The 144,179-nt window shown below is 40.3% G+C and overlaps 2 protein-coding genes across 2 annotated transcripts in view; one reads left to right on the forward strand and one right to left on the reverse strand.

The window, feature by feature from the left end:
- Positions 1-2,918, reverse strand: part of LOC140266794 (HMG domain-containing protein 3-like) — a 5,367-nt gene extending 2,449 nt beyond the window's left edge. The window contains exons 1-10 of the mRNA XM_072361892.1: positions 2,898-2,918; positions 2,379-2,583; positions 2,073-2,177; positions 1,743-1,954; positions 1,500-1,641; positions 764-1,339; positions 552-623; positions 353-459; positions 88-207; positions 1-6 (exon numbers count right to left, since the gene is read on the reverse strand). The exon at positions 1-6 is cut by the window's left edge and continues 27 nt beyond it. Of these exons, the coding sequence (XP_072217993.1) occupies positions 1-6; positions 88-207; positions 353-459; positions 552-623; positions 764-1,339; positions 1,500-1,641; positions 1,743-1,954; positions 2,073-2,177; positions 2,379-2,583; positions 2,898-2,918 (1,566 nt within the window). The remainder of the gene's footprint in view (positions 7-87; positions 208-352; positions 460-551; positions 624-763; positions 1,340-1,499; positions 1,642-1,742; positions 1,955-2,072; positions 2,178-2,378; positions 2,584-2,897) is intronic.
- A 24,139-nt stretch (positions 2,919-27,057) lies between these two features.
- Positions 27,058-99,225, forward strand: ptchd4 (patched domain containing 4). The gene is made up of 3 exons (XM_072362744.1): positions 27,058-27,947; positions 58,239-58,734; positions 97,364-99,225. The coding sequence occupies exons 1-3, from the start codon at positions 27,348-27,350 to the stop codon at positions 99,043-99,045; spliced, it is 2,778 nt and encodes a 925-aa protein (XP_072218845.1). The 5' UTR covers positions 27,058-27,347; the 3' UTR covers positions 99,046-99,225.
- The last annotated feature ends 44,954 nt before the right edge of the window (positions 99,226-144,179 follow it).

Consider the following 144,179-nt stretch of genomic DNA (forward strand, 5'->3'; position numbering starts at 1 on the left):
CAGGATCTAGTAGAATATATAAACAGTAATTATGAAAAAATTTAAAGAGCATCACATAAACCATATCAGCACAGCCTCTATAAATACCATCCCATCCAAGTCGCGATCCAAACCCAGACTCCAAAAGTCAAAGCGAGTCAGGATGATGTTGTTTACCATCACCAGGTGCTGAGTGGGACTTTTGGTCTCATCCAAGACTTGTGACAGCTAGTGGAAGAAAGCAAATTGTTTAAACATCCATCCATCCATTATCTACCGCTTCTCCGGGGGTCGGGTCGGGTTGTTTAAACATGTATTTGATTAGATCAATGACATTCATAGACATCCACAGTGGCACAATGGTTTACTTTACCAGTTGTTCCTGGATGTCTTGGAGATCCTGTCCCCAGCATGCTCTGTGTGCTGACAACTTATGGAGACTAGTGAAGTCTTCATGAGGTCTCTGCTCACTGTCATTTACTAGTGAAAAAAGCAACAACAAAAATAAAATAATGAGTGTGAGCTGTCACATTTGTCCTTTGAATCAGATAAAAATTATAGCAATGACTCACACTCTTGAGAATCGTCTTGTTCTTTGCTGTTGCCAGCTGACCCCGATGGTATTCCTGCTAATGGGGAATGAGCTGTAGAAAAAAAAAGTTACATACATTATTGTCTAAAGTAGATATAGACAACAAATGTGCAAAAAGATTAAATAGCATACCTAAGACTACTCTTCCATGTCTGTCATACTACATTGCAAGATCTGAAGGAACAATCTTGCTATATTGGTCTTTCACTCTTTTGTTCTTTGCCATGTTGTAATGATGCAGTATATTTCTTTGTAGAAATATGTGTGTTGAGGGGGTTGTCATATTCAAAACGTAGTTGTTTTTTCTCATCCCTGAAAACAGCTGCTCCACACATTGGCTAAGACCAGCAAGCTCAGGCACAAGCTCCAGCTTTCTCAAAACCTCCCTCTGGTCTTTGCTGTTGCCCTGGTGGAACACATCATTCAAAGCAAAATGCTGTGAGGACCCAGTGAGAGGGTGACCATCCTTGTCAGCTGGCATCTTAGAACTTTTCAGCCAATGCATGTTGACATGAACCTTGCCCTCTGAGGCCTGCTTAATGTTATCTGGGGTGGGATCCAGTAACCTTCCTTGAAAAGGGGAAAAGATTCCTGGCTGCCTGCGGTTGGCATGCAATGCCAGCCCCCTCGCATAATCGTACACTGACACATTGGGAAAGTGTTTCCAGGATAGCAAGAGATCCACAAAATCACGTGGACTCTCTGCTCTGAGGTTGAATTTGACTGAATACACAACCCCACATGGACAAGTGATTACAGCCCAACCACCTGTAGGACAATAGAATAAAACATATCATGAGTAATAACTGACATTAGGAGTATGTTTAGCTAACCTACATAACTACATAATGATACTGTAAATTCTTCTAACACAACAAGCTATAACGAGGTGAAATTATTTATATATCGTACCATATGATTAACTTACCAGAAGCACCCCACACCTTCTCAAACACCTTGTTGTAGGTGACTCTACCAGACATTTTCTCAGACAGTCTCATGACAAGATCCACTTTGGACCCTTTGTCATCCACACCACACTGTTTGCACAGTGCCCTGACTTCCTCTAACTGTTGTGAAATGGCATTTTAGATGATATTGTTAACAGCATAGACATGATTTTTGTCAGCACAAAGGGGTGCATTTTGTTGAATTCCATCCACTAATTCACCTTCAACTTCACAAGCTCATCCGTGAGCCGCTCCTCATTAATTTTCTCATCATCAATAAGGTTTTCATCTTCCCCATCATTTGGCATTTTGTGGCATCTGATTTTTTCAAGTTCGGTGTTTAAGACTGAATTTGACCTACGCGTGTGTGGGCCAATCCATGGAGCCCAGTGATGGTAACTCGGGGGCACAACAAAAGGGTTCTTCTGACCATCTTTGTGAACAAATGCGATGAGTATTACCAATTATTATCACAAAACTTAACACATATTAATTAACTTTACTTTCAGTGCAACTGTTCTCAAGCTGTTCTATCTTTTCACATGACTTACATGGAGTTAAAGCACGGCTGATCATTTCTGTGGCCACAGCGTTCCAGAAATTGTTTATGTCCACCTGACCATCATAACCATCAGGTGGGCTCTGGATTTCACTCACTGTTAGAACAAGAGTCTGTTTTTAATAGCGCAATCATTTAAAAAAAAAATCTGAACACGACAGTTGATACAGACTATGCCAACTATGTTATTCAAGGACATGGTTAATATGATGTTCCACTTACAATAATTCAGGGGCAGAGAAGGTGCTACATAAACAATTAAGTTAAAATATGTAAAATAACAGCTTATCAAACTCACCTGGCATATTGAAAACACCTTTCTTGTGAAGATCCATCACAACAACCGCTGGGTTGTATCCACATGACACACAACTGTAAATGTAGTCATGGTTGGTAAGGGCCTCAAAATGAAGGTATGCCTGAAGAACCCTCTCCTTCTTCGGAAAGGACACCTTCTCTGTTGTCTCTATTATTTCGATCACTTTACTGATAGCTGTATGTGTCTGGAAAATTATAGAAATGAGTATTCTAATGTTATATAATTTTCAAAATGTAAGTAGTATACTTTGTTAGAGTAGCATCACCCCCTTTTGTTTAACAGTAATGATTTGTAATGACTGAATTATAATAAAGGAGGAATCAGCAAGGATAAATATATTATTTTATTATCACTTTATTATCACTTTCACTATCATAAGTCGGGAAGTTGGGTCACTCAAAAGGATGTAAAGAAATTAAATTCTATCACATTATATAGAAAATCAATTCACTGGACCTTTCAGTGAGCACTATACATTATTGAATGATATGCCCTCACCTGTAATGCATTCCTAACCATCAGGCACAAGTGCAGAGACAGGATTATGTGGTGATGTGATGTGATCTTGTGATGAAGAGATGCCATTTAGCAACAGCTTTGTGAATGCAAGACTGTCTTGCTTTAGAGCAGGGACAATACCAGTTGTTCTGTTTTGTGTCATATGACACAATTACTCTTCCCAACCTACTGTAATATGTTACCTTTGGTTCATGAACAGAGATATGAAATTTGGATGGTGGACCACCCACAGTCAGGTGCACAGAGAGGGGCACACCCTCTGCATCAGCATTTTGTTGGCAACGCAGGAGAGTAGCCTTACGCTCCTCGCCAAACCATTTATTCTCCACCATTGTTTTCAAAGCCTCAGCAGTTAGTCACAGTTTGATCTTCAGCACGTGGGCAATATAATAAAGATTGTAAATGGTGGCACTCAAAAGGCAACATCCCACTCCTTACTGCAAAGTCACCATTCAGACGGCACTGGTCGACTTCACATATCACCTTCTGTGTTGGCCCCCAAGTATTCTTTATTACGTGTATGGGCGTTGCAGGACCACAAAAAGATTTCTCAACTGCAAACACACCATGTATAATATCAACACAGTGACAGGCCAAAAATCTGTCCTTTGACACAATCTCAAAGTGGTGGGTATGCTTTCTTTTGCAATGTCTTTTGAAATTTTTTATGTTTAACCTCACTTTGCAGTGGGGACAAGTGACTATCCTCTGTTTTCTGTGTATTGTGTGACTATATGTTTTAGGGGTGTCTGAATGCTCTGCAGGGGCCACTGGGTTCTGTGTGGGGTCCACAGAGTGCTGAGTGGGGGCCACTGGGTGCTGAGTGGGGGCCACTAGGTTCTGTGTGGGGGCCACAGAGTGCTGAGTGGGGGCCACTAGGTTCTGTGTGGGGTCCACAGAGTGCTGAGTGGGGGCCACTGGGTTCTGTGTGGGGGCCACTGGGTGCTGAGCAGGGGCCACAGACTGCTGAGTGGGGGCCACTGGGTTCTGTGTGGGGTCCACTGGGTGCTGAGCGGGGGCCACAGACTGCTGAATGGGGGCCACTGGGTTCTGTGTGGGGTCCACTGGGTGTTGAGCGGGGGCCACAGACTGCTGAGTGGGGGCCACAGAGTGCTGAGTGGGGGCCACTGGGTTCTGTGTGGGGGCCACGGGGTTCTGTGTGGGGGCCTTTGTTTTTTCTTTGGGGGCTGCAGCATGCTCCTCCTCCTGGTGTATTTCTAAGTGTCTTATAAACTGGGATCGGTTGATGATTGTTGCTGCACAATAGCAGCAATGAAAATGTGTTGCTGTCCGACAACTTAAGCCACACTTAATCATTGTGAATTCTGAAAGAGAGGACAAGACAGATCTCAGAGCCCATATTTGAAATTCAGTATCAAAGTAAGCAGTTTTTTTTGGACAAGATATAGTCACACAATACAAAAGAGTATTTTTTTGAGAGCACAAACAACAAAAATACTTTATTAATCCCTGTGGGGGAGCAAAGGACAAAACCTGACTTGAGTATGAGCACATGGGATGGAAAAGGCTTGTCCAAACTATTCCACAAAGGGATGTGTGGCTGCAGGTTTTTGTTCTAACCATTTAAAAGCACACAGTTTGACCAATCAACTGTCTGAGATCGGTTGATTAACTGAGTCAAGTCTGGTGTACTGTTGCTTGGTTGGGACGAAAACCTGCAGGCCCTTTGTGGAATAGTTTGGACATGCCTGCTCTCTACGGACAAGACGAACTGGCACAAAACAAATGGGAATGCAGAATACAACTGGCACATACACTGCCTTAATCACACCCTCGATCTTGTGCTGACTTATGGCAGTCAGAGTGAACACTTAACAGTGTTCCCTGTCTTGTCTGTCCATTTTTTGATAACTTTTAAATTTACAGGTGGGGAGATGGTAGAAACAGTCAGGGCAGGGAAGACAATTAGACCAGCAGGGGAACACAAGAGGAATAGGCAAGTGGAGAGATACATTTAAAAATAAAATAAGAATCCACAAGACAACATAGACAAAACAAAAATTCCCTGGTTAGTAATAAAGGAAAAAAGATTAATACCTGTGAAAAAATACTGATAATTAAAATATGAGTAATATGTGTGACGCACCTCTGCATTTTACTGAAGAATGGTCTTTTAGATGGTTGTCCATTGTTGCTTTTGCAGCCTTGTATCTGCAAAAGGGACAGTGAAATAGTCCACTGTTGGTGCACTTACTCACTCTGTTGGTGTGTCACCATCCAGCAGTATACTGACGTGTCTCTACATATCAGAGGGGGAATGAATACACATAAAAGTAAAAATTGGAAATCCAAAAGAAAACAAATGTTGATTCATGTCATATCATGGTGGCTGAAGAGCATAGATGAAGAACAGCTGACTGTTTGCTAACATGACAAAGGCAAAATTTGATTTACACTCATTGTTACCCAATAGGTCACATGACCTGGAAGCTGTCGAGCTAAAATGCTCATATTTATTAAAAAATAGTGTAGGAGCATAGTACTACACTTGTTTTATGAGACACACATTAGAGGGCTGCATTGGGATGTAGCCTATTTGTGTTGTCATTAATGTTTCTTATTCAATCACCTTAATCACTGCGTGATTATATAAAGGTAGTAAAATAAATAAAATACAGAGGAGGAGATTAGAATATGAAACAGCCTTTACTTAATTAAAAACTAAATATAAAATATATAACACCCATCTCTTTTTTTTTCAAATAAAATTTTAACAGTCCTCGTTCATTTTGAAATCCGTAGTTTCCACACGCTGTTGTAAGTTAGCGCTGTCGTCCTCAGTTGTCTCCGTCTATTTTCCGCGCATTTGAAATGTTTAAGCGGCTGGCTTGACGGTTGTTTCATACTGACCCAAAAGTCACAAATATTGCAAAATAGCACATTAACACAAAAGAAAAACCTCGCTTACGTCCATTCTGCAAATTGTAACCTTCTTCTTAACAACATTCACTTTGCACTATTCACCAGTAATACACCGCTCTTCTTCTTCTCTTGCACAGATTCTTCTTCTGCGGCGCAGACCGCAGATTGGGGCGGGGCTCAACGTGGGCGGAGCTCAACGATCTGCGGTCTGCAGTCAGGGCTTACTCGACTTCATTGCATCGGCCAGGTAAACCCAAGCAGGTCTTCTGCCACACCCAGAACCATTATGATGACATTTCTGAGCTATATAGACTGCGAGAAAACACTGAGAGCAGCCAGAAGGCTGGGTAAAGTGTGACATGAAAATCATGTAATCACATAAACTGTTCCTGAAGCAGAGGAATACTTATGAGGAATGCAGTCGCCGGCACGGAGGTCCCACCCGTCCTGAGAGCTGAGGGAGATGACGAGCATGGCACGTAGGTCTCAGACTCTCGACACCGTGTGCGAGGGTGCGCGTGTGTACCCAAGTGATACTGTTATTTCAGGGACTTCAAGTAATGCGAATAAGTGTACAATTTTATTCTTTAACATATTCTTTATTTTGTTAGGTTACTGCTGAATCAAGTGTGTGGTTATTTGTCTTCAATTTAGTGGGTCCTTTACACTATGGGTCAGTGTTCACATTAAGCTGCTCCTCCAGGGGAGGATCAAATGTTCTGCATGATCGGAGGTAACTATGGGTTAACGTTATGACGTTGACGTTAACTATGGGTTCTTTACATATACTTTGTTTTGGGAAGTGTATAGGTATGAGTTTTTTATGTTTAAGGTTATCTCTGCTTATTATGTGAATATTAGAGGGGAGGGGTTGACAGAGTAGATTGGAAGATTTACAGCTGGAATAGGAGGGGTCTTAACAAATTAATAAAGTTGAAATGGGTATTAAGTAGAATTAAACAGATGAAATCCAATATAATTTTTATACAAGAAACTCACTTAACTAAAAATGACATGGGTAGGATCCAAAAGAGATGACCAGGCCAGATTCATTCTGCATGCTTTAATTCCCATTCCAGGGGTGTGATGATACTGATCCATAAATCAGTTCTCTTTCGTTTGAACAGCAAACTCATAGATCCGGCAGGGAGGTATGTCATACTCAGTGGGACCATTAATTATACTGTAATCAATTTAATAAGTATATATGCACCAAACAAAGATGACCCAGCCTTTTATCAAAATCTATTTTTATCCCTATCATCATACCCAGGTCATTACATAATTGGCGGTGATTTTAATTGCGTTTTGGATCTGACATTAGATCGCTCGACAGGATTGAATTATCTCATCAACAGACAAGGAAAATTATCAAGGAATTTATGGCTGAAATGAATATTATAGATACTTGGAGATGTCTTAACACTGAAAAAAAGAGTATTCATGCTTCTTGAGCACATACAACGCATACTCGAGGATAGATTATCTACTAATCTCGACTGCGCTACTATCAAAAATTGCTGGTATGATGGTATACTACTGTCAGACCATGCCCCAATCTCAGTGATTATACAACTGTCCAGGGTATTCTCCTCTACACCCAGATTTCATTTTCAATCTAAGTGGCTCCAGTCTTGACTTTGTGAAGTTTCTCACCCAGAAAATAGATTAATATTTCTCTATAGATACTAATCAAACCAGGGCATCAGTAAAATGGGAAGCTTTTAAAGCATTTTTAAGAGGTGAAATAATAAGCTGCACTAAATATAAATCCAAAACATATCATGAGCAATTAAACACGATTGAATGGAAAGTAGAAAGACAGCTCTATCATAATAACATTCCAGAAAAGCCGCAAGAATTGCTCCAATAGAAAGACCAATAGAGTGAATTTAACTACTAAGTAAGATAGCATCAAATTTATTGTGGTTAAAACAGTCCTATTACGATCAGGGAGAAAAGGTGGGAAAGTTATTGGCATGGAGGATAAAAACGGTACAAACAGAGAGCTATCAATATGATAACAAGCAGTTAATTGATCTAGATAGAAATAAACATATCCTTTGCAGATTATTACGAAAACTTTTATAAATCTGAGTGCCCACATGGAGTGGATGACTGAAACAGATATTTGGATAGGCTTAATTTTCCTGTCATAATAGAAGAGGCAACACTTAATCTGGAAGAAAAATTAACAATTGAGGAGTTATTACAAGCTTTAATGGGCATGAACAGTGGCCCCTGGACCCTGATGGTCTACCTGTAGAAATATATAAGAAATTTTCTGCTTCCACATCTTCTGGAGGTGTTTAACAAATCCTATCAAGAAGGAATTTTGCCTAAATTTTGCATAAAGAGCTGCAAAGATGTCCTTGTTGTTGAAGCCGAACAAGTTGCCCTCAGAAAAAAACATTTTATCGTCCCATATCCCTAATGTTGTGTGACCAAAATTTAAAAAAGAATGGCAAAAAGAATGGAAACTCTTCTTCCAAGTAGAATCAATAATGACCAAAAATGGTTTTGTCCTAAACAAACAAGCCTTTCACAACACTTGCAGGCTCTTGAATGTTTTATTTGCAAAAGGAAATGCTAAAGGAAATGCAATCCTATCCTTAGACGCCGAAAGGCGTTTGATAGGATTGAATGGGGACATCTTTTTGACGAAGATTACTATATACGGAACTGGAACCAATAGGCGGCTGTAGCTCAGGACTCCCACCAATCGGAAGGTCGGTGGTTCGACTCTGGCTTCCCCGGGCTGCATGTGGAAGCATCCTTGGGCAAGACACTGAACCCCACGTTGCCTCCCAGTGTATCATTGGGGTATGAATGTGTGTATGAATGGTTAGAAAAAGCACGTAGTTATGTATCTTAGGACGTGCTGTATGAGTGTGTGTGAGTGGGGTGAATGTGGCATGTCGTGAAGCGCTTTGAGTGGTCAGTTAGACTAGAAAAGCGCTATACAAGTCCATTTACCATTTAGATTATGTAGGTCCACACGGCAAGGCTGACCCATGTCGCCATTATTATTTGTTCTTGCCATTGAACCTTTTGCTATGGCTATATGCCAATCAGCTGAAATTACGGGAATTACAATTGGGAGCCCGTCTCGTTTAGCTCCGTTTTGTTTTGTTTTTAACAAGCCTAGATACCTCACTTGTAGCATTAAAGCAAATTTTAACTGAATTTGGACATTTTTCTAGATATAAAATTAACAACTGTAAAAGTACTTTATTAATACTAAATAAAGAGGAGAGGGAACACCCACTGATTCAAACTCAGTTTGCCAAAGCTACGGAGGGGTTTACCTATTTGGGAAGTAAAATAACTCCAGAGATGATCCCAATATTCCAGACAATTGTTTTAAGTGTAACATAGAAAGGGGCACTTTGTTGCATTGTATGTGGGAATGTAGGAAGTTCCAGGAATTCTGGAAATATACACTTTTCTTGATTTCAAGAATGAAAAAAAAAACAATAGTGCCCCCTTAGGAAAAGTAAAAAATTACATTACACAGTGGCTCAAGGTTTAACACAGACGTCTTTGTTAACGTTATCACACAAAACTATGGTTAGCTAATGTTAGCTAGCACTTTACCTTAGAACAAACTTATTGATTTAGGAGGGCTTCAGCTGTTGGTGTGGTCTTCCACCCTGCTTTATCTACACCCGGCATCTTTCTTGTTACGGCTTGGGGAAGGCAAAGAATTCAACACCACCCACCCAACTTCTTGGATGTTGACAGTCGGACTTGCAAGTCCCGTATGCTCACCACTTCGGCATAATGATTTCTGCGGAAAGCTTGACTGGACTCTTGTACATAGTTACGGTTGCTAATGTAGAATTGGACAGAAGCAGTTTCTGGGAGGGGCTTAGCGAAGGGTCAATTGGTGTTAAAGGGGAACTCCGGTATTTTCATATCGACACCCACCGCTGCAGCACAGCTCATTCACTCCGGTAAGGACGTCAATCGTACTGAAAGTTGTTGTCTACGTCGTCAAAATCTGATAAATATCCTGCCATGTTGCACAAAACTATCAGTAGCAAACTACGTGTGAAGTTAGCCAACTGTCACAGAGCATGGAGTAAATAACGTCATCCCAGTAGACGAGTGTGTAGAAAGCCCTCTATAAGCTCCCCGATAGCCGCCAATAACAACAACACAACAGCTATGAGCTAACAGTGCAATAGTACGGGTTCATTCATTCATTCGTCTTTAACCCTCTGAGGTCTATGATCACACCGGCGTGATCAGATTGCATGAGGTCATTGTGGCGTCATAGAAAACAAACTAGGTCACCTGGAGCACTGTCATCAACTTTACTCATAAGTGCAGATTTGAAACTATCTCCTAGTTTTTATTTGACTTTGATACACCACGTAAAACCGGAGATATGATAGTTTCAATTTGGTCGTACAAAAAATATTTATCCGATCGTTAAAAAAGCGCGGATGGGAGGGGCAGGGATTGCATTTCTTTCCATATCTTCGTCATTTTTTGTGATTTTAGAAAATGGGAAAAAGTGGTCGAATCTGTTAATACTACTCTACGTAACCAATGTACCAGAGACGTCTTACATCAATCACGGGATGCGGGGAGCGCCACAAATCACTGAACTGGAAGCCAACCACGGGAGTTAGCAGCGGAAGTTCTTGAGGAGAAGACGAGTGTTTTTGGAAGAAGAAAGAACGGCGGCTGTAGCTCAGGAGGAAGAGCAGTCGCCCACCAATCTGGCTTCCCCGGGCTACATGTCGAAGGGCAAGACACTGAACCCCACGTTGCCTCCCAGTGTATCACTGGGGTATGAATGTGTGTATGAATGAATGAATGATTAGAAAAAGCACGTAGTTAAGTATCTTAAGACGTGCTTGTATGAATGTGTGTGAGTGGGGTGAAGGTAGTGAAGCGCTTTGAGTGGTCAGTTAGACTAGAAAAGCGCTATACAAGTACAAGTCCATTTACGATAAAAAAGAAGAGAAAAATGAAGAAATGAAGTATGAAGAGAGAAATGAAGCTGTCATTGGATGTCAATCAGGCCCTCAGGCTGTTGTAAGCCGAGAACGACAACGAAGGCGATGTCATTTCCTTTTCATCGTCCTATGAGGATGATAAGGTGACAGACCCGTGTTTTGTCAACAGCGACATCGTCGGTGATGAGCGATAAGTCATACTAATCATGAATATTTGTAGCTTTTGTTTTGTTTATTGCTGTATTGTAAACGTTATAAAACTGTCTGATAACGTTATATATTTAGGTAGGTTTATGTGTACAGAAGAGCAGGGCTGAAATAATAAATACAGAGCTGGGTAAATGTTCGGCATTTTGTTGTCCTCTTTATCTGAATTTTCATACCTATCTCAAGGAGATGAATATTCTGATTTTACTAGTGTGTATTTTGAGTTATATTTAATGTTATCTATGTTTATTTCCAGTTGTATGTATTTCTTTATAACTGTAAGGTTTTTTTTGTAAACTGAGTATTCAAATTGTTGTAAGGAGCCAGAGAATTACAATTTTAGTGCCCACATTTGCATGGTGGTAACAGATTGTGGCATTGTACACATTCCGTGGTAACAGATGCCAGCTTGAAGGCCTCAGAAGTTGCCTACATTGCCACCAGGTCGACAAAAGAAGAAATCTCACTCCCTGGAAGTGCCAGTCTTGTGATGTGGCGCTGTGTCTTGTTGTGGACAGAAACTGCTTTGCAGAGTGGCACAATATAAAAAATAAATTAAAAAAACTTTGTCCCATTGTTTGTGTATTGTTTGAAATATTTGTATATAGTTTGATTACATCTCAATTTTACCCCTAATATTACATTTTCACTATTTGGAACTCTGGGAGTAGCTATTTGAGACTCTGGGAATACAAAGCACTGGTGTAGCTCTCTATATTACTTTGCACTTACTTTGTTTTGAGGGTGATAAGGTAAAAAATGTCTGTAATTATACGTGCTTTTTATGGTAAATATTTGTATAATGTATTACTTTATTTAAATTTTACATTTATTTGTTCATATTTGCAACCTATGTTACCCTTTTCAAGTTCCAAAACAGTTCATTGAGCATGTTTGTGTTTTTTATTGTAATAAATAGTATGTTTTTTAAATTCGGATTTGATAATTTCTTTGTATTTTTGGGCTCAATGTGTCAATAAAGTAAGTCAAAGTGAAAAAATAACTATTAGATCATATAGATGAAGTTGTAAAAAAGATACCAAGCATGGGTATGCCAAACAATTTTTTTGTGGTATATAAAAGGCAAAAGTATTGAAAAATGACCAAAATGGGCTCAGACCCCAGAGGGTTAAGTATTGGTGAAATAAAGACAGATAATGCCTTATTTAGAGGCTGTATTGTCGTTATATGGATATCCGTGGATCTCAAGTAATCTAAATATCTTCCGAAGGACGCCAACTTTCACCAAACTGTTCTAGGTGAGTAGATAAACGTATTTCATGACAGAAATAAGGTCTAGGTTTAAAAATACCGGAGTTCCCCTTTAATGCAACTATGAACAGTAGAGGACCTATTTGAGTCAGGTCTAGAAGGAGCAATGGAGTACATGTTGAAATAATCAGTAATATATACTCGTGAACCCTCATTAAACAACTCCTGCAGATTTTTTTTTTATTGTCGACACATTGTTATTTATTGTAAATAATGTCACCTTACTATTTTTGTGGAAAATTAGTGGCCAAGAGGCTACTTAATTTAGCTGAACTGGACAACATTTTAATTGAAGATTAATAGCCATTAAAGGAGAAACTGGGGTGAATTAGAAACATGAATTCAGTGAAAAAAAAAGTGTGTTTCTGTTCTTGACATAATTGGGTTGAGCCCAAACATGTTACGTGGTCAAACATGTCAAACAACCAATAAAGAAATGACACCTGAAATGCACACCAGGCAGTGCTGCATTGTATGCACTCAGCCCTTTTAGATGTGAAGGAGAGGAGGCATTCATTAGCTGTCACAACTCCTGGTGTTACTGATAGAGCATAGACAAGAATAGCATCTTGTAGCCTAATTTTCTGTAGGTATTTTGGGGATTCAAATTACTCTTCCATGATGTTCCTCGTTCCAAATGTGTGCAAAATTCAATGAGGCAGACATGTGCCTTTTGATTTCAGAATCACGGTTTATACAGTGAAAATTTAATTAAGTAGCAGCAGTTAACTTTCTACTATTTCCAAGTGATAATTGTGGTTTGTTATATTGCCACAGATATAAGATGGATTTTTGAAGTATGACATTTTATATTCAGGCTTTTGTAATAAGTGTTATCTGAAATGTAATGAGATTCTTATGAGATGCTTGTTAACATTTTAATTTATGTTACACACAATGGTCAGGGTGCTCTCATTTTGCAGGAGCTCGGAAGAAGCTGACGAGGTGTTAAGCTAACAGCTACTCAGAATGTGGACAGTAAAAAAGCTCAACTTTTTCTCCCTTTAAAACAACAAAAATTGGCATAATTTTTTTAATTGAAGAACACAGTCCACAGAGTATGTAACATGAACTTTATGTAAACCCAGCCAGTGCAATTGTCTAATGCAAAAGTGACTGTTCTGTCTGTGTTATGATGAATCAAAATTATTTCTGACATGGTGTTAAATTTACTTGTCCTGGGTGTACCCCGCCTCTCGCCCAATGACAGCTGGGATAGGCTCCAGATCCCCGGGGACCCGACCAACGAATAAAGTGCATATAGCAAATGAATGGATGGATGTTATCAAAGTTTTTTTCTTTTTAAAAAAGTCTCTATATGACTACCCCATACCAGCTCTGTCAGCAACGAGACGTAATGATTTGATCTTAGTTGATTCATGCATGATTTTTATTTGAATGGTTTTTTTTTGCCACTCAAATTAGGTAATTTGTCTGGCTGTAAAAGAGAAAAGATTGTTTTACACCAGATGATGTACAGTTAGTGCAGTTTTGTCACTGTATAATTGTAGAGGTACTTACATACTGTAAATTCAAGGTAAACACAAGAAACTTGTGCTGAAGAAAAAAAAATGGACCAGAATAATTCCCTATAATCCCTACATAGAGCACTGAGCAGTGCTGGCCAACATGTCATTGGGGTCATCAGGTGGGAACTTCCTTTCATTTGTGTTTCGTCTAGTTGGGCCCACGACACCTCCAGTAGGCCAGACAGTGACCACTGGCGTCCCAGAGTCACTCCCCTAATGCCAGCCATCACTGCTCCTCACACTGCAACTACCATCTTATTTTTATTTTTTTTTCCCCACAACCACAAGCTACCCCACCCTTTCACCAACTGCACACCAATCATAGCGGGGTGAAGATACAAACCCTGGTTCGGGTAGAGGGTAGAAATAGAAGAGGTAAAGATTAGTAGGAATGGGATTCAAATCCTGGTTCGGGTAGGGGGTAATGAAAGTATAGAGGGTGCCAGAGGTGGAGGCAGGACAAGACACCATGGCAGATTCAGCAGACAAACTCACCTAAACAGTCCTACAATCACTAAAACTTGCCAGCAAAAACAAGGCCATACAGGCAAACTCATCTAAAGTGGCCACCTGGTTTCAAAAGGCTCACCTGGGCCACACCATCCACTTAAATACATCCTGGATTTCTTCCTTGCTTCTTCCTTGTTTACCCTAAGTGCTCCCACTGCTGGGCCCCCAGCTACTATTGCTTCTTCTGATCCAAATCCACTGACTGGACTTTATTGCCTCATCTGGCACTTCCTTCACTATTTTCCTCACACTCTGTCCACTTACACCCAACTCCCTCAACAATGAGACAACAGATTTTACAACAAATCCTCTACATCCTACTTCCACTGGATATCCTAACTTAACCCTGTAAATATAAAGAAATTTGTCTTTGTGTGTGCATATCTATAATTCTATTAGTGTTTCTGTGAATAAAACAGCATTTGAACATTGCAGTGTATGGGCTGTCTTGTGAGCAGTATGTGTGAGAGGCTTTGTGAAGGTCCTGATTTATAGCTCTGATTAGCAGTGAGGATGACCCTGAAGGATTACAGAACATTGCCAGCATTTGGGAAACAAGCACTCAAGCACAAGATTACTTCTATAAAGTGACACACACCCAAGTTAAAACAGTGTGTAAACACACACACCAAAGCAAGAACAATGCATATTTTGAGTGTCTAAAAATAAACACATAAAACCTACATTTGAAGAAGGAAGACAAGCATTAGTGCACGTGATTAAGCCCTTACCAAGCTCCCACTGACATACTTCCATTTACCTCAAACCCTGAAGCAAATAAATGCATATATCAGCATTTATAATCCATCTGAAATTCTGTGATACATTTGGATAAGAATACATGAGGGATGGTCCTTGGAATAAACCTGCAAAACCTGATTATTTTTGGGCAGCAGCAGCTAAAGCTGGTTATGACTATACCAGTATTACTCTATAGCTCTGGATCCATGAGTTTTAACTCTCTGGCGGAGGCCGAAAGCATAATGTTACACCTGCTTTCCGGTTTCTGCCGGTTGTTGTTTGCGCCGTTCACCAGTAATGTACGTGTACTGTGATATCAGGATATGCAATAGACGGAAGACTCTCCGGGTCATCATTGATCAAGATGAGTGAGCCAACTTGTACGGATCTGCACCAACCATCAAGCTTAACTTCTCCAAATATCATGCCCTTTCCTGCGGACCAAGTCCTTCCCTGTATGCCTTTACCGTACATATACCACGTTTTGAAGAGTTTTTCTGTAGTTTCGGACATTTATCCATCGCATTTATCCATTTACATTTTTCCAGCACACGGTTTACATGTATCCAGTACAATGTCTCCAATGTGGCCGCGCATCCGGGTTACTGCCCAAAACGTGACGTCGGTGAAACCCCTCTATACTGTAGGGCATAGCCAATATGATGAGTGTCCCCCCTGCCATGTCTCTGACAATTGCATTTGTACTTTTCCATCATTCGAAGTGATGAAAGCTTATCTGTCAAGATCTCATAATGATTCATGTAGAGTAGATGCAACTGAAGGAGCATGTGGTTGTTTTACATGTCCATTGTGTAACTTCAAGGAGCCTTTTTCTGAGGAAATTCTATCTGGTCAGATAGAATTGAGAAGTCATTTACTAGGTCATGAGATGGTAGCATACCCATTCAAGAACTGTAATTACAGAACAAATAGCTACTCAGCGCACACTACTGTGTGTCCTGGCTCAATTCAGCTCAACTCAGAGTAACATACTCATAGTCGACTTACCTAACTCAGATCAGCTGTTCTGGAACTGAAAACTCGAGTTTCACTTCACAGGGTAAGAACTCAGAGTTCAGTGTTAGGTTCAGAGTTTGTAGAACTTCCTTTCAGGAATACCCCTCAGGACCTGTTTATGAAGTTTACTTGAGTTGTTATTCTGCAAACTGACATGTAGAAATTACATAAATGAAAAGGTAAGTATAAAGCATTCCACTAAACAAAAAGTATGCCAACATATAGGTGTTAAACTAACATAAAATATTAGCATATGCAAAGAAAATAGTTGTGTGAAAAGTGCTAAGTGACAGTAATGTCTGGACATCATTAGCATGATTTGTAACCTTAAGGGGCTGAACTCAATCTTGTATTATTTGTGTTTCGTCATCAGCAGATGGTCCAGACCTCACTGACACGCCGGTGGCTCTCCTGACAGTGTCACAGATGACACTACTGATGCGGCCCTCTTCAGCCCTGAGAGCGTCGGTATTGTTGTGGAGGATGAAATACTTACGAGTGGTCCCACAGAGTCTGGCTGACTTATTTCTTATGCTCTTTGGGTACATCTAGCCCTACAATACTCGAAGAACCTCGAGCATACTTTCACATTTATCCAAAAAGTTGTGATGTGTCTTTAGGACAACAAACCACTGAAAGGACATCCTGACGTTGAATAATGATTTGTTCAATGAGTAAATCATTCAGAATGGTTGAGGTGCGCATTGAAGTTTTTTGTTTTTTGTAATTATGTCTCTTCTACCTCACATTTAAGATGTGACACAGTTTGCCTCTTCTACCTCACATTTAATACACTGATTGCTAATACATAAATATCCCAACACTGACATATTGCCTAGCGCAAGTTCATGCACTGAATAACTTGTGGAAAATGACTGTTTAATTAATGCACTATACATGTTTAATGTTTTGTTGCCTAATGCCTACCTTGATGCACTACTAAAATTAAGAGGCAGCAGAATCCACGTCCTCCTCAGCAGAAGATGAGCAGGAAGAAGCAACCACATTGGATACACAGCATACACAGGTCCACCATCAAGGAGCTGGCAGAGGAGGCAGAGGAGGCAGAGGAGGTGGAATGGGAGGAACCAGAGGACTCTCTCAGACTGGCTTGATCCGGGAGACATGAAATGTCGGGTGGATCTTCATGGACCGGGAAAGCTGAAGAGGCCTCTGGGTTGATAATGCGAGTGATGGGAAAAGGCCCAACGAAATTGGGGGCCAGCTTCTGGTCCTCCACCTTGAGGGGCAGGTCACAGGTGGAGAGCCAGACTCTTTGGCCGACCTGGTAGGCGGAAGCAGGTGTACAGTGCTTGTTGGCGGTGGCAGTGTAGCGGTTAGCGGACTTGAGGAGAGCAGTGCGTGCCTCGTCCCAGGTGCGCTGGCAGCGGCTAACAAAGGCTTGGGCAGATGGGCAGACTGCATCCCGCTCTTGTTTGGCAAATGTCAGAGGCTGATACCCATAAGTGCACTGGAACGGTGAAAGCCCAGTGGAAGAGCAGGTGAGGGTGTTGTGGGCATATTCTACCCAAACCAGTTGTTCAGACCAGGAAGCAGAGTTGTGGTTGATCAAGCAGCAAAGAGTGATTTCCAGGTCCTGGTTCATTCTCTCAGTCTGCCCATTGGACTGGGGGTGGAAGCCAGAAGCCAGACTGACAGAGGCCCCAGTAAGGCTACAAAACTCCTTCCAGAACATGGATGTGAACTGGGGCCCCCGGTCAGAGACAGAGGGCAGTCCATGGAGACGACAGATTTGTTGGAGAACCAGTTCAGCAGTCTTTTTGGCAGAGGGAAGCTTGGAAAAGTGGAATGAAGTGGGCCATCTTGCTAAAACGGTCGACAACTGTGAGGATAGAAGTCTGGCCCTTGGATGTAGGTAGGCCAGTTACAAAGTCCAGGGAGATATGTGACCCAGGGGTGATGAAGAACAGGCAACGGGTGCAGGAAGCCGGCTGGAGGATGACGAGAGGACTTGTTCTGGTTGCACACAGGACAGGCGTTGACAAAGCTTCGGCCATCCTCCTCCAGTGATGACCACCAGAAGCGCTGCTGCAGGAAGTCTCGGGTCCGCATAATGTCAGGGTGACAGGTGAGCTGAGAAGCATGCCCCCAGTGAAGCACATCGGAGTGGAGCGGAGCTGAACCGGAACAAACCGTTAGGGGGACAGGAAGTAGGACCAGGCTGGTCTTCAGTGGCAGCGCACACCTCTCCTCGATCTCCCAAGTGACAGATTCAATGAGACAGGAAGCTGGGACAATGGTAGAGGGCTCAGCCTACATCAGGACACTCCGGAAACTGTCGAGAAAGTGCATCAGGTTTGATGTTACGAGACCCGGGTCGATAGGAGAGCGTGAAGTTAAATCTGTCAAAGAACAGTGACCACCGGGCCTGTCTGGAATTCAGTCTCTTGACAAATCAAATATATTCCAGGTTGCGATGATCAGTCCACACAATGAATGGCACTTTGGCTCCCTCTAGCCAGTGTTGTCACTCCTTCAAAGGCCAGTTTCACTGCCAGAAGCTCCCTGTTACCAATATCATAGTTCCTTTCCGTGAAAGAAAGGTCGCGAGAGAAAAAGACACAGGGGTGAACCTTCTGGTCGATGGTGGATCGCTGAGACAGGACTGCCCCTACCCCCACACTGGATGCATCCACTTCCACAATGAATTGGCACGGAGCGTCAGGGATCTGGAGGATGGGAGCAGAGGTGAAGCGAGTCTTGAGAATGTCAAAGGCCCCTTGTGCTTTGTCAGTCCAGCGGAAGGATGTCTTAGGTGAGAGCCGAGAGGGGAGAAGCAATGGAGCTGAAACCTCTGATGAAACAGCGATAGAAATTGGCAAATCCCAGGAAATGCTGCAGTTGCTTGCGTGTCTCCAGGACTGGCCAGAAGGTCACAGCTGAGACCTTAGCTGGATCCATCTGCAAGCCATCTTTGGCAATGATGAATCCCAGGAAGGAGACTGAGGGTACATGAAATTCACATTTCTCCACCTTGACATACAGAGAATTGTCCATGAGGCGGCGGAGAACAGATCTGACGTGGGTGACATGGTCCTCCTGGTTATGAGAAAAAAAATAATAAAAATCAGGATATCATCGAGGTAAACAAAAACAAATTTGTTCACCATATCCTGGAGCAAGTCGTTGATCAAGTTTTGGAAGACAGCTGGGGCATTGGTCAACCCAAAGGGCATCACCAGGTATTTATAATGCCCTGTTGGTGTGTTGAAGGCTGTCTTCCACTCATGTCCCTTCCGGATGCGAACCAGATAATAAGCATTCCTTAAGTCGAGCTCGGAGAACACCGTTGCCCCCTGGAGTAGTTTAAAGGCTCTGGAGAGCAGAGGGAGGGGGGTAACGGTTTTTAACTGTAATGTCATTAAGTCCACAATAGTCTATACAGATCCGCAGAAACTTGTCCTTCTTATCCACAAAAAAAACCCAAAAAACCCTGCACATGCAGGTGAAGAGGAATGACGGATGATCCCTGCTGCTAAAGAGTCTTGTATGTACTCCTCCATGGCCTTTCTCTCAGGAGCAGAGAGAGAGTACAAACGTCCTTTGGGGGGGTGAAGTGCCCGGGAGTAGGTCTATGGCACAGTCATAGGGGTGGTGAGGTGGCAGAGAGGTGGCCTTAGCTTTGTTGAACACCTCTCTTAGATCATGATACACTACTGGAACACCGGTGAGATCTGGGGCTGAAGTAGGAACAAGAGAAACAGGTGACAGTACTGGTGGCTTAAGACAGGACCGTTGACAGGTTTCTCCCCACTCCCAGATGGAACAGGTAATTCAATCAATGTTGGGGTTGTGCCTGCAAAGCCAGGGGTACCCCAGGATGACAGGCTGGCTAGGTGTAGACAGTAGCAGTAACTCAATGTGGCCTCCCAGCAAGTGCATGCACACAGGACTGGTTTGTGAAGTAACCCTCCCCAGCACATGTCCATCCAGGGCACTGGCTGAAATGGGCGACAGCAGTTTCTCTGGGCGGAGAGCGAGGCCCTGGTCCATAATGCTCTCGTCGGCCCCTGAATCAATAAGGACGGTAATGGAGTGGGAGCCAGAAGGCAGCAGGAACTCACCGGTGAGGCTGGGTCTTTTAGGGGAGGCAAGACCTGTGATGGAGCTCACCAGTATGCCTCCGTTTTATTGGTGAGCTCTGGCTTTTACTGGACACCGGCTGGCAAGGTGTCCTGGCTGGCCGCAGTACATACAAAGGTTCAGTCTCTGCCTTCTGTCCCTCTCTTCAGGTGAGAGGCGGGTGCGGCCAAGCTGCATTGGCTCTGGATCTTCCACACTTACAGGAGCATTTGAGGATAATGAGGAGGAAGCTTTTCACGGCCTCAGGAGACAGGACACAGATGCAGGGTCAGTTCAAGAATGTTTATTAAATATAAACAATAAGGCAGGTTGAGGATCTCCCAACAGAGCAAAAGAAGAGGCTGGGAAACTCCTAAAACGCTCTCCCCAGTAACTATGACTGGAGAGATTGCTGCTATGAAAAATTATCACAATAACTCTCTCCAAATGGGAGGAAAACAGAAAAGCTATGAAAGATAACAAAACAAACTCACGCTCTCCTAACTAGGCGGATTCTCTCTTAAAAACCGAGGCACTATGAAACAGAACTATAAACTTAAAGCGCTCCTTTAACGGAGGCGTGATAGATCTAAAACAAAACACAAACTCTCTCCACTAGCGGAGGGCTATTGATCTTAAACAATTAAACGTATGCAAAAGCTCCACTAACGGAGGTGACTATAAATGATTACAACAAAAGATCACTCCCAAAAAGGAACGAAACAGGCTATGAAAAACTTACCATTATTAAATAAACTACCGCTAGGAATTAATTACAAAGAAATGGCTCTGCAGGAGAATCGCTCACTGCAGGCTTGAGGAGTCTATGGCTGTGGTTCAAGGAAAAGCTGGTAATGAAGCTCATGGACAGAGACAACACACTGGCACAAGACAAGGGAGACACAGACTATTTGAGCACAAGAGGAGCCAAGGGGAACAGGTGGAAACACTTTGGAATCAGGGAAGACAATCAGACACTTGACACAGGAGGAAGGGCAAGGTACCTGAAACGAGAGGAAGTTAGTGATGTAAAAATAAAACAGGAAATGACAAGACATGAATCAAAACGTAAATTGTGACAGTACTCCCTAACCCTACCTATACTGGGATTGTTCTGCAGAATTCTGTAATAAAAAAAAGACTTGGAGCTTTTCTCAAGAAGATTAATAAACTTTGAAGGGTGCTTTGAGACCAGAGATTAAAATGCAGTCTGTGAGCCAAGTGGGGATGTGGTCAATTACATGTTTGATTATGTGACAAGCTATATTACATACCCTTATTGGGCCTCATTCACTAATAATTCTTAAGAACAAATTTATTCTTAAATCCTGCTTACACACTTTTTATAAAGATTATGGCATTCACGTATGTTTTCTCATCCAGAATTTAGTTGAACAAAATTAGCATTTTTGTTGTCTTCTGTTGTGCAGTTAATTAAAATACAATACAATAATAAATAAAAACAATTATACTTTTGTCAGACTTTTTTAATAACTTTTGGTAGTTTACAAACCATTTTGTTATTTAAAAATCAATGAAGTACATCAACACTTTAATTTACATTAAGTTAATTGGAAACCATGCTGGGTGATGTGAAATTTCACCATCTACTTGGAACATCATTCATCATCTACTTGCTTCAGCTAGCCCACTCTCATTTGGACAAAATAAGAAGTATTGCAAGGACTGTGTTCTTTTATTTCTCCAGTTGTTTTTATATAAACTGAACTTTGTGAGTCTGAGAAGGAGGTCAGCATCACAGGAGCATCACATGGGACTGTGTTATAATGCAGCAAAATAATTTCCCATTTTGGTAATGATAAGATATTATTGGTTTAATAAAACAAAATTGAAATGAAAGTTACATTTTTTTTACAGATGCAGTATGACTTTGTTTTAAACAAGTACATGAATCACTTTCATGTAGAGTTTATTTAGACAGTGGTGTCATGTATGAATTGCCAAGCTGTGGTTTGTAATTCTTTCTGTCTTTTTTAACTGGAGAGCCACTGTCCTTCTCCAAATTTATTAAGTAATCCACATGGCATGCTGTAGAGTATTGTGTGGTACCAAGGATTTATTCTTTATCATTACAAATATAACCAAACTTTAAATTAAGTTGTTCTCTTCAGGTTGAATCACAGTTTGAATTAAGTAGAGTTAAAAGTATGTTGAGGAAAGGAACATGGCTCCATCTACACCTTGATAGTATATATATGTGTCCACCTGAGTGTCATGTTTCCACATTTGTTAATCAGAGCTGGAGTGTTTTGACAAACTAAAGAGCTTTTATCCTGTGTTAAAGGCGCTATGGTATCACCCATAGTAAATTCAGATAGGTCACCAGTCCATCAGAGGGCAAATACAGAGACAAAGTAGACAAACAACCATACACACACACTTACATTCCCTCCTACAGTCAATTTGACCTACTATGCATGTTTTTGAAAAATGGGAGGAAGCCGGACTACCTGAAGAGACCCCATACAAACATATGAAAGAAAGAAAGAAGAAATTTTTTTTTAAAAAAGAATACTCTTGTAAATCAGTTAACTTTTGTGAAGTCACTCACCAGCAATCATTCTACAACAAGGGTGATGTGGCAGCAGTCACTCTTGCTGATGTGGGTGTTTTGTCAGACAGGAGAGGAAACCCTTGTTCTCGATTTATTTGTAAAGCAGTTCCAAGGTAGGAATGCTCAGCCACTGTGGTGACTGTGGATATGTACTAGACGTGCACATGTTAACAAGATAAGAAAATGATTTTCACTGAAGGCATACTTCTGTATCAAACTGGTCAACAGGCTAGTGGAGATTTCTAACATGTGATACACCAATGGTGTGAGAGGGTAGATTTAAAAAAAAGTCATGATGTTTTCTTAAGCTTAACCAAGTGCTTTTTAAAGCATAAACCTGCCCGAGTTTTTCAGGTGCACGATTGTATCGTAACCCCACTGTGTGCTAAAATGAATGTAAAGTCAAATAAAATAAAGCTTAAAATGTTAAATGGTTCCAACTGAATAAAACTCGGTTGACCTGGATGCCAGTCCTATGTGTCAGACTGCTACCATTCATACCAAATTAGATGTTTTTCATCTCTTGATTTCTATGTAAATGAGAATAAGTAATCATTTGTGTCCTGGAAAATGAATCAATACATCTTCTTTCATGACACAAATCACAAATAATATAATATTCACACAGTATGTAGACATGTGAGTTGATCAACTGGCTTCATATAAGATTGTCTTTTGGTTCCATGTTTAATCAAGTCAAGTTAAGTTTATTTGTATAGCACATTTCATGAACAAAACAATTCAAAGTGCTTTACATAAAATAAAAGCATTACAGCGGGGAGTGCAAGAATCATTAAAAATACAGACACATGAGAAAAGAAATGTTTTTAACCATAAACCGACTCTGAGCTCATAGTTGGTAACATAGCTATGGCCTCCTCCCTGAACTGAGCACATTTTTTATGTACCTCTTCTTAACTGAGAATCTGGTTGTTTGAACATTCTGAGTGATCAATAAATCAAATAAAATACAAAAATGGTCAGACTAGGCCAAAAAAATAATCACAACAGAAGAAATAACACCTTTAGAAATGACCAGGTCCGGAATTTGACCTCAAAAGTGGGTAGATTATTTTACACAAACCAAACATGTCCAGCACAGAAGAAAATTCTTTGGCATTGTCATCTGTGATATTATCTATATGAATGTTAAAATCCCCGGTCAAGATAAAATGGTTAAAATCAGACAACATAATAGACAATAATTAAGAAAATTCATAAATAAAACTTGCACAGTATCCTGGAGATTTGTAAACGATTAAGAACAGAATTGCAGGAACACCATTTGAAATAAAACTATGATATTCAAAAGAAGTTAAATCACCAAATGAGATCTCTCAATGGAATGTATCTTTACATAAGGCAGCTTCTCCCCCACCTTTCCTCCCATTTCGGTGTTTATCCATAAAACTGAAATTTGGGGGTGCTGTTTCATTAAGAACTGTAGCACTTGTGCTTTCTGTTAACCATGTTTCTGTCAGAAAAATAAATTAACTAACTAACTAACAGTGACTTATTGGGGGGTTGTTTGCCACGCTGCTGTGTCCTTCACTCCTATCTGTGCAGTCATGTTTGTGTGTGCACCAAGTAATCTGCATCCAGTTCAATTTGGAAGGACACCATCAGGTCTGAAACACTCCTTACAGTTTCAAAAGATATTCAAGTTATCAATGAACTTAATCCAATGGGCGATGCATGCATGTGTTAAGGCCAAGAAGTCTGCTGAAAACTTAAATTCCTTTACCCACAGTAGGAATGGGGCCTGAAATGGAGACACAGTGTGCTCCGTAGTGACACAGTCTCTCCAATAGCATAGAAAAGTCTTTCTTTAGGATCTCAGAGCCAGTCTTCCTTCTCCGAATATCAAAAGACCCTGTGTGGACAATGATCCTCCAGCCATCTGGATGTCTAGACAGAATGGTCGGCAAGATATCTATCAGTTCCCTGACTGATGTATCAGAAAAAGTTATAATTTCCGTCTTTGCCATTCTGACATGCTGTGTTACAGAGTCCCCAATTAGAATGGTATCTATTCTATTTTGTGTGGTGGTGTCGATTGCTTCTGTAGTCCTCACCTTGGTTGTGGGATTTGGGCTTCTCCTAATAATCTGGTTAGTCCTTGGCTGAGTTTTGGGGCTATTTATCTTGTTTTTATTAACTTTTGCATTACATTCATCATGACACATTCTATTTGGAGTTAAGGGATCATATTTATTATACAATGGGACTTCAGGTGGTGGAGTGAGTGCTGGAGGTTTAGGTTTCGTGCTAGGTTTACCTCTACCACAGCCAACATGAGACCAGGTTCTGGCTGGGGTTAATGACTTCGGTTTGGCATCAACACTGTTCCAGTAGGAGATGTCAGTCAGACTGACTGATATTCCAATGTCATTTGGACACATCCAGGAAGTGTGTCAGTCAGATTTGCAGTGTGAGGCTCCACATCAGCTGTGATCCTGCGTACAAAAAGCTGTTAGTCCTTCAGCACATGAAGGCTCCACAGCCTGTACAGGAGCTATAATAGAGTCCATAAATTCCTTGTTCGCACGAATGTCTTGCAGCGTTTCAGTCCTCTTCTCAAGCTGTGTTATCCTCACAGAGAGTCGCTCACACTCTGTGCCGCTCACTGATATTGCAGGGTTAGGAGACATTGTTCTGTCCGATTCTCTTTGCAAACAGGAGGGCTAATACCGTTTGGAATGAAAGAATAAAATAATATCCAAGAGTTGTGGACAGAAGTAGAATTATTTAAAAGTTAATAAAGCAGTAGGAGGGAGCAGAGACTGTCACGGTCTATGTTTTGATTATTCTTATGTTTCAGGTTCTGTCACGTTTTATGTTGATCTTCATGTTTTCAGGTTTTGTCATGTTTTTTCCTCTGTCACTTAGTCTCACTCAAGTCACCTGTTTTTGTTCACAGCTGCACGTCATCACGAATAACCTACCCACAGTATTTAGTTTCCAGGTTCAGTCTCACTCATTGTGAAATCCTCACTTCAAGTCCCTTCCCGTGATTGAAGTCACGGTTCGCCTCATAGCCACAGTTAAGTTCATAGTCTTGTTTTCATTCTATGCCATAGTCTTGTTTTGTTTCGTCATAGTTTTAGTATATTTGATATCCGGCTCAGCTGCGATCTTTGTTCTTGCCTTTTTGCTTTTTTTTTTTGTTGGAATAAACCTTTTGCTTTTTGAAAGTCTGCATCTGGGTCCTCCCTTCCTGCATCAAACCTGATAGAGACACGTCTGCTTTTCAGAAGCAGGAAGTAAATCAGTGTTAAGTGCTACTGGGGATTTGATGCAAAATCATATTGGGCCACTGGTGGGCCTCATATCTGTTTCAACACAAATTTATTAAATCCAAACAAACCCCATTTATGGTACCCGTTTGGAGCACATGCACACATTTTCATTAACGAGGGCCAACATACTGTTTTCCTATTGTGGGTCCTACTTGGTTTACTCAAGAGGACCAAAAGAAGACATCCATGCCTGCTCAGTACCTATATACCCAACTACCCAGCATAACTCATCTGTGTTATAACTGCCAGGCACTCCTCCTATGTGCAGATGTTGACTGGAATGAGATAGTGATGAGTCATGCTGGATATCATCAGCTGCATAACTGAATCATTCTCAATAGCACAGTTGACTCACAGTAACGGTACTTATACAGATAACTAAGGTAATTTGTGATAAATTGGAGTCTCTGTACTTTTAAAAGTCAGTGCCATCAGGATGACAGTAAATGGTTATCGCTTAATAACGTCATCCTACTGTTTAGCATTTTTCTCCTGGGGATAAATATTTAGGTCAGTTTTAGTTATATTAGAATAAACTGGTCATTGGTACAGGCATTAGGCTGTATAATGCACTTGATACATTGCCAGAAGTGCAAATTAGTATATAAATATAATATAAGAATGTAACAATTTTGTATAAATACAATATTCATGATAGTAGTCCTAATATTCACGAAGTAAGCAGTATAATATATATGACTTGCCTGATCCGGTGTTACCACCTTGCCCGGCCTGTACAAACTACTCAGCATGCAGCACACAAGTTAGGTTTTCCCCATTCATGAAGCCAACACTGACTCATTCCTGCTAGTGCTGATGGTCATTCAGCCACCTGCAGGAACATTTTACAACTCTCATGTCGCATGTTGCCTCTCGTATTATTACAATAAACAGACACAATGAAGACCTCCAAGCGTCATTCCTCCTCCTCAACCACGCTACATGGTAACAGTGAAGTACATAAATTAGGCGCCACCGCTGGTTTGAGAGCTGTGCAGGCAAACAGGAGTCACACATGCACACCACAGCGGCTCGTCGCTGCTATGCAGCCGGTGCGAAGAAGACTTGCGGCTTATTCTCCATCATTCGAAGGAGGAATGGCGTGTGATCAGACAATACGGGCTCGTCTCAATTGCCTAATGCACGATGCTTTTCTGAATGCCTGTCTGTCTGTGTGTGTCCGCCCGTCTCGCCGCGAATTGCTGCAGTGCTGGTTTTCCAGGTGTTGAGTGTGAGAGTGGGTGTGCGTGCGTGTGCGAACGTGTGTGCATGTTAGTGCTGTTGTAACCTAGTGTAATTCTCTTATGAATCGTATTAAGCCAGGGAACTGAGTTTGATGTCACATGTGCTTCATTGGAGGATACGGGGCATCTGCAAGCTGGATTTTGTGGAGGATGCTGCGGCAAGTGATACACAGAGGGCTCAAGGCTTCGTTCTACTGGCTGGGCTTATTTGTTAGCAGGCACCCCGTTTTCTTCCTCACCGTACCCGCAGTCCTCACCATCATTTTCGGATCTACCGTGCTGAGCCGATTCAAGCCGGAGAGGGACCTGGAGGTTTTGGTCGCCCCGACTCACAGCCTCGCTAAGATCGAGCGTAGTCTGGCCAACAGCCTGTTTCCCATCGACCAGTCAAAGCACAAGCTGTACTCGGATTTGCATACCCCGGGCAGATATGGCAGGTTGATCCTGCTGGCCAAGTCCGGGGGTAACGTCCTGGAGCTGGCCGACCAGGTTCTGCAGGTCCACAAGCAGGTTTTGGATTTGCGCGTCAATTACAAGGGATTCAACTACACTTTCGCGCACCTCTGCGTCTTGAGTCACAGGGACAAGCGCTGCCTTTTGGATGATATAATCACCATCTTCGAAGATATCAGACAGGCTGTGCTATCCAACAGCACTTTCCATAAGGTGCCCCTGAGCTATCCAAACACAACATTAAAGGTGAGATTTTATTGCATATGCATGTCAGCCAGGCAGTGCACCAACAGTCGTTGTCATCATAATTTCTGAATGAACGGAATAGGCTTGTCTTCGCTCAGGCTGTGATGTGGGGCGGCAGATTCCTACATATCAGCCGGCGAGAGAACCCTCTCTTTAACACAGACAGTCGGCTTTTTCAGTGCTCCGCTTCCCTTGTTTGTGCAGGTGAATTGATTGGCTGCATGTAGCCCCAGACTACTCTGCTCTGGTTTTCCCTCTTACATATGTACCCAACACACGCGCACAGGGATATCCTTTTTTTTTTCTTCTTTTTTTAAAATTTTTTTTTAAATGCAGTGTCTCCTTGCCGGTTCCTGGCTGCACTGTGGCACCGCCACAGTAGCTGTTTTGGCTCTCAGGTGTTTTGCCTGCCTGTATATTGACTGCACATATGCAGGTGTATCACCCCTGACTAAATATGTCCAGATTCAGCACAAAGACATACAGCTCAACAATGATATTCAGAGGGCCAACACATACTTGAGGATGTGCTATGCAGAAGGAATTTTACATGTCTGATCAGTTTAGATTTTAATTGAAAAAAAAAAAATCTCCTGCACACATACATGTTGCTATACCACATGTAAATCACAGTCCAACTGTTCTGGGATCTGGCTGCATAACATATGCCTTTTGTAAACAGAAAATGCATCTCAGCACTCATAGCACTGTTACATAAATGTTACAAAATATGAATATATGCAGTGTTATGAAGCTACTTACTGAACTCAAGTTGATTAGATTATGAGGTACTATGGTACAGTTGCTCCATTTCTGTCTGGCACATCTTTAATGTGGCCTCAGGCTGATATAAACCCAAATTCAGTATCACATGCTGGGTCTTCTGAATGGCAGGTTGTTCCTTGCACTGAGATGTCACAGCAGTATGAACTGCACATAGTGTGTCAGTGTGTGAGCAGACCAGTGAAGACATCCAACATGCTTTTGCAAACTGACAGACTCCTGATATTGGGTTAGAGGTAAAGTATGGTTAGTATATCAAAATAATCGAATCCTTAATTTTTAAAATCAGATACTGAAAATACAAACCAAATTCCAAACAAGCGTGGAAACTGTCTAAAATATGATTAAAAATAGAACACAATGATCCCAAAAAATCTCATTAACCTTTGTTTTATTCAAAATAGCACATAAAAAACATAAGATACTGAAACATTTTACACTTCATGAAAAATATTATCTCATCATGAATTCAGTGTTAGCAATATGACAAAAAAATTTGAGACAATTTCAAAATGTCTGTGAACCCAGAAAACCAGTTTCTGCATTTCTGGATTTTGTTCACATGTTTTCTTCCTTGCATGATAGACCTTTGGCCAGAATTTGTGGAGGGCACATTGAACTGTGTTCATAGAAAATGATTTCTTAAAGTGCTCCATAACAGAATCATGCCTTCTTTAATGCTGTGTCACCATAGGGCCCAAAGATCACAGGTTGGTTGAATATTATAAAATTCCTTGCAGTTTTACTAAAGCAAAGACATTTGCTGAGGAATGATATGGAGATATTTGTGTTCATTCTGTGCTACTACTTACATGCAGTGCTGTTGAATTTTATCATCATAAAGTGCAGGTGTCGGTGACAGTTTATTTTAGTCACCATGCTGATACTCTGTAAAATACAGTTAATCTGTTGTAAAATGTAGTCTTGCTTGTTTGTTTATTTCGTCAATTTGGGTGCGTTTAAGTTTTGATGAATAACATTATTGCTTGATGATTGTAAATAGATTAAAATCACATGGCAAAGAAAGCTTTTGAATAGGATGCAGTAATCTAAAATCATCCAAACCTATTTTTTTGTGATTTCTTTGACATTTACTTTTTTTATTTGGTAAATGGTAAATGGACTTGTACTTGTATAGCGCTTTTCTAGTCTAGCTGACCACTCAAAGCGCTTCACTACATGCCGCATTCACCCCACTCACACACATTCATACAGCACGTCTTAGGGGATAACTACGTGCTTTCTAAGCATTCACACACATTCATACCCCCAATGATACACTGGGGGAGCAACGTGGGGTTCAGTGTCTTGCCCAAGGACGCTTCGACATGTATCCTGGGGAAGCCAGAGTCGAACCACCGACCTTCCGATTGGTGTGCGACTGCTCTTCCTCCTGAGCTACAGCCGCCCCTGATTTGGAACCTGATATCACATATTAAGCAGCATCTGTCAAAGATCAATACATCCCCATGGCAGAGATCTGCACTTGACTAAATGCTTTGTTATTAAGAGACAATTCATAAACAAGCCATAAACATAACTGCCAACGTAAAATTAGCATTTATAACTAGTGTGGTTGATCTTTGGTTGAGTGAGCTTTCAAGTTGGTATAAAGTTACCATTATGAATGGTGTATATACCAACAGTATCTTTTTAGAATGGCTAATCGACACATTGGCCCGCAGCTCAAAAGGTATGGATTTGACAATTCATGCTCAAAAGTTGTAAAACTGGTAAATGTTCCAGGCTCCAAAACAGTTATGTACCTTCTAAAATTGTTACATGCCTATATTTTGCATTAGATGGAAAGTTGCATATGCTCATAGTTGTACGTCTAAAAGCTCAAAAACATAAGATGCATAGGTTTCCTTTGCAAACTGTAACATGTCTGTGATATTGCAACTATAATCTGTTCAAAAATGCTTTGAAGGAGTGGTCTATACTATGAATAGGACTGTCGAATGATTATAAAATTCTTGTATATAAGTATTTGTTACACAAATAGTATGATTAGTGATAGAATTATCTTTCTTAATTCACTTTTATGCCCAATGATAGAATGAACCCACTCATAATCTAATAATTTATCTAACCCTTACAAAGAACAACAGCAATTTATTGGACATTAATATGGGGGGTACATTTAAAGATAAATCTCTGTTTAACTTTTAGGATTTCTTTAAAAAAAAATGTACAACACATATGCCATGTCCACAGCAGAAGATGGGTCCAACAAGATGATGTAATTTAAATAGTGTAAATTCTATCAATCAGTCAGCTCTATAAAGTTGTAGACAACAATGTGGCAATATGAAATTTTGTCAGTTTTTGACAATTATGCAACCATGATCGCAATTATCATGTAAAATGCAGTATATTAAAAACAAAGATATGACGAATGAGAGTGTCATATTTTATGGAACCTAGGTATGTAACTATATGGATAACAATACAGTTACCGATATTATCCCAATATTCTCAATTGCTGTACAAATGTCCAAAAAACACATACATTGAAATAATTTCACGAAATCTTGTGATTTTCTTTTCATACTAAAACATTAGAATCCAAAATCTTATCAGAATGAAACTTTCACATTAAAAGGAAAAGCAACCAGCACAGAAAGAGAGTTTATTATATAACTCGCTGTCAATATCCACTCACGTTTTTAAGTCACTATTATAAATATTACCGTATGTTCTTCCTAATGTTCATGAACACGTTTACATTATTTTATGCCGCCTTACATTGTGTCAAAGCCGACAGCAGACTGGGTGCCTTCGGTTCCGTTTCATTTGGAGACACTTAGCAACACAGCTGCTAACACGGCTCGCAGCTGCTCAGCTAGGAGCTTCTAAGTGTCTCAAAACGGAAAATGTTGCATTGTAGGAGGATAGATACTGCGCGAAACTTTGGTATACATCATTGACAAGTTATCAACAAGTTAAACAATCTTGCTAAAGCCGAAGTCCCTCACATGTATTTGAACCAAAGCATGTGAGTGGAGCTGAGCGGTAAGAATTTCCGCTCCTCGCTCACCTAAGTGTTCGCTCTCCCCGCTCCACCGCTCAAAGTCGCACCAAAACGCTCCGCTCAGTTCTGCTGCCTGCTCACCAAAAAAATGTATTCTGCTCCGATGAAATCGCTCCTCGTTCAAATTTTAAAGAAAGAGCAATTCATATGGGGACATACTGCATGGTGTACGTGCAGTTGGTTTGTTGCGTTACACAACGAACGATTTTTGAAGTGTAGGCTTACAGTTTTGTTAATTGTTGAAGGCGCAGGTGAATTCTGGGTGGATTTGTGCATGCCCCTGGATTCGTGGTGTGAGTGATATCGGAGCGGAACTGCAGCATTTGATAAAAACTTGCTTCACGCTCCGACTATATTTTGCACCCTCTGCTTCTTGCTCACTCCCTGCTTTGCTCCGTTGACATGCTCTGATTTGAACCGTTTGCTTACCTTGCATTGGCTGTAAAGCTGTGGATGTTGCATCTTTTTTCTTGCATGTTGTGCAAACAGGATAATTGTCTTCCACCAATTATCCCTCTGCATTCTTAAAAAAACAAAATATGCCCAGACCTCGGATTCTGTCCTTTTAGTGGGGTGGAAAATGTCCTGCATGCTCTCAGCGCTTTCCGCCATGCTTTTATTGTCAATGCGTACGTTACAAGCTACGTATTCTTGCGAGACTTGGATGAGGCCGTTATTACATATCCCGATAATCCACCAACATAATGAGATTAATTTAAACATAAACGATAATCTTTATTGCGTAAACTTTTACCGTGATTTACCGTAATACCGTTAACCGTTACATCCCTAATGGACCCATTAAGGATGTGCATCTATTTCATATAAGATAATTTGGTAAGTATGTATATACATTGGGTAAGATATGATTCAGGGGCGAAACATTTTTAAAAAGAACGATTTGGTTAGATTTAATTCTATTTTATTTAGTTCAGTCTGATTCAATTCTTTAGCACAGATATTCATTTTCCAGTCTCAATAAAAACAATCCATTTCTATAAATATTGCATTGGTTAGCAACTTTCAATCAGATACTATGTTTATTAAAAAAACAGATCACAACTATTTAGGACCACTGATTTTAGCCACAATCAAAAATATTGCAATGCCTTTGTGTTTGCATACTGCAAAAGTGTATACTGGATCTAAGAGCCAATAATATAATTTTTTTTTATTTTCTATTTTCTGGGAAATGTACTATTTGTATCAGTGTCTTTTAGATTTGTCAGTCTGGTCTTTATGTATGCAAATGTTGACTTGTATCTGTAAAAACACTGCTAGAACATCAATTACCTACACATTGTGGTTTATATTATATGGTATATTTGCTGGTATACTATACATATTATTTTACTTTTAGATCAGTAACTTCTGTCCAACATGAACCACAATATTTCCCATGTGAATGTTGTTGCCACCTCCTTCCTGTCAAGTCACTGCACTTTCCGTGTTTCCAAAACCTAATTTTCTCTGCCTCTGTCCGATGAGCTGTCTAGGCTAATTAATTTATCTGACGTTTAAGGCCTCATCCTGCTCTTTGATGTCACAACTGGGATTTATTTCTGTGCTTGTTATAAAGGTGTAGTCTTTGTATGAAAAAAAAAAAAAAATCAGCTTTTTGCCATTCTGAAGTTTAGCTCTGCACCAAGGAGAATACTGCTTAAGATATATACTGTTGTTATGTTCGGTCTTCTGTATTTTCAGTTGTGTGATCTTTGATTATATTATGTCATGAAAATATTTAAGTCTTTGCAATTTTTTTTTTAACATTATTTTTATTCAACGTTTTCAAAAATTCGAACAGTCCAGCACAGTACATACAGATTATATGAAATATTTAGCAAATCCATAATACATCCACAGCAATGATATCAAAAGTCCTTATTAGGTCTTACATTTCAGGCAGCTGCAGTCTGAGCTCCAAGGTACCACAACACTTTGTCAAACTTTGCTGTAAAAAGGTCATTCTGACCATTAATAGGAAATCTTAGTCTTTCCAGGGAAATATAATCTGATATCAAAGACTTCCACAACTTTAATGAGGGAGGTTCATCTCCTATCCATTTGGTCATAACAGCCTTTTGGCCCAATATAAGCAGAAAATGTACAGTGTTCTTATGTGATCTTAGTGAGTCAGGGATATAACCCAATAAACATAATATGGGATTAGGCTGTATTTGCTGCTTTGTTATCTTACCAACCTCATTGCATACAGTTTGCCAAAACCGTTGAATCTTTTCACATTCCCAGAGGCAGTGAAGTCTTGTCCCTAAAATAGTCTTACATTTTGGGTAGTTTGGAGAGGCCTCTGCTGTATATATACTGTATATATATGGAGATATGTAAACATTCTGTAAAATATTATATTTTATTCCTCTGAATCTGTTACATATGGATATTTTTTATGTATTATTTCCATATTTCACTGTCTATTGTTGTTTTCAACCGGGTCTCCCATATTTTCCGTAGGAATGATAGTCTGTCTGTTTTCAGATATTACAATTTGGAATAAAATTTGGAGACAAAATGACCTTGTTTAAGACTATCTCAAAGAGTCTTTTCTAATAAGTTAAAGTCATCTGGAAGACTGAGAGTATCCATTTTAGTATACACATAATGTCTGACCTGGAGATATTTTTAAAATTCTTTGTTTTGTAATTTATATGTAGCCTGTAATGATTCGAATGTTTTAAATGTCCCCATAACCCAAAGGTCATAAATATGGTAAATTCCTGCTTCACACCAGTTCTAAAAGTTAGGTCCAATGCCCCCTCTGGTTAATTCAGGATTGTCAATTACTGTTGTTTAACAACTCAATTTATATTTAGTCCCGAATAATTTCCGTAAAGAATTCCAAGTACTACACACATTAGTAATTAGATAATTGTCTTTCGCCATAATTGGTAATTCACTCCTACGTTTGTCAAGTAAGTTGACAGGAGAGTACGGTTTGGAAAAGGCTGCATCAATTTCAAACCATGGCAGCTTCGGTTTAGCAGTTGACCATATTGAAATAATTCTGGCTTGCATTGAAGTTGTATAGTATGTAGTGTTGGGAAGGCCCCATCTTCCTTGCTCTTTTGGTAATTGTAAAATATCTAATTTAATTTTAGGCTTCCTGCCAGCCCATATAAAGTCAGAGATAGCTTTATTTATATATTTAATGTTGTTTCTCTTCAAAGATATGGAGAGCATAGGTAGAGGGTAAATAATTTTGGGAAGAATTGTCATCTTAATAAGATTGACTCTGCCAAGAAAGGATACAGGAAGCTTCTTCCAGCTCAAAATCTTGTCTTTAATGTGTTTTACCATGGGGTAAACATTTTGTGTTATTTTAACCCCCAGATATGTGAATCTATCTGGTGCCCAGCAAAAAGGTTTTACAAAGTCAGGTTCACATTCATATGAAATACAGAGAGGCATAATTTCAGATTTTGTAAAATTAATCTTGTATCCAGAAATTTTACAGAACTCTTTCACACATTGGATTAGCGTGGGTATTGAATTTTGTGGGTCTGTTAAGGAGGATGTTGTCAGGAGGATATCATCCGCATTCCTTTGATATTGGAGGTTTGCCGGAGAGCAATTGCTAATGGCTCTATAGCTAAAGAAAACAGAGGTGATAGTGGTGACCCTTGAGCTGTGTCTCTGTTAAGTTGAAATTGGGCAGAAATTAGACCATTTGTTAAGACTGAGGCAGTGGGTATTTTATATTAAAGCTGTACCCATCGAACAAAATCTTATTGAAAGCCAAATCTTTTCAACACCTCAAACATGTATTTTTCGCTCAATACGATCAAATGCTTTTTCTGCATCCATTGTTACTATAGCACCTGGAGTTTGATGAAAATTAAGATGGTGAATAATGTTAATTAAACGTCTTGTGTTGTTTGATGAAGTACGGTCTCTCACAAACCCTGTTTGGTCTGCATTAACTATATCAGTCACTACTCTTTCTAGTCGATTAGCTATTATTTTTGAGTGTATTTTTACATCCACTCCTAATAGGCTAATTGGGCGATAAGACGCACATAGCTCTGGATCTTTCCCTTTTTTGGGGATAACTATAATATGAGCTAAGTACATAGATTTTGGGACTTCATCCTCTTCAAAAGATTTGTTGAACACGCTTTGTAGTAGTTTGTTAATTTTAAGTCTTTGCACTTTTAAACAAACTTGTACACACACACACACATATTTATATATATATGCAGATTTTGGGTCAACTGTTATTGTTTTATTTGTGATCTATAAATAAATTGACTTGACTAGATGATCTTGGAAAATGCAGTTATTTATAATTGAAAAAAAGAATCTGCACTTAAATCCTTGGACTTTGCCATACCTTATACGCCAATCAGCCAAAACATTACAACCACCTGCCGAATATGGAGATTGCTCTCCTCATCCTGTCAAAAGGGCTCTGACCAGTCAAGGCGTGGTCAAAGAACATTTAAAGGTGTCCTGAAGTGTCTCGTACCAGAACCTTAGAAAAGAATCCTTTGGGCCCTGTGGGTTGTGGAGAGGGTCTTTGTTTATTGGGCTTGCTACCCATGGATGCTTATCAGATCCCATCAGATTGGTATTTGGAGAGTTTTGGTGGGTGATTGGTCTACAAAAATGTTTAGTTTGTCAGTGGTCATAATGTTATGGCTGATAGGCGTATAAGTCAAATCGTCCAAACACTCATTTTTATATGGACACTTTAAAACTATTATCTGCATTGAATTATGGTTATCAGCATGAAGTTAGAGGTTTTGTCAAGTTAAATGTGTTAATTTGAAAACAAAAAGACATGTTAAAACTTGTGCACGTTATTTTTTTCTATAAATTCTTAAATCATTATGTCACATTGTCCTTGGACCACTATTATGTGAAAACCTCAGTTTCCAGGCACATGATATCTCTACCTCTTACCTTTAGAAATTAACCATGCTTTTAGAGAAAACAGGTATGTGTTCTGCTGTATTTTAGCCTTAAAATATCTGATCAATGTTGTAATGCTCTGATTGACAGAATGATCAACAATTGTGCAATTATAATTGAGTACAATCGTAGTGCTGGTTGTTTTGTCACGGGCCGTGAAGACACAGGACACAGGTGCAGGGTCTTTTCAAAGCAAGAGTGTTTATTTGCAATAAACAAGTCAAGGATCTCCAAAACGGTGCAAAGCAAGGGGCCTCAATAACTATGTTAGAGGAGGGTACAACTATGAAAATTGTCAAAACAAAAACTCTCTCTAGTCTATGAGGAAAACAGAAAACTATGAAAGATTATAATTAAACTCTACACACTCTACTAAAGAGGTGGAACAAACAAATGACGCTCTCGAAAACGGAGGCACTATGAAACTTTACAGAAAACATAAATCGCTCCATGAAGGGAGGTATTATGAAACTTAACTCTTAATATTAGGCTCTCCTTTAACGGAGGCGCAAAGATCTCTATGAACAAAACACAAAATCTTTCCATCAACGGAGGAACTATGAAACTTGAACAATAACTGAAAAATGCAACACTCCTCTATCGTAGGTTCTATGAAATATTATCGAGAACAAGAACCACTCCTTAACGGAGGAACAAAACAGACTATGAAAACTTACAGTGACTAAACTATGGCTATGGAATGAATTACAAACAAAGATAACACTGTATGAGGATCGCTCAACTACGGGCTCGTGGATTCAAGACGGGGATTTCTGTGGTACAAGACACTAGAGTGAGGAACGTGGCAAGTTACAACACACTGGCACAAGACAAGGGAGACGCAGACTATTTGAAGACATGAGGAGCCATGGGGAACAGGTGGAAACACTTTGGAATCAGGGAAGACAATCAGATGTTTGACACAGGACGAAGGGTAAGATACCTGAAACGAGAGGGAAGTTAATATTTCAAAAGAAAACAGGAAATGACGAGACAAGATATGAATCAAAACATGAAACGTGACATGTTTAACTGCATTTTCAGCGTTTGCCTTTAGAATTGAGGAAGAATTTGTATATCTTGTAGTCACAGGAAAAAAATTGAAATTTACATGCTAAATGGTTCGAGGGACTCTTTAAGCGAAGAATGTTCATATACAGCAAATATTGTTCTTAATTTTTTTTTTTGTGTGGTGCCCTATTCTCCCAATTACCATCATGTCATATTTTCTCTATCTCTCGTAAACAAAGAAATGTGGTCTCTTTTCATAAACAAGTACAGAAGATAAAGCAGAACTTAAGGGGTTTTTTGGCAGATAGAGAAATTTTGTTATAATTTTGTCTCAATCTTTGAATCAAAGATATAAAACCTTGTGTTTTAGTGCATAGTCAGGGCACTTTCTGGTTCAGTGTGGTGTGAAAATGTTTGTACAGAAGCATGTTAGAACTGCTGAGATTTATTTGAAATGCTTAGGTGAAAATCAGCTGTTGACTAATTTGAGCTTTGTGCAATTACATATTTCACACTCGGAAAACTCACAATGAAAAATTTGTAGCACTAAATAAAATTAGTTTAGAGAGTAATGACATTACCTAGCAATAACTGGTCATTTACATTTACTTATCTACGGCAGTCAGTTACAAAGTCTCTTTCTCTGACAGGACATCTGGCTGGTGATTTATGAATGGGCTTGGTAATGTTTTTACAGATTTTGATTGCGATGAATTGTTTCTAGAAACTGAGGCAAAAAATTCAGAGTGATTTCTTTTAACCTACGCAAGTGAGCTTTACATTAAGCTTGACACTGTTACACAGTACATTAGGAATTGATTGTTAAGATGTTACATCACATCTATAATAAACCCAGAGAAGCTCTTTAAATTCTAAATGGTTCTGGTGCAGAAATAAAACAGTGGCAAGCAAGAGTTAAAATTCCCAACACAATATTTTGTATGTACATTTACTTAATGTAATTGTATAATTACCACAGAAAAAGAAAGCTTATTTTTTTTTTACATATGTACAGTTGGTCACTGTCAATGAAATCCACAACAACTTTACCATTTGTCACGGTCAAACTATGGACCCGAACCCAAATGCACAAAGATCAAAGTATCAAAATAAATGTTTTATTGAACAAAATAAACAAACAGAAAATCATTCTTGCAAGGCTGGGCTAAGAAAAGGAAACAAACAGAACATCACTCTTGCAAGGCTGGACTAAGAAAAGGAAACAAATAGAAAATCACTCTTGAACAAAGTATCAAAAAACAAGACCTGACGATGGACAAAAGACGCTGGTTCACTGACATGGGACAAGACGAACTGGCACTGAAGAAAGGGAGACACGGACTATATATACACACACAAGTTAAGGACACAGGTGGAAACAATCAGGGCGGAGACAGGTAATTCCAAAGGCGGGAAAACAGACAAAGGGGAAAGTAAATCTAACAACAACAGGCACAGACAGAAGGGTGGAACCAAAATAAAACAGGAAATCACCAGACAACATAAACACGAGACAGCACTGAATAAATTAACTTAACATTTTTTTCTTGGACATGACTTCCTGGCTACGAACATGTTAAGAGTGAGTCTCTTAACTGAGAAGACAGGACCACCGTCAACCATTCGGGTGGGTGGAGGAGGTGCGGCTGCAGGAACCATGGGACTCTCCTTAACAGGTTTGAGCCTGCCTGTGAAAAGTAAAATGCATCCTCATGGACCTGGGAAGGCGCAGACGGACAGAGACAAGATTAACCACTTTGGACACTGGAAATGGACCCACAAACCTGGGAGCCAACTTCCGGGAGATGACATGGAGTGGCAAGTCCCATGTAGAGAGCCAGATTTTCTGGCCCGTCTGGTATGCAGGAGTTGGTCAGCGTCTCCAATCTGCAGCCTTCTTCATGCGATCCGCACTACGCAGGAGGGCCTCCGAGCAGCTGCCCAGATGCAGTGGCAACACCGGACCACGGCATAGGCAGACGGAACGGTGACCTCTTTCTCTGTCCCAACAATGGAGGTTGATAGCCAAAGACACACTGGAAGGGAGTCAACCTGGTGGCTGCAGTAGGAAGAGAATTGTGGGCGTATTCCACCCAAGTCAGGTGCTTTCTCCAAGACGATTGGTTCTGGGATACCAGGCACTGACACAATGTCTTTAGGAAAACCATGGATACGGAACACATTTTTTAACATGATTTCTGCGGTCTCTTTGGCAGATGGCAGTTTAGGCAAGAAAATAAAATGAGTCATCTTAGAGAATTTGTCCACCACTGTAAGAACAGTAGTGTTACCTTGGGAGACCTGGAGTCCCATGACAAAGTCCAAAGAAATCTCAGCCCACGGTTGAGAGGTTGCAGCAGCCCCATTCGAGCATGGGAGGAGGTCTTGTTTCTGGCATAGACAGGGCATGCCTCCACATACTCTCGGACCTCATGTTCCATGGAGGCCCACCAGAATCTTTGCAGTATGGCGTACATGGTTCTTTTGATTCCCGGATGGCAGTGCGCTTAGAGGTGTAAGCCCAGTGAATCACCTGCGGACGCATAGTAACAGGGACAAACAGGCAATTTGCTGGACAACCACTAGGTGTAGGGTTCTCACCATTAGCCCGCTTCACCTATGCTTCTATCTGCCATGCCACTGCTCCTACCACACGATACAGTGGCAGGATGGGTTAAGGGTCTTTGGCAGCAGGCCTGGGGTCAAACAGATGAGACAGGGCATCAGGCTTGGTTTTCCGGGACCCCAGCCTGTAAGACAAAACAAAGTCAAAACGGTTATAAAACAGAGTCCACCTGGCTTGGCGGGAGTTCAAACGCTTGGTCTTGCGAGTATACTCCAGGTTCTTTTGATTGGTCCCGATCACAAATGGATGTTGAGCCCCCTCTAACCAATGTCTCCATTCTTCCAATGCTATTTTGACGGCAAGTAGCTCACGATTACCAACATCATAGTTCCGTTCTGCTGGTGAAAGCTTCCTAGACAGGAAGGCACGAGGATGCAGCTTGTGATCCTTGGCAGAGCGCTGTGAGAGGACAGCCCCTACTTCTTCGTTGGAGGCATCCACCTCCACCACAAACTGCCGACTGGGGTCAGGGACTGTGAGAATGGGAGCCGTGGTAAACATCTCCTTGAGCCAGGTGAAAGCCTCCTCAACTTGGGGAGACCACTGGAACGGAACCTGAGGAGAGGTGAGATCATGGAGAGGATGTCACGGTTTATGTTGTGTTCCATGTTTTGTCTCGTCATTTCCTGTTTTATTTTGAAAAAAGCACTGACCTTCTCCTCTCGTTTCAGGTATCTCGCCCTTCCTCCTGTGTCAAGCGTCTCATTGTTTTCCCTGATTCCCAAGTGTTTCCACCTGTTCCCCTTGGTCCCTCATGTTTTTAAATAGTCTGCGTTTCCCTCGTCTTGTGCCAGTCTGTTGTCTCTCCCCATGAACATCATTGTCCCACAGTTTCTACAGTCCTAGTTCCTCGAGCCTGCAGTGAGCGATCCTCCTGCAGTGCTATCTTGTTTTGTAAATTATTCTTGTTCATAGCCTTAGTTTATTTATTCTATACGGTAAGTTTCATAGCCTTTTTTGTTCCTCCGTTTTCAAGGAGAGATTTTCCATTGTAACTTTTCATAGTCGCCTCCGTTAAAGGAGAGCTTTAAGTTAAACGTTAAAGTTTCATAGTGCCTCTGTTTGTTAAGAGTGCGTCTTTTGTTAAATCCGCCTCGTTAGGAGAGCGTGTCTTTGTTTCGTTAAAGTGATCATAGCTTTTCTGTTTTCCTCCCAGTTTGGAGAGATTTATGTTGGTTAACTTTCACAGCTGCGCTCATCCTCCACACCATAGTTACTGAGGAGAGTGCTTAGGTTTTTCACAGCCCTTTTCTTTGCTCTGCCTGGAGATTGCCCTGCCTTGCTGTGCTCTGTGTGCTTTGTTAAAATAATAAAACCCTCTTGGAATCCAAAAAGACCCTGCGTCTGTGTCCTGAGTCCCCTGGTAACTGACAGAGGAGAAGCTATTGTGCTGAAGTTTCTGATAAACCGCCTGTAGAAGTTAACAAAGCCCAGAAACTGCTGGACCTTCTTGCGGTTATCAGGTGTAGGCCACTGAGCCACAGCGCTAACTTTAGCCAGGTCCCATTTGCATCTGCCCAGGGGCTATGATGAAGCCCAGGAATGACACAGATTTGGCATGAAATTAAATTTTTTTCAGCTTTCACATAAAGCTGGTTCTCCAGCGCCAAGACTCCCATGGCCAATATGGGAGTCTTGATCTGGAGAGAAGATCAGGATATCGTCCTAATAGACAAACACAAACTGGTTGAGGAATTCCCTCAGTACGTCATTGATTAGTGCCTGAAACACTGCAGGGGCATTGGTCAGTCAAAATGGCATCACCAGGTATTCGTAATGCACGAACAGAGTGTTAAACCCAGTCTTCATCCCCTTCTCTTATGCAGACCAGGTCTTATGCATTTCTCAGGTCAAGCTTCGTAAAAATCTTGGCCTGTTGCAGTTGTTCGAAAGCAGATGGCATGAGAGGAAGAGGGTACCAATTCTTAATGGTAATGTCATTCAGAGGTCCATAGTCAAAACAGGGTCTCAGGGAACCATCTTTTTTCCCCACAAAGAAAAACCCTGCCCCTGCTGGGGAGGATGAGGGACGGGTGAGTCCTGTTTTTAAGGATGCCTCAATATACTCAGTCATGGCAATCTTTTCTGGACCAGAGATGGAATATAACCTCACCTTGTGGACCGTGCCCCCGAGATGAAGTCGATGGGACAGTCATAAGGTCAATGGGGTGGTAGCGATGTGGCCTTACTTTTACTGAATGCCTCCCCGAGATCATGGTAGCACCTGGGAAGGGAGGTCAGGTCAGGCCGATCAACCTTTAGTTGTCTGTGTGAGATGGGACAGAGACAGAGTTAAGGTCAGCAACCAATCCCAATTTCGACCTTTTCGTTCAGTTCGAGCCCTGTCCCTTCCCCGGGTGCCCCCAGCTGATAACCTTCCCGTTACACCAGTCAATGTGGGGGTGATATCTCTTGAGCCAGGGGAATCCCAGGATCAGAGGGTATTGGGCTGACTGAAACAGGTGAAAAGATATTAGCTCATGGTGATCCTAAATGCTCACTTCAACCGGATGAGTGACATGGGTAACTTTGAAAATGACACTGCCATCTCAAGCACTAGCTTCCCAGGGCTGAGGTAACAGTTCAGTCTTGACACCCACCTTGTGAGCCAAGCTCCAATCCATGACACTTTCATCTGCCCCAGAGTCAATTAACCCTCCCAGAGAGACTGTGATAGTTCAGTTCAGTTCAGAGCTTTATTGTCCCTCTAGGGGAAATTTGATTTGCCGTAGCAGTCCAAACACAACAACAATGATAATAAATAGTCAAACTGTGACATAACAAACATAAAAGTCACAGAGTACAGCACAACCAAAAACTTGATTTAAAAGACTGTAGTGAACTCGTCTGGCATTTAATACAAACTTAAGACTTTAAATGACTGCAACATTCTTTTGTGGGGATGGTCAGTGTGGAAATACCAGATGGGGGATTTCTAGAGTTTTCTCAGCCCCTCTTTCCACAGACCTGTGCCATAAATTTAGGTAAATGCATTAATAGCTTAGTGCTAACTAAGCTGAACAAACAATGGACCCTCGCAGGAGAGTATTGGGGAAAACCAGAACAGGACCCTTCCGACCCTATATGGGTCAAAGTAAACAATGGTGACAGTTTGCCCTGACTCTGACTCAAGCCAGAGACAGTCACAGCACGGACCTCTCAAAAGGATCTCACCCAGAATCACTTTTTAGCTGAATCTTGAAACTGTATTAAATGTGCTTTATATCTGTCAGGAACGCTGGAGAGGTAGGACCCAGATGCAGTTCTTTTAAGTTAAAAAAAAAAGGTTTATTTCCAACAAAAACAGGGAGCAGGTCCAAAACACAAAGCGAGGCAGAGCCGGATTCAAAAATACTTAATGTTAGAAAATAAACAAGGCAAGGCTAAATAAATAAACAAGACTATGCAAACGAGACAAGACTATGGCATGAAATAAATACTGTGACTATGACTATGACTATGAGGCAGGAAACCAGACTTATCTTTCGTGGGCTGTAGCATGAAGGGTTAGCGAGGATTCTGCAATGAGTGAAAGGAAACCAGGAGACTGAATGCTGTGAAGGGAGGGATTAGTGATGACGTGCAGCTGATGACAATGAAACAGGTGAGGGGGGTGAGTGAGACTAAGGTGAGGGGAGAAACATGGCAAGAACATAAGCTGAAAACATGAAGATCAAAACATAAACTGTGACATAAAAAACATACATGAAAATACCTTTTTCATGATCGTACGTGGAAGGATACGAAAGAAGTACTTCATTTGGAAAATGACTAATGAGCTTATGGAGCCACATTGCCCCCGAGTGGTTCGTACTACTAAATAGCTCAACCCAAAACTAAGTCAACAACTTGCCTATGACATGTGACATTTATATGAAATAATGCAACTGTTAACCAATGCTTCAGCTGTTTCTTATTATATTCCGTGTTTAACACAGGAAAATAACATTGTTTGGTTCGTTATTCATACGTCATAATTTTTCAGATATCCATCTGAATTTTGAGACTCATAACCATCATGTTATGTTATGTTGTTTTGATGTCTTTATATCCTAAGTTTATGCTATATCTTTACCCTTTATATCTAAACAAGTTATGGTGTTTTTAGAATCCTCTGAACAAATGTTTATGAGACGGAGGAATGCAGGAGTCGAATTGCTTTGAGGCACCCTCGTTGCAGGTCGCCTTACAAAATACGCCCAGGCAGACGTCACAACAGTTTCAGGCATACCATTGGCTGAAAGTGTAACGTAGGCCTACGTCATGCCCCGCCTCCGCGAATCAAACTCCAGAAACCACGAGGAAAAGTCAGAATAAAGAATAGAGAATAGAGATGAGAAGATGAAGAGCAGAGAGTTTTAAGATTGATGGAATGCGAGTCTGGCGGAGAGTCTTTGAAAATGGCTGGAGAGGAAGATGAGATGGAAGAAGAAGGTCCGAACAAAGACAGAAAGAGAAGAATGTAGTAGAAAGATATGTTTTGCATTTTTGTTCATCCGTCATCCTGTCTCCTCTCTATAGCGCATTTTAAACTCTGCTGCTGCAGCTTCTTCACCTAATTTTGATCACCAAAAGGAGCCAGCGTTAAGCTTGTCAACCTTTTTATCAATCTTTGGTGAATTTAAGTTCACCTCATCAGAATTGGTCAGCAACCAAAACCAACCCTTGGACAATTTTGTCATTATTTGCGGTGAATTCCGACACACCACCCGCTCGTCTTCAAGCAACCAGAAGCGCTCCAGGGCAGGAAAGCGACCAGTCCAGTCCCTGAAAGTCAACCACAATGACAGCCACGAGATGCAGAACCGAGAGAGACCCAGTGGGACCCGATGGCGATTACCTGTGGTTCGGAGCTGACTTAACCGTAAGCTCTGCCCTGTTCTTACATTTCAGACAGTATGCGGTGGGTGTAGAGAGAATTTGCTATTAAAATGATAAATTAATCCAAGCTTTTAGCCTTTAAATTCAAATAGTAACAAAGCTCGACTATTTGAATGATTCCGGTATCCATCCATCCCCTCCCTTTAGTTATTTTCAATTCACTAAGTGTTTCTTATGTAATCATCCATATTCAAAACATTTCTCCTGTTGTCTTAAGGTTCATGTCTTTGGTCATGTCATTTTAATAAATGGTTCATATATATACATATATAAAATCAATTGGCTTTTGTGTATGTGTTCTTTACATACGTTTGAGTCCAACAAAACGAGAATTCAGAAGTAGCAACTATATGAGACTGGAATTGATTAATTATTTATTGATAATTGATTATTAATTTAACATACCAGAATCGTAATATTCTGTCTTTTTCCTTCGATTGAAGGTGGTGCCCTAAAACGAGATAAAATAAGGCTTATTCAGATAGTGAGAACTTTTGGCTAAATCCTTATATCTTATCACATCACGCTACGTGTGTCCGCTATAAATAAATATTGTTGGTGCCTTGTGTGCCGGCGATATATAATTTGGCTACAAGACAATACATCCTAAAACAGATAAAATACGTCTCCTATAAAATGTCGAAAGGAAAAAATGCCACAAGAACAGTGCATTTAAAGGTTGTGCATAATTGCATTGATTGCACGTGGAACAAAGGAATATTTGCACCTGTTTGTACCCTAGGTAGCTTGTATCTCCTTCCAGATGGCAGAGAAATAAATTCCTCCAATAATGGGTGGTCAGGGCTAGACAAGATGGACCGAGTCTTCTGTAAGACTCGTCTGTCAAAAATATTTGAGAGAGACAGCTGCTGCATGCCAATTATCTTATTTGCATCTCTCACAATTTTGTGCAGATGATTTTTGTTTTTAATCGACAGGTTTCCATAAAATGAGATCAAGCAAAAAGTTAAAACTGACTCAATAAAAGATCTGTAAAACAAAACCATCAAGGTCTTATCGACATTAAAAGATTTTAGTCTGCGCAGAAAGTATAATCTTTGCAGGCCCTTTTTGCAGATTGATGAGGTATTTAGTTCATGTGTCAAGTTTTTATCGATTATTGTTGTACAAATATTTGTACGAATGCACCATCTCCACTGCCGTACCCTTAATAATAGTTGAGTAAGCTGTATGTGGTTTTTTTAACATTTAACTTGAGGAAATGTCTGTCGCACCACTCCACAATGTCTGTCGTAACTGGCCCATGGTCAACCTCTTCATCCTGGAGTAAACTGACTAGGACCGTGTCATCAGCAAATTTCATGAAGTGCCTGTCAGTGTAATGGCTCCTGCAGTCATTTGTGTATAGAATAAACAATAGAGTGAACAAAACACACCTGTGGTGAACCTGTAGAAATCATCTTCTTTTGGGATAAAACATTGATTACCCTGACTGACTGAGGCCTACCTATTAAGAAGTCTGTGAGCCATTTCGTCATTCCAGGATCAAGACTAAAAAGGGTCACTAATTTATGGTATAAGGTCACTGGCTGAATTGTATTAAAAGCTGAGGAAAAGTCTTCAAATAAAAGTCGAGCATGGGTTTTCTTACCCTCCAGATGCTTCTAAAGGAAGTTTATTCTATTTGGCCGATAAGCAAATTGTATCAGGTCAAGCAACTCTTGTACCTTGTTCATCAGAAAATCCCTGATCAGTTACTCAAAACTCTTCATGACCAATGAAGTGAGAGCTACTGGTCTAAAATCATTCAGGTCTTTAGGAGATGCACACTTGGCCACGGGTACTATAGTGGACTCCTTCCACAGTAAGGGGACCTTCCCCTGAGTAAGAAATTAATTAAATAGGTCACTGAATAGCATGGTGTTTTACCTGGATGTTGGTCAGGGAGCGGAAGGGACTGCTCGTGAAAGAGGGGTAACTCACCCGAAATCCCTCTTTCAACTGGTGGACTCTCTCTTTAACTGGGAATACTGGCAGCAGATATCCCAGTTGTCCACAACAGAAACACCTCCCTTCCTGTAGGCGTCGGCGTCGCACCTCTGCAGAAAACTTGGCCCTTCCAAGCAGCATGGGCTCCTCCGTCTCGCTGGAGGGCTCTGCTCTCCTCAGGGCTGGCAATGACGAATGGAGGGAATCCCTCCATCCGCGTTGAGCAGGCAAAGGATGACCTCTGGTGTGGTCCTGGAGAACTGTAGCTCGTGACCTGTCCCTTTTCCGCTCCTTCAAGCGGTGGTCAGTTCTGACCGCTTGTGCAATCAAAGAGTCAAGATCCTCAGGCAGATCGAGGGGAACCAATAAATCTTGTATGGGATCAGAGAGTCCTTTGAGAAAAGCATCATATAGTGCAGCGGCATTCCATCGGCTATCTGTGGCTAAGGTACGACAGCGGATGGCATAATCAGAAAAAGAATCCATGCCTTGCCTGATGCTTAACATAATCTTAACACTCAATCTTTTCAATAAACTGTCTCATTTTCAGTTTTGCCTGATTAAGGCCAGCTGTTAACCTGACAGGTTAAAGATGTGATAAATTTGTAAATTTGGGAAATGCTTGTGGAAACAGGGAGTCTATGGATTCACAACTAAGCCTCTAAACTGTGCTTTTAAATGGTATGATACAATTAAACCAGTATCATAATTGACAAGCTAAAACACTGGCTAATGGTGGAATCAACTGAAAATCCAAACTTCCAAACTAGTAATAAACATTTATACTCTCTCAGCTAGCAAACAAACACTGTCTGGGAGTTGAAGATGAGGGAACATTTGAATTTTTCTGTTTTAAAATTAAGAACTAAATGCTAAGGAGCCAATGATTAAAATTGATAATTTTATTGACAGCATACCCCTTCATTTTTAATCATCTCCTACTGATGAAAGCCACATTGTCTGGTTGATGGCTAACATCACAGACAGCATGACAGGTAGCACGGGCTTTCAATATGATAGCTTTAAAAATTGTTGTAACATTTGCTGCCAATGGTCAGGGCAGCCACCTTTTGTGTATTGAGTGTATATGGAGCAACATTGTAACAAACAGTTAAAGAAAACAAATTCACAACTGAAGACATCACAGCTTGAAAGAGAAAGGCCAATAATACAGAGTGAGCATGCAAAGGACATAGACGTGTTTAGCCTGCGCTCCTCTCAGCGACTTATAAAATCATCTTTATACCACGTCTTTTTTGCCCATAGATCACAAGTGTGTGTGTGTATATCTCCCTTAGAACTCTATCAAACGGAAAATTCAAAATGCCGAAGCCAAACGTCTCCAGCAAAGCCAAATCCACCAACAGCCAAGGTGCTGGAGCTGGAGCTAGTGCCACCGGTAGCTGCAGCCCTGCTGGTGATTTTCCCACCAGATCGGACATGCCTCCAGATAAAACTTTTGAAATGTGTAAGGAGCTGTGCAAAGAGGTATCAGAGTCAGTCCTGCGCTGCATTAATGAACGTTTTGATGCCTTTGAGGCTAAGATTCAGTCACTCTCAGCCTCGCAGGCCGAACTGCAGCCTGTGTAGCTAACCAGGAGCAAGCTACTATTCAATTCAATTCAATTTTATTTATATAGCGCCAGATTACAACAATTGTCATCTCGAGGCACTTAAGTAATATAGTCCAATTCAAGCCAATTGGAATTCAATTCATTGTAATCATAATCCAATTAATTCATATAGAGCCAATTCAAAAATTAATATCCTAGCTAAGGAAACCAACAGATTGCACCGAAACTGGTCTTCAGTCCAATCTCCCGTCCTGAGCGTGCCTGTGGCGACTGTGGAAAGGAACGACTCCCTTTTAACAGGAAGAAACTTCTGGCAGAACCAGACTCAGGAAGGATGGCCATCCGCCTCGACCTGCTGGGGTTTGAGAAGACAGAAAAGAGGAAAAGAGGGGGGAAAAACACCATAACGCCATTCAAAGGATATCTGTTGGAACAGGGAAACACAAGTTAATAACCACAATAATGTCACATGTACATAAAATCAATTGTGAAATTAAACAGGGGGAAAAAGAGAGCAAAGTGAGGAAAGGTGTGACAGATGAGGTCCCCCAGCAGTCTAAGCCTATAGCAGCTTAACTATGGGATGTTTCAGGATTACCTGAGCTATCCCTAACTATAAGCTTTATCAAAAAGGAAAGTTTTAAGCCTAATCTTAAAAGTGGAAAGGGTGTCTGCTTCCCAGACATTTACTGGCAGCTTATTCCACAAGAAAGGTGCCTGATAACTGAAGGCTCTACCTCCCATTCTACTTTTAGAAACTCTGAGAACAACAAGTAAACCTGCAGTTTGGGAGCGAAGTGCTCTGTTAGGAAAATATCTTACAATGATGTCTTTAAGATATGATGGAGCTCGGTCATTAAGAGCTTTATATGTGAGAAGAAGAATCTTAAATTCTATTCTGAATTTAACAGGGAGCCAATGAAGAGAAGCTAAAACTGGAGAAACATGATCTCTCCTGGTAGTTCTCATCAGAACTCTGGCTGCAGCATTTTGGATCAGCTGGAGGCTTTTCAGAGAATATGTGGGACAGCCCAATAATAAGGAATTACAGTAGTCCAATCTTGAAGTAACAAATGCATGAACTAGTTTCTCTGCATCACCCTGAGACAGGATGTTCCTGATTTTAGCAATATTACGAAGGTGAAAGAAGGCAGTCCTAGAAACCAGTTTTATATGTGCGTTAAATGATAAATTCTGGTCAAAAATAAAAGGTTCCTCACTGTAGAACGAGAAGCCAAGGAAATACCATCTAGAGTAACTATATAACTAGACAATTTCTCCCTGAAGCGCTCAGGTCCAAAGAGAACAACTTCAGTTTTGTCTGAATTTAAAAGCAGACAGTTCTGAGTCATCCAGGTCTTTATGTCTTTAAGACAGGCTTATAGTCTGACCAACCTATTGGTTTCATCTGGTTTCATAGATAAGTACAGCTGAGTATCATCAGCATAACAATGGAAATTTATGCCATGCTGTCTGATAATGTTACCTAATGGAAGCATGTATAAAGTAAAAAGAATTGGTCCAAGCACAGAACCCTGAGGAACTCCATGACTTACTCCAATGTGTGAGGAAGATTCTTCATTTACAAGAACAAACTGGAATCTATCAGATAAATATGACTTAAACCAGCCTAATGCAGTTCCTTTAATCCCAATAACATGTTCAAGTCTCTGTAACAGAATGCTGTGATCGATCGTATCAAATGCAGCACTGAGATCCAACAGGACAAGCACAGAAACAAGTCCGCTATCAGAGGCTAAGAGGAGATCATTGGTAACGTTCACCAGTGCTGTTTCTGTGCTATGATGCACTGTGAATCCTGACTGAAACTCTTCAAACAGATTATTTCTATGTAAATGATCACAAAGTTGAACTGCAACTATTTTTTCAAGAACTTTAGACAAAAAAGGGAGATTGGATATAGGTCGATAATTAACCAACACTTCTGAATCAAGAGTAGGTTTTTTAAGTAAAGGTTTAATTACAGCAACCTTAAAAGTCTGAGGTACATATCCTGTCAACAAAGACCGATTGATCAAATCCAATATGAAAGTGTCAATTAAGGGGAAAACCTCCTTAAACAGTCTGATTGGGATTGGGTCTAACATACTAGTTGATGGTTTAGAAGAGACTATTGCTGTTGTTAGCTCAGAAAGATCAACTGGGCAGAAGCTGTCTAAACACAAATCAGGTTCGAAAGATACTTCTAAAGCTGCTCTACTTGATGATACATCAGTGATAATAGTGGGAAGGATTCCATTAATGTTCTCTCTGATAGAAACAATTTTATTGATGAAGAATCTCATGAAATCATCACTGCTGAGAGTTAAAGGAATACATGGCTCAACAGAGCTCGGACTCTTTGTCAGCCTGGCAACAGTGCTGAAAAGAAACCTGGGATTATTCTTATTCTCTTCTATCAATGATTAATAATAAGCAGTTCTAGCTTTACGAAGTGCTTTCTTATATGTTATTAAACTATCTTTCCAGACTAATTGAGACTCTTCTAAATTAGAGGAACGCCACTGTCTCTCCAGCTTTCTTGCAGTCTGCTTTAACGTACGCAGCTGTGAATTATACCAAGGAGCCAACCTCTTCTGACTGATTACCTTCCTTTTCAGAGGGGCAACATTGTCCAGTGTTGTACGCATTGAAGCTATAGTGCTGTCAACAAGAGAGTCAAGTTCTACTGGAGTAAAATTTAGGTAGTCATCCTCTGTCATATCTGCACACGGCAATGAAGAAAAGGATGATGAAATCAACTCTTTAAATCTGGTTACAGTATTCTCTGACAGACACCTTCTATATGTAAAATTCTTCTCAGAAACCGTGTAGTCAAGTAATGTAAATTCAAAAGTTATTAAAAAATGGTCAGACAAGACAGGGTTATGAGGAAACACTGTTAACTGTTCACTCTCAATGCCATAAGTCAGCACAAGGTCAAGGGTATGATTAAGGCAGTGAGTAGGTCTGTGAACACTTTGAGAAAATCCAACAGAGTCTAATATAGAATTAAAGTTAATATTTAGGCTGTCATTTTCAACATCTACATTAATATTAAAGTCACCCACTACAATGACTTTATCTGTACTCAGCACTAACTGGGATAAAAACTCTGAGAATTCAGACAGAAACTCAGAATAAGGGACTAGGACTGATTAGTAACCCTGATCTGAAGATAGCTGCCACTCCTCCTCCTCTGCCTGTGGTTCGAGGAACGTGAACATTTAAATAGTCAGAGGGAGTTGATTCATTAATGCTAACATGCTCCTCCTGCTACTAGCAACCTTGATATCCGCATACTGGCGCTTGAAGCTAAATGCACTGAGCTGACGGGACGCAACACTCAGCTTCACACCAAGGTGCTTAACCTGGAGGCCCACTCTCGGAGGTACAACATCAAAATTGTAGGGATCCAAGAGAATGAGGAGGACGGTAGACCAGTGGAATTTGTCTCCAGATTAATCCCTAAATTAATCCCTCCAACTGAAGCCGGCTGCCGGCACTAGACTGCGTACAATCATCGCGCTCATCCATCACTTTCAGGAGAAGGAGTTGATTCTTCGCCTCGACAGGCAACAGTCCATGGAGTACAAGGGAGACAAGGTCCTTGTCTTCCCGGATTACACCAGGGAGGTCATGGCTCAGCGCCACACCTTCAGAGAAGTGCAGCAGACTATACGCAACAATGGAATAAAACACACTCCCCGGGATGGCGGAGCGCTAAAGATCTTTGCGGACCCGAAATAGGCGGTGAAATCCCTGGAAAGGAATAATGTACGAGAAGGGGAGTAGATCCATACACTGACATTCTTCATTTAATTCACGATTGCGCCGAGATGAGGCAGCTTTTTGTACAAAGCAGCTGACCAGCTGTTCGCAGCATTGGGACTTTTTGCATATTATCTTATATACACTATATTACAACAGTCCACTTTGAACTGCTGCCATGTTTACACAACCTGAGGTGCTCACACTGTTTATACTTTCACTGATTTAATTGTTTAATGCTGCGGTATCGTATATTTAATGTTACTATATTGTCGCGGGGAGAGGGCTAGTGGCAACGTATTCTAGTTACTTGCCCAGTAGCTCCCTTTGAGATGAACACAGGATGCCATGTGCCAGGTTCGGGGAGGCACAAGGCGAGGTGGCAGGGGAGGGATGTTACTGTTCTCTTTTTTTGTGTTGTTGTCTTTTACTGTTTTTCATATGGTTAGTGCTTTACTTTACACTACTTGATCGTAGGAGCAATATCTCTGTAGAATAATTTCCTGTTGATGAACATGATGGTGAAATTTGTGAGCGTCAATGTGAATGGGTTAAACGGACCTATTAAATGGAAGAGAGTACTAACACTTTTGAAAAAATTGAAAATGGACATTGCTTTTATACAGGAAACCCATCTGACGCCCCTGGAGCATAGAAAATTGAAAAGGGATTGGGTAGGGCATGTAATATCATCGTCCTTTAACTCTAAAGTCAGGGGAGTGGCCATCTTGATAAATAAGAACACACCTGTAACAATTGGAGAAACCATTGTTGATACATTGGGGAGATATGTTTTTGTGAATTGTCAGATATACTCAGAACCCTGGACCCTCTTAGATTTTTATGCACCCAATTATGACGACGAGTCATTTGTTCAGGATATATTCCTGAAGGTGCCGGCAGGACGGCAAAACATTCTTATAGGGGGTGACTTTAATTTCTGCCTGGATCCTGTTCTAGATAAGTCAACTCTATCGGTATCCAGATCTAAAGCAGCCAAAATCACAGTAGAATTCATGAAGGAATTAAACTTAACTGATGTGTGGAGACAGATGCACCCTCAAACCCGAGATTATTCCTTTTACTCTGGTCGCTACAACTCTTTTACTCGGATTGATCTTTTCCTGTTGTCGACACAGCTGATCCACAGAGCAGTAGAATCTGAGTACTTCAGATCACTCACTTCTGAACCTGTCCATTTATATGCCTGAAAAAAACTACTAATATGTATTGGTGGCGTCTGAATCCTACTCTCCTTCAAAAGCCAGATTTCTGCAAATTTATAAGAGATCAGATTAGGCTATTTTGTGAGACAAACTATGCTTCTTCTCCCAATAGTTTTATATCATGGGACACACTAAAAGCCTTTTTAAGGGGACAAATAATCTCTTATACCAAAGGCATCAAAAATAAATACATGGCAGAAATAGAAGAATTGGAAGCAGACATTTTGAAACTGGAAAAGGAGTTTCAACAATCAAGGTCTAAAGATGTACACCAGTCTTTGGTAAATAAAAAGCTTATATACAATAATTTGCATAAATACAAAATTGAAAAAAATATTCTAAGAAACAAGCAGAGATATTATGAATTGGGAGAGAAAGCGCACAAAATTCTGTCTTGGCAACTGAGAAAAGAAAAAAACCTCTAGGACAATTAATTCAATCCAAACTGAAACAGGTTCTGTATCACATAACACAACAGAAATTAATGATGCATTCAAAACAATTTTACACACATTTATACACATCAGAACCACCAGAAAATCTGAGTAACATTGATGATTTTTTGACCATGATTGAACTGCCCAAACTTGGCCAAGAAGATTAAAATAGTCTCGATCTGCCCTTTACACAAAAAGAAATTGAAAAAACTCTGGGTTCACGACAAGCAAACAAATCACCAGGAGAAGATGGGTTCCCTCCAGAATTTTAGGGGGAATTTAAGGACTTTCTCCTCACTTCTCATGGATGTCATCAACTTGGCCTCTAAGACTCGAACACTTCCTGAGTCATTTTCTACAGCCATAATTACTGTTATTCACAAAAAAATAGAGATCCTTTGAAATGCTCTTCATATAGGCTGATTTCATTGTTAAATACAGACTATAAATTAATTTCCAAGGCCCTGGCTACCAGACTTGGCCAGTACCTGCCACAACTAATAAATCCAGACCAACGTGGCTTTATTTCATAACGTTCCTCAGCTAATAACCTGTGTAGGCTTTTTAATATTATTCACTTGATAAAATCTGAAACGGAACCCAGTATAGCTGTGGCTTTGGATGCTGTGAAGGCCTTTGATAGGCTAGAGTGGCCATACTTATTTAAGTGTTGGCCAAGTTTGGGTTCGGTCAATTATTTATTAGTTGGGTTCAAACTCTATATCATAAACCCCAGACAAAAATTAGCACCAATGGACAGATTTTATCTACATTCCCTTTAAGTAGATCAAGTCCTATCTCCAGCACTTTTTGTCTTATCAATTGAGCCTTTATCTGAAGCAATTAGACAAGATCCTGATATAAAAGGTTTTCAAGTGGGTCAGGCAGTTCATAAAATTAATTTGCTGGCAGATGATGTAATTCTGTATTTAAAAGACCCTGATAACTCTCTTTCCAAATTACAAACTGTATTAAATACTTATAGTAGTGTTTCAGGTGAATTTCGAAAAAAGTGAAATTATTCCGTTGACAAATTTTGATCACTCCGAACTCCAGCGAACAACTCAATTTAGATGGCCTATGCATGATATAAAATACCTTGGAATATTTGTAGACAACAACCTCAAAAACCTGTACAAACTGAATTACCTCCCACTGCTCAGTAAGATTGAAGATGATTTACACAGATGGATGGGCTTGCCTCTCACTTTGATTAGAAGAGTGAATTATATTAAAATGAATGTACAACCAAGATTGCAATATCTGTTTCAATCCCTACCCATTCCATTGCCACAATAATTCTTTAAAGCTCTCAATAGATATATCAGGCAATTTTTATGGAATTGTAAAGCACCTCGGATATCTATGGAGAAGCTAACATGGGACTATGGCTCGGGGAGACTTCGACTGCCAAGTTTTAAAAACTACTACCTGGCAGCTCAACTGAGGTTCATCTCATCCTTTTTTGAGGGCAGTGACGCCCCTTCTTGGACACAAATCGTTGTTTGTATTGACCATGAACACTGACTTTTTTTTTTTTAGGAGGGCAGGGGCCACTTTATTGTCCTTTGTTATATCTCTATACTGTTGGTATTCTGATATGTTTGTTTGTACACATTACATATGAAACTGAAAATAAAATATTTTTTAAAAAAAGACTGATAATACAGACAGAAGACACAACAGAAAGTTTTGAGACAGATCAAGTGAAACCTCTGCAGGTCCAGCTGTAACTTGTAAATATTTGATTACACATAAGTTAGCATGATATGCTGTCTATATTTATGTTGTCTGCTTTATGGACAGTATGTTAGCTTTTTTTTTTTTGCTGTTTATAGACCCTCTGTCCATCCATGAGTTGTCAGTGTTCTCTGACTGTACAAATGCAGCAGTTTGTGTGTCTTTAATATGGTCAACATATGGCCAAACAGACATTAAAAAAAAAATCTACACTTCACAATGAGACAGGTACTAGTGACAAGTCTAGTATCAAAGAAAAAGTGCAAAATTTCTGTTGACTGTGTGGAGCAGTTGTTGACTGAATAACTATGGCTTACATGCGATTGACATTATCATACTGTGATACATATCATACATATCGTACTGTGACCCGAATCACCAATTCATCTAAACCTATTTAGATTGAAATCCTAGCCTAACAAGAAAGCAATATGAAATATCAAAACAAACATAAAACATAAAAACAAGTCAAACAAAAATAAAGCAAAAGTGTAACAGTAAGAATAGCAGTTGGCACTTTGTGAAAGTAGTTAACAAAAGGAGTAACATAAAGGAATGAAGTGTAAAACATCCATATATACGTTGCAATTGCCAGAGAGTGCTAGAAAATATTGACGAGTCATGCAACAAGGTTAACAGATTATGAATGAAAATTTAAAAAATATTTGTAGCCACATACTCAATTCACCTGTAACAGTAAAACACTGTATGGAGTGACTGGCTGTAAGAAACTTGCTTATAATCAATAAAATCTAAACAGCTTTTAAAAACAATGGATAAATGGTTGAAATATGTACCTACATTAAAACATAAAAGTAAAATAGAAATTGTAGATTTAGACAGAAATGCTTACCTAAATGTAAGGAACAAATGGCTGGCTAAAGATTTAGAAAAATAGCTTAAAAAGCCATGGGTATTTTTGGAAAAGCTAACACTGATTGATGGCATTTGATAGAGACACCTAAAAGTTACAGATAAATGCTTGAAAATAATTAAAAGTGCTGAAAAAAGAGATAGCAAGAACAGTATAGATAACAGTTGGTGGCTTAGAGTGATGAATAAATAGTTGATACAAGTAATTAAAAGCAATACATAGTTCAATAAATGGCTAGAAATATTGCAAAATAGATGTTAATTAGAAATGTGACATTGGCAGAAAAATTGCTGAGATTAGACATGATAAGAGACAAGGCACTTTGATATTACAGCATTATTGTATGATTAGTTATAATCTTTTCACACAGCATTGTGCATCACCATCGCACACAATATTAGAACAGAAATGACAGAAACTGGCAAATACAAGGTGCTGCACAACACCGTTCACAGGCCAAAATACATTCAAAGACGTTGTGTGGATTATTTTTTTCATGGTCAGTCTGCTTCAGGCTGCTTGTAGCTGTTATAGCTTCATCAAATGTGACTTCCTCTGCACGTTAGGACCTGTAACTGCAATTATAATATATAATAATTATTTTCATGTGTGATGCCCCATTGCATTTTCAAAATATGTAATGACCTTAGGGGCTGCATGGTGGTTAGCACCATCGCTTCACAGCAAGAGGGTTCCTGGTTTGAATCCTGGTGACTCTCAATTGACCCTAGGAGTGAGAGGAAGGTCCTTGGTGTACCCTGAATTTCCCCACTTAGTTGCACCTGTCAGTTTATTTTATTAAGTGCTGATTAGAACATTTCTGCAGCAAGTACGCTTTGGATATATTTGCCTTGCTGACATGTGCTCTTCACATATTTTCTGACATAGGCTAACTGATACACATACAGTTAAATGATGGATAAATTATTTCAAATTTTCCTTGTCGGTGAAATATAGATTTATCTTTTTTTCAGTTAGTTGTGATTATTATATAAAATAATAATAATAATCATCTGGTTCCTCAGATGGACTGAATTGCTGAACTTCTGACATAATGTTCACCTGTAATACTACCTTGGCAAAATGTTCTGCTTAAATGTGAAAGACTGTACCAACAATAAATTTAAATGATTTCATTCTAATCTCTTCCTAACAGTGCTATTTATTTTTACTGTCCCAACTAATGTGACTAAAATACAAATGACCATAGACCAGCATATCAACAGATGTATCACCAGCTCTGTCTACAGTTGTAAGGTATATTAATTGGTAAATTGTACTTCAACAGTTAAGAGAAAAGTTCAGAAAACTACTGCTGCACTACTTCTGCTGCTCTCGTTCATTGGTGTCAAAGGGAGTAATGGCAAGTGCAAAACAATTACAAATCGGGTATTTTCAATTTTCATGATAAAAAATTGTCATTAGAGCTTATGCCAGATTTTTCTTAATTGTTTGCAGGATGGCCGTGTGTCCTTCATTGGGCACCAACTGGGCGGCGTGTCCTTCTCCCCCAACAGTCGCGACCAGCAGGTCAAGTTTGCCCGTGCTGTCCAGATCACCTACTACCTCCGTAACCACGGACCTGTGGTGCAGGATGCCATTGCAGAGCGCTGGGAGAACGAGTTCTGCGCACTGGTCGATAGGCTGTCCACAGCGGAGGCGCCACATGCGCCTGATCAGCTTCACATTCAGTCCCTCACTTCCTTCAGCCTGTGGCGGGACTTCCACCGAACTGGAGTGCTAGCCAAAGGGGAGGTGCTCGTAAGCTTGGTTTTGGTGCTCCTGGCAGCCACCATCTCCAGCTCCATGCGGGACTGCCTGAGAGGCAAGCCGTTCCTTGGCCTTCTGGGTGTGCTGACCATTTGTATCGCCAATGTGACGGCTGCAGGGATCTTCTTCATATCGGACGGAAAGTTCAACTCAACACTACTGGGAATCCCATTCTTTGCCATGGGTAAGTAGTACTGTGTGTTTAGTTTGAGGTTGTTTGAGTGTGTAATGGTGAGATATCGGGTTTATCTTGGTTTGACATTCGCAGCAGCAAGAGTAGGCCGATGAGAAAAAAGTAACTGTTATGGTGTTGCAAAATGTTCAAGTGGCATGTGTGTCAACATGCGTGTGGACGCTGCATTTATGCAGCGCATTCTTTTGTTATGCAATTGCAAAATCTTGCAATTCACTTTTTTCATTTTTAACGTATTAAGTTGCTCATATTTTTCAGAATTTCAATGAGATTCAGGCAATATTACTGCACAACCGCAGGGGTAGCATGACTGAAATCAGTTAAGCAATGTAAATGTCGCGCCTTTTTTTTTTGTATATTGTCTTTCTGAATATGTAATAGAGTATTTAAACTATAGCATTTAATTTCCTGACATAAACAAATAACTAACCAGCTAACTTTTTTATACTGTCACTTTCTGGTAACTGGTTAATAATAAGCTGTTGATGTGGAGACTTGTTAAAACACATGGTAATAATTAAAACAATAGATGTATATTTGTTTACTGTTGAAAAAAATACATAAACAGTAATGGACTATTTGCATTAACATTGTAAAAAAAACTTGTTTGGAATGAATGAAATTCATAATATTTTAAGTGTAACCATCAAAAGAAAATACAATTTACCATATGAATTACAAAAAAATTCATTGTAAAGCTTCCCAAAATATATTAGTACTGTGATCCTGTATTTTTCCCTTTTCTCATTCTGCACACTGCTATCTTTGACTTTCCTTCTATGTCTTCTCTTGTTCTTTTCTCATCATCTCTTTACTTCTTCACCTTTACCATGTCCATTTACTCTACAGTATATCTAGCATTTCCTCCCTGTGCGTTTCTAAGGTCACAGGATCCCTGGGGCTTTGGCACAGCTCTGCTGCAGGCAGGCTGACATAAGTGATGTTTAAATAAGACTCATGAACAGAAGGCTGGATCAGCTCCTTGTGACCTAGAGGCACAGGAAGAGGGAAGGAGGGGAGAAGGGAGAGGTGGGATCAGGTGGGGAGGGAAACTAAAAAAGGAATGTCAAGGAGAAAAGAACAAAGAGAAAAGTGCATGTGATGAAGAGGCTGATATTGGGAAGAAATAAGTGTTTATATAGGGGGAAGAGGAAAGGGGAAAAAATGAGGAAAAACACAAAGAGGGAGGAAGTGGAGAAGGCTGAGAGAGTTTGAGAGGACTTGATTAAGTCTGTAATTTCATACGAAAGGATTTCAAAGACCTCCTTTTGGCAGGTCCTGCCTGAAACATAATCGTATCAGTACATCTGTGTCACATCAGGGCAGAGAATGAAGACTGAAATGTAAACTGATACCAAAGCTGTTATGACAACATATTCAATAAACATGTTAAAAAAAAAAGTATCAACATGTATGGCCATGTGCTGAGACATATAATTTCATATTATAAATTTCATTTTTATTTTAAGGTTTTACAGTAATTATTTTAAGCTACAAAACTATACTACTTTTCAATTTGATCCGAGCAAGTGTCTAAATTTTTTTTTTAGAATAATGTCAACAAAATACAAGCTTCGAAGAAGAAATCAGTAGTCACTCAAACTGACAACAAAGGTGAATGGAAATTGTTTTATCTTCCATTCCCAGAAGATCACACTATTTTGCAAAAAGCAAAGACAGATTGTGGATCCAGGCCAGTAAAAGGGCAGACTGTGGATCTGTGAGTTCCAAAGACCACAAAAGTCTCTGCAGTGCCCACTTTCTGCCTCAAAATGCAAACGTCTGATCCCAGGTCCTAAGACTTAATTTCCTGTAACTATACAGGAAACAAAATGTAATGGATAAAGGATTTCTATGCACATAGTCAATTGTGCTATGTTTTACAGTGACATATGTACATCAAGCTACGCAACTACCCACTTGGAAACAGACATTTCAAATCATTGGTTGTCAAGAATAGTGTCTAGATCTCGGAATTTTTCAAGATGTTTTATCACAAATTTAGTAATATAGTCATGCTGTCCAAGCTCATAATGTGCAGGAATCAATTCTAGCCACTATCCCAGACTAAGCTATCTGTCCATTGTGTCTTGTAAAGGATGTTTACTGTAGGAGTAACTTCTTTTTAATGTGGCAGGTTGTAAAGTGGTCTTGTTTTGAGCACTAGAGTGTGTTTACTCAAGAAAGTATATTACAAACTTGTACCTGCAAACTATTTTGCACAGTGACACATATCCAGTATTTTTTAAGAAACATACCTATCCACATGATTACCAATGGCTTGCCTAGAATGGTTTTCTTAGGGGTTGTCACTAGAAAGGGAATTGACACATGAATGTATATTCATGCGTCACACCACGATTTTCTCAGAATGCAATCAGAGGAGTTTGAAAAACTTTGCTATATTTCACTCTATTTTGCCACAAAAAACTGTAAAACTCAACTCTGAAAATGGCTTGTCTCCAAGAACACTTATTCATGTTCAGTAAATGTATTAACAAGAGTTGTTTCCTACAGGGCACCACTGATAATAGTCAGAAGCTAATGAATAAAATCCAGTTTCAGACTAAATACGTTGGTCTATACATGTCAATCTGAGACACATATGACATGAGCAGAGCATAAATGAAGACTAAGAATCTGAGCACTGACATTGGCAACCACAGTTGTCACAGTGAATATGCACAATGACCGCAAATAACTTCTGCTTTAAAATAGTGCAGTGGAATTTATTAAAGTTGGCACAATGATTAAATCAATGATACCTTCATTAATAAACGCTATTGTCTACTTAGCTAATCCTATGTACAAAATAGACAAGCAATGGGAGAAGGACCATGTGTGTGTGCGTGTCTGTGTGAGAGAGAGAGAGAGTAGGTGTGTGCGTGTTGACATGTGTATTGGAGGAGAGGGAGAGACCCTGAGACAAAATGGCACCCACGATCACGTGATGGTGGAAGCACAAGATGGCAGCTGTGACTGTGTGCTCAGTAAGTAATGTGATCTGGTCTCTTTGTTTGTGTATGCACGTTTGCAATGATGATACACCATGACAGAAAGACCATGCTGGGTGTGCTGTTCAAATCCCTGTCTTGGTGTTCAGTTCTGGTTAATAAAGACTTGAAATGTTAGTGAATGACTTATGTTAAGGTGCCAGGTTAAAAAAAAGGAGAGTAACTGGTCTGCATGCAAGATCACAACAAACATTAACTTGACTCAAATTGACTCTACTTTCTAAACATAATCATCACAATACCTTAGAAGAGACATTCAATATGATGCACTTTCAGAACAAAGGATGTCCTAAGCGTCTTAGGTGGAGCAAGGGGCTGTGGCTACCTGAAGACAAAGCCAAAGACTTTCACAGGAAAGTCCAGTTTAAACCATAGATGAGTGACTTCAGTTTGTGACATCCCCAATACTCTTAAATGTGTAAGTCCAAAGTTACTGCAGTGCACAGAAAAAAAGGAGGATTTCCTACATTAGATGAAAGAACTATGAACAAGTTAATTTGGCTCAAAATTTCCTCAAGATAAAGATTTCTTCTTTTTTTTTTGTAATGTCATCAAGTCAAATTTGTTTGACTTGATGTATAGCACATTTCATGTACAAAACAATTGAAAGTGCTTTACGAAACAACTCAAAGTGCATCACAGAAGTAAGAGTATACAACTCGGGGTCTGAAAGTTTTTAAACAGAGATGTGAATTGAAGAGACATTGAATTTTATCAACATCTAACAGGATGAAAGGAAATTGTTCAAAATTCCAAAGAGATCACAGCCCTTTGCCAAGAACAGAAGAAGATTGCGGACCCAGGTCAGTAAAAAAAAAAAAAAAGTCCCAAAGGCAGCAAAGTCACTGCAATACTTTCTTTGTCTTAAAATGCAAAATTCATCATTCCATGTCATAGGACTTAACTCTTAAAGCTAGACAAGGAACATAAATATATGCATGTAAGAATTAGCTTCCACATACATTTTCTTGTGTTAAAATTACTCGATTCTCAATGATGCTTTACTGCAATGTATTGTCTTTTTTTTAAAAAGGTTTTTGAGTTACTTCACTATTGAGGCATCAAGAATTTACAAACAATAAAAATATAATTCAGGACATTTATCTCAATTCTGAAAATTCCAAATGTGCTTTTGCATCCTGTATGTGTGTGCATCCAGCAGTGTTCGTAGGAAAGAAATCTGTACACTGGCCAGCTAAGATGTGAACAGAAAGATTTAGATCACAACAAGCTAACACATTAACTAAATGTTACTATCATTTGGTCATGCCAAAACTTGCCAAAGGAGAGCATTGAGCCAAGCAGTCTTTCTGTTTTCCTTTCGATTTCTCATGTGTGGACTTAAAAGCCTTCTGCAAAGGTATTGACTTTAACATCAAGACATTTCATAAAGTTCTTAAACAGCTGATGTAATGTGTTAGCCTGCAGCAACAGGTATCTTGTGGCTATATGCTAACAAATGTCTTTGCTATAGCAGAGGTACAGAGAGACTTCTAAACCTCAATCTTCTCAGTCCCATGATTCATTTGGTTTGGTGATATACACCATAAACCTAATTATCTTATTTTAATGTAGTCTTGTGGCTTCATAGTTTGTTCTGGTTAGAACCCGACTGATATGGGATTTTTAAGGTCGATACAAATATTTGGTGATTTTAAAAATACGATATATCAGTCGAAAAACGAAATTCCAGAACATCCGTTGTTAACGTACAGATAAGTACAGTATGGCTCAACATACACATTGGGCTACTTTATTAAAAATAAATATGTATGCGAATTAAAAAGAAGTGGTCTACACAGTTCTGATTTGGTTTGGCTTTTCATTCATTTGGTTTAACACATGTAGTGATAGGAGAGAGACAATCAGTACCATTAGGTGCGTGCCATCGGATTGGATTAATGGTTAAATTACAATAACATTGAGTTATTCAGTTCATGTAGACACCTTAATCTGACAAGAAATCGAATTGGATCGGGTTACTCGCGATCAAATTAAGACCCCAAGATAACTCTGCGTATGCTCGAGATTTTTTCCCGCCATCATCACCCGGAAGTCGAAGGAGACGATATTACTGTGTTTGTCACCGCCATCGGAAAGAAATAAACAACGCGATGGAGAATGCGCCGTTATGCATCGTGTTTGTGCCATAACCAGCTCATCACAAATGTAGAGGGACGTAGCTTCATCTTGCTCTTCGTTCACCATCTTTCTCAAGTTTTTTTGTTGTTGTTGGTGGTGGTGGTGAAGACGTCAACCGAAAGTGGCTCTATTAGCGATAGTTGAAATAGGTACAGCGCCACCTATCATACTGGGGTATGACATGCTTTGTGCCAGTGATTTGATTCATTCAGTGCCATATATCCAAGGATAATTACCCTTGCTCAGATAAGGAGCATAACCCAACTATAGCTATAAGCGAGTTAATCTCATCATGTAGACCCACTGAGTGGAGCGAGAGCAAGAGAGAGGTCAGCTGGGTCAGCGACATTCACTTTTAACGGAAGAGAAAGCGGCGCACCGCACTGTCAAAGCTCGTCTACAGCAGAAGGCAATATAAACACAAACAAGTCAGGCATAATTTCCAAGGGATAATTTCCAACTCTATGTATGTTAGTAAGTAAAGAAAAGTGGTAAAACTCGGGAAAAACTTTTATGCACAAGCTCTATGTCTAAATGTTCACTCCTCGTGTGCCTAACTTACATTTTACAATGTCTGTAACTACAGATATGCTAGTTATGAATACAGTTATCATTACTTTATTTAGGCAGAATATGTTTGCTGTGGTTTCCAAGTTCATTAATGTTAGCGGTCTTCCACTGATAGTCATGGCATTAGCTAGCTTTGTGTTGCATCTATGATAAGCCATAATTTAGCAATGGATAACTCATTTGCTGCTGCAAATGATTGCAAAACATAGTTTTTCCAAATAACGGGCCGGGGAGAGATGATACTTCTCATTGCTTTAACTGTCACGCTATCTTCAGTCACATTGTCAAGAGTTAAAGCGACAGTCAGTCAACTAACAACAACGTACCAGCTAAATTAGTTTCACTCTCGGCCGGGGAGAGATGATACTTCTCATTGCTAGAACTGTCACGCTATTAAAGAAATACATGTTCAGTCACGTTGTCAAGAGTTAAACCGACAGTCAGTCAACTAACAACAACGTACCAGCTAAATTAGTTTCACTCTGCTTACACGTAACAGTAGCAAAACTGGACATGGTAGTCATGAATTCTGTCGTGCTTATTTGAGTTTATAGAACTGATGGGGATGTTATTTTAATTGTTTTTCAAGCAATGTATGTCTTGTGACAGTTGCCAACTTACCATGAACACACTTCACCAATAACTTGTTGTTATTATTGTTTAGCAATAACAATGACTTGTTCGCTCTGCCCGACTCTGGCTGGATCAGCTGTTTGTAGGGTTTGTGGCTTCATTGCCAACAGGGACATTGTGCCATCCGGTGGACAAACTATGCAACGGCAACACTCATAATGAGAATCATTCAAAGAAAGATAATTTTTATTGCGTAAAATTTCACCGCGATTAACCGTAATACCGGTTACAACCGTTACATCCTTCATTTAGATTGAGGAAATTATGAAGGTAGTTAGATAAAAACTGGCAGATCACAAAAGGTAGGTAGCCCTAACACTGAAAATCATCAATCTTGTACTCCAAATTTTGTACTATACTTTGCTGTAATGAAACAGCATCAATATGACTAAAAGAATTAAAGAGGGATCAAAAGTTGGGCTGGTGCAGCATCAAAATAGGCCTACAGCAATTGTAGAGCTTTGTACCAGCCTTTTGTGAAGAGGGACCTGAGCCAAACAAGAAAAGCTCTTATTAACCAGCCCATCTATATTCCAACCCACATCAGCATCCCGGTTTACTTTTTTAGGTAGACTGAGAAGTTCAGGCACAGCAGTAGTGAAGTAACAACTTCTTCATGGCGGATGTAGCTGTAGAGGCAAAATCTGTTTGCTCTGTAGTGAGGAAGCAAAGACAACAATAAGTCTCTTAAGATTTAAGGAATTTATTACAGAATAGTAAATCAAACTAGAATGAACAACCAGCAATAGTCAGCAATAGTCAGCAATAATCATCAAACATCCAAGACCAAGTCTCACTAGTCAGCCGAGTAGGGTGCAGCCTTTTTCAACCACAGGGGTTTCAAGAGTTTGGACAACCCACTGATGCTAAGATTGGTCCTTTTATACAGTGTTTTACCATGTACACATATTTGTCCAGACAGTTCAAATACCATCTTAAGTACAGAGCACATTGGAAATCAACCATATGATGTTAAGCTGTCGTATAACAGTTCAGGGAAAACCAAGTGTAACACAACACATGAACGAAAAACCTAATTTCCCATTACAGTAGCCAGTTTAGTACTCTAAACATCCTGTTCAATGTTCATTAGAGGTTTTCCTTGACAGAACACAATATCTGCACTTCATATAACTGTATCAAACAAAATGATATTTTGCAACACTGACAAAGTCTGACTGCAAAACCAAATAGTACAAAAGAGAAGCTTCTGCCCTCAGCTGTGTCATGGCTTCCCTTTATCTGTTTCATCATAGCCTCCCCTCACATCAGAGTAAAACTAATCCATTATTCTCTCTCAACTGTTTAACTAATGCTTTGTGTTCTCTTTGAATCATATATGGGAGGCAGCTCTGCATGGAGCAGGTGTCTCTTTGGACCTTTGATTAATATGGAGCAGCTGCTCGTTCTCACTGTCCCTAGTGCCTATCTGCCAGTTGTGCCTGCTTATCTGAGCTGAGCTTGTCATTTCCTTCTCTCTATGGGTGTGATGGCTGTTAGAAGTGTAAAGACAGTCAGGGAGAGAAGGAGAGGAAAGGAAGTAGAAAGGCACCTACAGCCGTGTGCAGGAAGTAAGTTTGTCCCACATAAACTGTTGACTTGTTTACATTTCTAGTAGAAGCAAAAATGTGATAATTTTTGATAGTGTGCTTTTTAATGAAGATATTTTGTCCAACACTCAGTCAGTGTTTGCTGCAGACAAACTGTTTTGTGGTTTGAGACAAAAATAAATCTAAATCTACTTCATGCACCAACATAGATTAAGATATTTTAAACTTCACTCATCATGTTGTTCATCTATTCATCCACTTTATGCTTGCCTATTTGTAAAATATTGTATATTTACTTAGTGTTCATGTTTCCAAAAGACTATTTGTTGTAATGCACTAATCCACAGGTGTGCTCAGCAGTTGTCTAGAACAGTATACTCTAGGTAAAGTGAGAAGTGACTACTTCTTCAGCTGATCCTTTTCGGTCTTCACTCGAGAGCAGGGCTGCGGAGATGGCCGGTTGTTGCTCCAGGAATCTTTCCAACATGTCATGCACACTATTCCACCTGTAGTTCAATAAAATAAATAAACTTTATTTATAGACCTATCAAGCCTTCACATGTCACAGCATGGATACACAGAGTGCTGCTTTGCATAAATGACAAAACAAATTAGTAATAAAAAAATAAACCTAATAAACTAAAATAAAAATAAACTATTAAAAAGTAACCACACACTCACCTGGTAACCACGTCCGTCTTCTGCTTGTGCTCTGGTAGTCGTAGGAGCCTCTGTTTCTCTTTCAGCATGTCGTTGGCTGTGGTGCTCCATCTGAAGAAATTCACAATGCATATCAGCCTTCCCAGCAGGTGTGCGACTGCTGTGATTTTGAGGGCACGTTGTGCAGCCAGATTTAGGGTGTGAGCATAGCATTTTAAATGAAGTGTGAATGTGGCCTTCTCAGCTGCAATTATCATATTTGACGCATTGTCAGTGATGATTACTGGATCCTTTCCAGTGATTCCCCACTCAGCTAGGGCCTTTCTCAAATGTTCTGCCAGGTTGTGTCCGGTGTGGCTCTCGGGCATGTCCCTGGTTTGTAAAACATACGTAACGAGCTCCCATTCCTCGTTGATAAAATGAGCAGTGATGGTTACATATGCTTCAGTTGTGCACGAGGTCCAGCCGTCGCATGTCAGGGCAACTCTCTCCGCGCTGGCCAGGAAGGCTTTGACTCTTGCCCTTGTCTGAGCGTACAGCCTGGGAATGCAAACCTTGGTAAGGTGTTCGCGGGTTGGAATATGATAGCGGCGCTCCATCGCGTTCACCATGCGCCTAAAGCCAGTGTTTTCCACCACCGAATATGGTCTCAATCCTGACAAATAAAGTAGGAAATTCTGTAATTTTTTGCGACCTTGGTGAAGCAAATGAAAACTTGTGGGAACAACCGCCATCAATGTCCAGCATGGTTTGTTTTGGGTCACGCTGCAGCTTCTTTGGGTCCTCCGTTAGCATTACCTTGTCCGGGTGGTGACATTTTAGGTGGGCTTGTAGGTTGGTGGTATTTCATGTTTGTATGACACAGTTTGCAAACCACTATGCTCCTGTCTATTTTGTCGCTTTCCTTCTTCTTTATAAACCCAAAGTATTCCCACACATCTGCTTTTAAGAATAAAGGTGCTGGATTTATATTCACTGCCATTTTCTTGAATCTCCTTGCTCTGACTCCGTAAACATGAAGAGGTAGACTTCAGCGTCTTTGTAAAGAGAGTATCTAAATGGGTAACTTGCTCTACAGCGACACTAGCGGCTGGCTGACCAAATCGCTCCTCCTCCTTTGTATCGATACTCGTGGCTTATAAATCGATACTTTCTTGGAAAACAAACTATCGATTTATATAGCAGAATCGATAAAATTGCACAACTTCCCTGCTGCTACAGACCTAGAGTCATGATCAGCTGGGTTGTTCTCTGTTGAGACATATCTCTACTGGTTTGGTTGGGAAGATTACTTGATTTTCTGTGCACGGTTGTTTACATATATGTGGAATCTTCTGTGCTGAATGTTTATGTATCTTAACTAGGGCTGGGCAAATATAAAAAAAATTGAATTGCGTTAATTGCATAATTTCATGTGAGTAATCACTATTAATTGCATTGTTATACGCCAAATTCAATAATGAATTCAAAAGTAGCATATAACACACTTTTATTGAAACTGTACAGTCATATGAACGAAAGTGCCATACATTTGTTGTGCAAACACTCAACAGCAGAATCTCACTCACAAAAATAACCAGTGCAGTTTGTCAATTCCTAGAATTTGACTAAATTAATTAAAAAGTAGTAAAGTGCAAGGCATCAGCATAAAAAAAAAAAACATAAAAACAGTAGCAGTTAAATAAATTATTTGGTGAAAACAGGGTCCGTAAGGTCATGAAAAACCTGGAAAAGTTATGGAAATTGAAAATGCAATGTCTAGGTCCTTGAAAAGTAATTGAAAAATAAAATCCTCTGTAAAGTTTTGGAAAAGCCTATTTAAGAATAAATATAGTGTGATTAAAATTGAAATTCACCCTCAACATCACACTAAATTGGTGATGGGATGGTTCACATGAATCACGTTGACGTAAGCCGAGCGTGTACTGCATTTTGCTCTGATTGTGGGCTCTGCTCTGTTTCGACTCACACTGTTCTCAATTGAGTCGTATTCCTGTTCAGAATCGGACTAAGATAAATCAGCCAATAGGTTGATAACTGGATAACTTTTTCCTTTGGTGGCTCTGTTTCTTCTTCCACAGGTTTCTCTGCAACAACCATCTGTTCCTTAACTAAGTTGGTGACTAAGGCCAACACCACACTACAGCGTACTTCCGGCACTGTAGGAAACGGCAGCCACTCCAGTCGCTCCGTAGCATTGTTTTTATTTTCTAACACTATTTATCTTTTTTTATTGCTTTTGCTTACTTCATTGAGAAGTTTTTGTCTTTTGTATATGTATCCCATGGATAGAGCGGACTTTTACACAAGAGCCACCTCTCTCGCTTATTCTAGAGAGGAGTTGCTGGCTCTCAGAAAGAACAGACATGGACAAAGGCACAACATCCCAGAGGAGCTGCATAGGAGATACAGAGGCTGCAAGTCAGACCACAACCTGGTGTACATACAGCCCCAGTACACCCCCTGGTCCAAAGACAGGCTGTCTCCACACATCATGTGTCGTCCCACGATGGTGGAATGACCTACCGAGCGCTACCAGAACAGGGGCGTCCCTGTCTATCTTCAAGAAGCTCTTGAAAACCCAGCTCTTCAGAGAGCACCTCCTATCCTAGCACTTACCTTGTACTTCCCTACCCCCTCTATATTTGCACTTTATCTTTCTGCACTTCCTTCTATGCCTGCACCCTATCTCTACTCTATCACCTCTGACAGAGTCGGACTATTGGGTTTCTTCTATGTAGTTTATTGTTAGCTTTTTGTATAACTTGTTATATCTTGATTTGTAAGTCGCTTTGGATAAAAGCGTCTGCTAAATACATAAACATAAACATAAGATGGACCCCACAAGCAGAGGAGGCCCTGAGAGACTGCTATGACACCACGGACTGGGATGCATTGCTGGGTGCACATGGTGAGGACATAGAGGAGGTGACACACTGTCTCACAGACTAGCTCAACTTTGCAGCTGTGCAGATGTGGTTGCCCCCACCAAGACTGTTCGGTACTACCCAAATAACAAACTATGGGTAACACAGGGAGTTAAGGCTGTCCTCACCCAGAAGAAGAAGGCCTTCAGGAGCAAATACAAGGAGGAGATGAAAGGGGCCCAGAGGGCCTGAAGGAGGCAAAATACTGCTGGAGGAAAACAACATGCGGGACGTCTGGGAAGGTGTTAGAACCATCACTGGACACAAAGCCAGGACCAGCCCAGAGGGGGGAGGGGTGGAGAGAGCCAATTAACCTTCTTCAATAGGTTCAGCCATTCCACCCCACCCTCCACCGTCAAGGCAGCCTGTTCCTCCCCCTCCCAACCACCGCACCTCCACTCACATAGCACAGCAGCACTCTCCTTCTCCCCCTCCTCCTGGCAGCCGCAGGCATCCCCCCACCCTGCTCTCCCACCCAGAAATGTTGTTGGCCTGGACTCTCGACGTTCTGTTGGTTAGAAAGTCCAGAAACCAGAGGATAAGCTGGTGGTCAAGTCTGAAGTTAGATAGAAGTCTTTCTGCAGGGTGTTACAAGGTTGATGAAAAGTTGGCAAACAAGAGTCTGCCTGAGGTGTTGGGTAGCTACAGGTGCTTATGGATGGTGTTGATGATGAAAACTTCAGCATTGTTGACACATTTGCCTGGCCGGTAGGCAAACTGGAGGGGGTCAAGCTGTGAGCGGGTCTGGGAGAGAATGTGCTGTTTGATGACCCTATCCAAGCCTTTCATCACATGAGAGGTGGGAGTCACTGAATAAAGGTCCATTCTTCTTGGGGATATTTCCACAGCTGAGGAACAGTACCAGAGTTAATGGAGATCTGGAACAGGTGCTGGAACACACATCCCCAACTTTGTTCTCTTCAGGGCCCACACTACGTCTCTAGTGTAAAACATGATTTGGGAAGCACCAGGCTTGAGAGTGGACCCAATGTTCTCTTGCTGAGCAGAGTTGTTGGTGTCAAAGTGGGAGTAGAAGAAGTTGATTTTGTTTGGGAGAGATGCTAGACTGCTGCCAGTAGAATGGACAGGGTCAGTGTTGGTGGTGATAGAGTTCACAGCAACCATCCTCTTCAGGCCCTGCCAAACTGAACATAGGTTCCCCTGGGTGAATTTCTGCTCCTCTTTGTCTTAGTAGTTCAGCCTTGTGAACTTGATGTCCCTCTTAACTTCCTTGTTGACTTCCTTCTACTCCATGTCCATGCCCAAGAAGAAGATAATTTTCTTTTTGTTGATAATGGCCTTCAGTTTCATGGTGAACCAAGGCTTATTGTTGGGGATTATGGTCATATGGTTTCAGGGATTTATTGGGGGTGCTTTCATTGAAGTCCCCAAGGATGAATTTGGGGTAGTCTGGGGATACTTGTTTGAGTTTGTACAGTGAGCTTTTGATGTGATTGGTTGCTGTGTTGGCATTGACTTGACAGTGAATGTAGACCAGGAAGAAGAAGAGTTGGGGAAACTCCCTAGGGAAGTAGAAGAGACGAAAGGATCCCAGACACCAGGCTATCAGCTGACGATGATGGTGGAACACCAGAGGGGGTTCACATAGAAACATGCCTCCGCCATTTTTTACCAGTGACTTTACAGTTACAGTCGAGTCTATTGAGGGTGCCAAATCCAATCTGTCAAGCATCATTTCAGCAGAATTGTAATCTAAATACCGTTTTATGCCAAACACATTTGCTTTGCCAAGGGAAGCTTTATGAATGTAAAGCTCCCCTTGATTTCCAAATACTGCATATTTATTTATTTTTGTTCCAATACTTTACATAAAATAGCGCCAAACCTGACGGGAGAGCGGGTAAGACAAAAAAAAAAAAGAGAAACCAGACAAAGATAGAAAGAAATGATCGGAGAGAACAATGAAAAAATGAGACGCAACCAGACATCTAGCTGCTATATCTGTAGAAACCAAACAGAAAACTTCCTATGACCTCTGTGGGGAAACCAGGCTGAAAACCATCAAGAGTACCTGCAAGTAGACAAACGGAGAACAAGACAGCAGAGGAAGCTTCCAGACATAGTACACAGCCCCCTCTCAGTAACCAGGGGTGACAGCCCACCGGCCCTGCCAGGCCCCGGCCACCCAGACAAGAGTTTAGCACAGGACCCGGGCCCCATGAGCCCAAGCCCCACCAAACCCGCTGGCAGAGGCTCTGGCCGATACCTGAGAGGGCAAGGCACCCCAGACAGTCAAACAAAGTGGGCCACCGCGAACACCCTAAGCACCCCAGGACTCAAGATGTGCCCACAGGTGGGTGCAGCTGCAAGCAGAAGGGAGGGATGAGGCGATGTTGGGAGTAATAACAAGCCACATGAAGTAAGAACAACCATAAATAGACACCAAATAGAATGAGTTCTTCCTTCAAATTTCTAGTTTGCATGAATATGTTTAGTTTCCAGGACTGCATGACAGAGAGTTGTGGTTAGTTTCTCTTTACTTAACAAAGTACCCATTTAAGAAGAAGAAGATGCTACTTCATCCTTAGACTTTGCATTTTATATTTCTGTTAATGTGTGACTATTGACCTGAAATGCACACTGTTACTATTAGGTCAATAAGCAGTTGTGTGGATGGCATAGGAGGGGAGCTGATGGTCGAGATTTATATTTCAAAATAAAAATTCAGCAGGAAGTGGGCTCTGAAAATGACTCTAAATTTAGCATGAAAGAGAAGCGAGATCTTGCATTTTTAATGCATCTACAGAAAGAGTGGCTCGATGTTTCTTCCCTGTGCATCATACTTCGCATGACTGTATAGAAATAGAATAGAATAGAAAAATGCTTTATTTATCCCCCAATGGGGGAATTTCAAATTAGTCGTGTAGCTCAAAAAATTACTAATATTTACAATGATTGCATACTACAATTATTAATATTTACAATGATTGCATAACAGAAATAGTATGTTTTCGGTTTTTGTCTTCTCAGTTATGTGTGTCAGAAATTGCTTGTGAAGCTAGTTAGAGTGACAATGTATTTTTTTCCTTATGCTATTGAAAGGATTACAATGTAGGTTTTCTGTGACATTTATGTAAAATTTTAACTGGGAGGGATTTAGAACCTTTAAAGGTATATGATTAGAACACTGGCTAATCTTACAAACCAGTTTTGTCCAGTCACTCAATTTGAGGAAAAAAAGTTTCAAATATTTACTATTGTGTTACTTTACCCTTCCTTTTATTTACACTTAATAGTTTTGAAACCAAAAACACAAAGTTTTGCATTTTGTTGCCAAATTCAAGATTTTGGTTACTCAATAGTTGTTTTCTGATTCTCCCTGTCATTGGGCAAGAACTGTTTGTACAAACAGATTTGTTCTTAAGTTATTAAGTAAGAGTTATTTAAGAGAGTTTGCGCATTCACCAATGTTTTCTTATTTTAAGTTTTCTTTCAGGTATGAACAGAATTTAAGAGTGATCCAGACCTGTCATAGGAGTTATGTAAGTCCGCTGTTATTCGAATCATGTTTGCTTGACTTGATTGTATATTTAATTACTTTGAAGCAATCATAAAATTATAACTCATAATTACGCTGACATTATTCTGTTTGATTTAAATTATGTACTAATCGAAGGTTAATTTGACTCTGTATATAACAAGGTCAATGGGAAGCGTAGCCAGCGGCTGACTTGCTGCTTTTAGATGCCTTAGCGCCTCAGGCTCTTGGAAGAGAGCGTGTTTTCCGAGACCGTGTAGATATATATCCTTGCGGAGACAGACAAATGGCTGACATCGCTATTTAGATTGCCAAGGACTGTACTGCTGCAAATATGCATCTTGCTAGAGCCACAACTCCAGAGAGAAACACGCCGATCAAACCCAATTCCACATGTCCAGGTCTCCTCACCACTCTTGGATTTTTGGCCACGGGAACCTTTCAGAGGGAGATTGGAGACAGATCTGGTGTGTCCCAGTCCTCTGTGAGTCGTGCGCTCCCCTTGGTTATCAAAACTCTTATCAGTTTATCACCCATGGTACATTAAATTCCCATACACTGTTGTCGGAAAAGTATAAATTAAGAGGGACTTTCATACCAATGGCTGGACTGCCAAACATAACAGGAGCAATAGACTGCACACATATACGCTTCAAAGCACCTGTGCTGTTGTGGAGCGCACTGAGCTGAAGGCCAGGTGGGTGTGTCTCGATACAGTGAGGGGCAAACTGCTCTATAGCCCAGAGAAGCGTTTTGCACAATATTGCCATAAAAGTTGCTTGTAAAGTTGTTCTTTTTGTGCCTTGATGCCATTCTCATGACTCAACACTCAACACTTCCTGGCACAGGAGAGAGGAAGCATAGCCTTAAATACGCATGGGTAGCATTCATCATTTACGCAGGTCGTTTACACACTTTTCCCCAAGTTAAGAACGATTGTTGAATCTGACGTGGTGTGTTCGTACGAGACCTTCTTACGAAAAATGTGAGAGAAATTTAGAATGAAAATAGAAAAATGTTCTTGCATGAGGCCCATTATGTGCTAAATATTTTCAGTAGGAGACAGATCTGGACTGCATTCAGGCATGAGTCTATGAAGTCACATTGTTGTATATTGTGCAAAATGAGGTGTGGCATTGCTCTGAAAATGAACAGAATGAAATAAACACGGACCCCCTGAAGAAAGATGTCCCCTTGATTATAGGATATATCTCTATCAAATTTCAACATATGCTTTTGAATCAAAAGCGATGTTTAGAAAGAGAATTATTTATTAAATCTGACTGAAATAATTCTGTTTATAGAATCAAACAAGTGTTTAAATGGTCACAAAATACATGCTATTTACATGCTAGAGAGCATTTGATTAGAATTAAAACACTGATTGATTAAAAAAATAATAATAATAATTTTTTCCTCAATCTAAGCACACTTTACTCTATACGCCAAATTCCTCTGCACAACTCCAGCAAAATGCTACACAGCAAATACATGCATGTATTACATTATTAATATGCAGCAGAATATTAAAATTTCAAAGTTACCGTTAGGTATACCTTCCATTATCTTGAAAATTATTGTGAAGGCTACACATGGTGTGGTGGTTAGCACTGTCACCTCTTGAAATATTGACAGATTAATATAATGTTGCAGCATAGCATGAACAGTACACCTTGAGTGTAGGCAGTGATGCAGCTTTATTATATTGCTACATCAATAAAACCATGCCACTGCAGGGATGGAAAGAAAGATATACAGGATAACTGATATGTATAAACATATTGCAGAAATTCATATACAGCATACTTTGCATTAAAGCTTAAAACTTAAAAAAAAACTAAAAACATTTTCTGTTCCCTATCTCAGGGCAGTTCGAGTTGAAACTCTTCTCACATTCTTACTTAAATTCTGGGACAATATGTACCCTGGTACGATAGGTGGCGCTATATATATATATATATATACCCATTTCAACTAGTGGTAATAGAACCACTTCCGGTTATCCTCTTCACCACCAACAACAAAGTCAGGCATTCGAGAAAGATGGCAAACGAAGACCAAGATGAAGCTATGTCCTTCTACATTTCGTTTGTGACCGTGGTTATTGCACAAACGCGATGCACAACGGTGCATTCTCCATCGCGTTGTTTATTTATTTTTTTACGACAGCTGTGAAAACAGCAGTAATATCGTTTGCTTCGACTTTTGGGTGACGGCCCTGGGAAAAAATCTCGAGCACACGCAGAACACAAAGTCCAATTCACCACGTGCTTCACCGTCTACAAGCACGTTTAGTGTGACTATCAACCAAGTTATCTTGGGGTCTTAATCCAATTTATTGCGAGTAACCCGATCCGGTCCAATTTTTTGTCAGACTAAGGGCCCGTCGACATGAGTACGCAGCCTCACCCAATACGCTGTTGTTTTGAAAAAAGTCTCCGTGAACACGGCGCCGTTTCCAGAAATGTCTGCGTCCACACGGATTCACTGGAAACAAACCAAAACACTGTAGTACATATGCCAGGCCTTTATGTCGCACTGTGACGCCACCACACCAATACACTAAAACTGTAAGAGAAGCCATGGAGCATGCGTATAAAGGCAAAGACATAAAGAATCTTTATAATGTCTATGTATAAAGGTAGTACAAGCCTGTAGTCTGCCATTGTTGTTGTTGCTATGACCATAGACATTATAAAGTTTGGAAACATACAAGTACAATGGACTTGTTAAATTTTTTTTCTTTATGTCTATAGTTATGACACATCTAGCAACGGCGGTTGAGGTTAATGGTTAGAGACGCAGGGCTTATACGTCATTGTTTCTGAAAAAATCCGCATTCACAGTCCACACGACTCCGGGCTATCTGCGTTTTAGGATTTTCCCACTCTGCGAACTGTTTTAAAAAAATACCGGTTTCACACCTCGAAAAAGCCGGATCCGTCTGAATGCGAGGCCGAAACGTATTTATTCGAAACGTATTTATGCGAATTCGACAAAAACGTTCTTGTGTGGACGGGCCCTCAGGCGTATACTTGAACTTACTAATTCAGTCATATTGTAATTGTGACATGTAATTGAGTGAGACACACGAGACAAACAACCAGCCACGCTGACATTACTCCCAGGGTCAGTTAAAAGTCACCAATTCACCTAACATGCATGTTTTTGGGTGGTGGGAGGAAGCCAGAGTGCCTGGAGAGAACCGACGCATGCACTGGGAAAACATGCAGATCCCACAAAGAAAGCCTCAGCTGGGATTTGAACCAGGTCCCCTCCTCGACAGTGCTATCCACCACACCACTGTGCAGCCCTTACCAGATTGTACTATGTATAATCAGAAAGAAAAATGGAGCTCCATTGTCACAGAGTATTTAAGCCTAAAATAATGACGCCAGAGATTTTTTTCTAAAATCCTTGATTTTGCCAAATAAATTTCAAAAAGCTATATCTTAAGAGATAGACCATCTGTAAATTAGAGAAATGTTAAGGATGACCCAAAGTTTATGTAGGAAGCAAATTTACACACCGAATTTGCATATTGTGACGTCATGAGGTGGCGGCCATCTTGGATTATAGAATTTTAGTGAATAGAAGAGCCAGCGCTTTTTGCAGATAAACTTTTTAGTGGACATTGTGCGATTATTTGAAAGAAATACTCGCTAATGCTGACTATATCACTCTGCTGCTGTAGCTCAATGGTGTACTCGCTCGGTGAAGAACTCGTACTGATTTAACTTGCTATAGCGCAAAAATTTTAAATAGAGGGATGACGTTTTTTGAGTCAGAGGTGAAGTGTGACATGTCTGCCAACCAGAGGTGGAGAGTAGGAACAAAATATGACATTATTTTTGCCACAATGGGCCGTTTTATTCAGGACCCCATCTTGTCAACTTAAGTCGACCATGGCGCTTAGAGGGTTAATATGACATCTGAATGGTAACTTAAATTAATTTATCTTTCCATTTTCCATGTTATTTGTGTTCCGTTGTGTTAACATGGGATAAGATGACAAGCAGTCATCTGGACTGGAAAGGTATTTAAAAATTTAAAAAGTAACTAATCAATGCTATTTCAGTTCATCCTCAGGATTTCAAGTATTTTGTTTATTTTGTACATTTAAAACAAGATAGTTTGCTTTACTGCTTATCTACACACACAACTGTCCATATAATATGACATGGTGTCTATTGTTTGTTGTGCACCATAGCAGTTGTTACTAGCCTTCTTCTGCATATTACTAATTTGCTTTTTATACCCCTCTGAACAAATGTGTTTGAGACAAGAGAATGGAGAAATAGAAGTATTTTTAATTGCAAATTTTAACACTAGGATGAAAACTGAAGCAGATCTTTACACCCTGACAAAGGTCATAAAGTTTCCAGTGGATGAAATCTGAGCCTAAGCCCACCTCAACTTTGCTTCACACTCCATCTGTATGAATCAAAAGCCCCAGAGCTCAAGTAAAAAAAAAAAAAAAAACTTTTTGGAAGGAAAAAATTTGGAAAATTAAGTTCTAACAAACATAATTTTTGTGTTTTCCATTATGTTTGTTTGGCGCCTGTCTTTTGTTGCTCGTGTTCCATGTTTTTTGTTTTCTTAGCACATTTTAATCTCTGCTGCTGTTTTTTATGTTACATAGCAAAGAAAGTTATTATTACCCCACACAAAAGTATTTTTTATGCAACGAGCCAGCTTGATTTTTGTTTAAATTTTGAAGTAACTAGTTTAATGAATTGGCTTGAAGTTCACTTCACAAGAGTTGGTTTATTTTAACGACAAAACCAAATCCAAACTCAAAACACTCAGGTGAACGCTATCTATATTTTTTCCTCTTTGATGCGACATCTCGTAACATCAACTGAAGCCGTCTCCCTGGTGACTAAAGCTTGGAAAGGAAGAGAGAGGACAACAACTTGCCTGACATGCTGAAAGCCCACAGAAATCAACCGACACACAACTGACCACTCAACCAAAGACCCAGGCAGGGGAACTCATGATGCAACAACTTGGATGCTGCTGCTTGCGACCTGCGGTAATCAGTCTGTCCAACCTAAAAAGGCCCAGTACAGGACAACTTTACCCAAAGTAAGATCCATCCTGTCCTCCTTCTTCAATGTTGTAGCTGGTGTTTAGAGATGCAGCTTATCACCGTTAATCACTTCAAAATAGCTTGCTATTAACCCATATACAGTATCTAAAATTAGGACCCAAAATTTAACTCGGCTCTGGGATCTTTTCCCCATTCTCTTGCTCTTTTAAAACATCATCATAAGTTGTTTCCTCCCTTAATAAATATTCCACGTGTAAATAAGTTCTGCAAACACACACAGTTGTCCTGTTTGTAATTTAAGGTTCATGTGTTGGTTTAAGCTTTGAATAAATACTTGTCATTATGGCTGAGCTATTTTATCGATACCGCAATCTATATCAATATTTTGTTTCCCGATAAAGTATTGATTTTTCAGCCGCCAGTTTTTTTTTTAAATTTAAATTATTTATTTTTTTAGCAAACTTTATTGAAAAGTCATACATTACAATTAGTGAAAACACAGAACATTAACATAATACAAAACAATGCTGGGGGGTCACATTATACAAAACAGTGATAAATTATTTAATAAAAATGTTACATAAAGTGCATAGCTCAGTGGTTTTGATGGCTTTTCTGTTTATAAAATGTAGGATTGTTGTAATGTATTGTTTGAGCTCCTTCTCAAAAATTAAAAAAGATGTTTTTGTGTATATGGTATTTAGCAAGTAAAACAAGCAGATTGATGATGTAATATTCACAGCATAAACATGAGTCTGCGTACTCCGAAGACATTTGTGACATGTTTGTTTGTTTCCGTTTGTCTGGCGGTGTTGTCCTTCCAGTTCAAAGGACGGACCACCAGTCCAATCAGCGACGGTTTATGTCAAATTTCACTGTCCCTTTAAAATCTTTCAGAAAATTATGTGTATTAAATCAAATCCAATCGTATCGAATTGTTGGCTGAATGCCATGTATCGTATCATATCGTGAGATTAGTGTATCGCTACAGTGAGACATTGTTGGACAATTATTTGTGTGTAATTGTGGTCAATTCAAGCAAGATCTACAAGAAGCCCTGTTAGACTGATTAATATTCATTATAATATTGTTCCTTATGTCAAAAGTGGTGCACTTTTTATCTAGGTACTTTGATTTCTTTAATTTAATAGTGCCACAATTTTATTAAAGATATTTTGCTAAACTATTGGATATATTATTGTTATCCTTTTTATAACTTGGCTTTCATCTAACTACACTTTCATCTGGTTTCTCTGGCTGTCAACACTTTGTAAAATCATTCATAATATAGATATACACCCATGACAGGTCACCAGGGCTGAGACAAACAACCATGTACGCACACACATACTCATATGGTCAATTGAGAATCACCAGTAAACAAAACAGGAGAAAGCTTGAGTACCCAGAGAGTACCCCTTGCTCTTTTATTTGGTGACACACACACACACACACACACACACACACATACATACATACAATCCTCTATTTGCTTTCATGTGCCCAGGTCTGGTATGTCTTCTGAGTTTGTAGTAATTTCCTTATTTGGGGAGCTATAAAGATAACGGATCAGTGGGGAGACAACATTCCTTCTTGAAACATAGTTCTCTTTGTCTCCCCTCTTCTCCTAGTGAAGTTCTGATATATATATAATGGCCTCTCTGGTCGTGACATTTACATAATGACAATAAGCATACTTTTCAGACAATAGCCTCTGTTTTTCAGTGTCATTTTTTCTCATTATGTTATTTTTTTATGTCCTTTCCCCCTATTGGTTAATGTTCTTGCTTTATTTTTTGTATTTAGCTTCTTTATGCACTATGACCACCTTGTTGCCTGTTGCTGACAAAACAATTTCCCTTATGGGATAAATAATGTGTGGATGTATGTAGATATGTAATTAGGTGGGTAGGTAGACAGATAAGTCTGAAGTGGAGACGTTTGGTTATAATGCACAGAACAGTGAAGCAAACCAAACGCAGCAAATCAGTCACACACCTCATACCATCCATCAACGACAGTGGGGGTTGATGGGCTTTGGCTTGTTTTATAGCCACAGAATTTGGGCACATTGTAATCACTGGTCACATTTACACTATCTGGCCATTCCAGACGAGAGCTATATTTAAGTCTGTGAGTGCTTGTAGCCTTGGACTTGAAGCCTGAAGCTTAAAACCCACCGATACTATACTGTGTCAATCTTGATGTAACCCTACCTTTTGGAAAAGCATCCCAGAGAGTAAGACCGTGTGCAATTTATGTATAACATATAAAGTACCTTCTGCAAGTCTGCTAGAGGATGTGAATACAGTACCACATACTATACCTACTTGGATCATCATAGAAAGAGAGCTTCAGAGAGGTGAAGGTGAATGAGGGAAGAACTCCCCAAGAAATATAATACTGTCTATATCTGAGGCGCTGGAGATAGCCAAACAAGAGACTCACAGCTCTGGCTACCCACCCGAGAAGGTACACTAGAGAAGCTGAAGCTAGGAGAATAAATATGATGATCTCCGCTGAACCATTCAAAGTGTACTCTTAGCAGCAGGATAATAAGGTGATAATAGACCCACCCAAGGCTGAAAATAAACAAAAAATGAAGAGCATATGGGAGAAAGAGGGATCAAATAACTCCAATGGTCCATGGCTAGTGGATTTAAGAGCTGACCACAGAAATCTCTCAGAACAGGAACCAGTGTCTCAAGTAGGAAGAGCTGGACTGCACCAGGCACTGACATGATATGGACCTTCTGGCTTAAGAACTGCAACCCATGAATGTTTAGCAACACAAGTGAACCAGCTGCTAATGGAGGGGAACCACTCAGACTAGTTAACCCAAGGTTGGAAACTCCGGATCATAAAAGATCCCCAAAAGAGGGCAGTTTCATCCAACTACTGGTGTGTAACCTGCTTCTGTACAACATGAAAGTTCTTGTCAGGCATCACAGCAAATATGTAGGCATATGACTCAATACATGAGCGGGACCCAGAGGGGAATTGGAACCAATAACAGAGGACCTAAACACCAGATACTGTCAGACAGAACTGTCACTCAAGACTATAGGATCAGAAACTTTTTTTAGATCCACTACAAGACAAACCCTAAAACTTAGTGTTGCATACATTGATACTGGATTGCTTCAAACTCTACAAGATCAACAAGACACAAAGGGCCTTCATCAAGAACTCAGTAGGACTGTGGAAGATGGCCCTGGAGGCCAATTGCACATTTTTCCATCAAGTATCTACCAAGGAGATCTGTCCGATTCTGAAATGGAGCAATCATCAGCCACCTCCTCTACAGGAACAACATTAAGCTGCATGCCAAGACTGAGTGAGACATCAACTCACTAATGCATATCAGTCGGATATACAGCAAGGACATCAAAATGTCATTTGGACTAAATAAATGTTGCTGATTGATATCAAAAAGAGGCATGATGATCACGACTAAAGGGGTTGAACTCCCAGAAGGTCAAATGAAGACAAATGAAATCCATGAAGAAGCTGTGAGGGAGTCGCCAGAAAATCAAGTACCAACAAAGAATATTGCAGGTCCCAAAGAGTCAGTTGAATGGGAGGAGCAAAGTCCCAGCCAGCAAAATGTATATCATCAGATACCCCACTTGGTGGGGTCATAACCTGAGTTACTGGACCATTGGCGGTTCGATCCCCACTCTCACCGCTCAAAGATTGGTGAACTGACAGCTGGAGGGGTGGCAGTTCACCTCCTTGTCAAGGCTGAGGTGCCCTTGAGCGAGGCACCGTACCCCCATGCGGCATGTAGTGAAGTGCTTTGAGTGGTCAGTTAGACTAGAAAAGCGCTATACAAGTACAAGTCCATTTACCATTTACATGTAACAGACAGACTGAAGAAGTGGTGTTGAGAAGTCATCAGGAGCTAGAGAAGGCTGGTCTGGAAGACATTACGGAGGTTCTCATCATGGCATGCAAGGATATGCAAAGAAACCTCTGAGACAGTCCAACACATAGTAGCAGGGTGTAAGATGCAGGTAGGTACGACATACATGGAAAGACATATCCAAGTGGCAGGAATAGTGTACAGAAACAGCTGTGCCGAAAATTGGGTTATAGGTCCCAAATTCAAAATGGGAGATACCTCTAAAGGTGGTGAAGAATGGCAGGGCTATCCTGTGCAACCTTCCAGATCCAGAACAATAAACAGGTGATGGCGAACCGATACAAGTAGAAGTAGATAGAAACCAGCAGTAACAGATGTAGCGATTCCAAGGGACAGAAATGTAAAAAAAAAATACCAAGGGCTCAAGGAAGAGGAAGCCTGTCCTGATCAAACTCAAAAGTCAAAGTCAAATTTATTTGTATAGCACATTTCATGTACAAAACAATTCAAAGTGCTTTACATAAAAAGCATTGCAGAAGGGAACAGAAAAAGCATTAAAAATATGTAAAAGAATACAAATAGAAATAAAATTGATAAAAACAAGCAACAGTCGAGATAAGTACACATGAGAAAATAAATGTTTTTAACCTGGATTTAAAACTGTCTACATTTGGTGACAGTTTAATCTCTACTGGCAGTTTGTTCCACTTGTTTGCAGAATAACAGCTAAATGCTGCTTCTCCTTGTTTAGTCTGGACTGGACCAGCTGACCTTGGATCTAAGAGCTCTGCTGGGTTTATATTCTCTGAACATATCACAGATGTATTTTGGGCCTAAACCGTTCTGGGATTTGTAAACCATCAGTAGGCTTTTAAAATCTATTCTGTGACTGACTGGAAACTAGTGTAAAGATTTTAAAACTGGTGTGATGTGTTAAGATCTGTTAGTCCTGGTTAAAGCTCTAGCAGCAGTGTTCTGGATGAGCTGCAGATGTTTAATGTTCTTTTTGGGAAGTCCGGTTAAAAGACCATTGCAGTAATCGAGTCTAGTGGAGATGAATGCATGGATAAGTTTCTCCTGGTCTTTTTGTGAGAGAAAACCTTTAATTCTGTTAATGTTTCTGTGTTGGTAAAAAGCTGCCTCGGTGTCAGCTTTGATGTGGCTGCTGAAAGTCAGATCTGAGTCTCTCAACACCCCAAGGTTACGAACTTGGTCAGTGATTGTAAGGGCCCGAGTCTCAAGGTATTTACCAATGCTGACCCTCTTCTGTTTGCTACCAAACAGAATGATCTCAGTTTTGTCTTCATTTAATTGTAGAAAATTCTCTCTCATCCAGGAGTTTATTTACTCCAGACACTGACACAGTACGTCTGCTGGGCTGCAGTCGTTTGGTGACAGAGACACATAAAGTTGTGTATTGTCTGCATAACTGTGATAATTGATGTTAAAGTTCTGCAACATCTGACCCAAAGGGAACATATACAAGTTAAACAGAAGAGGTCTAAGAATTGACCCCTGGGGGACTCCACAAGTCATGGCCACTCGCTCAGATTCATAGCTGCCAATTGTAACAAAACAACTCCGGCCTTCTAAATAGGACCTGAACCAGTTAAGGACCGCTCCAGAATTTCCAACCCAGTTTTCCAGCCTGTGCAACAGGATTCTGTGATCTACAGTATCAAACGCAGCACGGAGATCCAACAGAACCAGGACTGAAACATAACCAGAATCAGTATTCAACCTAATGTCATTTAACACTTTAACCAGAGCTGTTTCAGTGCTGAAAGTTATCTAGACTTTCACTTTCATTCAGAAAGTCGCTGAACTGGTTAAATACAACTTTCTCAATAATCTTGGTTATAAAAGAGAGATTAGAGACAGGTCTGTAGTTGTTCATCATTGAAGCGTCTAGAGGTCTCTTCTTTAGGAGTGGCTTAATGGCAGCTGTCTTTTGTGAGTTAGGAAAAATGCCTGATGCCAGTGAACTGTTAACTATTTGAAGGAGATCACTTTCTACTGAGGTAAAAACAGTTTTTAAAAAGTCAGATGGTATTATGTCCAGAGTGCAAGTTGTTTAATTCAGATGCCGAACTGTTTCCGCCAGGATTTTTAAATCAATAATATTAAATTGTGACATAACGTCAGAGTTATTTCTAGGTTTTAGACACAATCATTTTCTTGTTGGTCTGAGTGGCGTGAATGTTTTGTATAATTGTTTTGATTTTTTGGCTAAAAAAGTTGGCTAATTCGTTGCATTTCTCAGTGGTAAGGAGGTCTGTGTTTAACTGTTTAGGAGGATTTGGGAGTTTTTCAACCATAGCAAACAGAGTTTGAGAATTGTAGGCATTCTTATTAATCAGTTCAGATAAATGCAGCTCTCTGGCCTTGCACAGCTCATTGTTATAACTACACAGGCTTTGTTTGTACAACTCATAGTGAATCTGAAGCTTTGTTTTCCACCACTTACGATCAGATTTCCTGCATTCTCTTTTCCAGTTTTTGACCGTAGTTGTAACGGGTGGTGTATGGACCCAATTTGCAGTACAAAGGAGTCAGAAGACAGTGGTAAAAAGTTCAAGGCTTTACTGAGACTCTGGCAGACAGACAAACTGTTTAGAAACCGGCAAACAGGAATCAGGAGAGGAGAGGCAAAGTTCTTGGTCAGGGACAGAAAGCTGGGTCGAATTACCAGGAGGCAGACGAAGCAGGGAATCAGGGACAGGCGAGGTCGGTACCGGTAAAGCTGGCAGGAGAACGCTGGAAAGACGTGCATGGCAAAGAACAATCTGGCAAAGGATAGAGTGTGGAGCTGGTGACTATATGCTGGGCTGATTGCATGTGATGAGTGGAGTGAACTGATGAGGTGTGTGTGGCTGACAGGCTGAGTGGGGCAGAAGCAGGATCAATGGAAAATTACTGATGGTTGGATGACTAAACTGTGACAATAGGGGTGTTTCCTGTTTGCTCAAGGTGCTCTTGATTCTTATCGGTGCAACAACTTCCATTACATTCAAAATTCTTAAGTTCAAATGATCCAGCAGTCTGTCAACCGATTGTGCGCTCACTGTTGGTGACATAGCTATGTCCTCCCTAAACTGAGCATTTGTTTTCTCATTTATGTACCTCTTCTTAACTGAGAAGCTGGTTGTTTGAACATTGAGTAATCAATAAATCAAATCAAAATACATAAGTGATCAGACAAGGCCTAATCTATAACCGCAACAGAAGAAATATCAACACCTTTAGAAATGACCAGGTCCAGAGTGTGACCTCGAAGGTGGGTAGGTTCTGTTACATGATTAAGAACAGAATTTGAGGAACGCCCTTTAAAATAAAACTAAGATATTCAAAATCACCAAATGAGATCGCTTTACACTGGAATGTATCTTTAAATAAGGCAGCTTCTCCCGCACCTTTCCTCCCATTTCGGCATTTACCCATGAAATTAAAATTTGGGGGTGCTGTTTCATTAAGAACAGTATCACTTGTGCTCTCTGTTAATCATGTTTCTGTCAGGAAAAGAAAATCTCAATTGTGTGAAATTATGAAGTCATTAACCCTCTGGGGTCTGAGCCCATTTTGGTCGTTTTTGAATACTTTTGCTTTTGCCTTTATATACCACAAAAAAATTGTTTGGCATACCCATGCTTGGTATCTTTTTTACAACTTCATCTGTATGATCTAATAGTTATTTTTTCACTTTGACTTACTTTATTGACACACTGAGCCCAAAAATACACAGAAATCAAATCCGAATTTAAAAAACATACTATTTATTACAATAAAATACACAAACATGCTCAATGAACTGTTTTGGAACTTGAAAAGGGTAACATAGGTTACAAATATGAACAAATAAATGTAAATTTTAAATAAAGTAATACATTATCCAAATATTTACCATAAAAAGCATGTATAATTCCAGGCGTTTTTTACCATATCACCTTCAAAACAAAGTAAGTGCAAAGTAATACAGAGAGCTACACCAGTGCTTTGTATTTCCAGAGTCTCAAATAGCTACTCCCAGAGTTCCAAATAGTGAAAATGTAATATTAGGGATAAAATTGAGATGTAATCAAACTATATACAAATATTTCAAACAATATACAAACAATGGGACAAAGCTTTTTTTATTTTTTATATTGTGCCACTCTGCAAAGCAGTTTCTGTCCACAACAAGACACAGCGCCACATCACAAGACTGGCACTTCCAGGGAGTGAGATTTCTTTTTTTGTTGACCTGGTGGAAATGTAGGCAACTCCTGCGGCCTTGAGTGGCTTTCAGGCTGGCATCTGTTCCCATGGAATGTGTACAATGCCACAATCTGTTACCACCATGCAAATGTGGGCACTAACATTGTAATTTTCTGGCTCCTTACAACAATGTGAATACTCAGTTTACAAAAAAAAAAAACTTATATATTTATACCTACAGGTATAAATAAATACATACAACTAGAAATAAACATAGATAACATTCAATATAACTCAAAATACACACAAGTAAAATCAGAATCTTCATCTCCTTGAGATAAGTATAAAATTCAGATAAAGAGGACAACAAAATGACGGACATTTACCCAGCTCTGTATTTATCATTTCAGCCCTGCTCTTCTGTACACATAAACCTACCTAAATATATAACGTTATCAGACAGTTTTATAACGTTTACAATACAGCAGTAAACAAAACAAAAGCTACAAATATTCATGATTAGTATGACTTATCGCTCATCACCGACGACGTCGCTGTTGACAAAAGACGGGTCTGTCACCTCATCATCCTCATCGCTGCTCTCCTCCTCCTCGGACGATGAAAAGGAAATGACATCGTCTTCGTTGTCGTTCTCGGCATTCAACAGCCTGAGGGCCTGATTGACATCCAATGACAGCTTAATTTCTCTCTAAAAAACTCAGTTATCTTGTTCTTCTGTCTTCTTTCTTCTTTCAAAAACACTCGTCTTCTCCTCAAAAACGTCCGCTGCTAACTACCGCGGTTGGCTTCCGGTTCAGCGATTTTTGGCGCTCCCCGCATCCCGTGATCGATGCAAGATGTCTCTGGTACATTGGTTATGTAGAGTAGTATTAAAAGATTCGACCACTTTTTCCCGTTTTCTAAAATCACAAAAAATGACGAAGATATGGAAAGAAATGCAACCCCTGCCCATCCCATCCCGCCCTTTTTTAACGAATGGATAAATATTTTTTTACGACCAAATTGAAACTATCATATCTCCGGTTTTACGTGGTGTATCAAAGTCTAACAAAAACTAGGAGATAGTTTCAAATATGCACTTTTGAATAAAGTTGATGACAGTGCTCCAGGTGACCTAGTTTGTTTTCTATGACGCCGCAATGACGTCATGCAATCTGATCACGCCGGCGTGATCATAGACCTCAGAGGGTTAACTAACAGTGACTTATTCGACTGAGATCTAATATTAAGTAGAGTGAGCCTTGTGGAGTTTACACTGGTCTCTGTTGTATTCTGAGTTGTACATGGTATCGTTAACAGATTAGATCGATTCATCCAGCAAGTTGACTGTTTTCGATTCCTTCTTTTACTAACAAATACAGGACTCCTACTGGGTCCCAGCTTGTTCTAAGAACAGCTGTCACTAGTAAGACTACTATAGCAGGGACCCTGAACGCATCATGGCATGTAATCTTTGTTTTGAACTCTGCTGCTCCTTGAACATCCTGCACATCCCCTTGTGCCCTGCTCTGCCAGGACAGATTATGTAAGAGGAGAGGGTGCCCTGCGTTTCTTCGTAGATGGTGGTCGCTGGAGTCCTGTCTGGGATAGAGACATCCTTTGGAGACCTTGGGTGATGTGGAGTAAGGGGTCTGGTGAGAGGGGAGGGCTGGGGGTTGTTTGCCTCGCTGCTGTGTCCTTCACCCTCATCTGTACACCCATGTTTGGGTTTGCCATCCCAACAGCATGACGTAAGTGTGCACCAAATAATCTGCATCCAGTTCAATTTGTATGCATGCCATCAGGTCTGAAACGCTCCTTACAGTTCATGCCATCTGGATGTGTAGACAGTATGCTCGGCCAGATATCTCTCAGTTCCCTGACTGATGTATCAAAAAAAATTATGTTTTCTGTCTTTGCCATTCTGACAAGCTGTGTTATAGAGTCCCCAATCAGAATGGTATCTATTCCCTTTTTTTGTGGTATCAATTGCTTCCACAGCTCTCACCTTGGTTGTGGCATTTGGGCTTCTCCTGATATTCTGGATAGCCCTTGGCTGAGTTTTGGGGCTATTTCTCTCGTTTTTATAAATTTTTGTAATACATTCATCATTGCACATTGTATTTGGAATCAATGGGTCATATCTATTATGCAATGGTACATTAGGTGGTGGAGTGAGTGCTGGAGGTTTAGATTTCATGCTGGGTTTACCTCTCTGACAGACAACATCAGACCAGGTCCTGGCTAGGGTTGATGATTTTGTTTTGGCACCAACACTGTTCCAGTAAGAGATGTCAGTCGGACCGGCCGATTTGGGAGCTTCCCCAGATATTCCAGTGTCATTTGGACACAACCAGGGTAGTGTGTCAGCGAGGTCTGCAGTGTGAGGCTCCACATCAGCTGTTTTCCCGTGTAGAAAAGTCTGAGTTAGTCCTTTGGCTCCACAGCCTGTACAGGAGCTATAATAGACTCAATAAATTCCTCACTCACACCAATTTCTTGCAGCGTTTCAATCCTCTTCTCAAGCTGTGTTATTCTCACAGAGAGTCGCTCACACTCTGTGCAGCTCACTGATAATGCAGGGTTAGGAGACATTGTTCTGTCTGATTCTCTTTGCAAACAGGAGGGCTAATACCGTTTAAGAATATACATTTAAAAGAAAAAGAATACCAGTAAAAGAATACAATTATATCCAAGAATAGTGGAACGAAGTAGAATAGTTTAAAAGCAAATAAAGCAGTAAGCAGCAGGAGGAAGCAGAGACACGTCTGCACTCTTCAGAAGCAGGAAGTATTTTGTGGGTATTTTGTCCGTTTGTTTGACACAATGTTATGAAGAGGATGGGAAGTGTTGTTCTTTATTTTGTTAGCCTGATTCTTTAATTTGAAGCCCAAGAACAAACCAGAGAAATCTTCAGTTCACAGACAAAGTATTTATTTTGGTCACAGGTAAAATATGGCAGCACTGGGCTCGGAGTGACAGAGCTGTCACCGGATATAAACACATCAATGGAACTTGGGAAACATCCTTTCCAGAGACTTTACCAATATCCTCTTACTCACTCTTCCAGAACTTTTTTTGTCAGTCCGCTAAAATATGTGTATTTTCCTCTGTTTTCTCATATTTTCTCCAACACAGTGTCAGTGATTGACTTTTACACAATATCTTATTTTACACTTTCAGTCATACTTCCATAACTGATTGTTACTTCCATTATGATTGCCTACGCAGGTTCTCTCACAAGTCATTTTCAGTAATTATATTCAATTCCAGTTCCCATTTTTCTTGAATTTTTCCCAGTATTTTGTAAAATTAATTTTAAAGTCATGGCAATAAAGTTGTAAGAAGTGAGTTATTGCAGTGTAGTGACAACTGAACCAGTGTCACCGGAATATCGCCTACTCAGCACAATATAATCTGCAATAATTGTGGCTAACAGAGTCAAAATCAATGACCTGCCTATTTCACATGTTTTTCCTTTGTCATCATCATTAACAGTCACATCCACACTAAAATTTAGCTTTCTAAATTAATTAAGCAAATTTCAGTTTTCAGAGAGTGTCACGGTTCGATGGAGAGGTATGACCCAGACGCAGCTCTTTAACTTAAAAAAACAGGTTTATTCCAAAAAACAAGGCAAGGAGCAAGAACAAAACGAGACTTATCTGTGCGGCAAGGCATGAAGGGTTAGTAAGGATTCTGCGACGACTGAAAGGAAACCAGGAGACTAAATACTGTGGAGGGAGTGATCAGTGAATGCGGTGCAGCTGTGAACAATGAAGCAGGTGACGTGAGTGAAACTAGGTGGCAGGGGAAAAAACATGACCAGAACAGAACCTGAAAACGTGACTAATAAAACATAAACTGTGACTTGAACAGACTGTGACAGAAAGTGATAAAATAGTTATTTTTCTCCAGAGCTGTTTAGTGTAGTTAAGTTTAGTGACAGTCTTTCTTCTTGCCCTTTTCCCTCCTGCTTAATTTTTTCACTTTTTCATTGATTAAAGTTCCTCCTGTGTCGACAGTGAGCTGCTTTTTCGTTTGATGTCATTGCAGCAACTGACAAAAGGTCTGAACCCTGGATTGGTCTGCACAAGCTGGAGATCTATTATTAAAGAGTCTATTAGTCATGTACACCTTCTCAGGGCTATGATTTAAGTTCATGTCCTAGTACTCAAAGCAATATGAATTTTACAATATGAATTTATTATAGAACTAGTTCCCCGGTTCAGAATTCACTTTTAGGAAACCATACTTGATATATATTTAGATAATAGTTTCTTTGTTTGTTCGTTCAATGAGACGAGCAACCAATTAGGTTTGCTCTTTACGTTCCTGCATATTTCGTGCATTCATGACCCTGTCAAAACAGTGGTGCACTGGTTGCCCATTTAAAAATAAATGAGTAAATGAAATGACAATTTATTATTGCTCTTTTCTATAACAGATAGCTTTAAGTTTCTCTTTTTTTCACTCTTTTACAAAACTGATATTGATATTCCAATTTGATCTTACTGTGAACATTCATTAGCTAACAATCAGTTTTGCTGGCTTCATTGTTACTCATTTTTAGAAATAGATAAAAGCCTTATTTCTTCCCTTTTGTACTCTCCTCACTTAGCTAACGATCACCTGATGTTTGATTAGAACCAGTTTGAATGGTGCAAATTGTTTTAATTAGGGACCGAATAACCGAGACTGAATAACCGAATATATCCGGCCGAATATTTAAAAAAAGCCACATTCCGTATTCAGTGGAATGAGTGAAAAACAAGGCCATATATATATATATATATATATGTGTGTGTTAGGGGTCGGCAACCTTTGACGGCCCCAGCCTTGGCTGGTTTCTTGTGTTTGAGAGACAGCAAGATCTCCCGCCCACATCCCTCTCAGCGCTGTGTAGCCCCCAAAGCCATAGAAGAAATCTTCCGTAGTAGCTCTGTCCGGTCCTCCCGCTCACATTCCCAGAGATGTCAGATGTGTAAGTCGTAGTTTATGCTTCAACGTGATGTCGACGACGTCGATACTTTAGTAGCGACGTCCCCCCTCTTTGCTTGTCTCAAAGATTAAGCCATGCAAGTCTAAGTACACACGGCCGGTACAGTGAAACTGCGAATGGCTCATTAAATCAGTTATGGTTCTAACTACACGTCGCCTCGACGCAGGCCGTAAGGGCTGTGATTGGTCTGCTCAGAACGTAATTTCTGGCAGTTGCCTTTTCCGGTCTTTCTTCTATTTTTTTCTTTCTACACCGCCATTTTTAAAGTTGTTTTGGATCAGTTAACAATGTACCTCAACATTTGCAATATAAGCACTTGTTGTTCAATATTGATGAGCTCCAACTGCAAATACAGCTGCTCCATCTCGGTTGCCATTGTTTACTGTCGTTAACTGTGACCGGAAGACAAAGCAAGGATTCGGCTATAACCCCTACAACCACACAAACACACAGCCACACACCCCCTAGTGGCATGGCGGTGAATTGCAGAGCAACAAGTTCCCTCGACGCAGAACTTCGAATGCTCAATGGAAGACGTCACATCTACGCTGGAAACATTCCGGACGACTATAAATCCTGCTTAAGATGTAGTAGCCTAGAAATGGCAACGCCGCCCGTTAAAGTTCAGCTGTCTCCGGAACATCGCACTGGCTCTCTTGTCAGTCTTTGGGTCAACATACCTTTGTGAGAAGGTATTCTCACACATGAAAAATGGGCTCAGCCCCACCCGCAGTCGTTTAACGACGGACCACTCTGAGGCATGTTTACAACTGAAAGTGACAAACTACGAGCCCCAGATAACAGAGCTCAGCCAAGCAAAACAGGGCCAAAGATCACACTGACTGGTAGGCATAGTACAGCCCACACTTATTTTTAGTTAAAACATGTTGCTGTTTGCCCATGTATTTAAAATGTTGTGGCTGTTTCCTTCTGATGTAAGAGTTATTGTTGTTGTTTTTTTATGCACTGTAGTGTCTGCATTTCCATCCAGTGCAATATGTTTTAAACAAGGTTCTGAAAGCAGTGTTTTGAAATTAGATCCCTCTTGTGAAGAATGGGAACATATCTTTGAAATGTGATTTGATGTGGCCTATGGATAGAATAAAATTCCTGCTATGTTGGAAATGTTCTTGTATTTTGTGTCATATTTTAACATTATGCAATCTGGCACACTCATTGACAAGAAAATTTCAAATTGGCACTCAATGTCACAAAGGTTGCCTATATATATAAACTTTATAGCAAGGCAGAATAGACTATTAGCGGCATGTTTTTTAATGACGCAAGCAAACAACGTGCAGTGACGCCTAAACAAACCTAAACAAAGATGTCGGTAGTGTGGAGATATTTTAAAGTGTCGGAGACAGAGCATGTGAACGGAGCTGAGCGGCAAGAATTTCCGCTCCTCGCTCACATAGGTGTTCGCTTCCCCTGCTCCACCATTCAAACTCACACCAAAACGCTCCGCTCAGTTCCTCTCACCAAAACAATGTGTTCTGCTCTGGTGAAATCGATCCACGCTCTCTCAAATTTTAAAGGAGCAATACATCCGGGGACACACTGCGTGGCGTACGTGTAGCGGGTTTGTTGCGTGACACAACAAACGATTTTTGAAGTGTAGGCTAACAGTTTTGTTAATTGTTGAAGGCACAGGTGCATTCTGGGTGGATTTGTGCATGCCCTAGACTCGTGGTGTTAGCGGTATTGGAGTGACATGGAGCAATCGTTCCTGCCATTTGATTAAAAACTCGCTCCACGCTCTGACTATGTTTTGCACACTCGCTCCCCTCCCTGCTCCACTCCGTTCACATGCTCTGGTCAGAGAGCAAGAAAAGAGTTGCGTTTTGCAACGATTGTTTGACCAAAGAGGGGATTCCTCTGTAAGCACACACTTATTGGGACTTACCTGAGCCTTCTGTTTACATTATTAGCCTACTGTGACTAAGTAGACTTGTACCAAAAGGACAATAATTAATTTATTGTGGGTTTATCCATTTTTATGCACTTTAGTTTTTTGGGTAATGCACTTCTAATGCAGGTTTTGTTTTGAAGGCCTACAGAGTAGATATTTCTGAACTCAGTTATATAGGGCTGATATAAATGTGAAACTTCTTGAACTAATATTCAAATGTCAGAATATTAAAAAGAACATTTACTTTCATTGAAAGTCATGTCTAAAAATGTATTTTGTTTATGCAATATTTTTTTTTAAAATAATGAAAAACGTAACAACCACATTCAGTATTCAGCCAAGCATTTGATTTTTATTCGGCTTTATTTGGCTACAAATTTTCAATTCGGTGCATCCCTAGTTTTAATGACTAAATTGAAGCCCGCTGGAGCATCTGCGTAGAGTGTACAATGTGCTTTACAGCCACCTGTTAGGACATTCGAGTTAGTGACTCAAACAAACTGATATAGAAGGCTAGATAATCTGCAAGCATGTTGCTGGTTTTTTTTTTTTATCTCTGTTTGCACTTTTTCATTTCCCTCTTTTTCATTTCCCAGTTTCACAGAAAAACATGACAGGTGTGAAGTGTTTGTCTGTGATAAAAATGAGTTCTCTTGCTAGGAAGCAGACTTGTTTAAAACACCAGCAAGACAACAATAGGGATGGCTCCAAATTGGGTCCTTTTGAAGGGTTTTACCTATATGTTTTGCCTTTGTACTATATATGCTTTTGACTGGTATTTATTTCTAACAGACAGCTATTGTTGTCAGATCATTTTGGATTAGAATGAAATGCAAAATGGTATTGAGATACAATATCAAGAGATAATGCCATACACCTTTTTCTGATGTTGCTTTTATGTTTTGTTTGTAATCGTTCACTTTTTGTTTCTGTGCTGCAGGGGACACGCAAATTACTTGCAGTTTATTTTCCTGGTGTGGAAGAGAATTTGATATTTGTGGGTTTGTGACATTTTGAAGAGCACACAAAATCAGTCCAATGACCGCAAAGATGGTAGCAGTAAAACAAAAATAATCATAAGCTTCAGCTCTTTTGAAATATTTGATACGATTGATGAAAAGAGGTTTCTGAGAGTTCATATAGTAAGGCAAAAATAAATCAAAAAGGAATATCTCTAGTGTGACTTGTATGTGATTAGCAATAGTTCAGAATATGCCTGTTTTAATAAATGATCACACACCCATAAACCGCAGTTAATGTTAACATTGCATTATCTAACCCCACATTTACAGCTTATGTGCATTTAGATAACTTGATATATATATGCCAAATAATTGATAACATCTGTTTCTGTCTTAAATTAGTTTTGTAAACACTTTGAGCTCCATTATAATGAATTTGGAAGCTTACATCACTTTTTTTTTCACATTTGCAGAATCAACAAATGAATCAACATCTCTTCGAAGCTTGGGATACTATGTCATGTTGCAGACTTCATAGTGCCTAGGGATAGCACAGTAACACACAGTGCTTTTAGTCATTAATGGGTTCATGACACGTGTTCAGGACTAGAAATTAAAAGCAGTTTTTTCTCTTCAGGGATATGTTCAAATAATAACACAACACTTCTCCAAATCACTTTCTGGTTGGGTTTAGCCAATAACAACACTTGGTTAGGATTTGAAAAAGGGCTACACCTTAAATGGACTTGTACTTGTATAGTGCTTTTCTAGTCTAACTGACCACTCAAAGCGCTTCTAACACTACATGCCACATATACCCACTCACACACGCTCATACAGCACGTCTTAAGTCTACACACTACGTGCTTTCTAACCATTCATACACACATTCATACCCTGATGGATACATCGGTAGGCAACGTGGGGTTCAGTGTCTTGCCCAAGGACACTCCGACATGTAGCCCGGGGAAGCCAGAGTCAAACCACCAACCTTCCGATTGCTGGGCGACTGCTCTTCCTCCTGAGCTGCAGCCGCCTTAACCAGATGGCTTTTTTGCTATGCGGCTGTTACCTTCATTAATGAATTTTCACACTTTATATGTGATTTCTCTCACGGCCACTATTATCCTATAAAATGTCATAGGTGAGGCTGGCTTGAGAACAGTCTCCTTTTGTAACTTCAAAGATAAAGATTATAATTCATCAGTCATAGAAATATCTTTCTTAGAAATCTTTCTTAGTGGTGCTAGTACAGATATTAACCCGGGATACTTCACCAGATGGGCTTATTGTTATTATCCACCTCCACCTGCCGCAATCAATCACTGTAATGAATTCCAGAGCCTTTCCAATCATGTCTACAAAATGACATGCTACTTTACATCCTATTTGGTAATCGGTGAAGGGAAACGCCTGCGGACGCCTCTGGTGTAATGCTGCACAAACCAGGGGTGTGAATTCTCTCTGCTTTCTCTCTAAGCCAACTGACACTTACTAATTGACTTGCAGCACAGCTTAATAAAACTAAAAGCAGGAAAGAGCCATCTAGCTAACTCATTACATATGTTTAATCCTTTATAATTAATTAACTTTGTTCCTCTGTGTCAAACAAGAGGAAATTTGGAAATGCTGTCAATGTCCTTCTCACTTCCATGTCCACCTGCTCGATTTGTAGGGAACATTTTAAAGCTGATGTTGGCTCTAAAACTTATGGATTGGTCAAACAGTGTTTACTGTAACTAAAATATTTATGTGGAAGGAACCTCAAATTGATGCTGTCTTCACAAATTCATAAAGTAACACATTTATTTGCAACCATGTGGCTCGGGCATTTTGCAAAAACTGGCTCAGTGTGGGTGAGCAGGTGTTTCAATGTGGGTGGTTTTGCACTATGCTAATGTTTCATGTCTATATTTTGACAAGTGAAAACCCCACAGATTTGACTTGTACTAAAGTGAAAAATATTTGACATTTTTTTATATAATGTACATTTTGGAGTGTAATGAACATGGCAGCCCCAAGGAGCTTTAAATGGGACTTTCTTGACAGTATCACAATTTGTAAATTGTGATATCTTGTGGTTGATCACAGACTTCAAAAAAGGGTTTTGTTTTGCAATTTATTTTAAATCAAATTGTAGATTGAATGAGTAATACCCCCTAATACCCCCTAAGTAATACCCCCCCCCCCTATTATGATATATCAAATAAAATAGCTTTTGTAAAAAAATCAAAATAAAATTAGTATATATATATATATATACATATGTTTACCACAATTAATTTAAGAGTGGGATGAAAAATAGCTATATTTATGTAATTAATGTTTCTGGGACATCTTAGTTGTCCAAAAAGGGCTTACATAGCTGTTTCATGCAGTAATATAGCTCAACTATTTATTTATTTATTTGTGCTGATAATATGAGAGTTTTAATGGCCCCTGAGCTTTGAAAATGAACCATCTGACCAACTGCATTTTCATGAAGAAAATAGTTGAGAAAAAGTAATTGTCAGAGGCAACAAATAATGAGAGTATTTCTTAATGACTTGACATATTGTATCATGCAAATAGAACAATTATCTTGACTTTATGTTTTTCATGTACTTGTAACACATCTCTCTCTCTCTTGTCCTCTAGGCCATGGAACCAAAGGGGTATTTGAGCTGCTGGCAGGCTGGAGGAGAACAAGAGAAAACTTGCCCTTCAAAGAGCGTGTTGCAGATGCTTTTGCTGATGTGATGGTGTGCTACACAATGACCAGCTCACTCTATATTATTACCTTTGGCATGGGAGCTAGCCCTTTTACCAACATTGAGTCAGTCAAAATCTTCTGCCAGAGCATGTGTGTGGCCATTCTGGTCAACTACTTCTATGTTTTCTCCTTCTATGGCTCCTGCTTGGTGTTTGCCGGACAACTTGAGCAGAACCGCTACCACAGTGTGTTCTGTTGCAAGATTCCCTCAGTGGAGTATCTGGACCGCCAGCCGACGTGGTTTAAAACGATGATGAGTGACGGCCATGACCTGTCCACACACCACGACAGTGTACCATACCAGAACCACTTCATCCAGCACTTCCTGCGAGAGCACTACACAGAATGGATTACCAACACCTATGTCAAACCCTTTGTGGTCATTCTATATCTCATCTATGCCTCTTTCTCATTCATGGGATGTTTACAAATAAGCGATGGATCAAATATAGTGAACCTGTTGGCTAGTAACTCTCCAAGTGTTTCATACGCACTGATCCAGCAGAAATACTTCAGTAATTATAGTCCTGTGATTGGGTTTTATATTTATGAGCCTATTGAGTACTGGAACTCCACTGTGCAGGAGCACTTGAAGACTCTGAGTCACGGCTTTAACAAAATCTCCTGGATGGACAACTTTTTCCACTACCTGCGTGTAGTGAATGTGAGCGCATCAACCAAGAGTGACTTCATCAGCATTCTAAAGAGTTCATTCCTGCGCAGCCCTGAGTACCAGCACTTCACTGAGGACATCATATTCTCAAAGAACCGCGAGACTGATGAATATGATATTATTGCCTCAAGGATGTACTTGGTAGCACGGACAACAGAGAAGAAGCGAGAAGAAGTGGTGGAGCTTTTGGAAAAGCTTCGCCCCTTGATGCTGATTAACAGTATAAAATTCATTGCCTTCAATCCCACATTTGTTTTCATGGACCGTTATAGTTCCTCTGTCGTCTCACCCATCCTGACCTCAGGCTTTAGTGTACTTACGATCCTCATCCTCACTTTCTTCCTGGTCATCAACCCCTTGGGAAACTTCTGGCTTATTCTAACGGTTACATCCGTGGAGCTAGGTGTCTTAGGATTGATGACTCTTTGGAACGTCGGCATGGACAGTATTTCAATCCTGTGCCTTATTTATACTCTCAACTTTGCCATGGATCACTGTGCACCACACCTGTACACATTTGTGTTAGCCACCGAGCACACTAGGACACAGTGCATCAAACTGGCACTAGAGGAGCACGGGGCAGCCATCCTACAGAACACATCCTGCTTTGTGATTGGGATAATGCCCCTGGTGTTTGTGCCTTCTAATTTGACCTACACACTGTTCAAGTGCTCCCTCCTCACTGCAGGCTGCACTGTACTGCACTGCTTTGTCATCCTGCCAGTCTTCCTGACCTTCTTCCCTCCGTCCAAAAAGAGACATAAGAAGAAGAAACGGGCCAAACGAAAAGAGCGAGAGAGGGAGCGAGAGCGGGAAAGGGAGAGAGAGAGAGAACGGGAGGAGATAGAGTGCATTGAAGTCAGGGAGAATCCTGATCATGTGACAAATGTCTGAGTAATTACTAATTTTAATAATCAGTACCCATCAGTCATTGGTGGATTGTAGAAACTCTTTGATGCAGACGTACCTTATGAGGTACAGAGGAGACTGAGATGTCCCCTAAGGAGTGTTCCCTCCTCAAATACAGCAGCTTAGTTGGCCAGAGTCGAGTGCATCTCATTTGCACCAACTGTTACATGCTTATGTTTTTTTTTTCAAAACTATTTGATATATTTTGTTGCCAAACCATATACCTGCTAAAATTCTAAACACATGATAGGTTTGTCCCTTTGAGTGTTAACAATTCTGTGTTCATCTACAGCAGTACTCTTCTCAAAATAATTGAGTGAGGGTACTAGTAGTCAGTTAAAGCTAGAAGTAAACAGATTAAAAATGCAAAACATCACACACCTCAATATCAGAAAAAGAACACAAAACCAGATTGTGTGGAAATAAAACTAGTGGGCCACAAGTGTACCACATACAATTCTGTGACATTAAAAATATCTGAACAGCTGAACCTGGCAGATGGCATACACTGTGTCTATTATGAAGAATTATCTTGCACATTGCCTTATGTGGATAGGACCGTGTAGGTTCATCTAAGCGGAAGGCAAACATTCTACATTTTTTCAGAGATCATAGAATTAGGCATTGGCAGAAAGAACTGCAGTGAGCTGCAGTGTTTGAAGTTGAGGTGGTAAGTGACTGTCATGCAGCATCTCTGCAGCTAAAAGGCAATAAGCCTGATTCTTTGACTATGACTAAACTATATCCTATAGTGCTTTGCAGCAGGGAAGTAAAACCAAAATTAAAGAGTGTTTCTGTGGCTTGAGATACTGAACTTCCTACCAGATTGAGATGATGATGATGATGATGATGGGAACATTCAGTGCGTGCATGACTGTCTCTGTGATCCCCTTATGAAAGTTCACTGTCATTAAATTGAAAGGTCTGAATGTGATTCATTTTCTTGCAGTGGTGCCAAATAGTGTAAAGAATTTTTTGTTTGATAGATTTGTATTAAAACTTAGTCTCAGTGAGTTTATACAGTCATATAAATCAACCATAAATCATAAGACTTTTTGTACAAATTTGAGTGCAGTTTAGTGTTGTTAAGGTTTGTAAAATAGATTATAATGCAGGGTTCAAATAAATAGAGAGGCTTTCATGGTCAATTATAGTTTCAATGATTTGTATGAAAAACTGATGAAAAGGTTCAAATTAAATCCTTAGCTGTCTTTCCCCCGAGAAAATGCAAATTACTAAAAATGTCCGATTCCATATCAAGTGTTCACATCATTTGTCTTTTTGGGTTTGTACTTTTTTCCAGAAGTTTTCAACTCTTATTGTTTATTCTGTATTTTCTTAACCTTTAAAGCTGAACTAATTTATTCTTGTATATTGGCAAAGTGTAAAGTTAAAAGGGTCAGTCACACTGGTGATATTTTGAGCCTAGTCTATATTTTTGGTGTAGTTATGCTACCATACAGCAGAACCAATCAGCAGATATTCCCTTCTAGGGCTGTCAGAGACCAAATCAAAGAGATAAAGGCTGACTGTTGGAATTAAATCGATTAGATGATCAGAGACATAATGACATTTTAATACCAATATTGCTCCGTATCTGCTAGATGCATATAAAGGCACAACTCAAGTTGATCATTTTTTTGTTTTAAGCATGTTCTGTTGCCCCAAAGTGAAATGGAAAAATAAAAATAATAAATGTTGTATCAATGAACCTTGTTTTCCTTAAGGCTGAAATTAAAGGGGTAATGTTAACAACTTAAAAGCTCTTAAAATTACAACATAAAGCATATAAAGAAATACACAGAACCAATGTTTTTGTTAGTTGTTGAGTTTCACTTATTCAGGAAGACCAATTAAAGAAACTCTCTACAAGAGATCCCACCAAATTACAGAAGTGTGGAACAGAGACTAGTCTTGGTGTAATGTTGATATTCCTGTTATTTTGTTGGTGGCATTGGAAAAGTAGTGAGTGCGAGTGTGCAGACCATCATTGCCACCTGCAGGCCTGGAGCTGGTGTCAGTAATACAGCAAATGAGTATTCTTTGCTGGAATTCTTCAAATGGTATTGCATCAAAAAATAACTTGCCTTTTACATTGACTTTAAATATTCAGTCTTAGAAGTCCAAAATGGCTACTAGCTCCCCAGAGGGTAAACATGATAATCTTTGTCTGCCTTGATCAGATAAGAAATCTCTGTCCCTGAACAAACTCTCAAGATCAGCAGCCCTGACAGATAACAATCTCATATTGACCTCCAGCAGACTCATGTGATAGAGGTCTCCCATGTGAGCTAATATCACTGATTACAGGCCAGTCGATATCTTCATAGGGGACTGGCTGGGTCTTGGATGGATGTCATTGAAGGGACACTACTGTCTTGCTTCTTTGTGCTGCCACCAAAAGAGCAAATAGCTCTCATACAGCTCTTATACTAATTGGTCAAGTGGAGTGGTGATTAGAATATTCGTACTGGTACAAAAGTCGGTATTAAATGTGTGATGATATTTGACAAAGGAGTGTCCATATTTGTGTACACATCATGTGTACAATAAGTGAACAAATTATAAACAAAGATTAAAAAAAAGAATCTTCTAAAAACACAACTTGTGTTTATGGAGTTAGAAAGTAGCTTTTTGTATTTAACTTTCATAATGTAACTTATCTTTCAAACTTTGCAATTTGAAGAAATTAGGAGTTGTTGCAGCTACTACCTGCAGGAGCTGCAGTTAATGTAACTTAATGTAAAAGCTGTATAGTGAGAAGGCATGAAATGTTTGACTAATGGTAATGAAATGCAAATTCTTGAATGATTTACTCCCCCAAAAATGGACTGTCTGCATGGCTCTGTATTGTATGTAAGCATGTATTTAATTTTTCTGTATAGTCTATGTATTTATTTTTTAATTCCATTACTCTGCTAAGCTGTAGTAAGTTATGTTGGTTGTTTCAATGCACATTCTGTTACACCATTTGCTACAAAAGAACATAGTGAGTCATATGTGTTCCAAAGGAAAAGCCAGAGGATATTTCATATGTAAAATAACTGTAAATTACTTTTTTCTATATTTTCTAAAAAAAATAATTATATATATATATATATAAATATATATATATATATAAAATAGAAAGATTTTTAATGACAGCGTTTTCTTATAAAAACATAAAAAGGGAAAAAAAGTTTCACACAGTAGGCCAGTTATAAACAGTGGAATGTTACCAGTATACTAGATCCTATTTCTTGCACACTGCAATGTCAATATGTGTGGATGATTCACATTTTTACATGGGACACTGTATCCACTATTTTGTTTGTCTTTATTGTGCGTCTTGGCTCCTTCATGATTACTACTTGGTCCACACATTTAAGGAAATCATACAGCTCTCGACAGCGCAGTCAAAATTTTCTACAAAAACGTAGGCTTGAAATGTATGGAACATAGATGTATTATGGTGTGAGTGCATTTCATTACATAACAGATCAAGCAAAGACATTAATATCCGTCTTAAATCTCTTGTACCATCCTCCCTAAATATAGCTGATGTTCTTTTATTTAATTAAACATGCCATTCATAACACCAGAGCTATTGCTATATCCTAGTCATATTCACCACTTTTCATATTACTACCATCCTACTCTAAAAGCCATCTGGTGTGCTTAATGTTTAATTGAATATAGTATAAGAAATTATTAGAAATTAACTATCTTTGATGACAGCATTACCAAAGGTTATCAAATAGCATGAGATATCTGATATTAAAATCACTTTTTTTTCTTTTGCGAGCATAACATTACTTTCTACCTTATGGTAAAGAAAATCATTTCAAAAAGGGAACATGTCACAGTATTAATTTGTGGCTTCTTGACTCACAAACAAGACTCTCTTGAGGCCAGAGCTCACTCTGAATTAAGCATTTATGTGCATTAATGTTAGTACAAATGCAGTTAATTTTTGTAGGTTGTAACAGTTATTCTTCTGCTTTATCATCAGTCAGTAAACCATAAAGTTACTTAAAACGATTTTAAATATTACACATCTATTTGATTTAATCCATTCTATAAGTTTATTCTTTAAAGTGCTTTATTGCCCATTTTGTCATCTGCACGACTTGCAAACATTACAGCTAAAACATCTAAATGACAGATGTGATCTGAGGCTACTTTAGAATCTCATCATCAGTTAACAAGCAAACCTAAGTGCAGCACATTATAATACATAATATACAGAAATTTCTGGTGTTATCTAAAAGAAATCCTTGATTAGGCAGGCAGTTAAGTGCACTGTAAGTCTCATGGAGTCATGTGATCATGCACAAGCCTATTTTTAGTTTGTATAACCAGAGACAGCACAATATCTCCACAAAACAGACAGATTTATGGTTTATTGCATATCATCTGTCTTGTATGTTGTCACAAAACTACAAAAATAGGCTCTTGTTCCTCTCAATCATCAACATTTGCTAAAATATCTACAAGGTTTACATACAGTAAAACAATGTCTTGGTGTAACTGCGAGTGCACTTAATTGATTTTGACCACAATGAACATTTACAAGGATTCTGATCAGTGTTTGAACACAATGCTGTTTATAAACTGTGTTTATAAAGGGTATACCACTCTGTTTAAGAAATCATACATATTAATTACAGTTTTCATGGACAAACCTACCAATCTTTACATCTCACATGGAGGATCTAAAACTGACAGCAATAACTCGCTGAAAAAAAGTTGAGATTGATTGATCATTTAATTTTTTTAAATGTATTTATTAATTCGATTACTAATTAAATTTATTATAATTTTTATTTTTTTTTCTTGTCAAGTCAGCTGGAAGCTTTTCTGAGGCTGAGTTCTGCAGTTCATTCAAGAGAAATAAACCAGTCTGATTATTCCAGAGCAATGATAAACCCACCACTATATGCTTGAGGAGTGGCTTTAATTGGCAAGTTTTAGGAGATGTACCCGTGTTGGAAATAAAAAAATCTGTTTAAACAGTTTACATATGGTTTGAAATAATATCCAAAGTTCCATACTCAACACAATATGTGTACAACCGTTTGAAATATTTTTCAATGGAATAAAAATGTATCTGTTTGGAGGTACTTCATAGTGTGTATTGTCATTGCAGTACTATATCGGAACATTGTTGCCAGCTGGAGGAACAGTACAATGGTAACTCATCAACAGTGCAATTACATACGCATGTGACAAAAACTATTTATTAATTCAAATGTTGCTTTTGAATTATTCTGGAAAAGTCTAAACTTATTCTTCCTTTCAAAATGAACAGGTGATACTACAGCAGAGTATCATATTAGTGAGATTCTAGCATCTTAATGTGGAATTTTCCTGGGAGCAGAATAATAAAATCTTGGCTGAGTTATCAAGTTCCAAGACATTTATATATTTTTATTGCATTGCGACCTCAAGCTTTTTGTTACATCTGAAACAACCCTCAAAAATTAAACTTTTCCACTACTACCCAAGGCAAAAAAATTTAAAAAATACCTGTAGCTTATCATGCAGTAGAATTATGAAATTATCTAAAATGCTTCAAGTGCATAAGCCATCAGGAGCTATTGGCAATGACAAGCAAAACAGGTTATTGTGTTAAGAACCCCTAAGTTTTTCTATTTCCTTCATTATTCTGGTTATAAACCATCTGGGAGCCCTAATTGTTCTTTTAAGGCAGTCAGACACACCAAGGTAACATTTTATGGTTGGACTGATGACAAATTAGAATCCAACATGCCCATTGTTAATTTAGACAATGGAGGCAAAGATTGTTGGTTCAATTCTAGCCATGTTATAGAAGAAGAATGTTTTTTAAATGAACTATGTTCGTTCTTTAATGCTATTGTGAGTAAGAGCAAAAGTGTTTTAGGTAGCTGTGTTGTGTTATTGACTGAATAATTTGACACTGTCAACCACAGTATCCTTTTGTCTATACTCTCTAGCATGGGCATCACAGGGAGAGCACACTCCTGGTTTGAATCATACCTCACTGGTCGATCATTCAAAGTATCCTGGCTTGGTCACACTTCTGCAGCGCACCACCTCGTCCCAGGGGTCCCCCAAGGTTCAGTATTGGGACCTCTTCTCTTTGCCATATACACCGTCTCACTGGGCCAGATCATCCGATCACATGGCTTCTCATACCAATATTATGCTGATGATACCCAGCTCTATCTGTCATTCCCACCTGACGACCACACGATGGTCTCAGCACGAATCTCAGACTGTCTCTCTGACATATCAATATGGATGAAAGCCCATCACCTCCAACTTAACCTCCCACAAACTGAACTGCTTGTAATCCCAGCCAACCCAACCGTACACCACAGCATCTACATCCAAACTGAATCCCTATCTCTTGCTCCATCAAAGGTAGCTAATAACTTGGGTGTTATGATTGATGACCAACTAACCTTTAAAGATCACGTTACCTCTGTAGCTCATTCATTCCGCTTTGCATTGCTAAACATAAGAAAGATCAGACCATACCTAACCTAACATGCCACCCAGCTCCTGGTGCAGGCCATGGTCATCTCTCGCCTTGACTACTGCAATGCTCTCCTAACTGGTCTCCCAGCCTGTGCTGTGAAACCTCTGCAGATGGTCCAGAACGCGGCAGTGCGTCTGGTCTTCAATCAACCTGAATGAGCACACGTCACCCCACTGTTCATTGAAATCCACTGGCTACCTTTAGCCGCCCGCATCAAATTCAAGTCACTGCTGTTAGCCTACAACGTGCTTAATGGCACGGCTCCCATCTATTTGAATGCTCTTGCAAAGGCTTATGTCACAACTCGGTCCCTTCGTTCGTCGCAGGATTGTCGTCCAGCAGTGCCTACACCACGCTTAAGACAATCCAAACTCTTTTCATGTGTCGTTCCACGATGGTGGAATGACCTACCGAGTGCTAACAGAACAGGGGCATCCCTGTCTAAACTCAAGAAACTCTTGAAAACCCAGCTCTTCAGAGATCATCTCCTATCCTAGCACTTATCTTGTACTTCCCTACCCCCTCTTTCTCTGCACTTTATCTTTCTGTACTTTCCTCTATGCCTGCACTCTATCTATACTCTGTCACCTCTGACAGAGTCTGACTAGTGGGTTACTTCTATGTAGTTTGTTGTTTGCTTTTTTTAATATAGCTTGTTAAATCTTTATTTGTAAGTCGCTTTGGATAAAAGCGTCTGCTAAATGCATAAACATAAACATGAACATGACTCAGAAAGGAAAACTCAGTTGTCATATGTTGGTGCTGATCTTGTGTCACATGGGCTGTAAACCTCAGATATTCTGCAGCTAGTAAAGGTTTTATTGGATCTATGTATATGGGTTTGATTTATGAAAGGGAATATATGTTTCATTTTTAGGCAAAATCTTATTTGCTTTATATATTATGAGCTACTTTTGTCAGTGACACCTGCTCAAGTACTCTGATTTCTAGTTGACTTTTTCAATTCAATTCATTTCAGTTTTATTTACATAGCGCCAAATTACAACAATTGTCATCTCAAGGCACTTAAATGATAGATATATATAGTCAAATTCAAGCCAATTGGAATTCAATTAATTGTAATCATAATCCAATTCATTCATATATAACCAATTAAAAATATATATAACTAAGGAAAGCAACAGATTGCACCAAAACTTGTCTTCAGTGCAATCTCCCGTCCTGAGCATAGCTGTGGCGACTGTGGAAAGGAACAGGAACTTCCTTTTAACAGGAAGAAACCTCTGGCAGAACCAGACTCAGGAAGGGTGGCCATCTGCCACCTCGACCCCTCGACCAACTGGGGTTTGAGAAGGCAGAAAAGGGGGGGGGGGGGGGGGGGGGGGGAACCATAACACCATTCAAAGGGTAATAAATGGACTTGTACTTGTATAGCGCTTTTCTAGTCTAACTGACCACTCAAAGCGCTTCACTACATGCCGCATTCACCCCACTCACACACACTCATACAGCACGTTTTACGATACATAACTACGTGCTTTTCTAATCACTCATACACACATTCATACCCCAATGATACACTGGGAGGCAACGTGGGGTTCAGTGTCTTGCCCAAGGACGCTTCGAGATGTAGCCAGAGTCGAACCACCGACCTTCCGATTGGTGGGAGACTGCTCTTCCTCTTCCTGATAACTGAAGGCTCTGCCTCCCATTCTACTTTTAGAAACTCTGGGAACAACAAGTAAACCTGCAGTTTGGGAGCAAAGTGCTCTGTTAGGAAAATAACTTACAATGAGATCTTTAAGATATGATGGAGCTCGGTCATTAAGAGCTTTATATGTGAGGAGAAGAATCTTAAATTCTATTCTGAATTTAACAGGGAGCCAATGAAGAGAAGCTAAAAGTGGAGAAACATGATCTCTCCTGTTAGTTCTCATCAGAACTCTGGCTGCAGCATTTTAGATCAGCTGGAGGCTTTTCAGAGAATATGTGGGACAGCCCAATAATAAAGAATTACAATAGTCCAGTCTTGAAGTAACAAATGCATGGACTAGTTTTTCTGCATCACCCTGAGACAGGATGTTCCTGATTTTAGCAATATTACGAAGGTGAAAGAAGGCAGTCCTAGAAACCAGTTTTATATGTGCATCAAATGATAAATTCTGGTCAAAAATAACTCCAAGGTTCCTCACTGTAGAACTAGAAGCCAAGGAAATACCATCTAGAGTAACTATATAACTAGACAATTTCTCCCTGAAGCGCTCAGGTCCAAAGAGAACAACTTCAGTTTTGTCTGAATTTAGAAGCAGACAGTTCTGAGTCCTCCAGGTCTTTTTGTCTTTTAGACATGCTTGTAGTCTGACCAACCTATTGGTTTCATCTGGTTTCATAGATAAGTACAGCTGAGTATCATCAGCATAACAATGTAGATGCCATGCTGTCTAATAATGTTAACTAATGGAAGCATGTATAAAGTAAAAAGAATTGGTCCAAGCACAGAACCCTGAGGAACTCCGTGACTTACTCCAATGTGTGAGGAAGATTCTTCATTTACAAGAACAAACTGGAATCTATCAGATAAATATGACTTAAACCAGCATAATGCAGTTACTTTAATCCCAATAACATGTTCAAGTCTCTGTAACAGAATGCTGTGATCGATTGTATCAAATGCAGCACTGAGATCCAATAGGACAAGCACAGACACAAGTCCGCTATCAGAGGCTAAGAGGAGATCATTGATAACTTTCACCAGTGCTGTTTCTGTGCTATGATGCACTCTGAATCCTGACTGAAACTCTTCAAACAGATTATTTCTATGTAAATGATCACAAAGTTGAACTGCAACTATTTTTTCAAGAACTTTAGACAAAAAAGGGAGATTGGATATAGGTCGATAATTAGCCAACACTTCTGAATCAAGAGTAGGTTTTTTTAAGTAAAGGTTTAATTACAGCAACCTTAAAAGTCTGAGGTACATATGTTGTCAACAAAGACAGATTGATCAAATCCAATATAGAATTGTCAATTAAGGGGAAAACCTCCTTGAACAGTCTGGTTGGGATTGTGTCTAAAATACAAGTTGATGGTTGTGACGGCCCCAGGCCTGGGTTCTGTGTGCAGTGCACTGTTGGTGTGTTCATGTTTTGCTGGTCTGCAGCAGTCGTCATTAGGCTGACAGGGAGCACCTGGCCAGTGTTCCCAGTCAGGCCTATTTAACCCCGCCTTCCCAGAAGTCAGGAGCTCTTCTCTCTGTGCTCATCATTCATGCACCACACATTGGTCATCACACCCACCCACACACTCACCCACACCACTGATACTGATTCTCACATCCCATAACCCTATTTATTATAATAAACTTGGGTTTGTTTGTAAAGAAGTTTGGTATTTCGCCTGTTATTGTTGCGGCCTACGAGCCGGTCGTACGAGCCGTGGTTTAGAAGGGGCTATTAGCTCAGAGAGATCAACTTGGCAGAAGCCATCTTTTATGGTCATGGTATTATTAAGGATGCTTTTGGAATTAAACCTATTCTTACAACTATCTCAGAATGTGGGAGGAAGTAAGGAGAATTGTTTCTTGAACTGACCAGTATTTGTCTGTTAAATGCTATAAGCGCCGCCTTTTAACTTTAGTAGTCTTTGCCCTTTGTACAGTCAGGTGCATTGTTATATATTTTCCAATATTTCTTTGCAGATGTTGATATCTTTTTGATGGGGTATTTTCTTTTTTTTTTACAATTATGACAATAAGATACAGTCAATTTTAAGAACCAGGTGCAGAAAAGACACTGTGATGAGATGACAATGTTGTCAGGGTCTTTAGGCAGTGTGTGCGTTGTATGAATAGTTGAATGTATAAAGTCTGATGTTTGAATTTTAGACTTTGAAGTGTTGGTAATTAATGCCTTTCTCATCCAGCAACATTCATTTTCTAAATCCACCTAATCCAATTCAGAATCTTGGGGGGGACTAGAGCCTATCCTTGCTGCCATCGGATGAGAGACCATCCAGTAACAACCAGTTTTAATTATATGAAATTGTCCTATTATGAAACTGACAGAAATACATGCATGTTTGTGTCCAAAAATGATAGCAGTATGGATTATTATCCTCTTCGTAATACCTCAAGTCACTGTTAAATTTCATATGATTTATGGAAATGATCTTGCCATCCAGGGGTTTGAGTATTGTATCCCTCTGCACGGCTTGCTACTTTCCACACATGTATATACATGTTTTCTACTCTTAAAAGAAGAATGGGGAAATTATAAGATTGCTTTTGTGATCACCTTTATGCGTGCTGGCAGTCTTAAGACTGTTTTTAAAATGTTTTATTCCTACAAGGCAGCTCGAAAAATGTTTTCCTCTTGACTGCAGTGGCAGTGAGGGATAAGAAAATGTTTTATAGAAGAAGAGTTGGTGAAAAAGAGATGTGGGCTAACCAGAAGGTAAGCTCTCATTTGAATTTTGAAAAGATTAGAGTAGAAGGGATGGGGGATATTTTACTGGTTAGTGCAGATGATGAAACTACGGCACTGCAAGAAATGTTTCTTTTGAATATTGTGGTGGTGTCTCAGTTTACATACTGTATATCAAAACCTTATTGGCTATTGTCACAGTTGCTGATTTGCTTTAGATGGAACTTATTCTATAATATAAAGTTAATCCTTTTAACAGTTTTTTTCCCCTTCAGGAAAACATAATTAGTTCACAGTTGTAAATATGAAAGGATTTTGGAAGGCTTCTCAAATTTGCCAAATTTTACTGTGCTTCTCGGAAAAAAAGAGAAACAGAAAACATTTTATCAAACATATTTTAAGTAGCAGAAAATACATCTGAGGCGGGAGATATTTACTCATTGTTCTGCCGCAAGCCTCACTGGGTCACTATTATTTTTTATATAACCAATCAGTGTCATCATGAAATGCATCATATATTATTATCAGCAGAGATATTCATAATCTTAAAACATGATTAAGACACAGAGCTCCAAGCTGGGTAGAAATGCTGGAACCACTTTAGGTCCTGTTATCTAGCAATGCCTGTGATTTAACAGATGACAGCATCTGGTGGTGGAAATCCTAGTTTGGGCTGAACAAACTATATTAATCAATATTCAAGTGACTAATGTTATGTGCAATAACTTAAGTTCCTTAGAAGGTGAAGCCCACTGATTGCTGACTGATGATCTTCTAGCAGGAATCCCCTAATTCAACTTCATTCAATAAAAATTTTCACATTCAGCCATTTGAATAATTTCCAGAGATCTTAAAGTCACCAATAATTCTCAGACTTGTCCTCGTCCTCTAACATGAGGCTTACATTTTTGGGTAAACTGTACCAAGAGTATTTGAATGGATCACAATGGACATTTTATTATACTTAAGATAGATTTATTGTCTCTCAGAAATACATGTAGGAAATTTAGATGCATGTAGCAATTAGTCTTTAAATGCTTTTAATTTTGAGTTTTAAATTAAAAAATTGTATGGATCAAGATACATCTCATGTCATCATATATATATATATATCATATATATTTCAATTCTTTGAAAATGAAAATTGTGCCAGAAGTATTAAGTTTAGCTTTGACTTTAACCTGTTTAGGGCTGAAGTATGATTTTACAGCTTATTAAATTACAATTAACATCAAAATGTTCAGTAAGATGTCAAGCTTCTGCAGGAAGAGATAAGTATGTAGTTTTAGTCATTAGAATTTTTTTGTTTTATACACAGGTGGTGTATAAATTCTGGGCTGTACTCCTCAGAATAGTGGAAGTTTTGCTGTTGACAGCAACATCATTGTAGCTTCTTATAATCCTCCCAAACGGTTTACATCCTGAGCTGAAGACTGGCAGCAGGAATAGCTGCTGTCATGTTGTGCTCCACTGCAGTATTATTGCACCAAGCTGCCTTGGCCAGGGATATTTTTGGCTCCCACCTTGTCTTAATCCTGTCGTGAATTCCCAATGGATTATTCATGCTTGCTCTCTTCTACCCTCCACTCCTTATTCCCCACTCACCTCCTCTCTTTCACACTTTTTCTCTTCTGCTTCTTTTTACACTTTCTCCTCCTCTCCCGCATGCTTTTCTAACACCAATGTCAGTCTTCCCTTGCATATGTTTGCAAGCTCATTAGTATATCCTCCTATGCAGTGAAGATCCACTTATTTTATTGATCTATTAATAAGATTTTAGGGTTGATAGAGGTGTTAAGAATATTGATAGTTGGAATATACAAGGAAAACTGCAAATATCTTACAGCCCATTGCCAGTTGTGATGGACCCAGCTACAAAGAGCAACATCGTGAGATGGAATGAGTGGGTGACAAAAACATCACAATACTCGAAAAAATCTCCTGATGGTACCACAACTGAGGTTGAAGGCAAGCACACCGCTCTGGAAATGAAAGCGGCCAGCCTAGAAAAACTGGTGGAGCAAACAAAGAATGACCTGCCACGTTTCAAGGTTCACCTCTTCAACATAGCACACCAGTTCAGAGAGATCAGGCAGCTGAAAGAGAGATTGGTGGATGATGAAGTAGTTGTACATTTTGACTACAGTGAAAATTACAACTGTAAGTGGAGCAAAGAAATAAAGGACACTCACTTTGGTGGAGGTCACAAACAGGTTACTTTGCATACTGGTGTCCTGTATGTGAGTGAGGGACAGCCGGAAGCCTTTGCCACGGTATCCAGCAGCCTAAAGCACGATGCTGTTGCGACGTAGGCACACCTGGATCCAGTGTGGCAGCATATAAAATCCAGTCACCCCACAGTAAAACATGTCCACCTGGTGTCTGATGGGCCAACTTCCCAATACCGCAAAAAGGTTTGCTATGAACAATAACTTTTAGACTGATATAGATTGGTCAGAATTTTAAAAATCCATCATTAAAACATGAGACAGAAAAAGATACCCTATATATTTACACTCACTCACTCACTTTTTGACTCAGTCACTCCCAACGTTCAACCTCTCTATCTTTCTCTCCCCCCACCCCCAGGTCTCCTTCTACTTTGCGTCACGTCTCACGCTTGTGTCTTCATGCTGGCTAGAGTAACAACAAGGTGGAAGCAAGTTGTGGCATACCACTACAGCAGTAATTCCACCAATGGTGCTGTCTACCAGTCCATCATCATTGCTATAGTGGAGGCAGCGGCATCTGTAGGGCTTCATGTCATTAATGTCACAAGTGACATGGGGAGCCCTAATAGAGCAATGTGGCGAGCTTTTGGGGTAACGTGTGATAAGCCCTGGATTCCACATCCCATAGAGCCACACCAGCGGCTCCATTTCATGGCATCACACAGGAAAGGTGGTCCAGACGGCGTCGGAGGAGTACTGAAAAATCTTGCTGACAGGCTGGTAGCCTATGGAACAGCCATACCTGATGCTGAGGCCTTGCTGCACAATCTGTCTGAGCAGAGTTCAGTGAAACTCTTCAAAGTGACTGAAGAGGACACTGAAACATGTAGAGAGTTAGTGCCCCCATCACTGAAGACAGTGCAGGGCACTCTGAAAGTATATCAAGTAAGGTGTCATTCAGTAAACAATCAAATTAAGACGATTCCCATTAATGTATGTTCACTGAATAAATGTGTAACGTTACTGGTATATTTATATTTTTTTCAGCTTATCACAACAGAACCAGGGAAGATCAGGGTGAGGGATGTCTCATGCTTCTGTAAGCCTGCATGTGATTGCTATGCTCCAAAATAAGTCATTCTCAGAGAGAATGCAGAGAAGGAAAATGAGGACTCTATTGAAGTTGGGCAATGGGTGCTCGTTAAGTATGACGGATGCCTGTATCCTGGTACTGTAACACAGGTAGGAATGTGTTGCAGTTGAGTGACGTTAAGGTTTTAAGGTTATTACATTGTAATGAGATGGTAATTTCTCTTCACACCATCTCCCTCAGCCGTGGCTTATCAATTCGCCTGAAGCATGATTGTTCATTGCTTGAGCTATTGTAGGGCTGCCCACTTCTGTGTGATTTTTTTTTTTGTCTTCTCCAGATCGTAGGTGATGAATTTGAAGTTGACACCATGGAGTTCGCAGGTGGGAATCTGTTCTACACCCCCTCTACCAGGATCGCAGGGGACAAAGTGTGGTATTTCAGAGAAAACATCCTGGACCTGATCCCTGAGCCTATGCCAACCACATCGTCGGCCAGGTACTTCAGTGTTGCCAAAGAGATCTGGGCAAAACATGTATAAGGGAGGGTTGAAAAGTTATTGATTGTTTGATTATTGTATTTGATTATTGTATTGTATTGTATTGATTCTTATTACATTGTATTGATGGTGATTCTGTTATAAATACATTCTGTTATGCTCTTAATAAATTGAAAATGTTATTGTATACATTATATTGATTGTGATTACACTAAACCTTATGAATTGCTCTTGATTCATTGTTTTATTGTAAAGTCAAGCTAATTTCTCATTACTTAAGACAACCTAATCATTCAGTAATTCTAATGTAGCCTTACATGATAAACAGTGAAAAAGATTGGACCATGCAGCCAAATTCAAGGTCATTACCGTAACAAAACTTTTCATCACCGTAACAGCTTTTCATTACTGTAACACTTGCTGTATATGTAAATATTTGGATAGGAATGAGTGATACCTTCAAATTTTATTTTTGTACAGGAACTATTTGTCAAGTCTTTTCAGATTACTGAATTGACATTTTTTATTATTTGTGAAATGTACACGACAGGAAAGATTTAGTGTAAAAAAATGCAATTTTGTTACGTAATGAAGATAATAACTAAAATTATTGTATCAATAAAAACATTTCTTAATGTTTACACTATGTGTCTATTCTGAACTATTAATAGAACATGCATGAAAAAATAAAAGGTCTATATTTCATACATATTCAGTTATCATCAACTGAAAATGTGTGACGGTAATGAATTCATTTGGTCAACGACTCAATAAAACATTCAGAAAATTCATTAAAGAATTTGTATTGATCACTAATTTTAATTGAGCTAGTTAATTGAGACCCTGCTTAATACTAATAACAGAAAAAAATAGCAAAATTGACCTAAATTTGTTTTTGCAAAAGTTAGGACAGCTTCGTGAGAATCGCCCAATTAAATGCAAAAATTACGGTATGCACTGCTAGATAATTTACAGTATATTTTTGTAATTTCCACAACAGCATGCACATTTATCAGTTACAAACTGTATTCTGTAGGAAAAATAAATGCAAAAATTACAGTATGTGCTGCTCGAAAAAATTACAGTATATTACTGTTAAAAGAAGTACAAGATTTTTATTACAGCAGGGCAATGTACATTTTCTGGAGAAAACCAGTAAAAATTCAAATTTTTCCAAATGAACTTATTTACGGTAATTACTTGTTGAAGAAACTTTAAAACTGATTTACAATTTACACTTTTTAACTTTTGGTTTACATTCTTCAACTGTAAAATTTACGGAAACTTTTTACAGTCAGTGACGGATGCATGTAAGATATTTACGGATTTTTCATTTATGCAAATGTGGACACCCCATGGTTGATGTACTAGTTCTCTTCATTAATTGCGAAATATGGCATGTAGGCCTTCGTGTAAAAGTATCAACTATCTTAAATTATTTTATCTTCAAAGATCTTTCCTTATCAGACATTTAAAGATCACCCAGTCAGTTTTCTACATCATATGCATACATATGACCAAATTTACACAAGCTTATAGCGCCACCTACTGGTGGCCAAATAAGTCACTCATAACTTCTCCATACATTGTCCGATCTTCACCAAACTTCATAGGCTGCACTTGGGCTCCACCCAGAACGCATAAATATGATCAAATTTACACAAGCTTATAGCGCCACCAACTGGTGGCCAAATAAGTCACTTATAACTTCTCCATACATTGTCCGATCTTCACCAAACTTCATAGGCTGCACTTGGGCTCCACCCAGAACACATACATATGATCAAATTTACACAAACTTATAGCGCCACCAACTGGTGGCCAAATAAGTCACTTATAACTTCTCCATCAAACTTCATAGGCTGCACTTGGGCTCCACCCAGAATGCATACATATGTCCAAACTTACTCATACTTATAGCGCCACCTGCTGGTGGCCATAAATATCACCTTTTACGTCCGGCGGTACTACGCCTGACTGGGATTCTCACATCCTGCTCTACACTTGATGAACGGCTGTGCTGTGCGGTGCGCATCGGACGGAGTCCAACGCCTACCCCCACGTGCGCAGGGGTGTGAGGGCCTGGTCAGTGCTGCTTGCAGCCCTAGTTTTCTTTATTATCTTTATTATTAAAGAAGAGCAGAAAAGCTACAACTTTGTTTTAAAATGCAATTTACACAGATTTATGTTTGCATTTTGTGTCAATTACCTGTGCATAAATAAATACAATTTCTAATGAGATTTTATTTTGTTTGTGTTGTTACATGTAAGATTACTACAATTCATAAAAGAATTCTCCAACAAGGGACTTGATAGTTATACTGATTTTGAAAAATCGCTTTGAATTTGAAATTGTTGAACAGCTACTACTGTGCTGCTAAACTACAATATATTTTAAGAAAATCAATTGGTTGGAAATGTTTTTTCTCCTTAGGTTGGCTTGCAGTTTTTATAATGAGCTGAATGGTACAACACTAACTCTAATGTCCCCTGCTAAGAATCTGGAAATATTGTAATGTGTGTGAACGTGGACCTCACATGGCTGATTGTTGGAGATGGACACCGCAGATGACCAAAATACTGGGGTTGTGTGAAGAAGTGGTGAATGTAAGTGGTGAATGTTAGAGACAGAGCCCACAACTCACAGAAAAACCCTCATAAAATTGTGGGTTTTTTATTTCTCCTGATCTAAAGTCCTCTTAATGATCAGGATTTTTTTTTAGTTGTAGACTCACTCGAAAGGTTGGACCCCACAACTTGGTAAAAAACTTTTGGGCCCTATACAGTAGGTTTACGAGTGTATGTGTGTGTCTCTGTGTGTGTGTGTTTGTGCAGGACTAATGCTTTGTCATTGTCCATGCCTTCAGGTCCTTTGCCAATGGGGTTGGTGCTTTACCCAGATGGACCTCCTCAATCTCGTTCAAGAGGTTGTGATCTGAAATCTTTTTATTGTCATCATACATGAGTACAACAAAATCAGCCCGGCAGCTTGTAAACGCATGTGCCAACTTTAAAGAGTTGCAAAGAGTGGGGAGAGAGGGGAGAAAGGGGAGGAAAACAAAGGCAGAGGGGAGGGGAAAAAACACAGCGTCCAGACTATGCGCCTTAGGGAGAACAATGTGGGGCCGGGAAAAAACCTCAGCAACATCAAGAACAGCAAACATTAGCTCTCCATCCAACATAGAACTTAAAACACAAGCAAACATTTGCTCGCTTCACACATAAAACGAAAAAACAACTGGGATGGGGGTAAGCCCAGAGAGTTGCTATGTCTGGCTCTCAACCAGTGACTCAGTTCACAGGATGTCATCGTGATACCCCAGCAGGTTGCCATGGAGAAGTCCTTGATTGGGTCCCAGTCGGAGTCAACAATCACCAGTTGTCCGCGAAGAAAGGGAGGGGGGAAAGTAGTTCAGAGCGTCTCGCTGCAGCGATCTCGGGGGTTGTTACAGCAGCGGCCTTGGCCAAGGCCAGTGTCAGGAGAGCAGGAATGCAGATTAGATTATGATTGTTGGATTAGGGCGAGTAGTCGCATTTCAATGGACACGACTTACTCTGTTTGTCCATTCTGGCCACAAAAGCGATCCATACACCTTTGCAAAGCCACCAGCTTCTCCAAGATGTTTTCCATATTGCGGTTAATGACCACAGTCTGATCGCCAACAGCTCTCCCCACTGCTTCAAACATGTCGGCAGCCTGGGGCCTTTGACCGCTGTTTCCGACTTCCGAATTTAGCCAACAATCTTCAAACCCCCTTCAAGAACGGAAGACCATGTTAGAGTTTTTAGTTGTTATCTCATGAGATATCATGCGCTATAATTACACTCTCGTGCTATACCATAAATTATGTGTGCCATATATGAATCATATGCTATGTTAGTTCCAATCATGTGATGTGAAATGTGTGTGTGTATAGACAAAGGGAGATGCCTCAGGACAGAGCGTTCCAGAGGTCAACAGAGTTTAACTGAGTTCAACTACAATGCACAATTCCTGATTCAAACCAATTTACAATCTCTTTGTATGATTTTCTACAAGGTCTGAATTGTGTCTCCATATCTAAACATTCGACAGAGTCACACGCTCTGAACTTTCTATGCAACCTTTTGTTTTGTAAAGCTCTTCCCCTTTTCGTATCTTTGAATAAAACCAAGCCGCTGCAAGAAGGGAGTCGGAGATTGCTGGAGGTTGCTTAGACACATACACCTATGGCTGAAGCAGTGACGGCTCTCCCCTTTTGCAAAAGTTGAACTTAATATTGATCTCTTGTGTGGTTCTTTCTGGTCGAAAATGGTTTAACCGTTTCATGCGGGACCACCCGGAACTGATCATAAGGAAGCCGGAACAGTTCCCAGATGCAAGGGCAAAAGCCACTTCTGACACAGCCATTCTCAGTGGCTGGTTTGTACTTCTTGAAAAAGAGATGGTTAAATCTACAACGTAGATGAGACAGGTTTCATCACAGATCCAGCAACAGGCAAAGTTGTCAAGGACAGGCAGCAAGAACGTGTACCAAAACACAGACGGGAGTGGGAGGGAACAGATCACAGTCTGCAGAACAGGGAATGCAGCTGGACAGACTCTCCCACCCTATGTGGTATACAAGGGGAAACACCTCTATGGATCTTGGTGTGTCGGTGGCCCCGACGGTGCCTGTTATGCTGTGCCAGGTCATGGATGGATGGAGAAGGTCATATTCGAAGACTACTTCTTGCACCTCTTCCTCAAGGAGTCTGAGAAGTGATCCAACTTAGCATTCCCACGGATACTAATATTTGACGGACACTCTTCTCCCATCTCCCTCAACATTGCCTTAAAGGCGAAGGAGAACAACGTAGTATTGTTGAGGCTGCCTTCTCACCTAACCCACATTCTCCAGCCACTCGACAGAGCAGTGTTTGGGGAGGTGAAGAGGCAGTGGTGAACAAAGCTGCGGTGGCATGCCCATATGACCAGAGACAAGATCAGGAAAATGGATTTCCCATCCAAATCGAAGGCGGTGTTGGAGATACATCTCAAGGGAGAGAATCTGAAGAGTGGGTTTAAGGGCACTGGGATTTACCCCTACTGTCCAGACAGGGTGATGACAGAAGAATAAACAGTTCACTGCAGAAGATGGTCAACAACAACCACAACAACAGTCCATCACTCCATCTCCACCTGCACAACCTTGTCCAGCCAAGAAAATATTGAACTTTGCAGGTGAACCCTGCACCACTACTGTATTCCCTACCACACAACCACACCCATGCTCCGTATCTGTGGACAAAGAATCCATGTCTCAGGTTATCCTCAGTGTAGAGACTTTTCCTGGGTCCAACATTCTCAACATCATAAATATTGAGTTTGCAAAGCCTGCAAATGCAGAAATGTCACAACCCCAGCCATCCACCCTCATCAAGCATCAAAGAATACTTCCTGGAACACATCATGCCAAAAAGAAGAGCAATGTAGCCAAAAGACAGCGACTCAACACTTTAAAATATGGAAAGTCTCTAACATCTGAAGAAGCCTTGTTGCGTATTGAGGAAAGTGAAAGGAAAAAAAAAAAAGAAGATACAATCAAAGGTTGGCAAGACCAAGAGCAAGAAGACTCATCTGGAGAAGACAAATGCATGAGAGGCAGTGAGTGAAGAGGCAAATGAAACCTTTGCCACAACCTTCACAGTGGTGAAAGACGTGTATGATGCCGTTATGTTAACAAAACCATCAGCATATTACATTGCACGATTACTAAACGAGTCAGCACCACCGGAGGGTGAACAGTATGTGATGAAGTTCTTAGACAGAGGGCCAAACAATACATACTCCCTCCCACCCAGGGACAAGATTGAAGATGTAGAGTGCAAGTTCATCTTCTGCAAAGCAGACCTGGACCATTCTATTTGCACGATCATGAGGTAAATGAAAATCTGTACAAACAAAAGGATGAAAGCCATCAAATACTTGTAAGTATAAGGCTTGTAAGCAAAGACAACCACAATGTGGGCAAAAGGTTGAGAAAACAAACTAAAGCTTAATTGTTAGAATGTTACACTACTAAGTTAGGCTACGTGGAGTAAAAGATAGTGTTTATCTTGTTCAAGTTAGGCTGTCATACAAGTTTCAAGATGTCGTCTCAGGTCATCTATAACCACAGTTGTGATGTATGCAATTGCTGCTACTTGTGCTTGTTTTTGTTTGTTGGTGTGTTTGTTTTTTCTCTGTTTGTCTGCTTTCAGGTGCTCCTGGTGGCGCTAAGGCTGAAATCGCAACAGAGACCATGGATTGTTGTCTGTTTTGTTTTTTACAGGTGTAGCAGCTGGTTGTCTGGTTTTTGTTTCTATTTTTGTTCTGTTTCCTCTTCTTTACTTTTCTTCTTCCCTTGTCCCCCGGTCCGGTTCAGCTCTATTACATGTTATATATTGTAAACAAAAATAAATAAATGGGCATCAAGAGGAGCTTTACATTTATAAAACTTCCCTTGGCAAAGCAAATCTGTTTGGCATAAAAGGTATTCAGACTACAATTCTGCTGCCATTATGCTGAAAAAATGTCTGAAAAGCAGATTTGGTGGGTTTAATAGGGACACTTACCCTATTTACCCAACAGACTGATCTGAATGTACTTAGACATTTTCATTACCAGCACATGACATTTACTGTCTTATTCTATGAGCAAAACTCATTCACTAAAAGTTTAACAGTAAAACATTAACACTCAACTGTATGGAATGCTCAAAACTCATTTTCCGTTTTATAAAACTGTTACTTCCAAAATATCTCGTATTTTGACCATTTCAGTATGTATTCAAAATACAAAACCATTTCACTTTTAAACTAACATGGTGGAACAAAAAGTCAGCTAAGCTAACTCATACTGAAGTTTATGAATGCTTTACTAGTGGAACAAATGCATCATGGTACGCTAGCATAAATTGTGAGAGTTAACTATGTACTGACACTCATACACAGCAACAAAACCCAGTCTTATACAACAAACTATTTGGCCAGGATAGTTCGTTCACATCTTTACATGGTTTCACCCTGCTCTTGTAGTGTTTTACACATTAATAACCTGAAATACTGGAATTTAATGATGAGGCAGGGAAACAGCATGTCGATGCTTTTGAGCTGTCTGCAGTTATGAGAAAGTTCACAACGTAGATGCAGAGACTTGCTCTGTGACCTGCGCCCCCTGCTGGTCGGAGTGAGTACACCAATCTCATTTTGAAGATAAACCTTTGAAAATACATATATCTCATATTCACAGTAGTACACCTTTTTTTCTCAACTAATAAAATACATTTCTGTGTATTCGAAAGCAATCTACTCGAATCTAATCAAAACCCTTATTCCACTTCCAAAACACAAATATAACACTTTTGTGGACGTCACACATACACAAAATCTTTGGTGGCATTAATCATGCTGCCTTTGTCAGTTTGAAGCGTCTTTAGTCAATATAATTACTAATATGAAATATTTCCTATAGACATGAATAAGATGAAAGAAAATAAGAGAAAGTCATGCATGAGGTGCTGAGTAAAAGCCAAGACTATTCTGACTTTTTCAGAAGTAATTTATTGTTTGTATCCATTGTCATTTTTTTACCTAATGAGTGTCAAAAAAGAGGTATGATGTTCCCCATCCTTTTCCAAATTTATAACATTAAAAGTTCCTCTGTGCTAAATTACAAAGGCCAGACTTTCCACTAGCAAATGCACCATTTTATATCTGTTATTATGAAATCACAACAGCTACTGATTTCTGTCCACAGAGAGCAATCTGGAAAAATACTTTGCACTGAGAGAATATGATGAGGGTATCCTTAATTTTCAGTGTGTTAAATGAATAGATTTTAAGATTTGCTACCATTCATGCTTAGTAAGATGGGGCTGATTCCTCTGAGTCTGAGTTGCTTTTAAACATCAAGGGAAGAGCAATTGCTCCCTCTGGTGTATCCTCCTCATACAACCGTAAAACTGTTTGATCAGATTTATGCAGTGGATATAAGGAGTGGCAAAACAAAAATCAGGAAAAAGGAATTGTAGCCTGTGTTGCATAAACACTTTATAATTATGAAGCACAAGTGATTCTGAAAAGAGATTCTAAAAGACTCACACATGCACACACCCAACCTAATGAAATCAAGTTTGAATGAGCAAAGACTTTCTACTTATGACAGTTCTGGATTGCATCCTTATGAATTTCAATAGGCTTTGTGTAGATTGGCCACAAGAGGGCTGCATCAGTCTGTGATAGAGAGATTCTCCAAGCACGCACAATTTTCATACATTCAGACTCATAATATTGTGGCTTGTTGTTGAAGTTTATGAGTTTTGAATATTGTATTTTCTATGTTAGTATTCATATTCTGGAGTGGGGGGTGTGGGGGATATTGTTAATAATGCGTGTCAACCTCTTTATCTTTTTAAGGTCATCGGTAACCAATTATTACTATTATAACCGACTGATTACAGAAATTGAGTTTTATTTCAGAGGTATTCTTAAATGTTTTCTATAAAAAAAAAAAAAGTTTGTGTTACAGGCCTCAGGTTGAGTCACCTGGTCACAGAAGATAAAATGTTTTCTTTTCACAGGAAAAGAAGAGACAGAAGTCATTCCGTGCGTTCTCCGTGGCAGGCTGGAAGCTGTTTTTTTTATTAAACAGAATTTGACTATTTTCCTTCACATGCTCAGGTTTCACTGAACATCCTCCATAAGCTGTCCAAACTCAATTAACTGCATCATACTCCCAACAACGGATGAAAACACAAAACACACTTGTGTACTCAAAGTTACATTTCCACTGTTTTCAAGCAAAAGAATCATATTTGACTTTTTTTTTAACATCTTGAATCAGACTTTACAACACTACTGCCCGTTCAAACACATCCTGTTCACATACACAACAATGCTAGCACCGTGTTGGTATGCTGTTTGAACTTGACTCAGTACTCTTAGCATAAACATTCACATAAACACACTATTTCACCTTCCCATAACTTATGTTACACTTCACTCTTAATTCAGTTCTCATTGCAATTCAAATATTCAGCCACTCACAAAAGAAAACACAAATAAATGCACAGGAGCCCTACAAAACTGAGCGAAAACTTCGGCAGAACTCCATTTTGTGTTGTTGTTTTCTACGGGGGAGAGCGGAGCTATTTCTCGTTTACGCTTCTCACAGTCTAGATCACGATTTCAGTGGCTCTGACACATACGCTAGGCAACATATGTACACAAACATGTACTGTATAAACAGTTACAGTGCAACCGTGTAAAATAATAAATAAATTATCATTTTAAATTGCAACATTTCGAACAAATACAGTTTTCTACAACAAATACAGTTTACTACAGAAACCTGAGAACTGGTAAACTGAAGCTTCCAATGCAATCATCACAGTTCATTGACACCTTTTTTTCCGTTCTACTTCTTCTTTATTTTTGCTTTGGGTTTTGACTCCCCTCCTTTTAAACATATTTGCAGAGGCAACTTCTGACTGGTTGTGGTGGAAATTTCTATTTCGGTCAAGGACGGTCAAGGACAACATCGTCTGTGTTTTTACACTTATTAACTGCATATCGGTCTGCATCACCCATCTCAGGCTGAAGAACAGGCACTCACTGGGACATGGGCAAAAGCATTAATGATGACATGATTCAATCGCTATGTACGAGCGCCATACAATCTTTGCCCCATTCAGAGTGAATGGCTGGGATCCTAACCCTGGATTCACACCGAACGCAAAGTGAGCGACGGAAGTGGCCAGTTGCCATTCTTTTCCAATGTAGAAGAGCGAAGAGGCGCGGCAAAAGTGAACGTGGCGGTGAGTGCTGCGAAGGTGGTGAGTGATGCGTGAATGCTCAGCGCTCCCCGTGGTAAATTCAAAATGGCGTTATCCGTGACAGATTTTGGATTTTGAAAGGCGCACCGGATTATATGGCGCACGGCCGTTTTTTGTGAAAATTTAAGGCTTTTAGGTGCGCCTTATACTGCGGAATATACGATAATTGTTTTTGTCGAAGAGGCCTGACTGTTCCATTTATACCTTTTGTAAAACAAGGACTTGGGTCATCAGTCAGAGATTGTTAATAGGTCTTGTTACATTTTCAAGCTGTCATGAGTTTGCCTTCTCATACAAGTCAATCTTCTGCTATTGTAGAAGAAGAGAAGACTCTGGAACTAGGCATGTCAAATCGGCCCTGTCTTCAGATTGCCTGGCCTCTCAGGCGCAGTAAGTTATATTCTTGAATTTATAGCTGAAATTTTCTGGCAAAATTATTCAGAGGTGTCACAGAGAACCATAAAAAAATCTTTTTTAGGAGTGCTCCACCGATGGATCTAAGGACCGGTTATGCTTTGGGGATTGTTCCCTTGTCTAAAAGATCCGTACTCTGAAAAAGGATATGTAAGTATAACTTTTGAGTAAAACGTTTTAGAGAGGTATTCTGATGATAATTTAATGCTAAAACACTTTTCTGGCTAATAATGTTTTTCACTGTAGGAGTACTTCTATGATTTCAAAAGTAATGAAGGCAACATCGCTTGGAAAGTAAACATGCAGCGCGAACTCAGCAGTGGCAGCAGGAGTAGCAGCCCCAGTACAGATCCACTGAGCAAGAGAGGACCACAGTTTTCAAGATCTGTGACTGCAGAGCATCAGTTGGAGGGTGACCAGTGCAGAGAAGCTATTTCCCTTCTGAGGCACACCACAGATGAAAAGCAGATCTTCTTGAAAATGAAACAAACATTTCAGCACAGACAAGCACTGATTCATGATTCTAAGAAGTGTGAGACCCTCTTCAGCGTGTTCCCAAGATTCCTTGTTACAAAAGGCCTGGGGCCTCATGTACAAACTTTTTCACGTCAACTTTCAGATGTATCAAGAGCGAAATGACAGTGGAAATGTGCATTGCCTCATGCCAACTTCAGGACTGTCATACGCACTTTTCCACAGCTGTTGATTCTTTGGCGACACTGAGAGGGGATGTTCGGAAACTGTTATAATAAGTAAATATGAACACAATTTGTCCTCAGACTGACTCATGTGCACATCTGAGACACATGAACAATTATCACTGATAAACAATTAACACACCCATGTGTCTGCAATTACACAAGTGGATATGAAATCATAGGCAAAGTGGTGAAATGCATACTATTAAAAACAATGGCTGCTTTAGCGGTATTGGAAGACATTGTAAATGGTGCAATTGGAAGAGAGCGTATGTTAAGAGACAGAGAGGATTGGCTGACACATGATGACAACTGGCTCATTAGCCATTTTGAGGGCAATCCCCCTGGAACTGTGCGCAGAGCTGTGGTCAGCACTGGCTTGTTTTAGTGAAAAAGTTGCATATTTAGCTGCATCTGTTTCCAGAGCTTTCATCTTTTTAATTCCAGCCTTCTGCACTTTCTACTTTCCATATTTCAAACACCACTGTCTAAAAAAAAAAAAAACAAACAAACAAAGGCAGCCCAGGGACAGCAGTAAAAGCACGTAGTCAACCCACTGCCATGACTGAACACCAGCCCAAAAGAACACTGGCCCATGCGGCCCCAACATCAGACCTGCCCACCGTGAATTTGTCCCGGTCCTCCCGATTTTCCACTCTGGGCCAGAGCCAGGTGAACTCGGCTCCCACTTGGTGTTGTAGCTATACGTTTTACCTTTCACTTTTGTCGTTGGCGCGTTTTCGGTCAGCGTTGGTAGAACCATGTTAACTTAATTTAAGTTATTGTCTGTGTCGTCTGGGGTGTCTTTAATCTGTTTTGTGTTTTTCAACGCAAACAGATTGAAAAAATCTCTTCATGTTTGTTGGGTCGTGGGAGTAATGTTAGCCACTTTGTACTTGTGCCAACCCAGCCGCATGGGATAGCGCGAAGCTGCGACCCGTGAGGAATTGGTGTTCAATACACAAGACATAATGTTAATCACTGACCACAGTTGACTACAACTACCAGGAAGGTTAATGGTGTTACCATCGTAGACACACAGAAGGAATTTTTTTAATGGAGATTTAAAACAAGAAATTTTTTTAATTTTGTGGCTAAATCTGCCCATAGCACCCTTGCTACAGGGCAGATCAATTCTTAACACAGACATGTCTTGATGTAGCACGTGCAACATATATGTCGCACTGTACAGCCCTGGTAGAAAGCCCTCTATAGGACACAGATGCTGGAGTCTTTCCTTCGCTCTGCAGAGGAGAACCCAGAGGAAGATGAAGAATCATCAGGTTAGTCCTAGCATTGGCATACTGTTTTAAACATGTGTAGAATATTTTAAACACTTCTTCCATTACATTGACAAAATACTGCAAAATAATGCATTTTTTGCAAATAATCAACAAGTCTGTTTTTATAGAGCAATTATGAATTTCATATGTATGAAATATGTGTATATGTGTTTAATTTAAATCTTTTAGAGTCTGTCTGGGACAGTGACATGACAGCAATGTTGCTGTTGGTGTACCTCCTGCCACCACCACCCAGTGGGAAGAAGATGGCTGTGAAAATCACAGTCCGAGAAGCTCTGAGCCATGTTGTCCAATTTCACAAAGTGGCCCCAACCTTGAGGGAATTGTGTGTGTGTGTGTTATACTGAGGTTGTTATCTGATTTATTTTTGTTCCATTGAAAGATTTCTTTTAGTCATGTCACAATCTTCAAGAGACAACAAGCTCAGTCCAGGGGAGGCAGCCCTACATTTTAGCGGTTGGAACATCGCGTCACACAATGACTACTATGTCGTTGTGGATCGTCAACTCATTCTCTGCAAGGCAAAGTCTTCAATTTCAGCCTTTGATGAACTTTTCAAAGCACACTATGTTTTTGGCATCTCTTACAATCAGTCCCTGCACAATATGTACACATTTGTGCAGACCACCATTTATAATATTGTAAGGCAGATCACAGTAGTTGAGATTTGGTTATACTGTTCTGTTACGTGTTGTTGAGCGCAGCGAGTGACTGGATGTGGGACATCACGTGGGAAGGGATGAGGATGTGACCGGATTCCCATGTTGTTGAAGTTAGTTTTTATGGTTGGATGTTGAACAGTACTCACGGCTCACTGCAGGGACATGCTAGCTTGCTGTCTGTGCCCAAGCCAGAGGACCCAACCCAGCAGAAAGTTACTGTTTATGACGCTTGCATTCTGTACTTACCAACTTATTGGCAGATAGCAGTGGATGACAAAGACCACCAAAAAAATGCATTCGTCACCAAATGGGGCCTCTTCAAGTACACTCGTATGCCTTTCGGACTATGCCCCAAGTACGTTTCAGAGGGCGATGGAGCTCGTCCTTAGGGACTTCAGTGGGGAAACGTTGCTGATCTATTTGGACGACGTCATTGTCACTGGCAGAGGAGTTGATGAAAGCTTGGGTCGGCTGGCCCAGGTCTTCAGCTGTCTCCATAGTTACGGGCTGAAGTTAAAACCCTCAAAGTGTCACTTGCTTCAAGACGAAGTCCTCTTCCTGGGCCACATCGTAGGGGGAGATGGGATTCGCCCAAACCCAGCTCTGGTCAGGGATGTACAACTCTGGAAGTTCCCTAAAAATGTGCAAGAGCTACAAGCTTTCCTCGGGCTGTGTAATTACTATCGCAAGTTTGTCCTAGCATTTGCAGAGCTGGCAAGCCCACTCTACCATCTTCTAAAGAAGGGCGCCACATTCCTGTGGACGGATGAGCATCAGGACGCTTTTGTGCAGCTGAAGGAAAGACTAACAACTGCACCAGTGCTGGGATAACCCACTGTTGAAGGCAAGTGCATTCTGGACACTGACGCCTCGAGTCACAGTGTTGGAGCTGTTTTGTCACAACTGCAGTGGGGGGAAGAGCGAGTTCTCACATATGCTAGCAACCACCTCACATCAGCTCAGCAGAGGTACTGCATCACCAGACGTGAGCTGCTTGCTGTTTCACCAAACAATTCCGTCATTACCTGCTGCGCAAGAAATTCCTGCTGAGAACCGATCATGGCAGCCTCACCTGGCTATTTCGGTTCAAGTGCCCGGAGGGTCAACTAGCTCGCTGGCTGGAAGAGTTGAGCCAATATGACTTCAGCATTGAGCATCGAGCAGGCCGCCAACACTCAAATGCAGACGCCATGTCTAGGCAAACTAAAGACCACTCAAATGAATGTGACTGCTACCAAGTTGGAAAAAAACCTGTCAGACCTGCCATGTCAAGGGTGCAAGCATTGTAAAAGACTTCAGGAACAGTGGGCGAGGTTTGAAGATGACGTTGATGATGTGGTGCCACTAACAGTGAGATGTATCCTGACGACATAGGCTGTTGAAGTTCAACCTATGGAAACAGGTCAGTCGCCTGCACCTGCGCTAGGGGGCCCCTGTGGTTAACTGGCTGCTGTCAGCCAGCTTAGAAGAGCTGGCAGAACTCACAGAAAGCTGACCCGGTCCACTCCATTCTCTACATGTGAAAAACCAGGATACGTCCTACTAAAGATCAGGTGGCGTTTGAAAGTCCTGCAGTGAGGAAATTCTGGCTCTGCTGGCCCCAGGTTGTGCTGCAACGAGGAGTTCTTTACTATTCCTGGGACAGAGTAGGAGCACAACACCCAGCTCTGCTGCTTCTAGTCCCAGCATCCATGCAACAAGTGGTTCTGCAGGCTTGCCATGATCCCCCTCACTCCGGTCATCTGTGGGAAACAAAGACCCTTGAGCGCCTATGACAGAACTACTACTGGCATGGAATGGGTGAAGATATCCGCCTGTTTATAAAGAGATGTCGGCACTGCAATGCATGCAACGCTAAGGGACCAATTAAATGGGCCAAGCTGCAAGGTTATCAAGCTGGAACACCTCTGGACCGTCTCCACCGGGACATCCTTGGGCCCTTTCCGATATCCAGCAGAGGAAACAAGTACATTCTCGTCATCATTGACCAGTTTACCAGATGGGTTGAAGCCTTCCCTGTTCCAGATCAAGGGGCGGAGACGACAGCCAGGAGGCTTGTTTATGTCTTTATTGCCAGGTTTGGAGCCCCCCTTGAGCTACACACCAACCAGGGTAGGAATTTTGAGAGCTCCTTGTTCAAGAGTGTATTGAAGCTCCTACAGGTCACCAAGACATGGACCACCCCGTACCCATCCCGCATCAAATGGACAGTTGGGGAGGTTCAATAGAACCCTGCTGCAGATGATCTGGTGCTACGTGGACCAGAACCAAAAGAACTGGGACGAGCAGCTGCCTCTTCTCACCTTCACCTATCGCAGCTCACAGCACGCAGTCACTGGGTTCACGCCTAACAGGCTCATGCTTGGAAGAGAGGTTCATCAACCACAGGATATCTGGTCTGGGACCGCAGAGTTGAGTTCTGACCGGGCTGAGGCACCAGATTTCCTCTATAACCTAACAGAGGGACTCAAGGAGGCACAGAACATCGCAAGGGAGCATCTCCGCGTGGCACAAGAATGTCAGAAGAAGACAGGCAGGAGAACGTTCCTACAGTGTTGGAGATTTGGTTTACGTAAAGGATGACACCAAGAAGAAGGGGCAAAGCCCCAAGCTCCAAGCTCCTTGGATGGGCCCCCTGATTGTTTCTGCATGTCGAAGTCCTGTCCTCTATGAGATCAGGGGAAGGAAGTGTGACAAGATAATGCATCACGATCGGCTTAAGCCATACAACAGCAATGCGGAGTACGGCTGTGGAGTCAAGTGCTGCAGTCGTGCCAGAACTCAGCTATACCGCCACCTGAAATGAATTCCTCGATGATGCTGGAGCCGTCGTGACCACAGCACACCTCTGAGGACCCAGGAGATGATGAGGCACATCTGAAACCACATGATGGAGGGGAAGCCCCTCAACATGGAGTTTCAAGGTGTCAGCAAGAAAGCGGACCAGCGACCAGAGACAGTCCAGAAAGTGTTGTGAGAACATCTAGTGGACGAGAGGTTCATAAGCCAGAGAGATACAAGTAGTTGTTAAAGAGACTGTTAAGCTATCATTATGTAGGCATTATTTGAGGCCGTTGAATGTCATTGAACTGCGATTTCACTCCTTTAACGGAGGCGCAACAAGACTTTCTAAAACTCAAACACAAAATCACTCCACTAGTGGAGGATCTATGAAACTTAAATGATTGCACGACGCAACACTCCCCTAACGGAGGTTTCTATGAAAACAGTTATAACTCAAAATCACTCCCAAAAACGGAGGAACAAAACAGAACATGAAATCTTACTGTGGCAAATCTATGACTAAGGAATAAATTACAAACAAAAGGTAGCACTGTGGGAGGATTGCTCAACTACAGGCTTGTGAATTCAATGACTATGGATTCTGTGGGACAAGGACGCTAGAGTGAGGAACGTGACAAGTTGCAACACACTGGCACAAGACAAGGGAGACGCAGACTATTTGAACATGTCCTGTCTCGTCATTTCCTGTTTTATTTTGAAACATTAACTGCTCCTCTCGTTTCAGGTATCTTGCCCTTCCTCTTGTGTCAAGTGTCTGATTGTCTTCCCTGATTCCTAAAGTGTTTCCACCTGTTCTCCATTGTTCCTCATGTGCTCAAATAGATTGAGTCTCCCTTGTCTTGTGCCAGTGTGTTGTTTCCTCTCACAGCCACAGAATCCTCGAGCCTGCAGTGAGCGATCCTCCTGCAGAGCAGTATCCTTTGTTTTTGTAATTTATTCCATAGATTTAGGTTATTCTTGATTTTGTGTTTTGTTTTAGAAATCTTTTGCGCCGCTAAAGGTGTGTTTTAAGTTTATGGTTAAGATTCATAGTGCCTCTGTTTTTGAGAGAGCTTCTTTTGTTTAGGTCCGCCTCAATAAGAGAGTGTGAGAGTTTATTTGTTATGTTTTCATAGCTTTTCAGTTTTCCTCCTAGGGTGGAGAGCTTATTGGAGAATGTTGCTGCTGCTTCTTAAAACTGTCAATGTGTTTTCACCAGTCATTACAGAAGGGATGACCATTTGTTTGAAGCATCTCATTATTGATCATCATCGGTTGTTCAAAAGGTGATACCCAAACACCACTTGATGATCCATTATCCCAGGATCATACGAAAGATTGGCCCAATTCTTCACTTTTGGTCAACCAGATTTTTTTTTTAAGAACACTGAAAAATGTCAAGAACATCGCTTAGACATTAGCACAAAAACATCAGATGGCAATAGCATACCACTGGGAGTCATTGCCTTTGAAAGGCATTGATTCTAGACGTGTAAAGACAGTGAAAGTATATGAGTTAAAAAATGGGGACAAGGTGGCAGATAACATTACCTGTATATTGACATGAACTGTGAGGTGGATGCGGTGTCTTGGGTTGCCTGTTATGGCACAAAGTATCGCCCTGGTCTCGTTGTGTGTTCCAAGATTGCAGATGGAATGCCAATAAGTCAAATAAGTGACATTATTGTTTTTGCTGGGAATTATTTTCTTGCTGTTGAACACATTGAGACATTTGATGAGCATTTTCACTCCTACCATGTGGCGAAGGGAAATGAGTTTGATGCTTCTCTGCTGAGGGTTGACCAGTTGCAGTTTTTCCAACCTTATCCTTCAGACAACATATGGTTTTGAAAGGAATGATCTGTATGTGCTTCTTGTGCACGTGCTATTGTAGAAGACACTGACAGAGGATTTGTTGTTGTAGCTTTGTTTTAGAAACTCTTTTCACATAAACTTGTTATTCATGCAACTGACTGTGCATTTCTTTTACTTTTTCATTTTGTTAATTTTGGGTGCCTTTGGGTTTACAATGGATAATGACTAAGGTGCAGTCCAGTGCTAAATGTTTAGACAGTTCTGGCAATTGTTAAAATTTAATTTTACATGAAGGATGTCATTTGTTTCCTCAAAATGCTGTACACGGTCAGAACCGGGCAAGACACAGGACACAGATGCAGGCTCTTTCAGTATAAGACAGTTTATTAAATAAACCTCTGACAGAGAAAACAAGGGGCCATTAAATCCTAATACACCATCCTCAATAATTAGGCTTGAGGTTAGTGTAACTATAAAACTTAATGAAAATCAAACTCACTCCACGCCAGGAGGAAAACGAAAGACTATAAAAGATTATCTTTAAACTCTACGCACTTGTCTAACGAGGCGGAACAAACAAATGACGCTCTCCCGAAAACGGAGACACTATGAAACTTTACAGAAAACAAAACACTCTCCGTCTAATGGAGGCTCTTTGAAATTACAAATCACTAAACGCAACCGCTCCTTTAACGGAGGTACTATGAAACATAAACAAAAGATCACTCCCAAATGGAGGAAACCAAAACAAACTATGAACTTTAAACAAATCTAAACTAGGACTATGGTTCAAAACTTTACAAACAAAAGATCTCTCTGATGGAGGAATGTTCAACTTCAAAGGACAAGGTAATCGCAACTATGGAACACTGGAAACGGCTAGGATGACGAACTCTCATAAGATTGTAGCGACACACTGGCACAAGACAAGGGAAACGCAGGCTATTTGAACACATGGGAAGCCAAGGGGAACAGGTGGAAACACTTGGGAATCAGGGAAGACAATCAGACATTTGACACGGGAGGAAGGGCAAGATACCTGAAACGAGAGGAAGTTAATATTTCAAAATAAAGCCAGAAATGACGAGACAACACCTATTTCAAAACATAAAGTGTCAATGAATCCTGACATACACTTGGAATTCTTTGACATAATGCTGCTTTAACACATGTTAACACACGTGTTCACCTGTTTTAAAATAAAGTCTATTTGGACTTTCTGTTGTTGCATGTGTAAAATTCTTTAAAGTGAGAGTTACGGTCTTAAAGACATAAAGACCTTGATGACTCTTTTTTGTCTGCTTTTAAATTCAGACAAAACTGAAGTTGTTCTCTTTGGACCTGAGTGCTTCAGGGAGAAATTGTCTAGTTATATAGTTACTCTAGATGGTATTTCCTTGGCTTCTAGTTCTACAGTGAGGAACCTTGGAGTTATTTTTGACCAGAATTTATCATTTGACCCACATATAAAACTGGTTTCTAGGACTGCCTTCTTTCACCTTCGTAATATTGCTAAAATCAGGAACATCCTGTCTCAGGGTGATGCAGAGAAACTAGTTCATGCATTTGTTACTTCAAGATTGGACTACTGTAATTCCTTATTATTGGGCTGTCCCACATATTCTCTGAAAAGCCTCCAGCTGATGCAAAATGCTGCAGCCAGAGTTCTGATGAGAACTAACAGGAGAGATCATGTTTCTCCACTTTTAGCTTCTCTTCATTGGCTCCCTGTTAAATTCAGAATAGAATTTAAGATTCTTCTTCTCACATATAAAGTTCTTAATGACCGAGCTCCATCATATCTTAAAGATCTCACTGTAAGATATTTTCCTAACAGAGCACTTCGCTCCCAAACTGCAGGTTTACTTGTTGTTCCCAGAGTTTCTAAAAGTAGAATGGGAGGTAGAGCCTTCAGTTATCAGGCCCCTCTCTTGTGGAATAAGCTGCCAGTAAATGTCCGGGAAGCAGACACCCACTTTTAAGATTAGGCTTAAAACTTTCCTTTTTGATAAAGCTTATAGTTAGGGATGGCTCAGGTAATCCTGAAACATCCCATAGTTAAGCTGCTATAGGCTTAGACTGCTGGGGGACCTCATCTGTCACACCTTTCCTCACTTTGCTCTCTTTTTCCCCCTGTTTAATTTCACAATTGATTTTATGTACATGTGACATTATTGTGGTTATTAACTTGTGTTTCCCTGTTCCAACAGGTATCCTTTGAATGGCGTTATAGTGTTTTTCCCCCCTCTTTTCCCTCTTTTCTGTCTTCTCAAACCCCAGCTGGTCGAGGCGGATGGCCACCCTTCCTGAGTCTGGTTCTGCCAGAGGTTTCTTCCTGTTAAAAGGGAGTCGTTCCTTTCCACAGTCACCACAGGCACGCTCAGGACGGGAGATTGGACTGAAGACAAGTTTCGGTGCAATCTGTTGGTTTCCTCAGCTAGGATATTGTTTTTTGAATTGGCTCTATATGAATTAATTGGATTATTTTGAAATTAATTCATTAGTTTTCAATGGATTATAATTACACTTAATTGAATTCCAACTGGCTTGAATTGGACTATATTATTTAAGTGCCTTGAGATGACAATTGTTGTAATTTGGCGCTATATAAATAAAACTGAATTGAATTGAATTTCACACCTGAAAATGCGCAAAAAGTAAAAGAAAAAAAGAGAACAAGTTTTTTCGGTTTGTTATAGAGTTTTTATTGCAAAGCAGCTCACTTTTTATTTTTATTATACCGAGTCACCAGCACGCTGCGTTACAATGAAATGAGCCAGTCCATATGTGTTTTATGTTTGCAAATTGTTGTATCTGAGAATAGGCCTTCATTCTTTATGTTCTTTATGTAGGCTACGAGCACAGGCTTGTGCAATATTTATTTTAGAATTAATGTGGCCAATTGACGGCACTCATTTAATTTGATAAAGCCTACTTTTCAATAAAAAATATTATTAAATAACATGCTTAGATATCATTATTTTATAACCTGCATCTCAATTATCATTTAAAGTTCAATAAATTCAGATAATGTTTGACCAGAATTTCAAACATTTGTTTGGTAAATTGAGAACCTGCTTGTCATGTGTGCGAATTGTGGAAATGCTGATATGACCTGCACATTTTCTCAGTGTTGGATTATACTGATCTAATAGCTACTGCATATTATACGTTATGTATAAACATTATGTTATTGTATTGTTACAAATTGGACTAAAATTGGATTTAATGGGACTGTATCATAAAATTCTCTCTTTTAAGTGTATTGAGTGACATGTTGGGAAGTGGCACAATATAAATAGACTGAATTTAACTGATTTGAATTAAAATGAAAACAGCAATTTAGTAACTCCTGATTCAGTTACTTACTTTTGAACCTCAACTTCTGCCTTTTTGTCACTCTCTTAAAAAAAAATTGTAAACATAGTAATCTTTTGTTTCTTCATTAAAAGGACAAATGTGTCACTAACTATCGACAGTTCTTTGCAACCCTATTGGTTGCTATGCACCGGCCTTATCGGCAGCAAGTCTGTGTAGCTCTCAATTTTGTTCGTCATTTATATAATTATATGTAATTTTTTGTTTTTATCTAAACTTTTTAAGTGATTTTTAGTGATCTCCTTTTTACTTACATTTCGTTTTATTTTTTGACAATGTGCACTGTTACCAGTACTAGAACAGTGTACACAAGAGAAAAACTGTTGGCACTGTCAATGATTGAACGCAGAATTAAAAATCCAATTCCGACCGAGCAAAAAAAGCTGTACCATGGATGCAGAGCTGGAGCAAAAAGAAAGGCAAAGAGGGGCAACAGGAGAAGGAGATACAAGCCTTTTCTGCACTCAGTGATTAATGGAAACGCTAACTCGCAACCAAACAAGTGTGATGAGCTCAAGGCGCTTGTGCGGAACCAACGGCTGTATAAGGAGAGCAGTTTGATCTGTCTGTCTGAGTCCTGGCTGAACGACAACACACCGGACATACCCGATGTGTGACCATACCCGACTTCACAGCCATACGAGCAGATCGTGACCAGAGTACGAGCGGTAAGCGGAAAGGCGGGGGTATTATCCTGTTTTTTAATCAGAGATGGGTTAACCCCCGCAATGTGACCGTTAAGGAGAGGATATGTTGTCCAGACATTGAACTGCAGTCAGTTGGTTTCTGTGCGTTCCCATATACAGTCGTCATCGTTGTGTACATTCCATCAAGGGCAGCACCGACAACAGCGTGTACGTCATTCATGACGGCGTTGCTAGGATACAGACCCAGCATCCTGAGGCATTCATTGCAATCACAGGGGATTTCAACCACGTCTCTCTATCCTCTTGCCTGACATTAGATCTGTTTTATGCTAATGTGAAGGAGGCTTACAGGGCAGTGTCTCTTCCACCACTGGGTAGATCTGATCACAGCATCGTCTATCTCCAACCCACATACACACCTTGTATACAAAGACTTCCTGTTACTACCAGATCTTTCAGGAAGTGGTCACCAGAGGCGTGTGATGAATTGAGAGACTGCTTTGATGTCACAGACTGGGCTGTACTGCTGGAGGAAGAAGAAATGGACATTGACAGGAGGGTCAGCACCATCACTGACTACATTAACTCCCAAAGGGACACTGTGATTCCAGTGAGGACTGTAAAGTGCTATCCTAATAATAAGGCATGGATCACCAGTGACATCAAAGACCTGCTGAACCAGAAAAAGATGGCGTTCCAGAATTGGGATGGAGAAAGGCGGAGGAAAGTACAAAGGGAGCTTAAAAAGACACTGCTCTTGTACTCCAGTCTCGCTAAGGTGGAGTACAAGAAAAAGGTAGAGAGACAGCTGGAGAATAATAACACCAAAGAGGTGTGGTGACCTCCTGTGAGAAAACTGTAACAGCGAGGAAAATAATTTGAAGACCGTAAGAACCAGAAGGGTTAGAGGATGATCACTGGATACATGAGGACCATAACTGGATACAGACTGAAAAACTCTGTCTGTATCAAAACCAATATTACAACAGGTTTGATAGTGTGGCTTTTTCCACCTCTGCTACTGCTCCCTCCACCCCCACCACTACAGCTTCTTCCTCTATACTGCTTCCACTGCCCAGCTGTACTTCCACCTCAATGACAACTCGCATCGCCAAGCCTCCTCCTCCGCCTGACTGCACCTCCAACTCTGCAGCAACTCTTTCCAACAGGCTCCTTCTGTCCAGCTGTACATCCACCTCTTCCGTAGCTTCCACCACCATGTCTCCTGAGTCAAGCTACACCTCCACCTCTGCAGCAGCTTCCACCACCAGGCATCCTGAGCCCAGCCACACCTCCACCTCTGTGGCAGCTTCCACCACTTACCATCCTCTGTCCAGAGGGTGCACCCCCACCCCCCATCTCTAAAATTGATAGCAACATCACTCCTGTCGTCATCCCTCCGCTACAACCTCTTTGTCTAACTGTAGAGGAGGTTGGAGCTGAGCTCAGGAGACTTCAGTCAGGGAAGGCTGTAGGCCCAGATGGAGTCTGTTCAAGGCTTCTGAGGGACTGTGCTGGTCAACTAGCAGTCCCTCTTCATAGGCTGTTCAATATGAGCCTTCAGATGGAAAAAGTCCCGGTACTCTGGAAAACGTCTTGTCTCATACCAGTGCCCAAATTAGGGCAACCGGTGGAGCTGAATGACTACAGACCGGTGGCTTTGACATCTCATATCACGAATACCTTGAAGAGACTCCTTGTTCGTCACATGAGATTGCAGGTTGCTGAGGATCTTGACCCCCTCCAGTTTGCCTACCAGAAACACATGGGAGTGGAAGACGTGATTCTGTACATGCTTCATCGGGCATATGCTTATCTGGATGTGCCTGGTTTATATGTGAGAATCATGTTCTTTGACTTCTCCAGTGTCTTCAACACTATACAGCCTCCCATACTGAAAGACTTCTTGGTATGGGTGTGGCCCTCTCCCTGACATCGTGGATTATTGACTATTTGACTGCCAGACCACAGTATGTCAGGATGGGGAGATGTGTTTCTGGAACACTAAAATGCATTACTGGGGCCCCGCAGGATATCGTTTTGGTTCCTTTTCTTTTCACCCTGTACACATTGACGCCTGACCTCTGTTTGGACAGCCACGGTATTTCAGCGCTCCCGACTTTTTTGTGTTTTTCTTGTGTAAACAGTGCATCTTAGCCACCATGCGGCATATCTTCGACCAGAATACCCTCCAATCCATCAGGGAATCTATACTTTCTGAGGTGTCTCCAACTTTTTTGAGTCCTTTGGAGGAAATAAAGGCCTGCGTTCCCGCCAGAGAAAACCTGAAATGCAGACTGACAGTTGTGCGTCCCTCCTGGCGCTACAGGGGGTGGCAGGGCGGTGTGCAGCGCAGGTGGATCTATCTGCATGTCCAACATACACTCTCTGTACAATAAAATGGACTAAATCAGCATTCTGTTATGGACTAACAAAGACTTCCAGCGGAACTCTGCTCTCTTCTTCTGTGAGACCTGGCTTTATGACGGAGTTTCCGACACCGCTGTGTAGTTACCTGGATTCCAGCTGATCAGAGCAGACCACAACACGGAGGCCACTGGTCAAGTTTGCGGATGACACCACGGTCCTGGGCCTCATCAAGGATGCCGATGAGACAGCGTACAAGGACACAGTGTCACAGCTGGCAGCGTGGTGTACACACAACAACCTGGAGCTCAACACTAACAAGACGGTGGAGATGGTCATGGACTTCTGGAGACACCCACCCTTCCATCCCCCACTTCAACAGCTCCGCAGTTCAGGTGGTGAGCTCTGTGAAGCTCTTGGGCAACACCATCACCAGCGACCTTAAGTGGGAGACACACTCCTCCAAGGTCATCAAGCGGGTGCACCAAAGGATGTTCTTCCTCAGACTGCTCCGCAAGATGAATGTCTCCCCCAAGGTTTGCTCCCACTTCTACAGAGCCACCATTGAGAGTGTCCTCACCTCCTCCATCACTGTGTGGTACCCTGCATCCTCTACACACACCAAGAACAGACTGGAGCGCATCGTGCGAACAGCAAGCCATCTCTTGGGCCTAGAGCAGGAGCCTGTGTGTGTTCTGCACAATGGCAGATCCCGGCAAAGGGCCAGGAGGATAGTGGGGGACCCATCTCACCCAGCTCACTCCCTGTTCACCCCCCTCCCATCAGGTTGCAGGTTCAGGTCCATCAGAACCCAAACCACCAAGCTCTTTAACAGTTTTTTCCCCCAGGCCACCACCCTCTTAAATAAGGACATCTCAGCCCCCCAGCCCCGCCACTTCCACAGACACTTAAAGCTCACTTAATTATAACATTCATTCCTACCATCCTGTACATACTCCTGGTCAACTAACTGTATTTCATTCTGAAAAATCCAATTCATTCAAATTGTACATATTGTTCATTTACCATATTTTTATTGTTATTTCTAGTTTGTTATTTTATTGCTCTGTGGCACTGTTGCCAGGTCAAATTCCTGTGTACATTGTACATTTGGCGAAATAAAGCGATTTCTGATTCTGTTGAGACTTCAGGTACAACTCAGAGTCCTGCCACATTACAGAAGTATTCTGATGATACGGCTGTTGTGGCATGTGTGTACGGTGGACAGGAAAAGGAGTACAGGGACCTTGTGGAGTCCTTCTATGGCTGGACCAAAAATAACTTTTTGCTCCTGAACACTACCAAAACCAAAGAGCTAGTGGTGGACTTCTGGAGATCTAAAACTCCATACCAGTCAGTCTGCATTGATGGAGGGGAGATCCGTGTCTCCTTCCTGAGACGGCTCAGGTCCTTCAATGTCTGTAGTGATATGATATGCATGTTTTATCACACTATCATTGAGAGTGCACTGTTCTATCCTGTTGTCTGCTGGGGGAGTTGCACTACAGACAAAAACTATAGACACCTGGAAAAACTGGTTAAAAAGGCCAGTTCTGTTGTAGGCAGAAGACTAGACCCTCTCAGTGCTGTGGTGGAGCAATGGATGAGGAGGAAACTGTATTCTGTTTGTAGAACAATAAACGTCCTCTCCACAGCATCCTGGCAGGTCAGAGGAGCAGCTGCAGTGAGAGGCTCATCTCACTGCGCTGCAGGACTGAGAGGTTCAGGAGGTCCTTTGTCCCCATAGCCATAAGGCTTTTTAATTATGACTGCTGACATGTTCTTCTCAAATTTATTTATTTTGTCATTGACTATTATTATTGTTGTTGTTGTTTTTGTCTAGTATGCAATTTTTTGAGCTACTCGAATCGAGCTAATTTGAATTTCCCCCACTGGGGGATGAATAAAGTGTATTTCGATTCTATGTAGACTTATAGGTGCTTATGCTCACAATCACACTAATTAGATAAGAGAAGAGGAAACTTGCAAGTCCAACATCCAGACACTGATCAAAGAAGCAGTAGGATAACATAGCATCCTCTTTCAGAGCAGCCTTGAGACATAAATCAGCAAGCCTTGTGTGTCCCTGAAATGAAAAATATGTCATCCAAACTCTCAAAGCTTCAACCCTGTGGCTACCAGCTCTTTTTTTAGTATTGACGTTTCATTAAACAAGAAATTTCATTTGTCCCCATTTAGTATTATTACCATGTTTCAATACATAAAACCCTGTGGTGTTTATGGGAAAAACACTGATGGTAAGCATTTGCACTTCTGAAAAGATACCTCAACTAATTTATTTTCCAGATGGGGTTGTAAGCATGAGGACCCAAAAGGAAAGTACTATGAAATGCCAGATTGCCCCTAAAAATCTGACACCCTGTTTTATTGATAGACTGAGGAATTCATCCACACATCCAAGAAAAGGAAACTTACCTAGTTGATCTCTTTCATGCAGCTGGTGCAGGTGTCAGAGATATAAATTATCAGTATAAGTCACACAAATTATCAGTATAAGTCACACAAAGTTCCATAGACTTTTTTCTTGAAAGAAAGTAGCAAGGAAACATGAGACTGAAGAAAGCCCATCCTCAGTATAAATACAAATTCACAAAAAATACAAGCAGCCTTTAGTTACTCACTAAGCACAATGTGAATTTGACTATTGTGCTGAAAGTTAAAGTAAGTCAGCATTTGTGATATTAATAAAATTACAAAATAATAAGAAAAAAATTCATTAAAGCTACAAGCAGCCATGAACGGGCCCTCGCATGTGTTCACGTCGGTGTATGTGCTGGGGGCCGTCCGATGTGCACCGCACAGCACAGATGTCCGTCAAGTGTAGAGCAGGATGTGAGAATCCCAGCAAGGCGTAGTACCACCAGACGTAAAAAGTGCAGTTTTTGCCTAACAGTAGGTGGCGTTATAAGCTTGTGTAAGTTTGGGCATATGTATGCGTTCCGGGTGAAGCCCAAGTGCAGCCTATGAAGTTTGGTGAAGATCAGAAAATGTATGGAGAAGTTATAAGTGACTCATATGGCTACTAATAGGTGACATGATAAGCATGTGTAAGTTTGGTCAAGGTTCAATTTGAACATATCAAGGTTAAAAGATCTGATGTCTCAGCAGGACCTGGAAAAACTAGTCCATGCATTCATCTTCAGTAGGCTTGATTATTGTGAGACTGCTGATTCAGCATTCTCGCTATTGTTTTCTTGTTTTTCTTTATCATTATTCCAACTTCTTAGTTGTTCCATATGTTTTTTGTCGTTTAACTACGTCCGCCTACTTTAAGCAAATTAAATAATTTTTGCACAAATCGCCAATTTTAAACTATCACAGTTCACAAATTTAGTAAAATCCTTGATGATTTCTGAGTTTACAATGCATTCCAATGACACTAAATGTTCATGTGTAGAGTGGGGGCTCCAACAAAAGTTTTTAACCTGTCACTGAAATCTTTAGGCCACAAAAATATATTTAGCATTAAAATATAGGCAATGTTGTCCTTTTTCTGCCAGTGTGACTTTCATAGCCTTCAGGACTACTTTTTCAATTAGAAGTCTCTGAATCACAGCAGTACCTTCCAATTGCCAGTCCTTTTTGCATGTTTTTTCTCTTTTCTGTATTTTTCTGCCTTCATACAGCTCCAGCTCCTTTCAAAAATACATTTCAGGCCTTTTGAAACTTCAGCAAATAATTTTCTGCAAAATTTTCACATTTTTCTGCAGTGTTTCTCTTTTTACTGAATTTATTCACTTTTTGTTTTGCATTTTTCTTCTCTTCTCTCTAGCTTCTGGTCCTTTCAAAAGTACATTTCAGCTCCAGGTCCTTTAAAAATTACCTTTCAGACCTTTTGAAACTTGAGTCAATACTTGTCTGCTAAATTCTCACTATTTTCAGCTTTTTTTAGCGTGATCAGCTATTCCCATTCAGCTCATCAGCATTCTCACTGCTGTTTCGCAGGAACAGCTTTTTCTAGTTGCAATAGCATATTTACAGGTCTACCAAAAAGTCAGTTAGGCAACTGCAGCTCATTCAGAACTCAGCTGCTCGAGTCAGCATCCTCGAGGACCACATCAGTCCAGCTCTGAAGTCTTTACACTGACTGCCAGTCCATCAGAGGATAGACTTTAAAGTTCTGATGCTGGTCAATAAAGCTCTGAATGGTCTGGGACCAAAATGCATCAGTGACCTCCCAGAAAGCCTCAGATCAGCTGAAAAAGACGCATCTATTTTCAGCTGCATTTGAATAAAGTTCCAAATAAGCTTGAGTTTTAAAATGTAATCATACTTTTAACTATTGATTTTATCATCATTTGTCTGTTGTCTATTGTCATATTGTCTATTTGTCATCATTATCTATTGTTATTTCTTTCTATTTTGTTTAAATTTGAAATCATAGTTTTTATTTCTACAGTTTTAATGTCTCCGTAAAGCACTTTGAATCACCTTGTTGTTGAATTGTGCTATACAAATAAACGTTCTGGGTGGAGCCCAAGTGCAGCCTATGAAGTTTGGTGAAGATCGGACAATGTATGCACAAGTGAATTTGTGTTTTGTGGCAAGCAGCAGCAAGTCCTCAAAGTTTGAGGGTCTGCCACAGACACAACCTTTAGACTTTGGAAAATTTTATCACAACTTTTAATCCCCCATGGCCGAAGACTAACCAGACCAAGATTGAAGTCGTTACCATTAAATCTGTAGGAGTTTGATCATATGCGAGGTGTGGAGACAGAATGACGTTTCCAACCACCAGCAGGTGGCGCTATAGGTGAGTGTCAGCAAGCGCATATGTACGCAAGCAGTAGGGAGTCATCAAAGTTTGAGGGCCTACAACGAACGCACCTTTGAAAAACTTTTAATTCTCGATGGATGAAGGGTGACCAGACCAAGTTTGAAGCCGTTACTATTAAATCTGTAGGAGGAGTTCGATAAAATGCAAGGAGTGGAAAAAGGCACCAATTTGAATGTTCAACTCAAAATGGCCGACTTCCTGTGGATCCGGCGCTATTAAGTCCCAGGCTGTTTTGTGCTCCTGGGCATGACGAAGGCATGCAACGAATTTCGTCCAGCTGCGTGGACATGTGTGCCAAGTTTCATGACCCCGCGATGATGATATCACTTTTGACACACAAACACCATAACACGATCTTCGCCACCCCACCAGAGACACACCTTTTATAACTTTCAAAATTTGATCACAACTTTTAATCCCCCATGGCAGAAGAGTAAGCACACCAAGTTAGAAGCCATTAACTTGAAATCTGTAGGAGGAGTTCGATCAAATGCGAAAAAGTGGAAAAAGGCACCAGTTTGCATGTTCAACTCAAAATGGCCGATTTCCTGTGGAAGTTTTTTCTTGAATCCACGCAGTCGTGGAAAGTGCAGCAATCCTGTTGCCGTTAGGTCTGTTGTGAAAATGGTTAGTTTTGTTTTGAAAGCACAAAGCTTCTCAAGCAAATCAGCAATACTTTTCTCATCCCTGCAGTCCAATATTCAGTGTGGTCAAGTTCAAGTGAAAATGTCACACAGAAAGTACACTTCTGCCATGAACTGTTCATCCAGCATGCGCTCCATGAGGTTTGCTACCCGTTTGTGTTTACACACGCGAAGAAAAGACACAATCTCTTGGTGAAGCTCACAGATATGGTCCAAAAAAATTTTCCCTTACTAAGCCACCTGAAATCGTTATGAACTAGCAAGTCTGTGTGTTCCGCAAACATGTCGGCAAGCATTATACGGAAGAGGCGGTATTGTAGGCTGGAGGTTGAGCAGATGAAATTCACAATGTTCGTGACAGTGTCCATGGTGTTTTTCAGATCTCCGCTAAACTTTGCACACAACACAGACTGATGAATGATGCAGTGTAAAAACTGCATGTGTGGAGCTACGGTTGACAGTCTCGTTGTCAGCACTTGTAATCTACCAATCATGGCTGGAGCGCCATCAGTGACCAAAAGGCAAACTTTCTGTAAATCCAGCTTACGCTTGTTAAAAAAAGTGACAATCTTTTGAAACATCGCCTCACCTGTAGTGTGTCCCTCCATCGGAATAAGCCCCAAAAGTTACTCTCTAAAGCGTACTCTGTCGTGAAATCTGACATAAATGCATCGCTGAGCCATGTCATTACAGACGGTTGATTCATCCACAGCGGTGCTCATAACATCAGTTTTTTTTAGGTTATCCAAAAGCTTCCTTAAGATATCCTTTGCAAGTAATTCCACTCTGTGAAGAGTTGATGTGTCTGAGAGAGGCACTTTTTTTAATGGAAGAGGTGAGGTTTCCATCAACAACCACTTCATCAATGACAGCAAGCATACAATCTTTAACTGTCTCCGCCTCTGTAAAAGGCCTCCTCTGTCTCATTAGTGTCCAGGCTACACGAAGGGATGGTATCATAGCTCTCTCTTGTTCCGTGCAAAAGCAACACCAGTTTAGTACTGGTCACGGCAGGCAAAAAAGAAATAAATTGTCCGTCCATTCGCTCTGGAACTGGCGGTTTTCTAAGTCAGTTTTCCGTTTCTTTGGTTTTGAGAGCGCCATGCTGGTGCAGACCTCTCTCAC

Source organism: Leuresthes tenuis, unplaced genomic scaffold, assembly GCF_036924035.1.
Source record: "Leuresthes tenuis unplaced genomic scaffold, fLeuTen1.0.hap1 SCAF_13, whole genome shotgun sequence".
Classification (NCBI taxonomy): domain Eukaryota; kingdom Metazoa; phylum Chordata; class Actinopteri; order Atheriniformes; family Atherinopsidae; genus Leuresthes; species Leuresthes tenuis.

Excerpts from the sequence above, each read along its gene's own strand:
- ptchd4 (XM_072362744.1), top strand. The coding sequence starts at position 27,348 with ATGTGCTTCATTGGAGGATACGGGGCATCTGCAAGCTGGATTTTGTGG. Across the intron at positions 27,948-58,238 it reads ATCCAAACACAACATTAAAG|GATGGCCGTGTGTCCTTCAT; the intron begins GTGAGATTTTAT and ends AATTGTTTGCAG. Across the intron at positions 58,735-97,363 it reads AATCCCATTCTTTGCCATGG|GCCATGGAACCAAAGGGGTA; the intron begins GTAAGTAGTACT and ends CTTGTCCTCTAG.